At 38.5% G+C, this 144,179-nt stretch overlaps 2 protein-coding genes and 4 long non-coding RNA genes across 9 annotated transcripts; 3 read left to right on the top strand and 3 right to left on the bottom strand.

Annotated features, from left to right (window-relative positions):
* Positions 1-788: 788 nt before the first annotated feature.
* On the top strand, positions 789-2,357 carry LOC141279949 (uncharacterized). The gene is made up of 3 exons (XR_012334758.1): positions 789-1,281; positions 1,709-1,845; positions 2,169-2,357. It is a non-coding gene; the product is annotated as an uncharacterized lncRNA (long non-coding RNA).
* Positions 2,358-2,486: 129 nt separating this feature from the next.
* Positions 2,487-3,718, bottom strand: LOC135760355 (uncharacterized). The gene is made up of 4 exons (XR_010537407.2): positions 3,522-3,718; positions 2,889-2,982; positions 2,657-2,790; positions 2,487-2,574 (listed from the first exon to the last, which is right to left on the bottom strand). It is a non-coding gene; the product is annotated as an uncharacterized lncRNA (long non-coding RNA).
* Positions 3,719-38,909: 35,191 nt separating this feature from the next.
* On the top strand, positions 38,910-41,835 carry LOC135720978 (uncharacterized). The gene is made up of 5 exons (XR_010521388.2): positions 38,910-39,092; positions 40,620-40,676; positions 40,821-40,882; positions 41,164-41,225; positions 41,386-41,835. It is a non-coding gene; the product is annotated as an uncharacterized lncRNA (long non-coding RNA).
* A 2,076-nt stretch (positions 41,836-43,911) lies between these two features.
* On the bottom strand, positions 43,912-47,489 carry LOC135760349 (uncharacterized). Its single transcript, XR_010537406.2, has 3 exons — positions 47,430-47,489; positions 44,382-44,453; positions 43,912-44,296 (listed from the first exon to the last, which is right to left on the bottom strand). It is a non-coding gene; the product is annotated as an uncharacterized lncRNA (long non-coding RNA).
* Positions 47,490-55,301: 7,812 nt separating this feature from the next.
* On the top strand, positions 55,302-112,092 carry bmper (BMP binding endothelial regulator). The gene is made up of 14 exons (XM_065243072.2): positions 55,302-56,171; positions 56,999-57,084; positions 58,252-58,351; positions 88,991-89,073; positions 91,478-91,568; positions 94,523-94,605; positions 96,487-96,586; positions 105,241-105,485; positions 106,316-106,420; positions 107,432-107,477; positions 107,594-107,920; positions 109,629-109,965; positions 110,526-110,656; positions 110,753-112,092. The coding sequence occupies exons 1-14, from the start codon at positions 55,991-55,993 to the stop codon at positions 110,941-110,943; spliced, it is 2,106 nt and encodes a 701-aa protein (XP_065099144.1). The 5' UTR covers positions 55,302-55,990; the 3' UTR covers positions 110,944-112,092.
* Positions 112,093-123,737: 11,645 nt separating this feature from the next.
* Positions 123,738-132,310, bottom strand: nt5c3a (5'-nucleotidase, cytosolic IIIA). 4 transcript variants are annotated; one of them, XR_010521374.2, is made up of 10 exons: positions 132,131-132,310; positions 128,419-128,517; positions 126,907-126,976; positions 125,616-125,662; positions 125,431-125,516; positions 125,268-125,357; positions 124,773-124,935; positions 124,458-124,658; positions 124,212-124,372; positions 123,738-124,173 (listed from the first exon to the last, which is right to left on the bottom strand). XR_010521374.2 is itself a non-coding variant. In XM_065243070.2 (10 exons), exons 1-9 carry the CDS (start codon positions 132,308-132,310, stop codon positions 124,271-124,273), a joined length of 1,038 nt encoding a protein of 345 aa, XP_065099142.2. In that variant the 3' UTR covers positions 123,738-124,193; positions 124,236-124,270. The 4 variants fall into 4 exon arrangements, 3 of the variants coding, with proteins under 3 accessions (XP_065099142.2, XP_065099143.2, XP_073667797.1); XM_065243070.2 differs by having other exon boundaries at positions 123,738-124,193; positions 124,236-124,372; XM_065243071.2 differs by having other exon boundaries at positions 123,738-124,189; positions 124,236-124,372.
* Positions 132,311-144,179: the final 11,869 nt, after the last annotated feature.

Genomic DNA, 144,179 nt, shown 5'->3' with positions numbered 1-144,179 from the left:
GCCCTGTTTTCAGATTGTTTATGGTGAAATAGAATGGTTTTGACTGAAATTTAATCTGAAATGCGGCTGCCCCGAGAATTTTCGGTTGTTTGTGTTTCACCTCCCACCTCTACAATGGGTTTATAGGTGCACTGGAACAATCCTTTCTAAAATGCATTAAACTTTCGTTTACAAAGACGTGAAACTCACCGAGTGGTCAGGGGTGTTCACTGGTATCCTCACAAAAAAATCGCTGCAAAAGATGATTTCCAACAGCTGTTTTAGCATTCGTTGTTAACTTGTGGACCTATTTTTCCAAACGCCTCACACCCGTACATTCTTCCGCTGAGAGCTTGAATAATAGACACTCCAGCCCAGGTGTTGGCGCTAATCCGCCATTGCCAATAGGAAGAATAGAAACAAAATTCCCGGCGCAGAGTAATACCGTACCTCACAGCACATCTAATACAAGTCCAATGGAGTTGGCAAAAACTACGATAAAACCCGTTGGAATGCGTATTTTGCAGCGATTTTTGTGTGAGCATATCAGTGAACACCCCTGACCACTCTGTGAGTTTCATGTCTTTGTAAACAAAAGTTTAATGCATTTTTGGAAGGATTGTTCCAGTGCACCTATCAACCCATTATAGAGGTGGGAGGTGAAACACAAACACCCGAAAATTCTCGGGGCAGCCTCATATGTTGAAATTTCAGTCAAAACCGTTCTATTTCATCATAAACAATCTGAAAACAGGGCTTTAAGTGTAAAATACCGAACTTGTCCTTAAAGAGCACCAATTATGCTAATAAATTAGCACGTTAGCACGTTATTGTAATATCCCATAGTACATACATGTTATTAAAACTTGAACTAATGCACTGTGAGTCTTATAAATTGCTTACATACCTCACCGATTTCTGCATGTCTGGAAAACGCTCGGATTTAGTTCCTGTCTCCGCCTCCCAAAATGTCTAGTGTATTCGGATTGGTCAGATGACTACTCAACTGTTATTGGTCAATTGGGTTCGGCGTGTGTTTGAAAGGTTACGCCCCTGACTACGCGTGGGTTTTCCGGTTCTGACTGAGAGTCACAGGCAACGTAAACAAGCGTTATATTTCTCTATAAACGATGGTGTCTGTACTGCCTTACCACTTCAAGCTCGATCCAGAGAGTTCAGACGGCCGTTACGATATAAACGATCTCCGTCAATGAACGCGATTGGATTTAACTTTTTTAGTTGTCCTTAGCTCTGCCAGAATGCTAAACGAAGACGAAAATGTCTTGCAAAGACATCCAAAAGGTAATATAATGTACTACATTACTTTGCAAACTATGTGGAAACACCAAATGTAGCACAAAGAAAGTATTTGTTGAAATGATTATAAAACTATTTCACTTATTAACATTATTTTACTATAGTAAACTTTATTATAAAAGCCTGCTTACATACTATATTGCTGTGCAAACTATATGGAAACACCAAATGTAGCACATAGAAAGTATTTGTTGAAATGATTATAAAACTATTTCACTTATTAACATTATTTTACTATAGTAAACTTTATTATAAAAGACTGTTACATACTATATTACTGTGCAAACTATATGGAAACACCAAATGTAGCACAAAGAAAGTATTAATTGAAATGAATGTTCTACATTATTTCACTATGGTAAACTTTTTTATGAAAGACTGCTTACTTGAAAGTGCTATGTTTACTTATTAGGTTTTAAGGAGAATGTAACAGGTTCCAGGGCCTCTTACCTGCGTGATTCATCATCCAGGTTTTGCACAAATTGTCTAAATCCCTACACACAGAACATTTATTGTACCGACTATAAGCCTTTGAGGTGCAGGACTAGAGTAAGTTTTATTACATTTTTAAACCAATAACACTAAAGTATCATTATAGTAACAAAGTACCCAAAAGAACAAAAGATGTAACTTTAAAGAAAATATAAAAGTCAGTCAAAAGTTTTTTTTATTTATTACAAATATATATTTAAATGTTAAACAATATATAAATAAACATACTTTAGTAACCATATTGTGCTCTTGTTTCAAAAATTGTTCAATTCATTTCTTACAGCTATCTATTCAGATAAATGGCATATCAAAGCTTTGTCAGCTGGTGCTATTTAAGACGACACTATAAGGTTATCATCCTGTCGTGTGTTGTTCTCCAGATACGCTTGGAGCTTCCTGATCAGATCGGTCACAATTTTGGCTTTCGACGACCCCTGCACTGAAGATGGCATGCAATCACGTCCTCCTTTGAAGGTCTCTCAAACTGTGATGCCAGGTCCATTGGAATCGGGGTTTCCTTCAGCTTATCTTCAAATACCTCATTAAACACAAGCCTGATCACATCATCCACATAACTGTAGAAATATTGCAGTCAATAAATCTTTTGTTTTGATCATTTATTTCCCTGCTTCATACATTACGTTTTTAATTATGAATGTATTTGAAATAAAACATTACTGCTTACGGTATGTCACTTGTGTGTTTTGGGAACATAGCCTTGTTCTTTCCCTCTCCTGCTTTTGTTACGGCTTGGTGACATTGTAATGGATGGCTGCAAGGTACAACCTGTAAAAATATAAGCAAGCATAAATTTATTGTAAAAGTAAATACTACTTTATTTAACACAGTTACTAAAATACTTAAATACCTGCACAGCATTCCAATAAATGAGAAAATCAAATTTTTTTTGCTGCAAATCTGAAATATCAGGCTACGGACGGCAAAGGCATCCACTGATGATGGTGATGGAAACATTGTGAAATGATGCTACTGCCTGGGTTCCTATTATTATGCAGAGAAAAAAAACTTTGTCATCATCAGTTATACATCTAAGACTGGTAGTGGTTTCACTAGCTAAATACATCATATGTGTTACACACCTTTGCTCCTCATATGCCAGTCTGACTCCTTGTACTGTGTGTTATGATGTTGCATGTTTGCATACAGTGTAGAAGGATGTGTACAGCTGCGAATCTAGGATATAGACAAATAAAACAAACATGTATTCAGTCAAAAATACATATTATAACAATAGAGTACAACGACTATAACTCGTTAGACTATTCATTAAAACGTTAATGTATTACATATTACATGGCCCAACATTAGCAACACACATTACATGTTAACTTCGTTTCAAAATCTAAGAAAGCTTCAAGTAAATACAACAGTAAAATACATATAACTTTAAACAAATCATCTGTACTTAGAGTTTCTTGAGTTTGATCATGAGAACAAATTTTACTGGTAACAGTTTAGCTGGCATTTGTATTTGTATTTAGCTTAGCAACTTAGCAAGTTTGTAAACATGTCTAAACCAACATCGATAAAAAAAACGATAGTCTGCATAATTCAACATACACGTGTGTAAATATGGTACGTTGTTTATGAAATACAGTATTACAACACAAAACAATTAGCTTGCAAGCTTAGCTCTACGCACATTATGTTAATCTCCGGTTACCGGTTACGTAACGTACAGTAAAAGGCAAATAATAAACGTGAATACTTACAGCCTGTGATCCAGAAGTGCACAGTAATCCAACTTTCAAGAGGAGACGTCGTGCAAATCCAGCTTCGGTTCATGAGAAGCAGTTATTGTGAAAACTCCGTGAACAAATTCTGACTGGATTTTTCCGGAACCGTATTAAACATGATGTCCTCTGTGGAAGTCCATAAAGTGTTTTTTTGCCCTCGCATCTAAAGAGACAGCGTCTACTCGAGAGATTTTTATCGCTTAAACAATGAAACAAGAGTTTGCAAACAGAGTCAAAGCAGGGACTCACAACCTCCGCCATTTTAGCTCTCTCCTGACTCAGCGCTCCCCACCCCCGTCTTTGAGGGCATACCCAAGCAAAGCAGAGAGGGCTGAACTATGATAATGTTGGTCTTATCTACGTCACTAATCCCAGGAAGTAAACTGTTGCCTACAATCCGAGTGTTTTTTGTAGTCCTCGAACGTTAGAGACGATAACTCGCGTCATCGTTTTCTTTGAGGTATGTACTTTTTGAATATCGTTAGCATGTACTAATGCACACTTACACACAAAAGGATGTTTAAAAACGTGTATCCCATAATAGGTGCTCTTTAAGGAGGTAGACATTTCTCCTAGCCTCTGAACTTTGAAAAAACCTACCCATCCATGTTCGGGATGCAGACATATTTAATCAGTTTAAGACTAAACTAAGGAATCCACTCTTTAACCAAGCATTAACCTAATTCAGTTCCTAAATGTATTTATGCCAAAAAAGTTAGCATGACCGGAACCAAACAACACACATCCATTGTACTGTATGGTAAAATCTGAGCGGCCTCTACACTTATACAAAAACAGCTTGTTTTGTCTCACTGTCTTATCCTTGGGTCCCCAAGGACACCTTTTTCAGTAAAACTTCACATACGTACTCTGGGGACACCAAAGATTTATTTGACATCTTAAAAATGTCTTGTGAATTGTCCCCTTTAATATATCTTTTTTTGTAATGGTCCGGTACAATTGTAAAGACATCAATATTTCAATTGTGTAGGTTTTAATGATGTCGCTATAATTCTGCTGTTTATGGTATTATTGCATACTTTATGTAATCTAAAACTTCTGTTCTATATAATTTTTCTTCTTTCAAAGAATCTTACATTAATCTTTTTCATGTAAGATTCTAGTCTAGTCTAGTTTGACATGATGCCTCTTATTTATCATAATAAATGTCTTATGGGCTACTCCTATAAAAAAAGTATAACAGTTTATGAGATTGCTATTTATGATGACAATACAATTTGTGGTTTCTTTTCTCTGTATTTTATGTCAAGCTTTGAAACAATGCAACATTGTGTGAAAAGCTATAAAACATTTCACATGAAATCTACAGCAGATGATGGTAGAATCCTTAAAGAGCACTTATTAACGGATTCACGATTTTACCTTTCCTTTGATGTGTAAGTGTGTATTAGTACATGTTAAAGAAAGGTAAAAATCCCAAAGTAAACGATAGCATGATTTATCGTTTCCATTTTAAATCTCTTTTCTTGGACTAGAACGAACACAAGAAATGTAGGTTTACTTCCTCTGCCTGTTGATGTGGACATGATGGTCATTATCATAATTCGTACAGGTTAGCTGGCAAATTGGAGGACACTGTGTTTTTTAGAACAATGAACTTTGTAGAAAATCAACGCGTTGTAGGGAGGCAGGGCAGAGAGGAGCAACAATATTGTACAGTATGTGGAGAATAATGTGTTTTTTGAACCATAAATCACACGAACACATTGTCTTACACCAAATACACAAATAACGTTGTTTTTAGCAACGTAATAGGTGCTCTTTAAAGCAAATGAAAATGACATAATATGACCCATACTTGGAATGTGACCTCTGCATTTAACCTATTCAGTGAGTAGTGAACCCACGCACTGCAAGTCGTGAACAAACACACACACAGCCGGAGCAGTGGGCAGCTATCACTGCAGCGCCCAAGGAGCAAATGGTGACAGATGCCTTGCTCAAGGGCACCCCAGTCGCAACCTGCCAGCCGTAAGACTTGAACTGGAAACTCTCATCTTCACAGTTATGATCGGCTTCACATCTAGGTTGTTGGACTGCACCAGTGGGCTCAAACTTTCATCTGGATGAGGCTGATAACTGTGGCGTTGTCTACAAACTTCCCAGCCTCAGTAGCTGCTGCCTCTCTGTCAGACAGCTGGTGATCCACGGACAGATGGAGGTGGGTACAGAGCTGCATAATTTTATTTAGGATGGTTTCCAGAATTATAGTCTTAAAAACAGAGCTAAAGTCCACAAACAGGATCCTTGCATAAGTATCTGGTTTGTCTAGGTGTGGCAGGATGTAGTGCAGTCCCCTGTTGACTGCATCCTCAATGGACCTGTTTGCTAGATAAGCAAATTCGATTATGCTTACATTATTAAAAGATCTGATTGTTTTAAAGAAAACTGGAAGATACAGTGTGCATAATGGAGTTCATTGTGATTTTAGGTTTTTGGCTTATTAGGAGTGTTTGAAATCTTACGCAATGCGCTAATTGATTGGCGTATGACATTAAATTAACACGCACACATGAACACACCTCTGTAATTTGGGGTCGTTTTGCATGCAGTGACACATGGCTGCATGTAATTGGACTGAGCATATCAGAATGTTTTTACAGTAAAGATTTGCACTTCAGCACCACTTGAGCTTGCACCGGCTCTGAATCAAAATAAACCATCTAAAGGCTTATTTATGCTATCACGTAGAACCTACGGCACAGCTATGCCATAGGCTAGGCGTAGGCTTGCATAGCTCTGCTTAGCCAGTAACGCAGACCAAACATTCACAGAAAGCATTCTGTGTGAACAAAAACAGAAACAATGCCATAAGGAGCTTGGCCTAGTAAGGGTGTGCGTGTCATCACAACAATAATATATTTATTGTTCAATTCTTTGACATAGGGGATTTAAATTCAGATCAACATTAACAACAAGAAGTCTCTGCAAACTGCACTAAAGGAGAGATCAGGGAGCTTCTCACTATCCGTGCTGAAGCTGAGAGAGAAATCACAGATAATAAGAAAACTGCAAACGCTGCGGGAAAAAAAACTACCAAGCGCAGGACTTAAAATACATCAGGTGTCTCTACGACAGTGGTTCTCAATTCCAGTCCTCGGGCCCCCCCTCCCAGAACATTTTAGATGTCTCCATATATACTGTAAAACACCTGATTCAGTTCATCAGCTTGTTAGTATGTTAATTAAGGAAATGTTTCAAACATTCTGGCAGAAGCCTGATGAGTGGATTCAGGTGTTTCATATAAGGAGACATCAAAAATTTTCTGGGAGGGGGAGCCCGAGGACTGGAGTTGAGAACCACTGTTCTACGGCATGCCGCATGTGTATGAATACACGCAAAGATTCCGGTAAATCAATGTTAGTGTGAATGAACAAAAATCTAATGATTTCTAGACGCATTTTCTGTGTATTTTCTGTAATCTCTGTGTGAAAAGGCCGTAAGAGACCACCTTTGCAAATGTTCCAGGGTACGCTTTTGCCTTGTTTCCACTGGCTAGTTACAGTAAAGTACAGTATGCATATTTTTCCCTTTCCATTGTCAATGGTATCAAAATAGCGAACCGTTCTGTAACACTTTTTCGTGACCCTTTCGTAAGGGTACCTAGCACAATATTACGGTTGCAAAAGGAGTGGATTCACTGCAGTTTTAATTGGTTGACAGAGAATTGTCACTTGTGTATGCTGTACTGGGCAGTGCGCACGCTGATTTAAAGTGAGTGTATGTTTCGTATGGTCCTGCTGTGGATCCCAGTCGGCATTGAGACATCCGGCATTGAGACATCCGGTTTGTGACGTCACGCTGAACAGATAGTGCATCGTAGCTCCGTCGAGTTCATCATCTAAAAGCTTTTTTTACCATCTTATTCCTATTTATATAATATAACTTATTAGTTTTACATAGGAATACTTTACCGTGACGATTATTGAGCAGTACTACCACGTGAAACTATTTATCACTAATAAACAGTTAGCATATAGCCCGCTAGCATCCTCACGGTGGAGGCTGAAGCTAGCATTTTCCGATCTAATGGCGGATTCATCTGATATATGCTTTTCTGACCTATCCTCACCTGAGCGGGAAGCTGTGGAGGAGTTGTTTCCCGGTTTTAGCAGATCCAAGGCGAGGTACAGCGCCCACTTCACCCTGCCTTCCGACGTCCACAAGCGAGCAACAAACATGCATTCCACGCGATGCAGCTTCACGGACCGTGAACGACATGAAAGCGATTGGGAAGCTGTGGAGGAACCGCTGCCCGGCCTTCGCAGATTCAGCAAGCCAAACATCACCCTGACCCCAGACGTTCGCAGGCGACCGAGGCGTGTCACAACCGAACACCCCACGCGATGCAGCTCCGGGGACCGCGTTCGGGTAAACGAAGACACCATCGCCCAGCATGAAAGCGGTAAGACTCCGCTTGTTATTGTAACATGTACTACTTGCCACATGTATAGTTTAGCTTCTGCTGTTAGCATAGAGGGGTTTACATGCACTAAGTGTATTGAAGTATTAAGGTTAACTGAGAAGGTTGCTGAACTAGAATCGCGCATCCGAACGCTAGTTGAGGATAGCAAAACCGCTAATGTTACTGTCGCAAATAATCTATCGAGCGAAAAGACTAATGGCTCGGTTCCGACATCAGATGCTTATATAAATATTACAAATACTGTATCGAGCGCGCATAGTGTTTATCAAAATACACATGGCTCGGTTCCGTCATCAGAGTCAAGTCGGCGGTCAAACTGGGTGACTGTTAGGCGGCATAGTCATATAAGGCGTCCTTCTAAGACCCATAACGTAACGACAATTTCTAACAGATTCGATCCCCTAAGGAGTATACCAGCTGAAACACCTTTTAAAAGTGCCCTGGTCATTGGAGATTCTATACTCAGGAACACTAACATTGAGGCACCAAACACCATAGTCGACTGTATACCGGGAGCCAGAACGTCTGACATTAGATCCAAACTTAAAGTGCTGGCTAATGCTAAGCGGAAGTTTTCTAAGATTGTTATTCACGCCGGCACGAATTACACTAGGCTCCGCCAGTCGGAAATCACCAAAGATAATATTAAGGAGATGTGTGAAATTGCAAAAACAATGTCAGACAATGTAATATGCTCTGGTCCCCTCCCCGCCTACCGGGGAGATGAAACACATAGTAGATTAGTGTCTCTCAATGGATGGATGTCAAAGTGGTGCCCTCAGCATAACGTAGGGTTTATAGACAATTGGAAGCATTTCTGGGGAAGACCATTTCTCCTAACCCGAGATGGCCTTCATCCGTCATCGGAAGGAAGTGCTATACTCACTAAAAATCTGATCAATAGTCTTAATTCTGATATAGTCTGACTATCCAGGGCCCAGGTCAGGAAACAGACGGATCGGCTTAACCGTCCATCTGTTAGCTGCCGTGATATGTCAAGACCACTTATATCCCAGCACTTCGAGTCAATCTTACCGAAATATCAGCACATTTCAACTGTATCTGTTCCCCGAACAAATAAATACAGGGCACCGCTTGTTACATCTGGTACAAATCTGATTCAAATAAAATTAGAAAACAATACATTAACAGATGAATCTCGAATCTTAAAATTCGGCCTTCTTAACATTAGATCGCTTACCAATAAAGAACCTATTGTCAATGAAATAATTACAGACCAAAACTTAGATGTACTCTGTTTAACAGAAACCTGGCTTAAAGCAGGACGACTACATTAGTTTAAATGTATCCACCCCACAAGACTATTATTATAAACACGAACCTCGATTAAAGGGGAGAGGGGGTGGTGTAGCTACAATATACAACACAATGTTTAAAGTAAACCAAAAATCTGAGCTAAAATTTAAATCATTTGAAGTAATGTTGTTAAATATGGAAATAACTGATCGTAACCACAAACAGCTTTCTTTTGCTTTAGCGACAATCTATAGACCACCGGGCCACCATGCAGATTTCCTTAATGAAATAGCAGATTTCCTATCTGAGCTTGTAGTCACTGTAGATAAAGCTCTTATTGTTGGTGATTTTAATGTCCATGTGGACAACCCAAAAGACGCATTAGGACGTGCGTTTATAGATGTTCTAAATTCTCTCAATATTAGACAAAACGTGACAGGGCCAACGCATACTCGTAATCACACATTAGACTTAATTCTGTCACTCGGACTCAATATTAATGACGTCGAAATATCACCTCAGAGTGATGCAGTTTCTGACCATTACCTTGTGTCATACACTGTACTTCTAGATAGGATCACTCAATCTACAACATGCTACCGACTAGCCAGAACAATAATTTCCACCACTAAAGATAGCTTTAGTAGCACTCTTCCAGACCTGTCCCAAATGAAACATGTAGCAGATAACTGTGACGATCTAGATATTGAAATAGAAAACCTAAACAATGTCTTTTCTAACACATTGGATGCCGTTGCTCCCATTCGAAAAAAGAGATTCAAAGAAAAACCGCCAGCTCCATGGTATGACCATCACACAGCAGCCCTTAAAAAGGCAGCTAGAAAAATGGAAAGAAATTATAGAAACACAAAGTTAGAAGTATGGCGCGCAGCATGGAAACAGAGTGTTAAACACTACAGACAGGCTATTAAAACCGCCAGATCTACATATCTTAGCAAGCTTATAAATGAGAATCATAATAACCCTTGTTTCCTCTTTAGCACAGTTGCGAAACTGACTAGAAACAAAGAACAAACAGAAACCAATAGTAAAATTCAACACAATAGTAACGACTTCATGAACTTCTTTTCTAACAAAATTTCGGCTATTAGGGAAAACATCGTAGCTACCCAGGCAGCCACCACTCTACCCATTAGTTCACTTAACACTAGAATACCATACGAACATCTTGATTCATTTAAACCTACTACGATAGATGAGCTCTCTAAACTAGTCACATCATCCAAATCATCGTCCTGTATATTAGACCCCGTTCCCACAAAACTACTTAAAGAAGTATTCCCTGTAGTTAATTAGGTTGAGACATCCGGTTTGTGACGTCACGCTGAACAGATCGTGCATCGTAGCTCCGTCGAGTTCATCATCTAAAAGCTTTTTTTACCATCTTATTCCTATTTATATAATATAACTTATTAGTTTTACATAGGAATACTTTACCGTGACGATTATTGAGCAGTACTACCACGTGAAACTATTTATCACTAATAAACAGTTAGCATATAGCCCGCTAGCATCCTCACGGTGGAGGCTGAAGCTAGCATTTTCCGATCTAATGGCGGATTCATCTGATATATGCTTTTCTGACCTATCCTCACCTGAGCGGGAAGCTGTGGAGGAGTTGTTTCCCGGTTTTAGCAGATCCAAGGCGAGGTACAGCGCCCACTTCACCCTGCCTTCCGACGTCCACAAGCGAGCAACAAACATGCATTCCACGCGATGCAGCTTCACGGACCGTGAACGACATGAAAGCGATCGGGAAGCTGTGGAGGAACCGCTGCCCGGCCTTCGCAGATTCAGCAAGCCAAACATCACCCTGACCCCAGACATTCGCAGGCGACCGAGGCGTGTCACAACCGAACACCCCACGCGATGCAGCTCCGGGGACCGCGTTCGGGTAAACGAAGACGCCATCGCCCAGCATGAAAGCGGTAAGACTCCGCTTGTTATTGTAACATGTACTACTTGCCACATGTATAGTTTAGCTTCTGCTGTTAGCATAGAGGGGTTTACATGCACTAAGTGTATTGAAGTATTAAGGTTAACTGAGAAGGTTGCTGAACTAGAATCGCGCATCCGAACGCTAGTTGAGGATAGCAAAACCGCTAATGTTACTGTCGCAAATAATCTATCGAGCGAAAAGACTAATGGCTCGGTTCCGACATCAGATGCTAATATAAATATTACAAATACTGTATCGAGCGCGCATAGTGTTTATCAAAATACACATGGCTCGGTTCCGTCATCAGAGTCAAGTCGGCGGTCAAACTGGGTGACTGTTAGGCGGCATAGTCATATAAGGCGTCCTTCTAAGACCCATAACGTAACGACAATTTCTAACAGATTCGATCCCCTAAGGAGTATACCAGCTGAAACACCTTTTAAAAGTGCCCTGGTCATTGGAGATTCTATACTAAGGAACACTAACATTGAGGCACCAAACACCATAGTCGACTGTATACCGGGAGCCAGAACGTCTGACATTAGATCCAAACTTAAAGTGCTGGCTAATGCTAAGCGGAAGTTTTCTAAGATTGTTATTCACGCCGGCACGAATGACACTAGGCTCCGCCAGTCGGAAATCACCAAAGATAATATTAAGGAGATGTGTGAAATTGCAAAAACAATGTCAGACAATGTAATATGCTCTGGTCCCCTCCCCGCCTACCGGGGAGATGAAACACATAGTAGATTAGTGTCTCTCAATGGATGGATGGTGCCCTCAGCATAACGTAGGGTTTATAGACAATTGGAAGCATTTCTGGGGAAGACCATTTCTCCTAACCCGAGATGGCCTTCATCCGTCATCGGAAGGAAGTGCTATACTCACTAAAAATCTGATCAATAGTCTTAATTCTGATATAGTCTGACTATCCAGGGCCCAGGTCAGGAAACAGACGGATCGGCTTAACCGTCCATCTGTTAGCTGCCGTGATATGTCAAGACCACTTATATCCCAGCACTTCGAGTCAATCTTACCGAAATATCAGCACATTTCAACTGTATCTGTTCCCCGAACAAATAAATACAGGGCACCGCTTGTTACATCTGGTACAAATCTGATTCAAATAAAATTAGAAAACAATACATTAACAGATGAATCTCGAATCTTAAAATTCGGCCTTCTTAACATTAGATCGCTTACCAATAAAGAACCTATTGTCAATGAAATAATTACAGACCAAAACTTAGATGTACTCTGTTTAACAGAAACCTGGCTTAAAGCAGACGACTACATTAGTTTAAATGAATCCACCCCACAAGACTATTATTATAAACACGAACCTCGATTAAAGGGGAGAGGGGGTGGTGTAGCTACAATATACAACACAATGTTTAAAGTAAACCAAAAATCTGAGCTAAAATTTAAATCATTTGAAGAAATGTTGTTAAATATGGAAATAACTGATCGTAACCACAAACAGCTTTCTTTTGCTTTAGCGACAATCTATAGACCACCGGGCCACCATGCAGATTTCCTTAATGAAATAGCAGATTTCCTATCTGAGCTTGTAGTCACTGTAGATAAAGCTCTTATTGTTGGTGATTTTAATGTCCATGTGGACAACCCAAAAGACGCATTAGGACGTGCGTTTATAGATGTTCTAAATTCTCTCAATATTAGACAAAACGTGACAGGGCCAACGCATACTCGTAATCACACATTAGACTTAATTCTGTCACTCGGACTCAATATTAATGACGTCGAAATATCACCTCAGAGTGATGCAGTTTCTGACCATTACCTTGTGTCATACACTGTACTTCTAGATAGGATCACTCAATCTACAACATGCTACCGACTAGCCAGAACAATAATTTCCACCACTAAAGATAGCTTTATTAGCACTCTTCCAGACCTGTCCCAAATGAAACATGTAGCAGATAACTGTGACGATCTAGATATTGAAATAGAAAACCTAAACAATGTCTGTTCTAACACATTGGATGCCGTTGCTCCCATTCGAAAAAAGAGATTCAAAGAAAAACCGCCAGCTCCATGGTATGACCATCACACAGCAGCCCTTAAAAAGGCAGCTAGAAAAATGGAAAGAAATTATAGAAGCACAAAGTTAGAAGTATGGCGCGCAGCATGGAAACAGAGTGTTAAACACTACAGACAGGCTATTAAAACCGCCAGATCTACATATCTTAGCAAGCTTATAAATGAGAATCATAATAACCCTCGTTTCCTCTTTAGCACAGTTGCGAAACTGACTAGAAACAAAGAACAAACAGAAACCAATAGTAAACTTCAACACAATAGTAACGACTTCATGAACTTCTTTTCTAACAAAATTTCGGCTATTAGGGAAAACATCGTAGCTACCCAGGCAGCCACCACTCTACCCATTAGTTCACTTAACACTAGACTACCATACGAACATCTTGATTCATTTAAACCTACTACAATAGATGAGCTCTCTAAACTAGTCACATCATCCAAATCATCGTCCTGTATATTAGACCCCGTTCCCACAAAACTACTTAAAGAAGTATTCCCTGTAGTGTCAACCCCGGTTCTAAATATCTTTAACTCATCGCTAGAAATAGGATACGTTCCAACAGCTTTCAAACTAGCAGTTATTAAACCGCTGATTAAAAAACCACAGCTTGACCAAGGAGAACTTAATAACTTTAGACCAATCTCAAATCTCCCTTTTCTTTCGAAAATATTAGAAAAGGTAGTGGCAAGCCAGTTACGCATATTCTTGACAAATAATAGTACATATGAAAAGTTCCAATCAGGATTCAGGCCCCACCATAGCACAGAGACAGCGTTGCTTAGAGTTACAAATGACCTCCTATTAACATCCGATCGTGGTGAAATCTCAATTCTTATATTACTAGACCTTAGTGCAGCATTTGACACAATAGACCACAGAATCCTACTCAATAGACTAGAAAACTATGTTGGTATCAGTGGTCAGGCGCTAGCCTGGTTTAGGTCATATCTAACCAATCGCTATCACTTTGTTTATGTAAATGAGGAAGAGTCATATCACTCCCTGGTTAAATACGGTGTACCGCAGGGATCAGTTTTAGGTCCTATCCTGTTCTCGTTATACATGTTACCCCTAGGAGACATTATCAGGAAACATAACCTAAGTTTTCACTGCTATGCGGATGATACCCAGCTTTACATCTCCTCGCATCCCAGCGAAACACACACGTTTTCTAGGCTAAAAGACTGCATTAGCGATGTTAGTGACTGGATGGCACATAACTTTCTTAAGCTCAACTCCAATAAGACAGAGGTACTTATTATTGAACCAAATCGCTACAAACATAATATGTCAGATTACAAATTGCACATAGATGGCTGTACTGTGGTGCCATCTTCCACGGTTAGGAACTTAGGTGTGATGTTCGACAGCAACTTATCCTTTGATAGTCATATCGCCAACGTCTGCCGCACAGCATTCTTCCATCTTAGAAATATCTCAAAAATACGCCATATACTGTCTACATCTGACGCAGAGAAGCTTATTCATGCTTTTATGACCTCTAGAATAGACTATTGTAACTCGCTACTCGGGGGATGCCATTCAAATCAGGTCAACAAGCTTCAGCTAGTTCAAAACGCTTCTGCAAGGGTACTTACTCGATCTAAGAAGTATGACCACATAAGCCCAATTCTGGCATCTTTACACTGGCTACCAGTTAAATATCGCATCCAATTTAAAATATCACTAATCACCTACAAAGCTTTAAATGGCTTAGCACCCTCATATCTTAGAGAATTACTATCAGAATACAATCCATCACGCACACTACGGTCGCAAAATTCTGGCCTATTGATTATCCCTAGACTATCAAAAGTGTCTAAAAGTGGAAGATCCTTTTCCTACTTAGCCCCTAAGCTCTGGAATGATTTACCAACCGATGTCCGAGAATCAGACACAGTCGATCATTTTAAATCTAGACTTAAAACTCTTCTCTTCAACAAAGCATTCGCATAATTTGTCTAGTAAAGGTTCTTAACTCGCAATAGTTATTTGCACGGAACAAAGCACTCACGGTCATAACACAGACCAACCAAATAAATAAATAAAAACCTTTTCTGCATGAACACTTAAAATGAATTGCATTAAATAGTTTGCCACCGTTTGCCACTGAACCTGCATTAACGACGACAGTGGGGCTTCCGGCCTTAGTCAAACGGTTTGGCACGTATGGTCGGGTTGCGATTTTGGTGCTTTCGTGTGTCTTGTGAATAGTATGCCATACAGACCCGTTTGCCACTGAACCTGCATTAACGACGACAGTGGGGCCTCCAGCCTTAGTCAAACGGGTTGGTATGTATGGTCGGGTTGCGTTTTTCGCGCTTTCGTGTGTCTTGTGAATAGTATGCCATACATACCCGTTTGCCACTGAACCTGCATTAACGATGACAGTGGGGCCTCCAGCCTTAGTCAAACGGGTTGGCACGTATGGTCGGGTTGCGATTTTGTCGCTATCGTAAGTCTTATGAATAGTATGCCATACTGACCCGTTTGCCACTGAACCTGCATTAACGACGACAGTGGGGCCTCCAGCCTTAGTCAAACGGGTTGGTATGTATGGTCGGGTTGCGTTTTTCGCGCTTTCGTGTGTCTTATGAATAGTATGCCATACAGACCCGTTTGCCACTGAACCTGCATTAACGACGACAGTGGGGCCTCCAGCCTTAGTCAAACGGGTTGGCACGTATGGTCGGGTTGCGATTTTGGCGCTATCGTAAGTCTTATGAATAGTATGCCATACAGACCCGTTTGCCACTGAACCTGCATTAACGACGACAGTGGGGCTTCCGGCCTTAGTCAAACGGGTTAACACGTATGGTCGGGTTGCGATGTTTTTGGCGTTTTCTCCTGGTCCTGTAAATGGTATACAATATAGACCCGTTTGCCACTGAACCTGCATTAACGACGACAGTGGGGCTTTAGGCCTTAGTCAAACGGGTCGTCAGGTTTCATTTTCTCTTAAAGATCGGAAGGTGACCCTTATTTACCATATATACCCTCGCATTGGGCCCCCAATTTGCTAAATCCTCAACTGTGGATAACATAATTATGCCGCAATATTTAGTCTGTCTGGAACTAAGCTGAGTTAAACCACATCACTGTGTGACACTTCAATACATATGAACGGCCGCTACGCTAATACGATTTTGTTTTTCTCTCCCTGTCTCGTCCTCGACCCGAGGACGAGACAAACAGACCCAGTCCCGGTAGATGTGAAAGTTGGCACACCTCTGATCTACTGGCTGTCCTTCAACGTTATGCCCAGCTGATACCTGACCAACGATCACCGGCAGAACCGCTTAATCTCCGCTAAATCTCCATTTCCGTTCTCCCAAGGGTTTTTCCCTCCTAGGACTTATTTTTCCTCGGATAAAAGCCCGGGGGTTTTTTTTCTCCTAGGGGGTTTTTCACCCAGGGGAGGCAGCCTTTTTGGGCTTTACCTAGCTTCCTCTTCTATACGTTGCTTTAGTAATACGTGCAATTATAATATTGAGTCATAGCCGCAGCAAATTTAACTGCTCATGCTATCATGTATTTTGTTGTGCTATCTGTCGTTTTCTGTGCTTTTCACTGCTTCTATTTATGTAAAGCTGCTTTGAAACAATTGACTTTTGTGAAAAGCGCTATATAAATAAAATTGAATTGAAAAAAAAATTGAATTGTAGTGTCAACCCCGGTTCTAAATATCTTTAACTCATCGCTAGAAATAGGATACGTTCCAACAGCTTTCAAACTAGCAGTTATTAAACTGCTGATTAAAAAACCACAGCTTGACCAAGGAGAACTTTAGACCAATCTTAAATCTCCCTTTTCTTTCGAAAATATTAGAAAAGGTAGTGGCAAGCCAGTTACGCACATTCTTGACAAATAATAGTACATATGAAAAGTTCCAATCAGGATTCAGGCCCCACCATAGCACAGAGACAGCGTTGCTTAGAGTTACAAATGACCTCCTATTAACATCCGATCGTGGTGAAATCTCAATTCTTATATTACTAGACCTTAGTGCAGCATTTGACACAATAGACCACAGAATCCTACTCAATAGACTAGAAAACTATGTTGGTATCAGTGGTCAGGCGCTAGCCTGGTTTAGGTCATATCTAACCAATCGCTATCACTTTGTTTATGTAAATGAGGAAGAGTCATATCACTCCCTGGTTAAATACGGTGTACCGCAGGGATCAGTTTTAGGTCCTATCCTGTTCTCGTTATACATGTTACCCCTAGGAGACATTATCAGGAAACATAACATAAGTTTTCACTGCTATGCGGATGATACCCAGCTTTACATCTCCTCGCATCCCAGCGAAACACACACGTTTTCTAGGCTAAAAGACTGCATTAGCGATGTTAGTGACTGGATGGCACATAACTTTCTTAAGCTCAACTCCAATAAGACAGAGGTACTTATTATTGGACCAAATCGCTACAAACATAATATGTCAGATTACAAATTGCACATAGATGGCTGTACTGTGGTGCCATCTTCCACGGTTAGGAACTTAGGTGTGATGTTCGACAGCAACTTATCCTTTGATAGTCATATCGCCAACGTCTGCCGCACAGCATTCTTCCATCTTAGAAATATCTCAAAAATACGCCATATACTGTCTACATCTGACGCAGAGAAGCTTATTCATGCTTTTATGACCTCTAGAATAGACTATTGTAACTCGCTACTCGGGGGATGCCATTCAAATCAGGTCAACAAGCTTTAGCTAGTTCAAAACGCTTCTGCAAGGGTACTTACTCGATCTAAGAAGTATGACCACATAAGCCCAATTCTGGCATCTTTACACTGGCTACCAGTTAAATATCGCATCCAATTTAAAATATCACTAATCACCTACAAAGCTTTAAATGGCTTAGCACCCTCATATCTTAGAGAATTACTATCAGAATACAATCCATCACGCACACTACGGTCGCAAAATTCTGGCCTATTGATTATCCCTAGACTATCAAAAGTGTCTAAAAGTGGAAGATCCTTTTCCTACTTAGCCCCTAAGCTCTGGAATGATTTACCAACCGATGTCCGAGAATCAGACACAGTCGATCATTTTAAATCTAGACTTAAAACTTTTCTCTTCAACAAAGCATTCGCATAATTTGTCTAGTAAAGGTTCTTAACTCGCAATAGTTATTTGCACGGAACAAAGCACTCACGGTCATAACACAGACCAACCAAATAAATAAATAAAAACCTTTTCTGCATGAACACTTAAAATGAATTGCATTAAATAGTTTGCCACCGTTTGCCACTGAACCTGCATTAACGACGACAGTGGGGCTTCCGGCCTTAGTCAAACGATTTGGCACGTATGGTCGGGTTGCGATTTTGGTGCTTTCGTGTGTCTTGTGAATAGTATGCCATACAGACCCGTTTGCCACTGAACCTGCATTAACGACGACAGTGGGGCCTCCAGCCTTAGTCAAACGGGTTGGTATGTATGGTCGGGTTGCGTTTTTCGCGCTTTCGTGTGTCTTGTGAATAGTATGCCATACATAACCGTTTGCCACTGAACCTGCATTAACGACGACAGTGGGGCCTCCAGCCTTAGTCAAACGGGTTGGCACGTATGGTCGGGTTGCGATTTTGGCGCTATCGTAAGTCTTATGAATAGTATGCCATACAGACCCGTTTGCCACTGAACCTGCATTAACGACGACAGTGGGGCCTCCAGCCTTAGTCAAACGGGTTGGTATGTATGGTCGGGTTGCGTTTTTCGCGCTTTCGTGTGTCTTGTGAATAGTATGCCATACAGACCCGTTTGCCACTGAACCTGCATTAACGACGACAGTGGGGCCTCCAGCCTTAGTCAAACGGGTTGGCACGTATGGTCGGGTTGCGATTTTGGCGCTATCGTAAGTCTTATGAATAGTATGCCATACAGACCCGTTTGCCACTGAACCTGCATTAACGACGACAGTGGGGCTTCCGGCCTTAGTCAAACGGGTTAACACGTATGGTCAGGTTGCGATGTTTTTGGCGTTTTCTCCTGGTCCTGTAAATGGTATACAATATAGACCCGTTTGCCACTGAACCTGCATTAACGACGACAGTGGGGCCTCCAGCCTTAGTCAAACGGGTTGGTATGTATGGTCGGGTTGCGTTTTTCGCGCTTTCGTGTGTCTTGTGAATAGTATGCCATACATAACCGTTTGCCACTGAACCTGCATTAACGACGACAGTGGGGCCTCCAGCCTTAGTCAAACGGGTTGGCACGTATGGTCGGGTTGCGATTTTGGCGCTATCGTAAGTCTTATGAATAGTATGCCATACAGACCCGTTTGCCACTGAACCTGCATTAACGACGACAGTGGGGCCTCCAGCCTTAGTCAAACGGGTTGGTATGTATGGTCGGGTTGCGTTTTTCGCGCTTTCGTGTGTCTTGTGAATAGTATGCCATACAGACCCGTTTGCCACTGAACCTGCATTAACGACGACAGTGGGGCCTCCAGCCTTAGTCAAACGGGTTGGCACGTATGGTCGGGTTGCGATTTTGGCGCTATCGTAAGTCTTATGAATAGTATGCCATACAGACCTGTTTGCCACTGAACCTGCATTAACGACGACAGTGGGGCTTCCGGCCTTAGTCAAACGGGTTAACACGTATGGTCAGGTTGCGATGTTTTTGGCGTTTTCTCCTGGTCCTGTAAATGGTATACAATATAGACCCGTTTGCCACTGAACCTGCATTAACGACGACAGTGGGGCCATTTAAACCTTTGTAATTTTGGACAGGATTAGTTTTACAGGGGGAACTCTGAGAAAATCAAGCTTCTCAGAGGTCCATTGTGATTTTAACACTGTAATATCAGTAACGTTATAAGGTATGAACTCAACCTTATTTTGTTTCACTCTGGAATGGTAATGTTAATTAATAAAGATAATAAATAGTTATTAATCATTATTTCTTAATTTCTTTGGGGTTTTTTAAGCAGCCAGTTACATAAAACACGTAGGCTACTTTATATGATTTGTATAAGTTATTTTGACTTGTTAAAATTAAATGAATAAATTACATGTTCTGTAGGGTAATAATTTTACATTTAAAGCAAAATATCAAACATTAGGCTGCAAACACGCATATCCAGAGCACGTGATCTTCTGCAACACCAAAACGCATGAAACAGACGCTACTCTCTCAGGAATAGCATAAGAATTTTTATCCCGTCCGAATCTGCCAAAATCACAGACGTCTTTTTTGTGGTCCAAGTTGCGGGCGGGTGCCGGTTGTTTATACATTGACCCGCGCATCACTGGTACGCAGCCCCGCGTCTCACTCAGATCCTCAATAATGCGCATTCTCACAGGATGACATTAGACATTGTAGAGATGAGAGATAGAGAGGTAAGAGTGGTGCACACGTCGAGAAAACTTAATAGAAGTCTAGAAACAAATGATTAAAGTATGTATAGCCATATCACTCATCTCATTACAATATGTTAAAAGATAACACTGAACTTATTGTATAGTTTAATAAAACAATGTATTTTGATTATACCAATCAATTACAACCTAACTATAGTGATTGTTTTACTAACTGCTGACCAACTTATCTCTATGGCTAATTTATAAGACATATTGATGCTGATTCAGTATGTTGTTTTTCTTGTTAATTTAAACTTTTGGGTTATCTTATGCTTAGAATTAGTCAAGGAGGTTGAGTCTTATACCTTCTTTCATAGTTTGATTCATTGTGCATAATAACATGTGCAACAAATGCATATAGGGTGTCAGACTCATAGATTAGTCTGACACCCTATACGTTTTTGTTGGGGCGGAACCAAAAGTAGGGAAGATCGGTTCCGCCCGGAAGACTAACTACAGACACCGGAATTTCCAGTATTTCCCCCGAAGAGCAAATCAGGCCGTATTGAGTACAGGTGTGGACAATAAACACAGCGATTGCTGATAGGTCATTGAAGAGGAGGAGCAGAGTACAAAAGGAGCTCTGAAAACACAAACGGGGTGCTTTGTCTCTGCTGTGCAGACCCGTGTGTGTTGGTCCATATCGATCCCTTGGGGAAGGAAACGGAAGCCGGTTTGCGGTCTAAATAGAAGGAAAAGAGGTTGAAGGTGACTGGGTGAAAGGAACACTGGCGATCTACGTTGACTGGGCTGGGTACAAGAATATTATAAGTATTGACTTATGGATGTGTTGACATGTGAAAATGTTCTGAGGATTACTCACCAGAGCTGGCGCCTCTGAAAGTCGATGACGTCGGAGGGGCTGTGATAGGAAGAGAAGACCGGTAGCGTGTTAGCAACGAAGTGTGAGTAGCGGTTGATGTATGATACGAAATATTCAGAAGAAAGAGTTACCTGGTGTGTGTTGAACAGACACGGCCCCACTGTGGGAGGAAACGTGGGCGAGCCGTGGACTAGCATCGGAGTACCAGCGGGAAAACCAGCCCTGTAGAACATTCCCGTCACATGTGAGTAACTGAATGCATCGTACTGAGTAATATTAAGCGGGTACATCTACCTAACCTTATCTATGAGTCTAACCCTCAGAGTTTTGGCCCCACTGGTGAGAGAAGCGTGGGTGAGCCGAGAGTGTAACTAGAGTACATAGGGGGTCCGTCGTCTATATCTAAGTGCCATTTCCCTCTTTGCCAAGCACAACGCCCAACCAGCCACATGAGAGACCTGGGTCGAGTTGGCTAAGTCCTTAATTCACGTGAAGTGTGTGCAGAATGCTGTGGGGGAGTTGTGGTCTTCATTTTGTTTGTGTACACTAAAGCTTGCTGTGTGATGCTGTGCTTGTAGTGACCGAAGCCGCCCTTAACCCAGTGCAATCGTGAGGAGGAACCAGCAGGTTGAGGCCAGGACAACCTGAGCGAAGGCAACTAAAAGTAGGATCTCCTGTGTGCTAGTGAGAGCCCGCGCCGATCCCGAGAGAAGGCAGTGGTGAAGCATAACTGTATATCAGAGTGAGTAGCGACTGTTGTGCACGTCCCCACGACACCAAAGGGGCCCAGGTAGATGGTGAAGTATCCTTGTCGTCCAGATGCCGGTTGGGTGAAGGTACACTGTGCACAGCGGTCGCCGCGAAAGTCCACTGCCCGGAGGAGCGTTGGGTGAGCTGAGCCTTGTGAATAACTTACCTTTTGTTTCCAGCAAGATCCTGAAGAGAACGAAAAGCCCTAGTCTTGTGAATAACTTACCTCTGTGGTGTATATATTACCTCTGCTTTCAGCACTACCCTGAAGAGAACGAAAAGCCCTAGTCTTGTGAATAACTTACCTCTGTGGTGTATATATTACCTCTGCTTTCAGCACTACCCTGAAGAGAACGAAAAGCCCAGTCTTGTGAATAACTTACCTCTGTGGTGTATACATTATTTCTGCTTTCAGCACTATCCTGAAGAGAACAAAAAGCCCAGTCTTGTAAATAACTTACCTCTGTGGTGTATATATTACCTCTGCTTTCAGCACTACCCTGAAGAGGAACGAAAGGTCCTAGTCTTGTGAATAACTTACCTCTGTGGTGTATACGTTACCTCTGCTTTCAGCATTACTCGGAAGAGAACGAAAAGCCCAGTCTTGTGAATAACTTACCTCTGTGGTGTATATATTACCTCTGCTTTCAGCACTACCCTGAAGAGGAACGAAAAGTCCCAGTCTTGTGAATAACTTACCTCTGTGGTTTATACGTTACCTTTGCTTTCAGCATTACTCTGAAGAGAACGAAAAGTCCCAGTCTTGTGTAGTGCTGTGTTCAAAATATCGATACGACGATACAACGTCATGGACGCCTGACAATGCGCGCATCGATACAGCACCTTCCGTATCGTTTCGGATTCACTTTTGAAAGTAACGTGACGAATCGCTGTTGATCCGTGATCCATTTGGAAAGGACACACGTGTCCTGTGGAGTACGTAGAGTTAAAGGTAGCGGGGTATACTTTCACTTTGCGTGTCTGTCTCGCTGGCGCACGTGTCTCTCTCCCGCTCTCTCTCGCGCACGCTTGTGTGTATTTAAAATCAATGAGTTCTGTATGAAAGCACAGATCTTAGCCTATACTACTGCAAAGGGATTTATTAGCCACTCTCTTATAAATCAGAACTAACGCATTTGAGAAGAAACACGACAAAGATTTGCATGTGAAAAGTGTACGTCTAGAGAAGAGATACAGAGCTACTTCAAACTATAGCTGTCACATTAATAATCTGATTTCTACTAAATAGTATTAACTCTGACTGCATGTTTATAGATATATTCACTGATATAGACTAATTAAGTGAGAGACAAATATAATGCCTAGAGTAAGGCACTATATCTTTTGTAAAACTGCTTTAAAAAAAACATAAGTACTAACTCTGGGATTTCAAGCATTTCTATGTTACCCCAAAAGCTAATAAATGAATGGCAAAAAGACAACTGTTACAACACTGCTTATTCAATGTACAATAAACAGATAATAATAATAATAATAATAATAATAATAATAATAATGTTACTAAATTCTGAACAAAAAATGTAATTCAAAATAGTCTTGTATCGTGATGCGCATTGTATCGGGACCCTTGTATCGGGATACGTATCGTATCGGGAAATTGTTGGCGATACACAGCCCTAGTCTTGTGAATAACTTACCTCTGTGGTGTATATATTACCTCTGCTTTCAGCACTACCCTGAAGAGGAACTAAAGGTCCCAGTCTTGTGAATAACTTACCTTTTGTTTCCAGCACGATCCTGAAGAGAACGAAAAGTCCCAGTTGTGCAAATAACTTTCCTCTGTGGTATATACGTTACCTCTGCTTTCAGCACTACTCAGAAGAGGAACGTAAAGTCCCAGTCTTGTGAATAACTTACCTTTGTGGTGTAGAACGTACTTCTGTTTCCAGTACGATCCTGAAGCGAACGAAAAGCCCCAGTCTTGTGAATAACTTACCTCTGTGGTGTATACATTACCTCTGCTTTCAGCACTACCCTGAAGAGGAACGAGAAGTCCCAGTCCTGGGTAATACTTATCTTTGTGTCGTATAACTTACCTCTGCTTTCAGCACGATTCCGAGGAGAAGCAAACAGTCCCAGTCTCGTGGAATAACTCGCCTCCGTGGATTGCAGAAGATCCCCATCACTGCCTCGTCCTCGCTGGCCGGGAAGTGTCCAGGGAAGTCCACCATAGAGAACCTAGGGGCGAGAAAGAGACGAGAGTATCAGGCACCGATCGGACCTAGAAGGATTGGGTGAACCCTCATCGACTTTTACAGTCGTCAGTGGCAGGTAGTGGAAATTACTGGACCAAACCACTAATTGTGGTGTTCTTGTCCTGCCTCCAGGAGAAGCGGAGGGTTAAAGGAAGCCCCTGGAACGGAGTCCTACTCCCCGCTCCACAATAAGTCCAGTCCTGGGGGCAAGAAGGAGTTGTTTTAATTTACCCTCTCCCTTTCCCCTCACCTTTTAAATATTTAATAAAGTTGTATTTTAAACTACAGTATACTCTGTTTGTCTGGTCATTGGGGTGGCTTTGGGACCTCCTCGAGGTGGAAACTAGGAAGGGGCGTGACCCTTTAGCTATCTCGGGTCCGCTCCGAACTGTGACATTAGCATAATTTAAAGTTCTGGTTTTAAAGTTTGGATCAACCTCTGGCACAGCTTTAAAGCTGAAACTTGTAAGTGAATTGTAAAGTATTTATCTTTGTTTGAATACCTACTCAACCTTACCTTTCACATTAATACTGGAAAAAGAGCCCCTTTAGTGTAAAAGACATGAAGTATTTTACGGCGTGATTTTGAATGATGACTATTTACCGTAAATAAGGGCTCCCCCTCCCTACAAAAGCCAATTTAACCACTGGGCTGGTATACACCATGTCTATAAAGTAAGAAAGGGTACTGTTTGTTGGTGGAAACGTAAGGGTTTACAATCCTAAACTGGTTGGTGAGACACCATCTGGGCCTTTGGCTTTCCTTATCTTCTGTTTCCTGGAGACTGCATACATTCTTTTCACAAATCTTAAGTGCAGGCTGAGCACCAGATGCCTCTTTTTTTAACAATTGAACAATTTCTTTTCAACAATTGAAGCTATTTCAATCACAAAATTATTTAAGACATGTTTTTTGGGCATTAAATAATGCTGCATTAAATAATGCTGTAAATAAGGCTGTGCTGTATCCACACTATAAAAAAATTCTGTAAAAATTACAATATTACTCGATATTCTTGGCAACTAGCTGAAAGTAACTTTACTGTAGATTTTACATTTATGTTATAGACCTTTTTACAGCCCACATGATCAAATAACTTGTGCGTGCATTTCGGCAACAGAAGTGGTGTTGTTCCCCAGTGGTTCTAACGTGTTAGCAACTCAAAAAGTTTATTAAAACGGTTTCCCAGCATCAAAATGTCTGGTTGTTGCGTTTGGTTGCACTAATATTTTATTTATTTGTTTATTTGTCAGGGACAATGCAGAGAGACACATTGTAACAGGTTACAGTAACCTGAACAGATGTGTTGCACATAGGGTTTCTAGCCGAAGCTAATTTGCAACCCCTGTCACTGGTTAGGCTACATGTATCACCACCACCAATAGAGCCAAGACAAACAGCAGAAACAACAATAAAACATTAAAAATAACAATTAATAAAATCACAATGACATAATCAGTGATCGCAGATTTGGTTTTGTTTCAGCCAGTATTTCACCTTTTCATTAAATGGTTTCAGATTGGTTTCTGTTTTTATTTCTGTTGGTAGGGCATTCCAAAAATGTACCCCTTTTACAGAGAACGATGACTGACCAAAACTGGTTTTACGCTGTGCAACCCTGCAGTTGCCATGTGCTGATCCCCTGGTGGTGATCCTATTAGTACTTTTACTTTTTGTACATATGGACAAAGTCCTGGTGGCGCAAGATTATTCACACATTTAAACATCAATTTGATGAAAGAAAACTTAATAAAACTATCATAGCTAAGCAAATTATACTTTTTCAGTACTATACAGTGGTGCCATTTCATTGGTTTTTGATCCATTATTTTCAAAGCTTGTTTATATAGTGAAATAATGGGTTTACAGTAGATTGTGAAGCCTGGCTCCATGCAGTAACACAATAAGAAAGATGGGAAAATATCATGGCATACATAAACAACTGAGCTGCCTTAAGGGGTATGTAATGTCTAATCATTCTAAAACAGTTCAGATAAGTCTTTACAGTTTTACATAGTTTTTTAACGTGTTTATCAAATTTAAGTTCCCTCCTTTTCGCTTGTTAATATTTCAGCTGCTGCCCGAGGAGTTTTGGCTGATAAATATATAATTGTATCATCAGCATACATCTGATATTCAGCTTTTTTACAACAAGATGGCAAGTCGTTTATGTATAAGCTGAAGAGCAGAGGCCCCAAAATTGAGCCTTGAGGAATTCCCACTGTAGACTGTCTAGGGGTTTAATATTCTGTATTGATTTTTACACATTGCTCTCTTGATTCGAAATAGGATGTAATCCAACCAGTTGCTTGCTCAGAAAAGTTAAAAGTACTTAATTTGTTCAAAAGCACTTCATGATTCACAGTATCAAAGGCCTGTTTAAGATCTATGAACACTGCTCCAACTACATTACCCTTGTCTAATGAAGATTTGATGTTTTCAGTAAGGTAGCAGTTGGCCATTTCCATTGAGTACCCAGATCTAAATGCAAATTGTTTAGAATAGATAAGTGAATTATTTTCAAGGTAGTCAACCAGTTGTTCTGCAACAACTTTTTCTAGAATCTTTGAGAGAACTGGTAAGATTGAGATTGGTCTATAATTGCTTAAAATTGGCGTTATGACTGCTGTTTTCCAAGTTTGTGGAAATTTACCAGCTCTGATGGAGAGGTTTATTAAATGTGTTATTAGTTTAATCAGAGTGGAGCAGTGTGTTTTAATAACAGCAATATCCAACCCAAACCAATCCTTTGCCTTTGAATTATTTAATTTATTAATGATTTAACCAACTTTCTCTTGGTCAACCTCCGTAATATAAAAGGACTGAAAAGAGTGTGTTATAATAGCCTGTGATAGTGTTACTGTCTCAAAATTTTGAGCGAGCTCCTCCACTGATTTTATGAAATAATTATTAAATTCATTTGCAATTTCCGTACTGTCAGTGCTAATTACTCCTTTTATTTCCAACTCCATTATTAATTTTTTTTTGACTGGACTTAAGTTTAGTAACACTGTTTAGGTGTTTCCAAAGAGATGTACCATTTCCTTTAGATTCTGCTATTACTTGTAGTTGTGCAAAATATGTGGTTTTTGCCAGGCGCAATTCCTTAACAACCCGTTTTCTTAATCCCTTAAAAATAAGCAGGTCCGTGATTGATTTAGAAAACAGTGAATTTTTCAAAGCAAGATCCCTTTTTTTCATTATCTGGCAAATATCATTATTCGGCCAGGGTAAAGATCTTCTTCTTTGTAACCGTTTTTGTATATTTCTTAATAAGTCCTGTGAGTGTTTTCATCATAATATTACAACTCTTATCTACATCCTTAGTTTGTAAAATGTCATTCCAATCAATATTATTTAGTTCGTTATCAAGGTGTTGCTTTAGATTTTTGGGAACCACTACTTTCCTAATTTTGGCCTCTGTTCATTCACAAACACTGGTAGACGCTGTTTTGTTAGTTTCCTAATAATCAAGGTCATATTATGGTCAGAAAGGCCCGTTATTAAGTTGTATGTCCTTGTAATTCTTTCAGGTCTATTTGTCATTATCAAATCAATCATGGTTTTGCTTGTTCGAGTGATTCTAGCTGGACCCTTGACTATTTGTTGAAAATTATGTTTTGACATTGTCATTTTCAGCTTTTGTTTACCATGTTTATCTAACCAGTTTATATTAAAATCTCCAAAAAAGGAGACACTCAGAATAACAATTTAAACAAGTCCTCTAAATCACGATAAAAATGAAACATCATGTGATGGTGGATTGTACAAAACTACAATATTAAAATTTATAGGGGACAGTACTACATTTAAAGGAATATTCAATTTTCTTAAAAGAAAAATCCAGATAATTTACTCACCACAATGTCATACAAAATGTTGATGTCTTTCTTTGTTCAGTCGAGATGAAATTATGTTTTTTGAGGAAAACATTGCAGGATTTTTCTCATTTTAATGGACTTTAATAGACACCAACAATTAATACTTAATTCAACACTTAACAGTTTTTTTCAATGGAGTTTCAAAGGACAATAAACAATCCCAAACGAGGCATAAGGGTCTTATCTAGCAAAACGATTGTCATTTTTGACAAGAAAAATAACAAATATACACTTTTAAAGCACAACTTTTCGTTTAGGTCCGGTCCAGCGCGACCTAACGTAAATGCGTAGTGACGTAGGGAGGTCACGTGTTACATATATAAAACGCACATTTGCGGACCATTTTAAACAATAAACTGACACAAAGACATTAATTAGTATCAGTTGACATACAACAACGTAGGAACGGTCCTCTTTCACCACATTTGTAAACACTGGGGCGGAGTTTCGCGTTCGTCCTCTGTGACCTTTTGACGTGATGACGTATTGCGCATGACAACCGGATCTAAACGAGAAGTTGTGCTTTAAAAGTGGATATTTGTTATTTTTATTGTCAAAAATGACAATCGTTTTGCTAGATAAGACCCTTATGCCTCGTTTGGGATCGTTTAGAGTCCTTTGAAACTCCGTTGAAAAAACTGTTAAGTGTTGAGTTAAGTGTTAAGTGGTGGTGTCCATTAAAGTCCATTAAAATGAGAAAAATCCTGCAATGTTTTCCTCAAAAAACATAATTTCTTCTCGACTGATCAAAGAAAGACATCAACATTTTGGATGACATGGTGGTGAGTAAATTATCTGGATTTTTCTTTTAAGAAAATGGAATATTCCTTTAAGGCTAAACATTCCAAAGATGTGTCCAATTTGATTTCCTTACACTTAAGAATATCTCTGACATAAATCAATAGCCCCCTCCCATGCCATTTGATCTGTCCTTTCTGTAACAAACATAGCCAGGAACATCAATCATGCTGGTTGCGATGTTACAGTTTAGCCAAGTTTCGCTCAATGCTAGAAAGTCTAGGTTTGAGTCCGTCAGTAGATGTATACTAACATTTATCCAATGTTCTTTCCGATGAGTTTTACTGTGGGTTTGAAAGGCCTGGTCTCACATCTCATCCTCGCTCTGACCGTCTCACATCGATAACCCCACCCCTCCCTCCCCCCTACTGGTTCTCAACCACCCCTCCCTCCCCCCTACTGGTTCTCAACATGCACTTGAAATGTGTAAAAAGAATGTATTCAAAGTCTTTAGGACAAGATAAGGAACACAATATTTTTGGAAGGAGATTATTTAAATGACTCACGCAAAGTGATTTATTAATGTTTATAAAACGGTTAGTTCCAATCCTTCATTCTGATTGGTTAATAGCTGTGCTTTGTCAGCACGATGTCAGCACCGTATCAGGACACTGGCGGCTTCACTTTTCACCAATGGAAGAGAGCGAACGGGCATCATCCTTCTTTTTTACAGTCTATGATTCGGCTGCAATTTTTTACGCATTAAGGTTTTTAAAACAACTCCCCACATGTAATGACAGGGAATTAAGCTATCCAATCATAGCAGTGGGCGTTAAACGGAGCATTTCTCCAGACAGCCTCAAAACCAGGTAACAAAATAGCCTATTACTTTACATTAGTAGTGTGTTAATTAATACAGTTACTAAATAATGAGTTAATAATGATGTGCCTCAACAAGTAAAGTCACAACATAATGATATATTTGCAAACCATTAGCTAATGATTATTTAATAATTAATGACCATCACTAGAGTTTATAAAAGTTATTTATTAAACACTGGTTTCCAAAAACATTGCCAAAACACATTTCTATAACACAATACATTTAAACACAACATTAAAACATTTTTTTTTTAATAATATGAAATAATAGAATATATTCCCCTCTCTATGACAACTTAAAAGTTAATGTCACATATATAGTGACATATGTCATGCTATAAATAGTTTTTGGCATATATACATGTATTGGAAAAAGAGCACTGATCAAAATTAGACAACACTTTCAGATACCTTGCCGCTTCAGTGTCAGTTATCAGTGTTAATCTGGCACCCGTGCTAATACATAACACAAATGTAAATTTTTAAGTCCAACCGTTTCAGTTGGTCAGTCGTAAAAGTGGATGGTAACAAACTGATAGAGAAAAAAAACATGCACAGACAAATCCAAATTAAACCCTGCGGCTCATGACCAGGGGTGTAAAAAGTACTCAAAAATATTACTCAAGTGAAAGTACAAGTACTGAGTGTAAATTTTACTCAATTAAAAGTAAAAGTATCTGGCCAGAATTATACTTGAGTAAAAGTGAAAAGTACCAAACTGTACTTGAGTATTAAAAAAGTAAAAGTAACAGGAAGAATGAAAAAGAGATATTCATTTTTAAGCTTTCTCTAAAAACATGAAGTGAATGAACCACATACAAGGTTTTATCCTTTACAACTGTTTGTATTTAATTGTATTTCATTATCAAACTATAAGACTACTACCTAATTTCCAACATGATCTCACAAAGTTCCTTGGTATAGTCACATAATTTTTTGCTCAATTTATCCGTGTCATTATCACGGATCTCCACATTTTTCCGTGTCTGTACCATGGACTTTCTTTTTCGTGTCTTGTTCACGTATTGATTACTAAATTGTTTTTCCTATTTTTAAACCATTTTCGCGTGGGTTTGGGGTTAGATTTGGGGTTTGGGTTAGGATGTCACTTTAACTATTGGTTTATTTTTTGAAACTGACACGGAAAAGAAAGTCTGTGGTACAGACACAGAAAAATGCAGAGATCCGTGACAATGAATTTCAATATGCAAAATGCTACTCAAAATTGTAAAACCTTGAATTTAAATTAAATTTCAAGCTCTATCAAGCCTCTCACAGGCAGCCGATGCAGGAAGAGGTGTATTAGACCTCGTTCACACTGTCAGTCCAAATCCGATTTTGGTGCATATTCGATAGGAATCCAATCACATTTAGAACGTGTGAATGGCTAAAAACCACATGAAATCAGTTTTTTTCTAATCCGTTTCAGGCTACATCCAGAGGTGGTTTGAAATCCTTTTCAAATCGCATTTCCAGAAATCCATTTCAGTCTGACCGCCCTGATCGCATTTGTGTAGCTTTTCGGTTACGTCATGCTGTCACGTCACATAAAACACGTCAGACGTCGAGGCAGATTGTCGTGCCAGCGCGACATCATTGCCATAGTGCAGATAATCCGGAAAACGTCAACAGGATGCACAGATCGGATCTGAACAGTTGTGATACACAATGTGGACAGTGAGTCTGTCAAGTTACAATTCATGAATTGGCTCCAGAATAAATAACATTTAAATTAAACTGGCCATCCGCGCAATTCAATTGGTTTGATAGAGCAAGGGAAAATAGATCTATAAAATAGAAGTACTTTTTGACTGTAAATAAAATTGTAAGGAGTAAAAAGTAAATTTTTTCCTAAAAAATTTAATTAAAAAGTAACTAAACCCTAAACCAACTTTTTTTAGTTAATGATCTGTAAGAATGATGCTTTATTAGTGCTGTTCATTGATTTAAGTAACTTTTTTGACATTTGAATATAAAGTGTTTCAATACTACAATATATGGTGTAAAAACGTCTGAGTGCTGCCCTCTTCAGGTTGAACGGTGGCTACTGCAGTTGAATTTTCCTATTGGATGTTGGGTGCAAAAAATGACTCGTGACGTAAGCAGGTTCAAGCTCACCACGCCCTTGTTACGATCTCACCACACACTTGGGACGAGCTTAGTTCGTCCCCTAAATCTCCATTGGGATCTTCCCACTTTTCTTGCAAAATTCTTTGTGTTATACACCATTTTAATACATTTCTTTTAATTCAACATAAAATGTATAGCTCAAGATTAAAACACTGCTCTGCATAAAGAGAAGACTAATATGAATAATTATACTTTTTACCTTGTTTTTGCCTGATTGACAAAAATAAAAATTAATTAAATTGTGTCATTCCCATCAACAATGCCTCATTGAAGACACTAGCCATGTTTATATCACCATGATTTTATGCGCCTTTTAAAGTATTGCATCGAAAACAAGTGATGTAAATACCAAATTTCAATTAAAAATACCAAGATCAAGATTCGACTGGATGTAAATGTCCACTGCTATGATTGGATAGCTTAATTCCATGTCATTACATGTGGGGAATTGTTTCGAAAACCTTCAGGTGTAAAAATTGCAGCCGAACCATAGACTGTAAAAGAGATGAATGACCCAGTTCGCTCTCTTCCATTGCTGAAAAGTGAAGCCGCCAGTGTCCCGATACAACGCTGACATCTTGGGTCTTGAGTACCTTCATAAAAAGTCTGCATTCCTTCTTCTATGCACAGCGTTCAGTTTGGCAATTACAAGCTGCACGGCAAATACATTAATAACTTGCCCCATTGTGATTATATGCAGCCCTGTCTCCATTTTCCACGTGACCTTGTTTTGTTTACTGTTGGTTACTAGGTTACCAAATACCACTGCCATTCGCTCAAACAACATGATGGAAACGCGCTTAATTCGCATATCTTTGTTTTTCTTTATTTGCGAGTTTTGAAAACGCTTCACATTTGGATGGAAACCCAGCTGTCCTTTACAACACACTAGTGGTCACGTTGTGTTGCGTACTACAAAGTTATTCATGACTTTTAAAATGCACCAGAATACAAGAAAAATCCCAACTGAATTTGAAAAACTTTCCTGAGGGAGGAGTTGGGACCTCACTTAACTCTTTGGCCTAGGGCCCCAAATATCTTGAAACTGCCCTGTATCAAAGAGTATAGATGCCCAAGAGGCGAAACTCAATAGAACGCTCCATAGCAACAGTTGCCCCCATGACGTGACAGCGCGGCCGCCATTATGGCCTGAAAACTGAAGGAAAACGCCGAAAAATAATGAGAGTCAATGGCACTGAACCAACTTAACATAACAAAAACTTGGCATAACTTTTTTTTTTTTTGGGGACAAAAATATTACTTTAAAAGTACGATAAGACTTCTATAGAAATACTATAGCGGCTCTGGATATTATAGAGGTATTACAGAACATTACATACTTCTGTGATGTTCTAATACCTCTATAATATTTTAAAGCTGCTATAGTATTTCTATAGTAGTCTTATCGTACTTCTATAGTATGTCCCAAATTACTATAGTATTCCTATAAGATTACTATACTATTTTGTCCCAAAATACTATAAGATTATAATACTTTTTCGTAAGGGTATGTCCCCCACCGAATCGGCTTCATTACCCAACCACTTACGGTTTGCAAAGATACAATTATAAAATTACTGCAAACCTTTAATGTATCAATATTTATGTTCTATTATGCATTTTCCTTGTTATATGAATAACAGAAATTCATGAAATAATATATAGGCAGACACACAGTAATAAGATATTTATTCAAATGTTGATTTTGAAATGAGTGAACATCACCATATATATGATTTGGAAAAATAAATAAATAAAATTATAAATGAACATTTCTTAAGAGTTAATACATAGAATATCACAAAAATATTAACAAGTTTTTTCAACATCTTCAGTGAAAGTGCACACAGTGAACGTTTCAATGGCAAGAACAAAAACAATCTGTGAATGTCCTATTACAGGCGGAAAGGTACAAAAAAGATGTGCAATCTAGCAAGTGCACACATGAACTATAAACAGTACTAAAATGGAGCCATAAGATCTCAGTTATTAATCAGACACCACCATCTATTGTGTGAGCATTTGTGTATGAGAAGTTTTGTTGTATTTTTTTGTGAGAGAAGAGGCACTGCCATAGAATGGAAGAGTGTGGAACAGTTGTGAGGCGCGCTAACGATTTCAGCAGCTTTCAGTCCATAATGGCGGCCGTGGCTCTGCAGCGCCATCTATAGACTGTTACCCATAACACAACAGAGTTTCGCCTCTTGGGCTTCTATACTCTTTGCCTGTATTACAGTTTTTCTCCATTGGTTTGGCTCATTTCTTGAAACAGAAATTACATTCTCAAAACTCTAAGATAATTTGGCAAAACAGTCTTACAGTTCAGCTCAACACTATAGCTTACTTGCAAAAGCTCATATATTTCCCAAAACTGTTCACTCATGCTTCAAAACTCAATTCCTTTCCCATATAAAGCGTCAGTGCCACAAAAATGGCAAATATCCTTCTCAACTGCTTTGGCTCATTTCTTGAAACAGACGGACATTCTCAACACTCTTGGTGCTTTTGTCAAAATAAAGTGGATGGTTCGGCACAACACCATGGTTCACCTGCAAAAGCTCATACCTCTACCAAAATAGTTCACTCATGTGTCAAAACTAAATATCCTTCTCATTTTAACAGTCAGTGCCCCCAAAATGCATCGTCCCTTTGGCATTGTGTAAGCACTGCAAGTCGAAATGTTTAGATGTTTTGTCACTATGGCAGGGGACCATTGAAATATCTCTTATGTCCACCTTTCAGTCTTATCCCTTTATTGACAATGGTTACTGTACTGTTTTTGTCTAGCTAACACAATACAATTGTGTATAAAACTGAAAAAAAAAATATGATTTTAGGGTAAGAGTAGCCTCCAAGGTTTGACACCACACATTGCACTCACACTGCCAAGGAAATTGTAACGACTTTTATTCACACACAAAGTAACTTCCATACACCAGACCAAAATAAAATATATAAAGCATAATATACTCTAATATAAACACAAAAAACAATGAAAATTATATGCAGCCTGCTGTAAATAATGCGGGAGTTTCAGAACTAACATTTCTTCACTGGTCGCTGTCCTCACCTTCCCTATCCTGGCCACCATCCTCACCCTCCTGACCATCCACACGCTGCTGTCTGTCTGGCCACAGATTCTCATCCACATTACAGTGTATTATTCTCCCTTGCGATGCAACGAGGGAACAAAACGGCGTGCCTGTCGCAACCATCCCCTACACTGATCTCCTGTAATATCCTAACACTGTTCATCATGGAGCAGGGACCTTTGATTTTGAGCCCTATGCTCATATATCTCCACCTCCTAGAGGAGAAAAACTCAATAGGATTGAGGAAAGGAGAGTAAGGTGGTAGGAACACCATGACCATCCTTGGATGAGTAGTGAACCAGTCCCTGATTAGCAGGCCACTGTAGAAATTCACATTGTCCCATACAATGACATATTGTGGTAGGTGAGGCCCGACGAGACCTTTCTCATTTTGAGGGATCAAATCAAAATGAAGGCGGTCCAAGAAGATGAGGAGCATCTGTGTATAGTATGGGCCAAGACTGGGGATGTGAGTGGCCACACCATTCTCAGATATGGCATCAAACATAGTAATATTGCCCCCTCACTGGCCTCGGACATCCACCGTGGCCAGGTGGGCAATCATTTTATGGCCACGTCTTCGGCCCTTGGCCAGGTTGAAGGCAGCTTCATCCACAAACACAAGGATGTGAGAGGCCTCGTTTGCTTCCAATGCCATTATTCTCTACAAAAGCGTAAACTCCTACTTTGTTAGTCAAGTTTTAGTTTTACCTGACTGTCAATTGCTGTAATAAATTTATCAAATGTTCAAAGCATTCATATATGTTATTCATGGTATTATGTTCTTGACTAATTTTGCCAATTGAACAGACTATTGTGCATGTGATGACTTATACAATGAAATGACGCTGACACATTTTGGAGTGAACAACCATTAGACTGAGAATCAACCAATCAGTTTAGATGAACAAGATCTATTCACGTGGAAATTGTGCTAAATGAAGGCTACCTGTACTTAATCAGTTGCAAAGATGTACTGAGCTATTGAGACATGTACTTAGATATTTGCAATTTGATGAAATGAATGAGAAATTCAATTCTGTTGTGAACACTTGCCAAGTGGTTTGGAGGTTTGTCCATGTTGTTTTGAGAATGTAATTTCTGTTTCAAGAAATGAGCCAAACCATTGGAGAAAAACTGTAAACACTTGACCACAAATGTGGCAGAGGTATTCGAGGGCACTTTGTGATCAGATCTCAGTGTAATGGAAATGCAGTCTAGGCATCACATCTGCATTTACAGGTCAACCCACTATCATTATTCCCCTCTTCTCATTGACAGTTGTCAAAAAAAAGAATGTTAGGTCATGAAACACAGACAGTTTGCACAAATTCATATTTGTGAAGCAATGCTAATTTTCAGGCTAAGCTTGAATGTATCTACTGAAATAAATCAATATACAAAGGCATTTTAACACTGCAGACTTTATATTCAGGCATATATTTAATATGTTCCAACTATTCATCGATGATTTAATGGCAGAATTGAATTGATTGTTATAATGTTTGAGTTTCCATGGCGACATGCCAAGGTCATTACATGAATTTTGCGCTTCTTGGACAGTCGGCAGGTTCTTTCTCGTTTACCACATTTTAAGTTACTTGCAACCAAGTAGGCTACAAATCATAATAACATACTAACCAATTACATTTATTTTCAAGGAGTTTTTTCACCCTCTGGGTTTTTCTCCTGAGAGTTTTTATAAACCTGACTGCAGTCTGTCTGTTGGCTTCCTTACTGGGAGACCTCTGGGAATTGTTTAAAGGTCACGTTCTACCTGATCCCATTTTTTAAACCCTAGTTAGTGTGTAATGTTGCTATAATAGCATTAATAATACCTGTAAAATGATAAAACTCAAAGTTCACTGCCAGGCGTTATATTTTCTTAAATAGAATTCCTCTTTTAAACCCTACAACGAACGGCCGGTTTGGACTACAGCCCTCTATTTCCTGCTTTAATGACGTCAGTAATACGTTTTTTTTTTTTTTTAACTAAACTTGAATACGTCAGTCACCAGCTTTGGCTCAAACGGCTCTGCTAAGCTAAGCTGCTATCGAATCACAACACACTAAACAAACTCTGCTAAGCTAAGCTGCTATCGAATCACAACACACTAAACAAACTACACAATCAGAACTCGTTATGTATTTCTGAAGGAGGGACTCCATAGAACAAGGAAGACATCAGCCTGTTTTGAGGACAGTGAAAACAGCACTATACAGATAAGTAAATTGTGTGAAAAATACTGCATTTTTTTACACGTAAAACATGAACACATGTTATATTGCCCACTGTTAACACAATCAAAGCTTCAAAAACACAGAAAGAAAGGGAGCTTTAATTTAGAACTTTGGTTTATACTTTACGCTAATACTGCTCTCATTAATATGGTTTAATTCTTAACCCTAGGGATTTTGTTACTTCTATAGTTCATAGTTTTTTTTTTTTTTGTGAAAGTACCTTATAAGAACTTTTGAGTAAAGACGCTTATGCTATTATGTGTATAACAACAATTATTACCTCCATAGCCTGGAATGAAGTACTACCTATTTTACATTATTTAATACGAATTGACTGTAATTTATAAAACTCCATCCAAAACTTTATTTAAACTGACATGATTTGATGTTTTTTGCTTTTCTTTGTTTCTATTTGAAGCTGCTTTGGTATGATGAAAAATTGGTAAAAGCGCTATGTAAATAAAATTACTGTCACCTTTGTTGGTATTAAAAAATAATTCACCACCTCTAATTTTTTCCAAGTACTCAGTGACACATTCCGCTCTGAGCAGCTGGATCCAGGTGAAAAAAAAGTGCACTAAGGTTGTTTTCACATATGTTGGTGCGCACCGTGGTGCGGCCTCGGAGTGCACCAAAATACATTGTATAATTTTTCAGTTAGTGCGGTCCGTGTTCACATATATATATTTTTTACTTTACTCGAAATGCCGCACCGTACACCATGTGACAACGGTCAGCGCTGTCATTGGTCTCTGACAGCTCTTACCGTCTCATGACCACCCCCACGTTTTCACGACAATCAGCTTGACAGGGAGAGCGCAGCTATCAAGATGTGGAGATAAACGATGCACGTCTTTGCGAAGTTTCTTTGCTTTAACGCGAAATTGCGTAGGTGTTCTATTAAAGCCTTTCTCACGGAGCCGTTTGCTAAAAGCCCGTAATGTCACTATTTGTGTGTGGAGGACAGCTATGCATTTATAAAATCATCAGCTCAAACGTAAAGGAGACAGCGAATCTCTATGCAACGGACCAGGATTGGCTTGTTTGTTGTTAACCCACAATATAACACCCGGCTCACGTCACAACGAAAGCCCAGTGGCTCAAACATGTGGAGAACTTCCTGTATTTGGTTCGGCCCGAGGTCCAGCAGTGTTCACACCACAGGTGGGTCGCCCCAGAGTTCGGCAACAGCCGCTCCGAGACCACCTGTTTAGAGCGGTCTCGGAGCGGTCGTTTAGTGCGCACCCGAGTGCGGCTGTTGTGTTCACACTGACCCAAACGCACCGTACTCGGAGCGAACCATCATTTGGGTCGACCTAAACAGTGTATATGTGAAAACACCCTAAAATACACTTTATTTAAGTACACTTAGTACACTTTTCCACACTGTTAGATGTCGCTGTAGATTTAGCAGCACTGTACTGTAAAAATCCACAGTACTATACTGTATGTGTACATTACAGTACAGTACTGCAGTTCATAATGCATTCTGCGTAAATTTGTTTGAGCGGGAAAATTTTACAGTATATTTTGGTCTTGATGTAACCTTGCTGTAGCCATTGCTGTAATGTGCCAGGTGTACTTGCAATAATCAGTGAAAGTGCGCCAACGTCAAATCACACAGACAGAGGGAGAGCACAACTCTTGGCTGCAGCTGAAGGAGGACGATTGATTTCTGGCAGTTCGGTAAGTTTGAAATATTTCTGTTTCATGAAAACTTAATTTTTAGTTTAAGAATGTTGTCAATAGTTTGTCACAATATTGTTTTAAACGTGCAATGAGAGAGAAAAACGGTCGCCAACAAAGTTTCAATCTCCCTCAGAAAGTAAGCTAACGTAAACGTTACACACAGATGTCTACCGCTGCTTTAACTCGCTTTACACCTTTTTAAATGAATATAGGGTTGTTTTAACTAAATTATGACGGTTTGGTGAGTTTATATTGTGTTGAAAGTGTGGTGACAATGAAACTATTTTTTAACGAAATGGACAAAGACAACCCGCCAGCGCGGTCTTGCGGTCCCAGCATAACGGTCGTTTATCTCGGCGTTTCATCCGTTCAGTTAGCGTCAGAGAAAAGTATGAAGTTCGACTGTTTGGTAAGGCTGACTCGTGGTTGTAAACAGATAGGACTTGACACGCCGTACACAGCATACCGAACTCCTCCACAGAAGTGAAAACAAGAAACCTCATATTTAACTGGATACATGCATCGAACTCATCGCAGCTTTAACTTCGACCTAATATAATTCAGACCTGGGCTCATCTTAATATCAGATGAACGAAAGGGATTGCCGCGCTTATTGTTGTTGTTGTTATTATATTACGGTATATCCGCAAAAGCAGAGAATATCTTCTCTTAAGCGTTTTACACGCCCAGTAAGTTGTCCAATACATTTTTATGGCATATTGTTTCCACCACTTCAGATGCATTACACGCTGTATATATAAGTTTCCAAAACACATCAAATCAATGCTCGAAAAGAGAATGGGCTCCGCATTTACGTACCTTTGTCTTCTCGTCTCTGTCATCTGATCCTTCATCTCTGGATGTAAAATAATCCATAATAACATCGTGTAGAAAACTGGCATCACCAGGATTGCTCAGATTTAGGCGATCATGTTTATCTTTAAAGTGAGCAGCTAGCTACTAACTTGTTAAAAAACTTTGCGTGAAAAAGTGTTACACCGCAGCCGTCCGGGTAAAACATTAAAGGGACAGTCTTTTTACCTTGTCACTATAAATCGCTATTTTCTGCAGTAAACGAGACATTTTCAGAGATTTTCTGTAGACAAGATGTTATAGAATAATAATAATTTAAAAAAGACTTATTTAGATATTTATATATAATATATAATATAACAACTAATATATATATATATATATATATATATATATATATATATATTTGTTTTACAACTGACTTAACACTTACAGTAATGTTTTATTTGTTAGCATAGCATGATATTAGATTTAAACACTTAATACATTTTTAAATCAATCACTTTGTCTCTGCACAATGAACATTATCAAATATTATTAATGTTGTAAAATATATTGTTCATTATTAGTTCATATTAGCTAAGGCATTACCAAATGTTAAGGAATAAACTCTTATAGTAAAGTGTTACTAAATTTTCTTTTACCATTTCCTTCACAATGTCTACTTATTTCTATGGCTAACAGATTTTGTAACATTTGTCTTTTTTACAGTCTTACCATTGCTTGTAAGCTGGATTGGGTAAGATGGATCATCTTTAAAGGCACCAGGCAAGTACATGATGTACAGTTACAAGTCATGTATTTTTTCGACTGCAATATTAAATGCTTTCACCACGTCACATGTAAAAGTACACAGGAATGTGCTGATCACTTTTTATTTGTAGTTTACATGAGTGTCATTGCACTTTTCAGGAGTTAAGGCAGATGTGGAGGCACAAGGGGTGACACCAGACACACACCAAGCACATTGTTCGGTAAGTTTGCACTTTACCACTACAGTTTCTTTAAATACCCATGTATACACTCATTCACTATTCCCACACACAACACTGTAACACGACCATACATAACATGTACACAATTGTCTTAGTTTGCCATGTAGAAATATACAAACAGAAATATTCAGACTTTGGTTATAAGAAATTTAATTTAATAATTGTATTTATTTAGCAGAGGTGTCCCTGGACTTTATTGACAAAAGATTTTGTTTTCAGAATAAGTGTCCAAATCAGTAACAATTGTACTTTCTGTTCAGGACATTCAATCATGACAGGATCCAGGTGGATGCTGTCCATTGAGGAAAGAGTTTGTTCAGAGGTAAGTGAATCTTCTGTATTTTAATGTAATTAGGCGTGGAACAGTAGAATAAGAGCAAAAGGTTTCAGAATAGGAGTAAATTCAAGGCTGAGTTTAGTTTTTTTAAGAATCTTTTTCTATCTTATATTTGTTGACTTAATGTTTATGATATTTCTAACAGGTTTCTGGATAGAATTAATTCCAAAGATGGGAAAAAGTGCACATCCAGACAAGGAGCAAGCAAATAGACAAGGAACTTGGTGCAGAGAAAAGCTGTGGCCATTAACCCCCATGTGAACAGCTTCATGCAGTCCCTGATTGAGTTCGAATGGACGACTTCAAAGTAAAGGCCACTGTGGTCTGTCTGCCACAGTTTAATTTTTAATTTATTTTTAGTGTTCAATGAAATTCAAGTAGAATATTTAAAACTATGGGCCAGTGTTCTTTTTACCACAGTGAAATGTTACCTTTTAGTCGATGATGGACTTTAAACTGAAAACTTCAAACTATGGAACAGTGTTCTATTTGCCAGAGTTAAATATGTTACAGCAGGGGTCTCCAAACTTGTTTATACTTGTTGATTTTATTTTATGTTACTTGATTATATGTTTATTATTGTTTAAAATCCTGTTTTAAATGTTTTGTTTCAATTAAATGTTTTTTTAAATAAAATTTTGATACAAACATTGCTTGGATTGCCTTTTAATTCATTATGTCATGTCAAGGATAGCATTTTTACCATATTAATAACTATAGATTTAAACCTAAATCTCTATCTATTTTATATAATATTATTGTATTAACTGTAATAAGTAATAAATAGTATTTATGGGTCAATATAGACATTACAGTAAATTACTGTAAAAATAGACTACTGTAATAAAATATTGTAAAATTACAGTACAGTACTGCTTTGTAACTATACAGTACTAGTTTGTGTACTGTAAAATGGTATTACAGTACAGTACTGTAAACCCAAAATACAGTAACTTACTGGCAACCGTGCTGCCAGTACCGTACTGTAAAAATACAGGGAAATCGTTAACAGTGCACAATATACTAAAAGTGCTCTATTTTCGCACACTAATTTTGAACTTAGTATACTAAAAAGTAGTATTTAGTACTTCTTAAGATGAACTTAATACCATCTTAGTGTACTCAACTGTGCTATTTTGAGACACCATGAAGTTGAACTAAAATGTATTTTTAACATACTAGGTCTGTATTTAAAAAAAATATATTTAATTATAACTTGAAGTACACTTGAACCCACCTTTAAGCATTTTTAAATATACTTTAAAGTATACTAATGGTAAGTTAAAATAATATTCCAAATGTATTCCCAGGTGAAAAAAGGTCACTAATACACTATTTAAGTACACTTTCCACATTATACTAAAAGTGCTCTATTTTCGCATACTAATTTTGAACTTAGTATACTAAAAAGTAGTATTTAATACTTCTTAAGATGAACTTAATACCATCTTAGTGTACTCAACTTTGCTATTTTGAGATACCATGAAGTTGAACTAAAATGTATTTTTAACATACTATGTCTGTATTTAAAAAAATATATTTCATTATAACTTGAAGTACACTTGAATCCACCTTTAAGCATTTTTAAATATACTTTAAAGTATACTAATGGTATGTTAAAATAATATTCCAAATGTATTCCCAGGTGAAACAAGTTCACTAAAATACACTATTTAAGTACACTTTCCACATTATACTAAAAGTGCTCTATTTTCACACACTAATTTTGAACTTAGTATACTAAAAAGTAGTATTAAGTACTTTTTAAGATGAACTTAAAACCATCTTAGTGTACTCAACTGTGCTTTTTTGAGACACCATGAAGTTGAACTAAAATGTAATTTTAACATACTAGGTCTGTATTTAAAAAAATATCTTTAATTACAACTTGAACCCACCTTTAAACATTTACGAATCTACTTTAAAATATACTAGTAGTATGTTAAAATAATATACCAAATGTATTCCCAGGTGAAAAAGTTCACTAAAATACACTTTAAGTTCACAACCTTAAGGTACCAAAAGCTCTTTATTTTCATGCAGTAAATTGTGCTTAATATACTAAAAAGTTGTATTTAGTACTTGTTAAGACAAACTTAAGACAATCTAAGTGTACTCAACTGTGCTATTTTCTAAAATTGTATTCAGTTACAACTTGAAGCACATTTGAACCCACCTTTTAAACATTTATAAATGTAATTTAATAATTTCAGATATAATAATATTACATAAATAATATAGCATACAAAATGAAATAATAATATATTGCCCACACATTTGTATACATAAAATAAATCATTTCTAATGTACTGTATGTGACATTTGAATTACAGTCAAGTTTACTATTAGAATGTTATACATGTACTATTTTACCTGCATGTTTGCCACCAAAACATGTTTTAACTCATTCTAAAATGATACCTATTCTGTATTCATACATACGAACCGGTTTCTTCCATCATTAACAACTAATTAAATGTTAAAGAAACAACTAAGTATGTATTTACTGCTATTGAAATGATTTTACAATATAAAACAAAGATCAGTGAAATGCAATGAGCTACTTTTATCAAATTGTGGAACATTAATACATCAATATGAAAAGTACACTATGAATATGCAGCCATTGAATAATTATATAATCATAATGATGTAATTCTCTAAACAAAAAGTTACTGGACAAATGCAGAAGTGCATTTGAACTAATGCTGCGTTCCAGGCAACCTGTAACCCGTAACTCACGACTCTGAACTGGGAGTACATCGATCTAGTACGAGTTCACAGGTGGGAAGTCACGGGTTTGACTGCCGTTCCAGTGCACTTTCACCGGTAGAAGGTTGTAAAAACACGAGTTACAGGCTGCCTGGAACGCATAGGGTCGTGAGTCGTGGTTTTGAAGTCGTAACTCACGGGTTTAAAAACCTGCCTGGAAAGCAGCATAACTCGAGATAAACCTACAAATTGGCGAACTAAAACACAGAGCTGTTTAAATGTCACGTTTTAGTGGAGGGTCACTTCTTCTTGCCATTCAGACACTGAAGACTTAATCACAAGGTCTGTGAAAAGGAAACAGAATATATACAAAATTAACCAATAATTAATGAACATATGCATTAGAATTTTGTTAACTTCTCAGTTTACCTTTTAAAGCTTTGACTGTGTCCTCATCAAGCTTGACATGAGTGTCCGTTTGATCCGTCGCTACATGGCACTCTACAAGTTACATTGAACATAGGAGGCTTAACTCACTGACACTGATATAATGCAACCTGTGTGTATTACAGGATATTCTTTACTTTGATAATTGTGTTTTATTTTAACCAAGGGCATTTTCCATTGACATGTCTATTGTGGTCTTGCTTACAAGAAAAGTTCACCTCTGTTTAAGGAGATTTAAGGAAATCAGAAGTCATGCCAATGGACTCTATGCACGCTTAACTTCCACAATTGACTCAAGGCTGCTCTTAAGTTTCTGATGCGGGAGATTTAAAGCAGAGTGACAGCAGAATCACTAAAATTACTTGTTTGCTGGATTTACCCAAATTTACAACCTATGATGTGTGAAGAATTGTCCAGATGTGCAAACTGAGAAAGGTTGCAAGTTTTATGTGTTGTCTTATCTCTGTAATCATTAAGATATATTCAGCTAGCCTGTACTAGCAGTGCTTACATTGTGCTGTTTTTTACAATTCGTCCAGCAGGCTAATCACGTTAGTAATATAATATTGTCTTTGTAATGTTGTCTAAAAGTGTCCGGTCCAACATCCAATAGGAAAATTCAACTGCAGTACAGGGCTCAAAATTAACTTTTGTTTGGTAGCACTGGTGCTCACAACTTTAAAGAGTTAGGAGCACCAGCAAAAATTTAGGGGCATCCATCCAAAAATTAAAAAGCACCACAACTACAATGTATATGTTAATAGATTTATTTTATTAAAATAAAATGCAACCACCAGGCTTTACATATCCTATGGCCAGCATTTAAAATTTGGTCTTCTATTTTATTTTTTTTACTGCATAGATTCCTAAATTAATACCCAACTGCTTTTGAAATAGTATAGCAATAATAATTTACCAATTACAGATTACAGGTAAAATGATTAAGATTACAATAGAAAATCTAGCAAACACGTAAAACACTGATTAATTGGGACATTACAAAAGTGACCTTTAATATAGAAGGCTTAATATAGAAGGCTAATATTGGTATTGATAACTGCATTACCAGGATGCTATTACTACTAAATATGTTTTAAAAAATATATTTTTTTATAAAAACATACCATCAACATTGTCGTGTTCCACATCAACATGGACCACAAGGATGTTTGTCGGATGTCCATTCACCAGCGCATGCGCACATACACTATCAATAGCGGTGGGCAGAGCGAGGCTTCGTGAAACACTGAAACAGTTGAATCAATTGTGCCGTATGTTTCGAAGCTTCGAAACATCAATCCGAAACCGCCTCCACAGTGACACCTAGCGATCGTTTGCATGTCTTTACATGAAGCAGCCTTGACAAGATTTTAGACGAGCGCTGACAAATTGTATCCCACATGTTGTTTGATTGACACACAAGTGATAGAATGGGAGAGTGGATAGTGCTCACGACTCTCATGCGTAGATCTTAGGATCGAACCTGGGAAATGCATGCGCTATGTCATCATAATAAAATGTTTTTTTGTTGTTGTTTTAACATCTGTTTGACAACTACATGAGCTTTTAGGCTCACAATTGTCGATAACTATAGGCTATTCGGGTCTATTTAATGAAAAAAAAAAAAATAGAATAGAGATATACCAAATAAATAATAAGAGATTCATAAAATATATCAAGCCATAATATGCCACATTGTTTACATATAAAGATCTTTATTCAAATATATAAATTGTTCTGTGTTGATAAACTCAACCAGCTACTTTTTTACATATAAATTCTCCAGCCTTTGAAAACATTCTCACACAAGGGACACTTGTTGCTGGCATGCATTTTTTGTAAGTAGCCTAAGTGTTACATACCTATGAGGAAAAATTACTTCTTTTCAGTAATTTATAGTATTTGATCTTGCCAAAAACGCAGGTATTGTTTTGTTTCCTACCCTGTCAGTTTAAGATTCGAAGCAGATTCGACAGGTACGCCACCTTTCGAAATACTTGTGAAATGCACCTCTTGGTGTTTCGAATCACTTCATCACGTGACATGGGTGTTTCGAATCACATTTCGGAGCAGTGTTTCGAAACATTTACGCTTCGGGATCTCGACACAGTGTCGAAACGTTAGTTTCGCGGGAGCCATCCCTAACTATCAAACACTCTTTGACAGACAGGTCGGTGTCTCCATCAATAATGAACACATTTGTCATGACACTACTAGTGTTTTTGGCACTTTCGCCATGTTTAAGCAATGTCTGGCGCTTAAAATGTTTTGATCCCACCACCAACGCAGTTTTACAGGATTTACAGTAAGCAAAGTAAGTTACATCGAGCCATTTTCATAGCGGAGACACTCGAAATCTTTAAGCCACTCTCTCTGAAAGGTTTAACGTCAAGTCTTATTTTCCGGTGGTGGAGTCGCATTTGAATCCGGATCGTCGTCATTAATTACAGTAACGTTAGTAACATTGGCTGTAGTCGGCTTGTTCTCGCCATGCTCGCGGTGCGTCTTATTTTCGCGCTTCACGTACCAACGTAGCACGGCAACAAGGAATGACTGACGCTCATATTAGCCAATCTGCGGTCTTCATTAAACGTAAGAACTTAATGGTGAAATTTGATTGGTTATGTAACGTTGGAGAGAACACTGGGACAGCAGCACGCAGCATCACAATCAAAATCAAGTCGCACCACAACAAATGGGCAGTCGCAGAAATGCTCCCAAATATATTTTAAGGTCGCACAGATTAAATTTCGGTCGCATATGCGACCAAAATATTCGCAATTTCGAGCCCTGCCAGTAGCCACCGTTCAACCTGAAGAGGGCAGCACTCAGACGTTTTTACACCATATATTGTAGTATTGAAACACTTTACATCCAAATGTCAAAATAATTACACTAATAAAGCATCATTCTTACAGATCATTAACTAAAAAAGTTGGTTTAGGGTTTAGTTACTCTTTAAACATTAGCATTAGAAAAACGTAAAAGTTATCTAAATGTTATACAAATACTGTAGAACTAAAAACTTACCACCAAGAATAAGTATTTTTACGGGCTGTATCTTCATCTGTTCATCTCTACCTCGACTTATTAGATATTCTCGGCTCTGAATGGTCAATTTGAATGCCGCTGTGCTAAAAAAAGACAGGCTGTTATGATTTCTGAAATACAACAAGAGAAATGAAATGCCTAACTTTACTCTCAAAAAAATGTAACGTTATGTTCCAAAAGCCACACAACAAACACGCTTTAAGGAGCTGGGTTAAAATTAAGACATACTGTAATACTAAAAGTTCTACTTATTTAATAGTTCACTAAAAATAAAAAGCAAAAATCTGTCATCACTTAACTTACCCTCATGTTCTCTCATTCATCTTCAAACAAAAACCGATGTACTTTAATGAAATCCAAGAAACGTATATTTCCCCTCGATGTCAGATCCACTTGATACTTAAAAACTGCTCACATTTCAAAAAGTTAATCGCAACAGCAATAAAAAACATCGCCGAAGTAATCCATGTGAATCGCGTTGTTTCAGCCAAGTCCTCTGATGATCACTATATATAATTTAACAGTTTTAGTTTCAACTTTTAATCCACATTTACCAACGATCACGCACGTTGTGTATCGAACAACAGAATCAGGAAGCCAATGTGACGTTCTGAATCCCAAGAACCAATGAGGTTTAGTCAGGTCCGTCACGTGTGTTATATAAACACTAACAAATTTATGTGGACTAACTTTGTAAAATCAATATATAATGCAAGTTCAATGATATGATGTTGAAATTGCAATGTTAACCTATTAAAATTAATGTACATGTTTAAAAAAATATATGTTTTTTTCTAAATACACTAAAACTTCTGTAAAAGTATGCTTGTGTTTAACATACTTTTTTTTTAAATGTGTAATTAAACATATTTTTTCCCAGCGTACCTCTAGTGCACTTTTTAGAAATACATTAAAAGTATGCTTGAGTTAAGCATACTTGTAAAAAGTGTAATTAAAAAAATATTTATTACCAGTGTACCTCTAGTGCACTTTTTAGAAATACATTAAAAGTATGCTTGAGTTTAGCATACTTTTTTAAAGTGTAATTAAAGATATAATTATTACCAGCGTACCTCTAGTGTACTTTTTAGAAATACATTAAAAGTATGCTTAAGTTAAGCATACTTGTAAAAAGTGTAATTAAAAATATATTTATTACCAGTGTACCTCTAGTGCACTTTTTAGAAATACATTAAAAGTATGCTTGAGTTTAGCATACTTTTTTAAAGTGTAATTAAAGATATAATTATTACCAGCGTACCTCTAGTGTACTTTTTAGAAATACATTAAAAGTATGCTTGAGTTTAGCATACTTGTAAAAAGTGTAATTAAAAATATATTTATTACCAGTGTACCTCTAGTGCACTTTTTAGAAATACATTAAAAGTATGCTTGAGTTTAGCATACTTTTTTAAAGTGTAATTAAAGATATAATTATTACCAGCGTACCTCTAGTATACTTTTTAGAAATACATTAAAAGTATGCTTGAGTTTAGCATACTTATAAAAAGTGTAATTAAAGATATATTTATTACCAGTGTACCTCTAGTGCACTTTTTAGAAATACATTAAAAGTATGCATGAGTTTAGCATACTTCTTAAAAGTGTAATTAAAGATATAATTATTACCAGCGTACCTCTAGTGCACTTTTTAGAAATACATTAAAAGTATGCTTGAGTTTAGCATACTTATAAAAAGTGTAATTAAAGAGATAATTATTACCAGCTTACATCTAGTGCACTTTTTAGAAATACATTAAAAGTATGCTTGAGTTTAGCATACTTTTAAAAAGTGTAATGAAACATATATTTATTAACAGCTTAACTCTAGTGCACTTTTTAGAAATAAATTAAAAGTATTCTTGAGTTTAGCATACTTTTAAAAAGCGTAACTAAGCATATATTTATTACCAACGTACTTGTAGTACACTTTTTTGAAATACATTTAAAAGCTATTTAACATATTTTTAATACACTTTAAATAAGCACGTTGGGAATACAAATGTACTAAAAACATATTACTTAAATTTTAAGTATATTTTTAATACATTAAATACTACTTTTTTTTCACCTGGGGATGCCCAATAGATGAAGTATGCTGTTGGAAATTGCAACGTTCAACCAAGTTCTAGTGAAGCAAATAGCAGCAGAGTTTGAAATATCCTTGTTTGTTTTGGCAGCGGAGTCCTAAACCTTGCGCTTTTGGAATTTTACAAACACACCAGTGTGCTTCCCTTGTTTATCTCACTTGGAGTGCTTGTAAAAGATTGCAGCTCCTGAATGTCCAGTTAAACGTCAAAGGGTCAGAGTGCTCAAAGGTCTGCAAAAAGTTATTTGCTGTGTTATTTCTGGTGAATTCGTTCATTTTCCTTAAACAGGAAAAACTAAAAAAGTAGAAGTACCAACAAGCTACAAACCAAGGTCACTGTGCCATCTTGATCTTGGAGATGGTTATGTAGCAGAATAATCAAAAGTATTTTTCAGAATGTTTTCTTTAACCCTTACTTAAAAAATAAAGTCATAGAGACATCAGTTCTACCTGTTGATTATAAACACAATCTGAATCAGGATCTCTGTAGGATAAATAGTTGGCTAGGGTCATTACCCATGCCCAAGCCTATGTAGGCTACACAACCAACCTATCGAAATACTTTAACTACAGGCAGTTTGCACTGAGGACCACAGCAGCTTCTTTTTTGTTTTTCCAGTTCACAATGAGTGTGCTGTTTTACTAGCATTATTTACTTCCATCTAGTCAAAAGTGGATATATTAGCTGTGTGATTATTGTTTTTATATTAAAATAACATAAAATAACAAAGTAATTTTAAGTATTTAAAATATTAAAAAGTTTTAAAGTGTTTATCAATAATATACATAAGATTTTTGTCCAGTGAAATACAAATCACAAAATACACAAAAGTCATTTAATAAATGTTGTTGTATATTCAAATAAATGTAATAAAAATATTGCCCATTTCTACTTGTCAGCATGTCCACGCCACAGTACAAATGGCTGGGAACATGCCCTGATAGACAGCAGATGTTGTCCCAGTGTATCAGTATGTTTTGACCTGACCGTCCGTATGACCACCTTTCTTGTCGTGACCAGTGCCAGCTGAATACCTCGATGGTGTTGTGGTTCAGTGCATGTGACAGTGATGTGCAAGCGACCCAAATGCCAATCCTTACGAGGCACATGAGTCTTCAGCCAAAACTAAAGGGGTTCCATACACAGCAGACAAAGGTGGAAAACCAGGGGTCTGCTCAAGTGAGGAAAGCAGACAAGCAGACTTAACTTACAGAAACCTTATGAAAAGTGTCTGTTCATTGTGTGAGCAAGTAGGTCTGTGAGAAAAGAACACCTGGGCCATGGCTGTAGGACCACTGTAGATCCATTATCGAGCATGCTGCACTGAATGTGGCATACCTAGCCTCATTGGAGGTGCGGAAACTGTCTTCCAGCAAGTGCTTCCTTGGGAGATACAGCTAGGTGTGAGGAATACAAGCCTTGACCCGCTAATCTGACATCCCACTTATCCAGTAGATGCTCCTCTCCACTTACCTCCTACCCTATGTGCAGGAAAGTTCTACATACTTGATAACTGTCCGCTGAAACATTTGTAAGAGACGCAAAGACCACCTGTATGAGCCATATTCATTTTGTATTATTTATTTTGTATTATGTAATTTTGCCATGTGCCACTAGAGGGTATGAGCTTTGTGGCTCAGCTGATCTCGGGTCAGCCCGGGTGATTTAACCTCAAGGAAATCCAGACACAGGTGTTGCGAATTTGGGAAGCAAACAGTTTTCGACTGTGCTTTGTGTTTAGCTTGCTACAGGAAACAATAGGGTTTTTATTGTTTTTGGTATGTAATATGAGTCAAGATATTGCCGCTGTATGATATACAAAAGGAAAATAAACTTGCTAGATAATATAATACACAATGTCTCAGTGTTGATTGGTGTAAGCTGCACGGGCACACGTCAAAACTTTATCCACCGTATCTGCAACCAGTACTAGACTTTGTTAGGACATAGTCAGTACACCACCAGTCCGTTACAAAGCATCTTTTCTACAGGGAAGCTTCAGCATAAACAATGTGATTCTTAAAAGGTAACCCGCTGGGATGGCATATGTAACCTTGAACCACAAAACTAGTCATAAGTATCACCGGTATATTTGTAGCAGTAGCCAACATCAAATCATGGGTCAAAATGACGTTTTATGCCAAAAATCATTAGGATATTAAAGGAGCTCTAAGCGAATTGACACGTTTTAGACCATAAAACATTTTTTGTTACATACCGGAAACATCTCCTCAGTATCTGCTTGCTGCCTGTCCGCTGATCAAACTGTAAAAAAACGCGATCTCTGTAAACAAGCCAGGCTTCACAAACGGCAATATCAAGATAGTGGCCAAACCTAGCATCACAAAACAAAACAAAACAAAACAAAGTATTCCAGCCAATAAACGACAAAAATGATTTGGGGGTGGGGGTTGGGTGCATTCATGAAAGCACAGATGGGAGGGGGAGGAGTTAGCTACGCTCCGTCTGTTTGAAAACAATTCAAACGTCAACAAAAACTAACGTCTCGCAGATTCGCTTAGAACGCCTTTAAAGGTGCGATTTGTAAAATATTTTCCAAAAACCATTAGGTCAGTGTTATATATTTTGTTCAGCTGATTACTTACAATATCTCTAATGTTTTCAACTACTTGTAAATTGTAAGAAAATTGCCATTCTAAACAGTGACCCAAGGCAGTGCAGTCACCTGTCAACGACATTAATATCCACGTTACCCTTTGGTACCGCCTTTACTGACGTAAAAACCACATGAAAACAGTGTCGTTAACACACCATCGAATTGGACTAATACTGTAACATCTATGACTAACACTTTAGTTTTGAACATTACTTTACATCATCCGTCAACATGATTTCTCATTCCCGTCCGATTGATGGTCATCAGTAGTTGAGTAAAAGACAACAAATCCCGTCATTCCACGCTGCTTCAGAGCGTCATTAATCTACGTCATTGTTATTGTTTTGATCGTACGCCCTCCAGTGGCAGATTCTACAAATTGCACCTTTAAGTAAAGATCATGTTTCATGAAGATATTTTGTAAACATCCTACCGTAAATATATCAAAACTTAATTTTTTTGAGAGGATGCAATTGCTATGGACTTAATTTGTTATAAAACAAATTAAGTGTTATAAAACCCCTAATCTTCCAGTCACAGTCTACCTCACTGTCGTTTTAAACAATGCAGTTAAAATGGGCATGGACACCATGAGATGTGGGGTTGGAAAAATGGTTGCTACAAACAACGAGCTTTGACGTGTCGTTAGATGATGGCCAACCAACCACGCACAGCTACAGTATAGTCCTGGCAGCATTGCGGGGAAAGCCACGCAACGGCCTTCAACTCTTACACCATGAAAACAAACACTTGCGACCCATGACCTATGAATGCCTCTCTAATACTATGCGGTCTTACTGTGGGTTCACACCAGCCGCGTTTGCGCCGTCAAATTTGTGTCTTCAGGGGTACCGCGTCTTGTTTGCCGCTTGAATATTTTGAGTTTACTCGCTTTATTCGCGCGTGAAATTCTAGTCATCGAAACATTCACGCGGAAATTCACGTCTTTGGACATAACATTGAATTTAGGGATGGGCACGAGTAGTACTGGAACGTACGTGGCATCGATGATGAAAAAGATGATCATGTGGGTTTATTTATTTATTTATTGTGGATATATGCGGCATTTGGATGTCTGGTTAGCATTACAAGCACATGTGGTAGTAAAGACTGGGTCTGGAGATGCGTGTTTGACGTCGTGTTGAGCTACGCAGACCGACGTATGACATCAGTAACATTACCATGAGTGATTCAAAAAACAAACAGATAATTCCGCGCGACCGCGTCGCAGCAACCCGCCAATCCGCGCAATGCACGGCAGCCCACCACTCACATCACTGAGGCACTATGGTTTAAAAGGATGCCGTGATTTTCGGAAATACAGTCAGTCAGGTGCAAAATGTACAGAGGCGTCAAAAGTTCAATGGGTATAAGCATTAACATTACATCTTGACTGAGGTAAGAGGACGACACGACACAGCTTAACGCTAAAATGATAGCAAAACACTTAAAGCTGCTTAATGTTATAAACACTTTGTAAGTGATGATGCACATCTACAAAGGGAGTTAAACTTTCTTTTTTTTTAGATAACTTAGTTGAAAACTTAGTTGAAGTCTTGCATTTTATGCAGATGCACGTTGTTCATTTATGTTGTATAAAGGCTTAATATTATGCAGAGTGCGTCATATAGAAAGCGCTTCGGTTTGTGTTTATTAACCCTTTAGTTTCACTTCATCATGCAGCTTTTCCTGTTAGAGGTTTCTGTTAAAAACATTTAATTCATTAAAAATCTAGTATATGTGTTCATTGTTCTGTCATAGTTTCTTCAAAATTAAGTTTTATTTGAGTGTTTTTAATAAAAATATTTTAATTTTCACCATGACGTCGGTCTGCGTAGCTCAACACGACGTCAAACACGCATCTCCAGACCCAGTCTTTAATTTTCACCCTTTGATTGTCCCGCCCCCAGGTTAATCGAGTACTCGTTCTTCAGACCTATGGATTACCGTAATCGAAATGAAAAAATGACATAAATGCACATCTCTAATTGAAATCACTCGTGCTTGACGCCTGTACCGCGGCTGGTCTGAACATTACAGCATTAAAGTTTGAAGCATCAGTCATTTAAATACGCGACGTGACGTTATGAATAATTAAGAGACATGTTTTGTCATTGGATAAGAACACGCATTCTCATGAATAATAATGAGACACTGATGTGTCATCGTTGTACTGTAGGGCTTTGCCACGTTACAGCGTTTGACGCTGACAGGATATGGAGTTAAAACCAATGTTAAAAATATCACAAAATAACTACAAATTAAATTGTTTTCTCCTACTGTTAAAATTAACAGATGCTAACATCGTCTTCTATGATGTGCATTGTGCAACAAAACAAATCCTGTTAACATCTAAAGAAATGTTATTTAGTGTTTTATGAAGGTGATTTTCTCAATATTTATATTTTTTTGCACCCTTAGATTCCAGATTTTCAAATAGTTGTAACTTGGCTAAATATTGTCCCATCCTAACAAACCGTACATCAATGGAAAGGTCATTAATTCAGATGAACCACCCTCATGGCTGGTTTTGTGGTCCAGGGTACCATGTTATATCTATTTTCTGTTTTGAGTGACATTGGCCAGTGTGATTTGCACCTGCACAGGCATTATTTAATTAGGCTTCCGGAAGATTCACGAGAAAGCGATTTCTCATAGCGTCAGCTATAAATAAACCATACTTGATTGGAAACAGTATATCACAAATCTATACATACAGCCATCCTACAGAATGTGGGTGAGCTATAGTAATTTCTAAAGATTAACTAGAGTTTGAAGTGCTTATATTCCCACACCTGAAAATATTGTCCATGGTTTTTATAAGTGTGTATGAATATTTTTGTGTAATGACACTATTCAAAATAACATGACAGTTAAGATATTTAAATGTTAGCCTGGAGTGAATTTAGGATGATGTGTCCATCTCCTAAAGTAACCCACAACCTGTTATTCTGGTTATTATTTCTGGAGTATTTTTCAAGGCTGTTGTAATTGCTTGGTTCTGGTTGCTGGAACAGACTCAGAGGTCTCCATTAAAAGTGCTCTTTGGCGCACTCTAGTGACTAATATTACAGTAATAAATTGATTCTCTTGAATCTTCAGTAGCAGGGCAGCAAATTATCCATGCTGTTGTACGCATTTTTTTGAGGGACTAGAGTCGGTTTTAGCCCAAATCTCATTTTCATTTTGAGAAGCAGAAAGGCACAATCCTTTGTGCATATGAAATCTTTAAAACACTTGGCACCTACTTTAGATAATGGGTCATGAAGGCAGCCATTGTTACACAAATAATTACATGCGAAGTGAATGCTAGGGTTTAAGTGCCTTAACAATTGTTTAATGGTAAATTTGCGTGAATGTGTTTAGCTGAGGTGAAACGGATTATGGCGTCTCTCACTTTACGCCACTATTTATAACAATACAACAGATATGCGGCGTTTAAATGGAGGGATGCAGTGACCTGTGCGGACGGGAGACGGACCCATGAAGCGGGAACGTTTAACTGCAGGAGCTGCTGAAGTTTCGCCATCGGAAGAAATGCGCAGGAGTTTCCACACGCAGCAGAAGATCAGCGCAGAGATCTCTGACCGGAGCCGACGCATGGACGTTTCTATTTCCACCTGAAACATCTCATGTTGTGTCCTTTCTTAACAAACATGTCTCCATTGGATCACTGGATCTTATGTCTGTTTTAGGGAATCTTGGAAGTTGCGGGTCTGGATATTCAGGGCGTTTTTTTTCATATTTTTTTGGTTTTGTCATTATTGTTTTCAGTCGATGGTGCACGGAAAGCATTTTGCTGTCGAATGTGGATTTAATTAGCCATTAAGTCAATGTCTCTTTCTTTCTTGACTGAAACGCAAACTCTTTCTACGCGCTTTGGATATTTTCTTCTCCCCTCCTGCTTTTGGAGTGAATTTAGGATGCTGTGTTTGTCTCCTACAGTAACCCACAACCTGTTATTCTGGTTATTATTTTTCCAAACACCACGATTAACTGTACCTCTAATCATAGGTAAGAACCTTTCAAACTTTAAACGTGAAATCGCGTTCGTTTGCCTGGATCTGACACTGCAAACCAATCAATTTAAACCTTTTGCCTGCAACAGAGCCTATTGTTTAGCACAATCTCATCAGATTGTTTGTGGGAATAATGTTAGTCTCATTATGGTCGAATAAATTTGCTTTAATTTTAGGTGCAATGCAAAACCGACTGTGAATGCATACTTAAAAAGATCTGGCAATTTTGCGCTTTTTTCGCATTTTTGCGCTGTCTTTGCGTTTTTGTGTAGGGGCCATGGTTTTTGGCGTATTGATTAAAATTGGCAAAACCTAGGGCATAATACAGTAACAATGGTTTTCATAGCCAAATCATGTTTTTTTATTTGGCTACTATGCACAACAGTGGGCTATTGGTTAAACTTCTTAAGGGATGACTTGAAGAGAATGTTGGTTGATGTACTTGAATATAATAGAGAATTCAAGTTCCAAGTCAAATATGATGATTTGGTGATTTATTGAATTTCACAATTGTTCAAAAGGGGGTTTTAAACTGTGGGTTAGTACCCAATTATGTCTCTTGCAGTGAATGACACAAAAAACTTTAGTGCAATTAACAACTAGCATCATGTATTTTACGACATCATGTATTTGTTGTCGTAGAATATTTTGATTTAGCAAATAAACCTATATTTTGTTCATACAATGACAAGAAAAAGAAAAAACTACTTTACTAAACAAGAACAAATATGTATTTAACCCATTTTTTTATACGCCCCTGGTTTAGAGGAATGCATTTAACGTGTAAAAATAGGAATGAAATTGTATGTGTTTTTCATACAGGCACAGAAGCTAGCTGTGAAAACGAGGGTGAAGTGTTACACATTCCCAATATCACAGACAACCCCTGTATCTCCTGTGTGTGTCTGGTAAGATATTAAATATGATCCTTATTATAGTTAGTATTGCATTTTACAGCTGAGGACTTAAAGCCGCTAGTTGGTTGATGAGTTGTTAGGAAGTGAGAAATATTAATTAAGCATGCATTCACTTAAGTTTAATTTAGGCAGCTAATAATGACAATCCCGGTAAAAAGATATCAAGGGAAATCAGTGTTTTTTCAAGGCGAGTGGTAAATGTTGCTGTTTTTCAATGAACTGTGAAAAAGATCACATAGCTTGTAACCCCCAGTAATCTTATAATTCACTGTAAATTGCTTCAAAAAAGCGCCCAAATGCAAAAATGTTCAAGTAAACTGACAAATAAATTATGGAAAAAAATGTGGGTAAAAATTGTCTAATTAATGTTTTGATCAAGTTTATTTTAAAATATCTTTATGGACTGTATGCTCTCTATGCATGTGGCAGTTTATTTTGACAAAATTTGTTTTCAACCTATTACATATATTTGTGGTATATTTGTGCTACTGCTACTACACTTTATTAAAACAACCATTTCAAAACAGTATGGGTTGAAAAACAGCCGTTTAGTCTTTTTGTTGTCACCTCTGATCCCCTGACCCCAGCCAAAATTTACTGTGACATACATCCTTATATGCAGCCCATAAACACAGTCTAACTGAAATTTTCATGTTTTTACATATATGAAATACATTAGAAACCTTTGATGAGAATTTGGACAGGGTGGGCCATCTATATGGGCCTCATGTAAAATCAATCTAACTGTGTTGTGTGAACTTTTTCAAAAATGCATCTCTCAAAGAGTTACTGTGTGTAAGTTGATATAATGGGTTAATGAATGTCTCATATTGATTTTTTAGTACATATGAGTTAATTAACTGATCAATACCGGAAAGGCCATCACTCAGTGTGAAAGCCAATTCCTGTCTTCATGTACACACATTTGTATGCTGTTAAAAGAGATGCCTATGAAGCACACATGATTTAATTAAGCTTATTTATCAAGTGAACAAATTAAATCAGGACTCTAAACAGACACACTCTAACTACCTCTACTGGCTTATCTTTGTCACTGCACTCTGTCATGAAGGATTATCTTTGTCATGCACTCTAAACTAAAATATCACATCCCAGTACTGGATTAGGGTCAGATAAGTATTCTTTTTTTTTGTACAGGATAAAAAAGCGGACTGTAAACAGGAGAGGTGTCTGCCTGTGGCAGAGGACTGTGCGCTGGTGGTCAAACAGACGGGGGCCTGCTGTGAAAGATGCAAAGGTCAATTCAAACACACTAAATAGGTGCAATTCATGCAAACACAATAGAGTCCTAAACTATTACAATGAGCTTTACTACCACCTTATGGACGAGAGACACCTTACCTCAAATTAAATATAATTTATACTTGGCATCAGGGGCGTCATGCAGCAAATATTTTTAAGGGGGCAGTGTGCACAGCAACCCTTCATACTGTAATCATAATTATTAACTTAAAAAAAACATCAAACCTAAAACACCATACCTTTGCCATATTTTATAAACTACAAATACAAAAAGAGAAACGATTATGAATGCTTTTATTGCTATTTTACACATAAAAGGGGCCATGGCATGAAAATCTGACTTTTTCCATGTTTAAGTGCTATGATTGGGTCCCCAGTGCTTCTATTAACCTAAAAAATGTGAAAAAGATCAACCCAGTAACTTAGTTTTGGTAAACCATTCTCTTCAAGCATGTGAAAAAATAGGTCGTTGAAATTTGGCTCTCCTTATGATGTCATAAGGAGCACTTCTTATAATAATACCACCCCTTAATCTGCACTATCCAACCACAGCACTGCCATTTAGTGCAGAGAAAGAGAGAGAGAGAAAAAAAAATTACAGCACAATTGAGTTATAATGGCAACAAACAACCATCATTGTGATCATTGTTTGCACTTCATCCTCTCATTTGCATTTTAATGGACACACCCAAAACGGCACATTTTTGCACACACCTACAAAGTGGCAAATTTAACATGTTATAATAAATTATTTATATGGTATTTTGAGCTAAAACTTCACATATGTGCTCTGGGGACACCAAAGATTTATTTGACATCTTAAAAAAGTCTTGTGCCATGGCCCCTTTAGTAAAAATCCTCAACGGTCACATCTGTGATTGCTGTGATGATCTACACTGAATAAAGTAATCTTTAGTAGTGAAAATTATTGTTCTGCCTAAACTGTAGCGTGTTGACCAAGCGATCCTATCTATAAGTATGGTGTACGAGACAAGGCAATGGTATGTAACAGGTGATAGTTCTATGTCATTAATATTAAGCCCAAGCGACAGAACTAAGTCTAATGTATGTTTACGTGTATGCGTGGGTCCGGTCATGTTTTGTCTAATACCGAGAGAATTTGAACATCCATAAACGCTAGTCCTAGTGCATATTTTGGGTTATTGATGTGGATATTAAAGTCACCAACGATAAGAGCTTTATCTACAGTGACTACTAGCTCAGACAGGAAATCTGCAATTTCTTTAAGAAAGTCTGTGTAGTGACCTGAAGGTCTGTAGATAGTTGCTAGGACAAAAGAAAGCTGTTTTTGTTACGATCAGTTATTTCCATATTTAACAGCATTATTTCAAAGGAATTACATTTTTGTTCAGATTTATGGTTTACTTTAAATATTTTATTGTATATTTTAGCTACACCACCAACTCTCCCCTTTAAGCAAGGTTCATGCTTATAATAATAGTCTTGTGGGGTGGATTGATTTAAACTAATGTAATCGTCTGCTTTAAGTCAGGTTTCTGTTAAGCAGAGCACATCTAAGTTTTGGTCAGTATTGATTTCATTGTTAATATGTTCTTTATTGGTAAGGGATCTTATGTTAAGAATGCCAAATTTTAACGTTTGAGTTTCATCTGCTGATGTATTGTTTTCTATTTTTATATCAACAAGATTTGTGCGAGACGAAGTAAATGGTGATCTCTATTTCTTTGTTCGAGGAACAGACACAGTCGAAATGTGTTGATACTCTCTGGTAATACAAACGCTATGTGCTGAGATATGCATGTTCTTGTCATGTCAAGGCAGCTAACAGACGGACGGTTAAGCCAATCTGTCTGTTTCCTGACCTGGGCCCTGGATAGTCAGACATTATCATAAGTAAGACTATTGATCAGATTTCTAGAGAGTATAGCACTTCCTTACCGGGATGGATGGAGGCCATCTCTCTTTAGCAGGTGGGGTCTCCTCCAGAAATGCTTCCAATTGTCTATAAACCCTATGTTATGCTGTGGGCATCACTTTGACATCCAGCTGTGAAACAACACTAATCTACCAAACGTCTCATCACCCAGGGTGGGGATCAGAGCATATTAAATTATCTGACATTGTTTTTGCCATTTCACACACCTCTTTAATAGTATCTTTGGTGATCTCCGACTTGCGGAATCTGGTGTCATTAGTGCCGACGTAAATAACAATCTTAAAAAACTTACGCTTAACATTAGCCAGCACTTTAACTTTGAATCTAATTTCAGACAAATGTCATCAAATTTACCTTCCACCATTGTAAACTGGTAACAGGTTGTATAAAAGTGGCCATATTTTTTCAAAAGCCTCTGCTTTACTTCTAGTTGCATGTCAGTTTTTCAAAAGCAAGTTTCTCAGACATTTGTTTGGTCTTTTTCATGCCAAACCAATAACATATTTAGTTTGTGAAAGTTTTTGTTTGTTTATATTAGGTACACTCTAAAAATGGCTTGGTTGGTTTTGACCCACAGTGGGTAAATATCGGACAGAACACATGCTGGGTTTAAAATAACCCAATGTTGGGTTGTTGTTTTGCAACTATGGATTATAATAACGCTTACGTTACTCACGTAACCCCGGTTCCCTGAAATAATGGGAACGAAGCATTGCATCAGTTGCTGACGCTATAGGAGGAAACTCCTGTTTACTCCGCGATTGAAGCCTATTGGTAAACGTCTGTAAAAAATACAGACCAATGACGTTTGAGCCCGCGCGCGGGATGCACACGTCCTTATATAAGCGCGGGGTCAAGTGTCAAGAGCTCATTATTATTCGACTGAAGCGTGCAGCCGAATAACACTCTCTGCGTAGACCAGGGGTTCTCAAAGTCCGGACTCCGGTCCGGATCCGGACCCGACGGGAACTTGATCCAGACCCGCGTCAACTTCATTTTACAAGTGCATTAATTTCTATGTGATGGATTAAATGTGTGCATTTGCTACGTTACAAATGCATATTAAACTTGTAAACCATTCGTTTAGTTTTCTTTACTTTTTGGATTTTAGATTATTCCTGGTCCGAAAATAAAACGAGTTATTTAAAAATTTCCTGTGTAACGCTGTAGCCATCACACCCAGATATTATGCACAGCTACGTCATGTACTACGGCTTTGATCAGTAAGTCCTTATCAATCTGAAATCACTGTTGGTTTGAGTCGTTTAAAACATGCATTTGAAAAAGCAACACTCATCAAACATAATCTTTATACATATTCTTTATTATCATGAAAATACCTGAAAAGGTTTTAAGAACATGAAATATAAATATATCCTTCCTGGAGCTGCCGTGTGTCTGGTTCTTTGTCTGCAGCGCATATTGAGTTTCTGCACGAGAGCGCCCCCTGGCTTTTGGATGTAGCGGCATTTCACCGTAATTCATTGAGATGCATAGCAAGCATCATCAGCTAATTTATAGGTGCACCCCTAATTTTGGTTAGTGTCTCTGCCTACCAACCACACTTTCTTTTGCCATGGTTTATGCATCTGATGGAAAACAAACTGTGCCATTTCTCTTATTAGGTTGCTCTGTATTTTGCACCTGGTTACTTTTGGCATATTTCTTGTGTTTATGTGTAAAAAAATGTTTTTACATTTTTTACACTTGTTATGTTTTTCACCAACTATTTGTGTTGATTGTTATATAAACAAATGATTTACATAAAGTTATTACCATGCTTGACCATTTTTTGTAATAACCAGTTTTTCCGGACCTATGAAAATGATGAGAATTCAGATTTGGACCTTTGAATGTAAACTTTGAGAACCCCTGGCGTAGACGTTTGTAGCACGGCAAGATACGCAATGCTTCGTTCCCATTATTTCAGGGAACCGGGGTTACGTGAGTAACCTAAGCGTTCCCTTTCAATACGGTTCATTTCGCATTGCGCCAGTTGCTGACGCTATGGGGGAACGTAATCCCATCACGCCGTGCATACACAACGAACTGAAGTGCCTTACCGGAGAGACTCTGTATGTGGCCCTATATCCAGCATATTCACAGCTTTATAGCAAAAGTTTGAGCACAATATAAAATGTTAACGCACATACGGTGGGGTATTAAACGCACTGGGATCCACATTACATAGCAAAAGACGGCGAGATCACAGAGCGCCCTGCTGGTGTGCGAGAATAAGTAAGTCCAGAGTCACGTTGGTGAGCTCGCTGAGCGCACCCCAATGTACACATAAAACGCATGAATGCGCGTCTATGGTTAAGCCGAGAGAACCTGCTCTCGTAGGGCAGGGACGTCTAAGCTGTAAAATCTGACAAACGTAGACGGCGAAGACCAGCCGGCCGCGTTGCAGATATCAAGAATATACTCCTGTAAACCAAGCCCATGATGAAGCCAACTTAGCAGAGAGTGGGTTCTAACATCATAGCTTATTGAGGAAGGCGTGAGCTAGCGCGATGGTTTCAACAATCCATCCGAATAGCCACTGTAGTAACCGGCATACTTAGTGAGTGATCTGCAAGGCTCACGAACGGCCGATCTGACTATAATATGCGGCAGAACGGTTTGTAGCGTGGGATTATACAGATACCACAATAGTGTGAACCCAGGTGAGCCCTCGAGAGCATCGGGGATGCATATACAGGAGGTAATATTATAGTGCACAGGTTGGTGAGCTTCCAAGCACGCCGTAAATGTGTGCTGACCATAAATTGCACGGGCACAGGTGAACACTTGAATACATTGTGAATGCATATAGATGAATCAGAGTGTTATAATATATTTCGCTGTTACCGGGCAGAAATAGAACATACTTTGCATAAGGACGCCTCGCGAGAGGGGTCCTAGTAGCTCGTGTCAACGTGTCATATGGCACGTAGGTCGTGTCTCACGGATGCAATCTCCATACGCCCGTCGTAAAGGGTTAATATGTCTGCACCTTGGTGGTTTAAGCACGAGATGCGTATCACTCTGATTGAACATAGCTTATAAAAGCGATGCAATGGGTTTATAAGGAGATGACTCGTCAGCTTGTACAGGGGGCGAGATCTCAATCTGGCTCGGTGAATAATGAAAACCACCTTAGTTTGCTCGACCGCGTTATCACAATAACACGGTCGAGAGTGCTGCAGTGCTAAAGTCATCCCCTTAAATGGACCGTATGTACAGTACAAGGTGATTGATATGAGACAAACGTGCGTTTCACGCGTCGAAGGCTGATTGCCGTCGCAAGGCGTGTCTAATTCCACAGCAGATGCTGGGCGAGCTCGTAATGATAGCACTTCATGCAGCCGTGTGTAACTTAAAGCATAAGCTTCCCGGCCGTCAGCTTGGGCCGGACCTTTGCTTAGTCAAACTTAAAGGTCACATATGGTCAAAAGTGAAATTTTGTGGCTTTTTTCATGATAACTGAGGTCTAGGGGCATATAAGTACCATATAAGTTTCAAAACAGTCATTTAAGAGTCAAATTCACACAGCCTGCTTGAAGTAGCTGTGAGTTAAAACGGTTCGTTTGTACTTCCGTGAATTTGCTACGTCACCGAGAAACAGTCGCCGCCTTCAGTCTCCACCCCGAGCACTGTCCACCATCCACTGCCCCACCCCCTTGTTGCTAAACAAACTCCATCACACCACGTGAGAAAATGCTGTTCAATTGATGGATGTCAGGAAACTAAATCATTGCAAAGGCTTCTGAAAACATTAATATACGAGAACAATGGCTAATATTCATTTAATTAGAAATTCCTCAATAATAAATTCAACTTTAGCCGTCTGATCTAAACATTTCACAAGTGACTGCTTCGGTGTGGCAGTTCAGTGCTGGTTTGTCCAGGAATCTACTCATCAAAGATGTTGCAGTCCTTTGTTGGATCCGACCTTAAATCCACAACCCGTAAGTAAACACATATTAAGCAGGGCTACACGATAACTTGCACGTGATTGTCACGCGAATCTCTTCGTTAGTAGTAAAGCGGCATCACCTGAACCGGCTGCCGGTTGCCGCTTCTGAAAGCAGCTGATGGTGATTTACTACTAATCAATGAACCGGCTTTACTGAAGGGATGCATGAGACAATCGCATGAGAATTATCAGCAGTCCTAACTTTTAAATTACATTATGGAGCCAGAGAAAACTGAAATGATATATTGTAAACAATTATGCAACGCTAACGTGTTTGCTAACTAGATGCTAAAGTGTTGTTTTGTAACGTTAAAGTCTTTGGTAGCCACCGGTTTTGATAGAATATCTGTTGGAAATCAGACGTTGTTTGTATTCTTAAGTTACAGACACAAGCCCTTTTGGTGTCTGTTTGTTTATTGAGTTAAACATGGTAAGGTTAAAATCTCTTAGTCTCTGTGTCTATTGGTTTACTAACCTAACATTTAGTATCCAGAAACTAACACTTAGCGTAATTCCATGGGTAACTTTATTTCAACTGCGTATTTCACTCATAAAATAACAGGCCTATCAGAAGAGAGGCTCATGAATATTACTATTACATGCCAAAACGACCTGTTTTTAGCAGAGCTCCTGAAAGAGGAGCTGTAAAAAATATATAGAGATTGTTTTTGGTACTTAAACAGCAAATATATATTCTTAAGGACATCATAACCTAAAATAAAACTCTAGAAAGCCTAAAAATATGTGACCTTTAAAATTTAAGCAGCAGCCCATTGGTTATTGTTTTTTTATGACATTAAGCTGGCCCAATCACCGCTTTGGTCTCTGTGCAAGCGAGCGTGCATCATCAGTCAGTTCACGTGTCAAAATAGAGAGATAGAGAAAAAACGCGCGACAAAAAGAAACAGGCTTTTCAGGCAGACGCTGCAAAATGTGTTAAAATTACACAACTGTTTTCTTCAAGTCGCGTCGCTGGTGATGATGATGATGATGGTGGCGGCGGCGGCACTGGCAGCACCAGCACGCAAAGTGTCAGTGAGGAGAGGGAGAGAGACGAGAGAGAAGTGAGAGTGTAGTGCCTGCGGTAAGCAGAACTGCTTTCAAAACACAAGTGTAGATAGATACCCCTTGATAAAACTGAGTCAAAAACACAAAATTGTGGTGAAAAGCTGCAATAAAATAATTGCACTCTTTGCTCTGTGACTACGAAGTGTATCTGATTCGTAGATTTTTCGTTGATTGTCTGTTTTAAAACGTATCATTTCTCAAGCAAAATCAAACAATCCAGGAGATCTGCTTACAGAAAAATACATGTTTATTGTATAAAACAACACACTTGACAGATAATGTTAAAAATCTATATTACTGTAATCACACAAGTTTAGTTCAGTGAATATAGTAAATACTTTCCCGTAAGTACCTCGAGTAATAATCAGTTTTCAATATTACTGTAAGCAGCACTTGTATTTTGTAAAAGTTAGCAATCCAATTGCAAATTTTGCCAATTGCATCGTCTCTGGCAGGGGCGTCAGTTTGTGTTGAAAAGTGGTGGGGACAAAAGATCAGATGAAAAAACATTACAGCAGTATGGGAAAAATACTAAATAATGGCGCATCAAAGATGGGCATAGCGTAGGCCAGTCAACAACACAAAAATACTCAGCATAAAACCCTTAACAATGTCGACTGCACATATAACAGTCCCTGCAACACCAGCTCAAATGAATAGTGCCAAAGCACCATACTGTAGAAAACAGCAGCGCATTACAGTTTTTTTGAATTGCTAAAACACTAACCCCCAATCTCTGAACCAAATTCATAGTGGCCTAAACCCATTTGTCAAATCATGCACTCTTTTTGCAAAATTCTAAACACAAACTTCTCACTAAAACACACATTTCACACTGCAATGAACTTATTTTATAAATACTAAACACAGGCAGGCAAAAGTTGAACACAACTAAAACACCGTTATCATCGAGTAAACACAACAACTCAAAATTCTACACACTTTTATCTAATGGTATTTTTTACCAATTGTGTGAATTGGAAACAGTCTGAGAGGCAGATGAAGAGTATGAGGAAGAAAAGGACACCAGAGACAATGCAATTGGCAAAATTTGCAGTTGGATTGCTGACTTTTTACAAAATACAAGTGCTGCTTACAGTAATATTGAAAACTTACTATTACTTGCAGTACTTACAGTAAAGTATTCACTATATTCACTGAACTAAACTTGTGATTACAGTAATAGAGATTTTAACAGTATTTGTCAAGTGTGTTGTTATGTACAGTAAACATGTATTTTTCTGTAAGCAGAACTCCTGGATGTTGTGTTTTCCATTTTTTAAGGTAGTGTCTAATGGATGCTTGTAGTGTTTTATATTATAGACTTATGTGTGTATGATTTGAAAGCATAGTTTGATTTTGAGTACAAGTGAAATGGTTTTGAAGCAATTGTTTGATTTTGCTAAAAGAGTCAGGGGTTCTGTGAATTTTGTTTAAAATTGGGATTTGTGTTTAAGGTTTTGAGAAAATGAGTGATGGTTCCAAAAAATGTGTTTTAGCAATTCAGAAAAACTGTAAGTCAATAATTACAATGAAATTCATTACATATGTAAAAGAAAACTATAAGCATACAACGCAACATATGTGACCCTGGACCACAAAACTAGTCGTAAGTCCCCAGGTGAAAAAGTAGTACACTTCCATAGTGTACTTAAGGTGCTTTATGTTTGCACACTAGTTTTGTACTTAATATAAAATTCATCTTTAGTACTTCTTAAGATGTTCTGTGCTATTTAGAGACACCATGAATATGAACTAAAATGCACTTTTAACATACTATATCTGTATTAAAAATGTATTTAGTTAACACTTGTATTAAACTTGAACTCAGCTTTCATACAAAGATGGGTTCAAGTTTACTAGTACAAGTGGTACCTAAATGCATTTTTTAAATACATTTTTAGCACATTTTAGTTCATATTTATGGTGTCTCAAAATAGCACAACTTAGATGATCTTAAGAACAATTTAAGAAGTACTAAAGATGAATTTTTATTATATTAAGTACAAAATTAGTGTGCGAAAATAAAGCATGTTAAGTACACTATGGAAGTCATGTATTAAAGTGAAAAAAATTCTTCTGACTGATCAAATACAACTTTTTCATATCATATTATTCAGTACACATAAACTAATAATCCAGGGTCTGTTCTGTTCACACAACAGCTTACAGTCACAGCTCTAATACAGTAACGTTATGTATGAATATAAACCCTGAACGAGTTAACTCCAGTCAAACTCGTGTACAATTCGCACAGGATGTCTGTAACCATAGTGACAGTTTTAAATTTGATGACTGTACCTTTATCAACAAAATATTATGTTACAATAGAGGTGACGCTGATGTGCTATTTTATGCGCAATGTTTCTGCTGTTTACTTTCTCCTAAGACCTAAATGGTCGTGTTTATATGAAGATATTTGCAAAGACATGATTTTTGACGCATATTTGTATTTAAGGCCAATAAAGTGGCAAAAATACTCACAACACAAGCTCAATGAGAAGCGAATGCGCAACTTGCATACTCCTCTGACACAGAAACAGCACTGTTGTTTGTGTTTGAATGGCTTAAAATCACTTGTTTTTAAACTGCGGTGCTTAAATATATGTACAAATGTTAAGTTTTTGTGACCACACGCAAATGGAACTGCAAGAACCGACAGGTGGATGACATCAAAGTGCCGCGAGAGCATTTCGGAAGCAGTCTCCTCTTATTATTCTCGTCAATCGCTCTCACAGGATTTGGATGTCATCTGCCTCTTGGTTCTTGTGGCACCACATGAAGTTTACCTACGAGTTTAACAAACCGTTGTATCAGCCACTGGTCAGATCAGCATAGCAGTCAAAAACGGGAGGCGGGTGATCACATACGGGAGAAATCACTTACCCTCAAAATACAGGACCCTAATCATACTGTGCAAAGGCACGCAAGGTACCTGGCTGTTTCGTTTTTTTAGCCCGCGAACTGAAAGGCTTGCCAATCTTCATCATTTCGCTAAGCCAAGTCAATCTCCATTGGTCTTTTACCCCTTTATCGATCTCCAAAACATCAAAGCCTTCGAACGCTTACAGTGGAGAGAGGAACGTGATTGGGGTCCACTCCAGGCTTTGATCACATCCCACTTAATACACGTCGTCTTTATGAAAAGTGAATTTAATAATTTTGCAATTTTCTAGTGACGGACAACTTTAATCCATCTGTACTACTTTTTCACCAGGGTCACAAAGGCATGACTTGATTTTTCAGAACATTTTAACCAAATGCTTTCAAAAAGTGGTGGGGACAAAATCAGCCATTTCAAAAAGTGGTGGGGACATGTCCCCAGCGTCCCCAGTGTAAATGGCAGTGTATGGTCTCTGGTGTCCTGTTCTTCATCATACTCTTCATTTGCCTCTCTGACTGTTTACAATCCACACAATTGGTAAAGAATACCATTAGAAAAAAGTGTGTACAATTTTGAGTTGTTGTGTTTGCTTGATGACAGCTGTGTTGTAGTTGTGTTCATCCTTTGCCTGCCTGTGTTTAGCATTCATTGCAGTGTAAAATGTGTGTTTTAATCAGAAATTTGTGTTTAGAGTTTCGCAAAAAGAGTGCATGATTTGACAAATGTGTTTAGGCCGCTATGAATTTGGTTCAGAGATTGGGGTTTAGTGGTTTAGCAATTCAGAAAAACTGTAATCAACATATAATATGACAGTTAATCAGTTAGGAATATTTTTGTTTTGTTCATTATTTATTATAGGCTGCAGTGTGTACTGAATAGTGTATTTTAGGACCTAACAAAAATGTTTACAAATGTTTTAAGGATGAAGCTTGTTTTAGGATTCATAAGTGTGGATTATACAGTTTTATTGCATTTATATAATAACAATAGAAGTGTTTGTTGTGTCAACTCTCACTCTTTTCTAGCTGCTATTAATTGGGTTTAGTGCTTTTATAGAGTTGCTATTGCTATACATAAAGGCGTGCAAATATGGGTGGTGTTTGTAATTATATGTAGTGTGGGCTGGTTTGGGCCAAAATGCCAGGGCCGAATTTTTGTCCCAGTCCAGCCCTGAGTCAAACTGAAGTGGTCTTATGTTGGGGCGGCAGTGGCTCAGTGGTTCATGTAGGTTGTCTACAAACCGGAAGGTTGGTGGTTCGATCCCCGGCTCCACTGGACCAAGTGTCGAGGTGTCCTTGAGCAAGGCACCTAACCCCAGCTGCTCCCGACGAGCTGGATGGCGCCTTGCATGGCTGACACCGCCGTCGGTGTATGAATGTGTGAGTGAATGGGTGAATGTGAGGCAACATGTACAGCGCTTTGGATGGCCATAGGTCTGTTAAAAAAGCGCTATATAAATGCAGTCCATTTACCATTTACCATTTATGAACAGAATGCCACAATATTCAGCTTTCTGGGGCTCGTTAGGGGGGTATGTGAGCCCGCCTTAAACGAGATGCCGTGCGTCTGACTGTGAGCGCGCTCTGGTGTTAGGCTCGCTTCCGAGCGTCATAAACGAAACTCGTTGTGGCGGGTAGCAAGCTCGCTTGAGGTTGATATTACCCTTAATTTCTCAGAGTATTGGAGCGGAGTGGAGGTGTGAGCGTCTTCGGATCCACTGATATAAACATGACATATGGCCAAAAAACGTCATAAACCGCTTGGCTGTAAGCTTTTGAGTGGCCGTCCGGAGAGGGAGCGATTCAAACGCTTGGAGCCATGAAAAAGTCTGAGGCTGCCGTCTTTCTAGGGAGAGAAAATAACAGCCGTAAGACCGTGCTCGCCTGCACCGTCAGTATTGTAGCGGAAAAACTGGGGTGGGCTGCGAGCGAATTTCAGCGAGAAACGTCTGAATTATTGTTTAGAATCCAGCCCGGTGTCCCGGGAGTGGATCGCCAAACCGAGGTTTTTCGGCTAGCGTCAATATAATTATGGACAGCGGGCCGTGTGTGCGTATATTGACTGCTTGTCGGTTAGGCAAAAGTGTTTAGAGACATCGTACAGCCGTGGGGTGTCAATACACAGTATAGTAAGCACGGAAATTGCTCTTAGAGAGGAATTCAATACCGTTCGCCACTACAGTGAGGTCGCATAACCGACAGTATTACGTGTGAATGTTTCTGGATAAACAGAGCACACAATTGGTCTGTATTTTTTACAGACGTTTACCAAAAGGCTTTAATCGTGGATTAATCAGGAGTTTCCCCCCATAGCGTCAGCAACTGACGCAATGCGAAGTGAACCGTATTGAAAGGGTACCCAACAGTTGGGTTAAACAACCCAGCATTGGGTAAATTTTAACCCAGCGGTGTGTTCTGTCTAATATTTACCCGTTATGCACTACCAGAAAAAAGGTACATGAAGGTACATAATTTGTCACTGGGGCGGTACCTTTTTAAAAGTAAACTTTTGTACCTAAATAGGTACATATTTGGTACCTCTAAGGCAGGGGTCAAACTCAATTTCATCCCGGGCCACATCAGCATTACGATTGCTCTCAAAGGGCCGGTTGTATTTGAACGACTGTATTAATGTATCAACTCTTTTATTACTGTACAATGCATAATTTTCTCTGCATTTGATTTCTATTGGTTTTGTTAATAACTCAATTAATACCTAGCTTTGAAAGTAGAAGCCCAGGCAAATAATGACAAAGTGTATAGAGTACAACCATTCTACAGAGAATGAGCAGATACTCTCCGTTTCTAAATACAAAGGCTGCAGCCTGTGGGGGTCGCATATGCAGCGTCATCAAGCCTGGTTTATTTAAGTTAACTGACCATTACATTCACAAGTCATACGCATATTACAACTATTTACTATAAACTAAGAATAATCCTCAACTTTATAATTGTTAATATTCTGAAACAAGACAGTCTTGATGACGTATGCAGCCTGGTAATGCGACCTCCGGACGCTGCAGCCTTCGCATAAAGACACGGCCACTCTAGTAATGCGCGTGTGTGGGGCACTGCTTGTTCTCTCTCATGCAATCATCAACGTTATCTATAATTACATTACAAAAAGACTTTGGCGGGACAAAAAAAATAGTGTTTGTGGCTGCTAAAAAAATCAATGTAGGACATTTTTTTAACTCATAATAACAATAAAATAATTTGTAAGCTCTCGCGGGCCAGATGAAATGAGGGGGCGGGCCGGATTTGGTCCGCGGGCCTTGAGTTTGACACCTCTGACATAATGTAAGCAGAGTAATTGATTCATTTATGAAAAGAGTGTGCCTAAAAAAATGTATGTCCTCAGGGTTTCCCGCAGCATATTTCAGTTAGTTAAAGCGGCCCACCTAAGCTTGGAAACCCTACTGCCTACTAGGTCGTCCAAAAAAAAAAATTGCTGCACAAAATGCCGCGAGCGGGGCCGCGCGCCACACGGCCGAAATGAGAAAGAGACGTGGTCCGGACCGTCACTGTCTGGAGGATAACTAGCCTGTTGATAAAACATCTCGAAAAATAGCGCAGACGCACTTCATACCGTGAGCGTGCACGCGCACCACACGGCTGAAATGAGATAAAGACGTGGTCCGTCATGTCTGGAGGATAGCCAGTTGATAAAACACATGTCCGTGAGAACTGTAAGTGGACTTATGTTTTGGGTTTATTAAACACCTGTTATTGTATTCGTCTATAGTTCTTGCAATTTTAAATTAAGTTAGCTGGTGATTTTGTTGTTTGAGCAATCTGCTAGGGTTTCACGTGCCTGTTGATTAGATATAATTGTTGAGCACTCTTGCTCACTTTATTTATGTGCATTATTTACATGCTACAGTAGTTACACTCCTTTAAGATAATGTAATTAATAGTGGGAAATAATCAGTTTTTACAATTTTTGCGCTATCTATCATTGTTCGCCAGACGTTCTACAACATTCTACAACTGAACCGTTTTAAGAACTCGTTTGTGCCAGTATCTATTAGACTGCTGAATATGGAGAAGTGACACTTTTTAATCTTTTATGATGTTATATAGACATGAATGCCTTCTGTATGCATAGTGTTGTCAGATTCTTTTTATTATGTCCTCTTTAATGTATTGTGTGTATCAGGTGATGTAAGAATGTTGATTTGAGTCTACTCCAAATTTCCCTACTAGGGACAATAAAGTATATTTCATTCAACATCTGTTTCAGTTTGTGTTTATTAACCCTTTAGTTTCACTTCATCACGCAGCTACTGTATTCCTGTTAGAGGTAAAAACATTTTATTCATTAATAATCTAGTATGTGTTCATTTTCTGTCATAGTTTCTTCAAAATTAAGTTTTATTTGAGTGTTTTAAAAATAAATATTTTATTTATTTATTTTATTAAAATATTTAAATTTTCATCATGACGCATACCCTTTGATTGCCACACCCTCTGCCCCGCCCACTCGCCCAACCCTACCACCTTAACTAACAAATTTTCTTCGGGAAACCCTGGTCCTCCTAAATGTCAATCTAATAATGGAAGCGAACAGAGACCCACCTTTTCAGTGGTCTCTGTTCGCTTGTTTAGTGCGCACCAGAGTTTGGGTGGCAGCATTCACATTTATTAAAATCAACCACAACCGATCAATCGCACCAGAGTTCATTTTATTCTAACATGTAGAAACATGTAGTATGAACACACAATTAGTGTTAAAAATATATGAAATAAAAACTTGGGCACACCTCAGGGCCCTTGATATTTTGAATAAATGCATGCAGCATGGTTGTTGTGGATGTTCAGAGTTTCGTCTCATAAAATGCGTCATCAAAACTGACCAATCAAGTGATGACCTTATTCTTACGCATTTAGGTCTGTTATCTTTAGGTTCACTGATAAAATGCCAGTATGAACACTAAGCGAACCAAGACTTAATAAATTGTTTTCTTTTTTGTTCCGGACCAAAAGAACCAATAGAACGGAACTACAAGTATGAACACACCCCAATACTTCATTTTGGTACAACCAGGGACCAATGTACTGAGTACACAGAGTAACACAGAGCTAGACACTGCAGCTACTGCATTTTTAATGAGTTGCAGTCTTTTGCCATAAGTGTTCGACCTGTATGTGGTGCCGCAGAGATCGATTGACATATGATTCGATACTACTGCATTCGTATGGCTCTTGCAAGATTTTGATGTCATACTCTGATCGATCTGTATTACATGAAATCGAACACTCTAATATGGAACGTTTTTGCGGACAATATTAAAAAAGGAATTGCAAATTGTATTTGCAATTGCGTTTCCTACTTGTGGGTGTACAAACAGTGACTTAATTCAAACGCAAATGCACAATGTTTGCATTTCCATTTACGCGAACATACAATATATGCCAAATTTCAAATGTAAAATCAAAGTCCATTTTCAATTGAATTTCCTATGTCTTTCGAGTTATGACCCTGTCATATTTCAATCTCAATTGCAATTCATCATTTGCTATTTCACTTCCTCTTAAGTACGCAAGTACGGATCTTGCCAAATCTCGAATGAAATTGCAATCCCCTTTGCATTTCCAATGCTTGCACTTAAACTTGTCAATCACAGTGTTGGGGGTGGGGTTATAGTATAGGGCGTGTTTGTATTTGGAAGCGACGTCACTCACAGTCGAACAATCTTCACTACTGGCGCTTAAACAGCCACAAGGGGGAGCACAAGAAAAGCTAAAATGATAACGCAGAAAAAAAATGTATACATTAAATTATATATTACCTCAGTTATATGTTTAAAAAGTATGAGTTTTATATATTAAAGGAACGGGTCTTCATTAATTGATTATTGACCTTCAATTGATTTTGTCAGTAATAATATGGCAGAATGTTTTGATATGATCTTTCTCCAGGGCCGGCGCCAAGGGGGGGCATTCGCGGGCAGTGCCCCCCCCAAACAGGTTGTTGTGCCCCCCTAAAAAGTTTTTTATTAATTTAATATATATCAAGAATAATTAAAATAAATTAAAAAATTGAATGTTTCGTGACTTGTAATGTAATCAAATGAGGAAAATATAGTTGATATATGTTTTCTTTAATTAAAATAGACCAGTTTCTCTGATTGGATGTATTGCCGCGTCTCACCGTCTTACGTCTTTAGCATATTTGTGACTTGATACTAGCAATGTGTTTTTTCGCGGCATTTTATGGATCGTGTAAAATATGGATATTAGAACATTTAGAACGAACCAGCACCGCCTGCTTCATCTGACTTCATGCAAACACAGACTGGCTCAAACTAGAGGTCGAGGTGGAATTTACAAATCTACAGGACACTGTTTTAAGGAAGTTTATGTTCGTACACGCCGTCTTCAGCTATTTTAAAGGTAAGTTAGCGTTGTTTTAAATTACGTAAGCTTAAATGTGAAGTGTGGCTATAGACCGTTAACAGCATTACGACGTGATTATGGTAAAGCGGCTTTTTTCAAGCCAGGACGCGGTGTGCGCTGCGCTATGCAACCCATTCATTTCAATGGCTTGCGCCGCGCGAGGGCGTTTTTTTGTTGCGGAGAGCAAAGCGCGAGCGCAGAAGAGCACAGCTTGCGCTCACGCCGCGGTCGAAGTTCAATAGTTTTGCGCATAGTTTGTGGTCTGTGCACTTTATACAGGAAATGAACTGACAGTCTGTACCAGTTTTATGAGTGTGTGCTTGCACTGTATTTGTTGTTTAATGTCTTGTTTTTGCAAGTTATTGTTGCTATTGCGTGCCCCCCGTTGGAAGCCAAATGCCCCCCTGTTAGTTATGGTCTGGCGCCGGCTCTGTCTTTCTCATGTCAAACGCTATAAGTGTATTATTACAACTGTATCCTAAGTGTATTATTTTAAACAGTTGTGTATTATTAGAAAGATATTATTTTATAAATCAGTCAATGAAGTATGCTAAATGCCTACTCAGTTTGATATTTCGATCAGAAAAATTATATATGAATATTTAGCTGACTTATTGACTATGGTAATGTATTATAAAAGTAATGCAGTCTATTATTCATAAAAATATCATAAAACCTACATTTCTTCAAAAGGTTAACAAAGATTTTGTAAGCTTTGTATTTCTTGTAAAACAATATAAAAATGTTAATCTGTCTGACAAAAAAAATCATAGTGTGGTGGGTGGCTCAACGGAGTCAGCCACGAGTGTCAGCGAGTCAGGAGACGAGCGGTACCAAAGTTCCTTTTACGAAAATTACCCAAGCCAGTCATCCCCCGTCCTTCCATAACCAATCACTATCAAAATTCAATTTTATAAGCATGAATTAAAGTAATGTACCCGTGTTATATACTTGATATTTCACTAGCTGATATCACATCTGATTATAAAACAGAATGAGATCTGAATGTTTTGTCATTAAAATGCTTTACAGTTTTTCTCCATTGGTTTGGCTCATTTCTTGAAACAGAAATTACATTCTCAAAACAACATGGACAAACCTCCAAACCACTTGGCAAGTGTTCAACAGAATATCTAAGTACATGTCTCAATAGCTCAGTACATCTTTGCAACTGATTAAGTACAGGTAGCCTACATTTAGCACAATTTCCAAGTGAATAGATCTTGTTGATCTAAACTGATTGGTTGATTCTCAGTCTAATGGTTGTTCACTCCAAAATGTGTCAGCGTCATTTCATTGTAAAGTCATCACATGCACAATAGTCTGTTCAATTGGCAAAATTGGTCAAGAACATAATACCATGAATAACATATATGAATGCTTTGAACATTTGATAAATTTATTACAGCAATTGACAGTCAGGTAAAACTAAAACTTGACTAACAAAGTAGCAGTTTACGCTTTTGTAGAGAATAATGGCATTTGAAGGAAACGAGGCCCCTCACATCCTCGTGTTTGTGGATGAAGCTGGCTTCAACCTGGCCAAGGGCCGAAGATGTGGCCATAAAATTATTGCCCACCGGGCCACGGTGGATGTCCGAGGCCAGTGAGGGGGCAATATTACTATGTTTGATGCCATATCTGAGAATGGTGTGGCCACTCACATCCCCAGTCTTGGCCCATACTATACACAGATGCTCCTCATCTTCTTGGACCGCCTTCATTTTGATTTGATCCCTCAAAATGAGAAAGGTCTTGTCGGGCCTCACCTACCACAATATGTCATTGTATGGGACAATGTGAATTTCTACAGTGGCCTGCTAATCAGGGACTGGTTCACTACTCATCCAAGGATGGTCATGGTGTTCCTACCACCTTACTCTCCTTTCCTCAATCCTATTGAGTCTTTCTCCTCTAGGAGGTGGAGATATATGAGCATAGGGCTCAAAATCAAAGGTCCCTGCTCCATGATGAATGCTGCTGCGTGTTAGGATATTACATGAGATCAGTGTAGGGGATGGTTGCGACAGGCACGCCGTTTTGTTCCCTCGTTGCATCGCAAGGGAGAATAATACACTGTGATGTGGATGAGAATCTGTGGCCAGACAGACAGCAGCGTGTGGATGGTCAGGAGGGTGAGGATGGTGGCCAGGAGAGGAAGGGTGAGGACAGCGACCAGTGAAGAAATGTTAGTTCTGAAACTCCCGCATTATTTACAGCAGGCTGCATATAATTTTCATTGTTTTTTGTGTTTATATTAGAGTATATTATGCTTTATATATTTTATTTTGGTCTGGTGTATGGAAGTTATTTTGTGTGTGAATAAAAGTCGTTACAATTTCCTTGGCAGTGTGAGTGCAATGTGTGGTGTCAAACCTTGGAGGCTACTCTTCCCTAAAATCATTTTTTTTTTTTTTCAGTTTTATACACAATTGTATTCTGTTAGCTAGACAAAAAACAGTACAGTAACCATTGTCAATAAAGGGCTAAGACTGAAAGGTGGACATAAGAGATATTTCAATGGTCCCCTGCCATAGTGACAAAACATCTAAACATTTCGACTTGCAGTGCTTACACAATGCCAAAGGGACGATGCATTTTGGGGGCACTGACTGTTAAAATGAGAAGGATATTTAGTTTTGACACATGAGTGAACTATTTTGGGAGAGGTATGAGCTTTTGCAGGTGAACCATGGTGTTGTGCCGAACTATCCACTTTATTTTGACAAAAGCACAAAGAGTGTTGAGAACGTCCGGTCTGTTTCAAGAAATGAGGCAAGCAGTTGAGAAGGATATTTGCCATTTTTGTGGCACTGACTCTTTATATGGGAAAGGAATTTAGTTTTGGAGCATGAGTGAACAGTTTTGGGAAATATATGAGCTTTTGCAAGCAAGCTATAGTGTTGAGCTGAACTGTAAGACTGTTTTGCCAAATTATCTTAGAGTTTTGAGAATGTAATTTCTGTTTCAAGAAATGAGCCAAACCAATGGAGAAAAACTGTAAATCTTTATTTATTGAAGTATAACATATTAAAATATTTCAGGTTTTCATTTTAACACAGGACATGAAATGTTTTCATGGTTTTTTGCAATAAAATTACTAAAAGTAACAAAAATAAGGACTTTCTGCATTTAAAACCTAAAAAAAGAAGGCCAAAGTTAGTAATACAATTGCATTTTAGTCTTTTATGATTTAAGAAACACACTGCACTGTCAGAAAAAAAGGTACAAAGTTATTCCTTTTTCTGTCGCTGGGGTGGTACCCTAAAAGGTACCTTTTTGTACCTTTATGGGTATAAAACACATAGAAATGTTGTACCTTATGGGGTACAATATTATAATCTAAGGACCAATTGTGTACCTTAAAGGAATAGTCTATCATCTTAGTGCGTGCACGTAAGCGCTGGGGCGTGCTGAGACACTTCGATAGCTTTAGCTTCGCCCCATTCATTCAATGGTACCAAACAGAGATAAAGTTAGAAGTGACCAAACACATCAACATTTTTCCTATTTAAGACGAGTAGTTATACGAGCAAGTATGGTGGTACAAAATAAAACGTAGCGCTTTTCTAAGCTGATTTTAAAGGGTAACTATATTGTATGGCGGAATATGACTTTTGGGAGTACTTCGACTCTGCGCAGTAACACTCTCCCTCTCCCATGATTGAGAGGGAGAAGGGGAGCGGACATGTTGAGCTGGCAGTTTTTAATGTATTAATTTTTTTTTTTTTTGATTTTACATTTGACATTTGGCATATATTGTACATTAGCGTTAATGGTAATGCAAACAGTTTGCATTTGAGTTTTAATTAAGTCACAGTTTTTACACCCACAAGTAGGAAACACAATTGCAAAAACAAATATAGCTGCAAGCAGCGATACGGGGCCAAGCAACAATGGTCCTGCAGCACACCATGAAGCCAAAAGGACATGCAATTGAAGAATGCAATGTAGCAGATATGTATGAAAACTTGCAGGACTCAGAGATGAAAATGCACATATTGAATAAATGAAAATTTTGAAGTATAATATTTATTTGCATGCTGAAAGAAGGACCGATAAGTCCAATGCTGACCAAGAAAACAATTGAACCGCCAAAGCATCATACTTGTTACATATGAGACTTAAACCAAAAGAGCACAAACGAAATAATACCAGAAAAATTATAAAGTAAAATACAAATAATGATACTTCACATATGCTATGAAATAAGATATGAACAGAATGTTGGAAACCAGTGAATAAAAATTCACAAAGAAAATGAATATCAGACAAAGTTTTAAAAAGTTAGAGGCTGTTTTAAATAGTTTATAAACCCTAGGTGGCGCTGTTTTCAGATTTCCCAGGTACCTTCAGGGAAACTCCTGTTTACTTCGTGATTGTAGCCTATTGGTTAACGTCTGTAGAAAATACAGACCAATGACGTTTGAGCCCGCGCGGGGGCGTGGCACACGTCCTCATATAAGCCCAAGAGCTCAATAATTTTCTCCTTCAGCGCGAACGTTCTCGCTCCCCCGAAGAGAAGCCCTTACAGAAGCCGACCGTCGATCTGAGCACTGCAGCGGACTGCTACACACCAGCGTTGAGATAATGCCGCTTCGGCATTGTGGCTCATGCCAAGCCCTTTGCCTGTGGAAGACCTCCACACCGAGTGCGTCCTCTGTCTGGGTCCTGCCCACGCCGAGTCCGTGCTCACCGAGGCGGGCTGCGCCCACTGCGAGCTCCTTCCTATCGCGGTGCTGCGCTCCCGCCTCGATGTCTTCAAGAGGAAGGCTTCCCGTGCTCTCCCGCCTAAACAGCAGCGGAGCCGTGAAGTCGAGAGGCGCCCCGAGACTGAGTCCACGGCGGCTCACCCCCCGCGTGCTCCGTCTCCCCGCCGTAATCCTGTCACCTTTGTCCACCTTACGCTAGCGGAGAATGGAGGCTGCATCCTCAGACGGTCGAGGAAATATGGACCATCTTCGGCCGAGCGGAGATCGATCTGTTTGCATCAGACGAGAACGCGCATTGCCCGATCTTCTTCTCGAAACACCACGATGCCCTGTCGCAAACATGGCCGGCGTGTCTTCTATATGCTTTTCCTCCAGTGGCTTTGTTACCACAGGTCCTTCAGAGGATAAGAGAGACGAAATGCGCGATAATTCTGATCGCCCCGTTTTGGCACAATCAACCATGGCTTCCCAACCTGTGGCAGCTGAAAACATCAGCACCATGGCCAGTACCGCTGAGAAAGGACCTCCTTTCTCAGGCGGGAGGGGCAATATGGCATCCACAGCCGGAGCTATAAAATCTACACGTTTGGTCTCTGAACGGTAACCATCTCGCCTTTCAGAACGTGTGTTAAATACTCTAACTGAAGCTGGGGCCCCATCTACCAGGCGCCTTTACGCTCAGAAGTGGTCTATTTTTTCTGACTGGTGCACGACGAAAAACTTGAACCCAAACACCTGTAAAGTGGAGCATATTCTCTCCTTTCTACAGGAAATGTTGGACAGTGGTCGCGCGCCCTCGACGCTTAAAGTATATGTGGCGGCGATAACGGCGAATCACGCCCTTTTATCACCGGTCACACCGTGGGGAAACATGATCTTATCATTAAATTCCTCAGAGGCGCTCCCAGACTAAACCCTGCCCCGTCAGAGCGTTAAGAATATAAACGGACCGCTCTGCCTCATACCGCAAGTCAGATCAGCTGTTCGTAAGCTTCGCGCACCACTCTTTAGGTATGCCGCTCACTAAACAGAGGCTATCTAAATGGATCGTCGAAAGTCATTGCTTTGGCTTACGCCTCCCTGAATGAACATAGTCCAGTTGGTTTAAAAGCCCACTCCACACGAAGTATGGCTTCATCATGGGCTTGGTCTACGGGGATTTCTATCTTTGACATTTGTAATGCGGCCGGTTTGTCAGATTCTACAGCCTGGATGTCCCTGCCTTACAAGCACAGGTCTTATCGGCTTAATATTTTATGCGACTGCGTTTCTGTATGCCTTCATGGTGCGCTGCGAGCTCACTGTCATGGCTATTTATTAATAAACCAGGCACAGCACGCGGCGCGCTCAGGGAACCCGCTGTCTCGTGCTCTGTTTAATATGCATCATGGTGCGTTTTGAAACTTCACTGTATGCGTATTACTGTCTCATATATGGTGCTTACACTGACGCTCGCTAGAGCTATGTACACGCTGGTATAGGGCCACATGCAGTGTCTCTCCGGTAAGGGCACCTCAGTCCGTTGTGTATGACCGGCGGGATGGGATTACGTTCCCCCATAGCGTCAGCAAACTGACGCAATGCGAAGTGAACCGTATTGAAAGGGAACGCTTAGGTAACTCACGTAACCTCTGTTCCCTGAAATAACGGGAACGAGCATTGCGTCGCTGGCCGTGCTACAAACGTATACGTAGCGAGTGTTATTTGGCTGTGCGCTTCAGTCGAATAATAATGAGCTCTTGACGTATGACTCCGGGCTTATATGAGGACATGTGCCACGCCCCCGCGCCGGCTCAAATGTCATTGGTCTGTATTTTCTACAGACGTTAACCAATAGGCTTCAATCGTGGAGTAAACAGGAGTTTCCCCCATAGCGTCAGCAAACTGACGCAATGCTCGTTCTCGTTATTTCAGGGAACCGGGGTTACGTGAGTAACCTAAGCGTTTGGTCATTTCCGGCATAAAATATATCGACAGATTTGTCATGAGCCAAGGAATCCATAGACACCAAGATCATAATTTTCTATCAAACATTTCAATAGTTATGGGCAAAAATAGCAATTTTTCATATCTCATGACCCATAGGTGGCGCTGTCCTCAAATTTGGCATGGTACCCCAATTCATGGTCCTTATGAAGGGTACCAAGTTTCATTTAAATTGATCAAAGAATGACCGAGATAATGACTCAGAACAAATTTTAGGTCGACATCGATAAATGTACGCATTTATTACTTTTGAACAAAGATAAAAATCAAAATTCTGTTCGGTGATTATCTGTGCCAAATTGCGTAACAATGCAATGAACGCTGCAACAGTAGTAGCGAAAAAACAAAATACTGTACTTTTCAAAATGGCCGCTACTGTAATGGGTGAAGTCTTAATGTAAGGTGTTCATTGTAATGAGCGTGAAGAGCAATCAGATGTACTAGGTAGAGTTTTTGTTGATCAAATTATTCTACAGTTATAACCAATTGAATATTGAATTTTTAAACTGCTGGTGGCACTATAGAGTTAATGCTAGAGACCCCATAGTTGGTCACATGACTATTTAGGACCACTATAAGTGTGCCAAATTTCATCATTTTCCTATGTACGGTTTATAGGGCTGCCAAAGACTCCCATTGGGGAGGAAGAAATATAATAATAAGACAACCATCAAACGCAATAGTGGCCTGCCGCCCTGCGGGCTTGGCCCCTAATTTGCAATTCCTTTTTAATATTGTCCGCAAAAACGTTTCATACTCTACAGATGTGTACAGCAGTTAAAGCAGAAACAGATGATGCCATTGACAGGCAATACAATGAGGAGGGATGTTACACTGGTTAAAATTGCAAATTTCTCTGCATTATCATCAGGCAATACACCTTTATCACAGTTTCAATTTCTGGTACAAGAAGCAGTCTTTTCCTGTTTCCTATCACACATCAAAAGCCAATAAAAAAATAAAGAAAATGTTTGAAAAGTAAAAATAAAGTGCAGTTGTCACACAGCAATATCATGTTAAAAAAGGACATTAGCACTATTATGCCTGCTGTTGTCATATATGCATCATTGTTAAAGTAGATTTAGTTTAATTATTATTTTAAGGTATTTGCAGTGTAATACATTTTCAGTTTATAAAGATGACTGATCATTTGGCACAAAGACTGACTTAAGTTACTTAGATCTGTTGGGTGTGTATGGGAAACCAGTAGAAATCTGTGGAAGTGTCATAGTGATGTAAAATTTTCATACCATTTTATCTCTAGTTTGTACTTTGTGTACATTTGACTTGTGCCGTGTTAACGTGTTACTACTATTCCATTTAAATGCTGCTTCTGACTGTTACGGATGTCAGCGCTAATGCCCCCGGTGTTCAGTCAGAGCGAATGCCTGAATTCTTACCAGAACTCCATTTCCCATATTTCCCTGCGGCCCACTGATTACGCTCCACCTGTTCCTTATCAGTGTTCCTTATTGTTAAACACACTTTTCCTGCTGCAGCACTTTCTTTCTTCTCAAAGGTGTTCCTATCAACATTTCAGTATATCACTCCCATAAGTGCACAATTGATTTTCATGATAATAATTGCGAGTAGACTGCTTATAGTACAGACTTGAAGGCTCCCAGTTTTAGGGGAATAGCTGCTGCATTTTGAAAGTTTTTTTCAAAATTGGAAGGTAAATAAAAGTGAGAGAAGTACATTTCCACTGATATACTCTCTCTCCCTTTTTTTTGACAAAAGTCATATTCCACAGTTGTTACAAAAGCAGACTGCTCAGATTGTAGAATCTGAGAGATGGAGGTAAAGTTAGGTCACTTAAACACTTAAAACACTTTAACATCACAATTTTTATAGCTACTGGGTGTGTGCTCCGGCGACAACATGCAATCATGTGCATAAAAGTGGGGACACACCACTGGTATTAAAATAAACTTGACTGTTTAGGTGGCTCTCGTAAAGAAAGACCTACCTTCCAAATAAAAAAGCCAACTGGAAAGGCTTTCGCATGGACAGTTATTACAATTTAATGACAGTGTGTTTGCAGCTACCAAAGTCTGAATTACTATTTAAATCAGGCAGATGAGTTGGTGGCCCTGATCAGAGCTGTTTCTGAACTCTGGACGTATGGAAACCGGACTGAAATTTTGAATTTAGATGATCCTGTAGATGGGCAAGAACAAGTTTTTCTAGAACTTTGGACTGGAATGGAAGGTTGGAAATAGGCCTGTAGTTTTCAGGAACTTCACGGTCTAAAGTAGGTTTTTTTAGAAGTGGTTTGATGACAGCAGTTTTAAGATCAGATGCAACATGACCAGTGTGTAGAGAAAGGTTGATGATTTGTATATTAGGGGACTAAGAGAACTGATGTGTGTTTTCACCAGGGCTGTAGGAAAAGGGTCCAGCGTACAGGTGGAAGCTTTTCATCTGCAGTCAGCTGGGGGCGGGGATTGTGTACAAACCTTAGGGCAGGGGTAGGCAACGTCGGTCCTGGAGTGCCGATGTCCTGCAGATTTTAGCTCCAACCCTGATGAAACCTTGGCTACATGTAGGTTTCAGGTGACTTTTTAGACCTTGATTAGCTTGTTCAGGTGTGCTTGATTAGAGCTGGAGCTAAACTCTGCAGGACATCGGCACTCCAGGACCGACGTTGCCTACCCCTGCCTTAGGGTGTCGGAATGGTGAATGTTAAAACTTCTCATCCAACCACAATCGCATTCATCCGGATGATGCAATTTATCAAATTATTTTTAACGATGACAAGCCGGAATGTAAAAAAAGAAAACAAGCCGAAATTAATAGAAGTAACGAGGCGATTTTTAAAATGTAAGGAGTAGAAAGTACAGATAATTGCGTGAAACTGTAAGGAGTAGAAGTAAAAAGTCGTCTGAAAAATAATTACTCCAGTAAAGTATAGATACCCAAAATATCTACTTAAGTAAGGTAACAAAGTATTTGTACTTCGTTACTTGACACCTCTGCACCCAGTATGTTAAAGACAATTTATCATATCTCATTTTAAGTGGAGTTTCTTCAGCTTCTACTAATAGAGCACGCTAGATGCGCTGGCTTGGGCGGCTCCGAGCGCGCTGCTCATGCCGGCTTGGGGAACTCTGGCCACGCTGGACGCGCTGGCCTCGGCGGCTCCGGCCGCGCTGAACGAGCTGACTTCGGCGGATCTGGTCGCGCTAACGCGTCGGCATCGGCAGCTCCGGCGGCGCTGAACGCGCTGACGTCGACGGCTCCGGCGGCGCTGCACGCGCTGACACCGACAGCTCCGGCGGCGTTGAACACGCTGGCTTCGTAGCTTCGGTCGCGCTGGACGCGCTGGCTTCGGGGACTCCGACCGCGCTGAACGCGCTGGCTTCGGCAGCTCCATATGCGCTGAACGCGCAGACCTCCCCGACATCGCTGCTGGGTTCAGTGTTGGCTGGATCATTCTGTGAGGATTCAAGACGGGGAACAAGAGAACCCAAGCGCAGGCGATATCGGGGAGTGAACACAGAACATTTATTATAAATAAACATGAAAACAAAAGCCCACGAGGGGGCAACACAACATTAAACAAGAATTTGCAACACTGACTTAACAAGAAACACTCTGATGAAAACATTAACTGAATGAACACAATAGACAGCAAAACATGACACGATTCAACACAATGATCCAGCACAAGACAAGAGACAAGAGGAGATTAAATAGGGAACTTAACAAGGATGAGACAGGTGCAAGGAATGAACTAATAATGAATAATTAACAGGGAGAACAAGGGGGCGGGGACTAGAGACGAGACACCAGAGGCCATGCCACACTTAACAAGGCATGAACCTCCACATGAAACAAGAGACTGTCAGAACTCTGCCACCACAATAAAACATAAATATAAAACAGACTCTCGTGGCAGAATCCTGACACTTATAATATTGAGTCATAGCCGCAGCAAATTTATTTTGTATTTTGTTGTGCTATCTGTCGTTTTTCTGTGCTTTTCACTGCTTCTATTTATGTAAAGCTGCTTTGAAACAATTGACTTTTGTGAAAAGCGCTATATAAAATAAATTAAAATTGAATTGTGGACCTATTTTTCCAAACGCCTTACACCCGTACATTCTTCCGCTTAGAGCTTGAATAAAAGACACTCCAGCCCAGGTGGTGGCGCTAATCCGCCATTGCCAATTGCAAGAATAGAAACAAAGTTCCCAGCGCGGAGTAATACTGTACCTCACAGCACATCTAATACAAGTCAATGGAGTTGGCAAAAACTACGATAAAACCTGTTGGAATGCGTATTTTGCAGCGATTTTTGTGTGAGCATATCAGTGAACACCCCTGACCACCCGGTGAGTTTCACGTCTTTGTAAACGAAAGTTTAATGCATTTTAGGAAGGATTGTTCCAGTGCACCATTAAACCCATTTTTAAGGTGGGAGGTTAAACACAAACACGCGAAAATTCTCGGGGCAGCCGCATATGTCGAAATTTCAGTCAAAATCATTCTATTTCATCATAAACAATCTGAAAACAGGGCTTTATGTGTAAAATACCGAACTTGTCCTTTAAACCTTTAAACTGTATTCTATCAAGTTTCCTAATAGCTGTTGTACATGCAGAACTATATACTATGCATCCATAGTCTATGGCTGATCTGATTAATGCTCTATATATATACATAAGTGACTGTTTGTCTGCTCCCCATTGTTGCCTAGAAATCATCCTCATAAGGTTTAAAACTTTTTTACATTTAGATTCAATATGTCATGGTTCTGCCATCTTGTCTTTGTTTAATCTAGTCTTGTGGCAGAATCATGACAGATCCATGTTTTGTGTGGGTTCACGTGGTCTCAGTATTGGTTTACTAGACCACGTGTTCCCTGTGTCTTGTCTCTTTTACCCCGCTCCCTTGTTGTTCTCATCTTCATTGTTTAACTCCTGTCACCTGTTGCCCTCATTAGTTGTCCTCTATTTAAGATCCTTGTGTTTGTTGTCCTGTGTAGCGGTGGGCAGAGCGAGGCTTCGTGAAACACTGAAACAGTTGAATCAATTGTGCCGTATGTTTCGAAGCTTCGAAACATCAATCCGAAACCGCCTCCACAGTGACACCTAGCGATCGTTTGCATGTCTTTACATGAAGCAGCCTTGACAAGATTTTAGACGAGCGCTGACAAATTGTATCCCACATGTTGTTTGATTGACACACAAGTGATAGAATGGGAGAGTGGATAGTGCTCACGACTCTCATGCGTAGATCTTAGGATCGAACCTGGGAAATGCATGCGCTATGTCATCATAATAAAATGTTTTTTTGTTGTTGTTTTAACATCTGTTTGACAACTACATGAGCTTTTAGGCTCACAATTGTCGATAACTATAGGCTATTCGGGTCTATTTAATGAAAAAAAAAAAATAGAATAGAGATATACCAAATAAATAATAAGAGATTCATAAAATATATCAAGCCATAATATGCCACATTGTTTACATATAAAGATCTTTATTCAAATATATAAATTGTTCTGTGTTGATAAACTCAACCAGCTACTTTTTTACATATAAATTCTCCAGCCTTTGAAAACATTCTCACACAAGGGACACTTGTTGCTGGCATGCATTTTTTGTAAGTAGCCTAAGTGTTACATACCTATGAGGAAAAATTACTTCTTTTCAGTAATTTATAGTATTTGATCTTGCCAAAAACGCAGGTATTGTTTTGTTTCCTACCCTGTCAGTTTAAGATTCGAAGCAGATTCGACAGGTACGCCACCTTTCGAAATACTTGTGAAATGCACCTCTTGGTGTTTCGAATCACTTCATCACGTGACATGGGTGTTTCGAATCACATTTCGGAGCAGTGTTTCGAAACATTTACGCTTCGGGATCTCGACACAGTGTCGAAACGTTAGTTTCGCGGGAGCCATCCCTAGTCCTGTGCTTGTGCATTGTTACCATACCTGTCAGTACTGTGTTCTGCTGTCAAGTCAAGTCAAGTCAAGTCAAGTCAAGTCAAGTCAAGTCAAGTCAAGTCTAGTTTTATCCATATCAAGTGTTTAGTCTAGGTTATTGTTAAGTGTATCCAGTTTTGTGTTTCAGTGTAGTTGGTTATCCAGTCCTGTTTAGTGTTCTATCCATCTGTTCTAAGTTATCCTGTTTAAATTGTTTTGCCCCCTCGTGGGTTTTGTTTTCAGTTTTGTCATTTAATAAAAGTCTTCAGATAGTACCTCCTGTCTGCTTTTGGGTTCATCCTACACACCATCATAACACAATATGCATTATATGATGTTTCCATGTAAGTCTTTCATCCATAAAGATTCCAAGATATTTAAACTTATTTACTCTTTCAAGTGGTTGATTGTATAACATTATTTTGAGGTTCTCTGGTACCTTCTTTCTGGTAAAAAACATTACCTTAGATTTTGACAAAGAAAATTTAAATCCCCAATCTATTCCCCATTGTTCTAGCATTTTAATTCCTTTTTGTAACCTTCCTACAATAAATGGGAAATCACGCCAGACCTAAGCTGTGTCCCAATTCAAGGGCTGCGACCTTCTAAGGACGTATTTTAAGACCGATTGCGTCACAGCAGCGCGACTTAAGGCCAGTAAGGCCGTCCCAATTCAAAGGATACTTAGAATGAAGCCTCAAAATGCGTCCTCATTTCTCCGCGCTGTTGAGGATAGAACGAATGGATCCTTAACAGCCGAGGATATCCCAAGAGTCATTGCGCGTCTGCAACGGCTGCATATTATGGGTGGATATTCTAAAATAAACAATTAAAACCTTTTTTAAATAAAAGTGTATTTATCAGAAAAAATTTTTCTTGTCACTGTTTTAGTATTATAAGTTATGTTTTGTGTTAATAATATTCTTTTTATGTTGCGTATATTTATAAGGTTGATTAATTTGGTATTACTGTTGAATAGTTTAATATACATCAACGTGTCATATTTCTAAAATAAATGTTATTTATGTAAATTATGTAGACAGCAGTATACATACACATCAGGGTTTCCCACATTTCAGTTCAGGCGGCCCGCCTTAGTTTCTAAACCCTACCGCCTTAACTATGTTGTCAAAAAAAAAAAAATAATTCGCTGCACAAAAGGCCGTCAAGTGCATCTCGGAGAATAGCGCATGTGATTCACACCGCGAGCGTGCACGTTCGCCACACAGCAGAAATTTTGGGCTGACAACAAAGGTATTCAGGCCAATTACAACATACAGATTAGCTGGCCAATTAGGGACACAGCGCTTTTCAGATTGATGAGTTTTGTACAAAAGCTACAAAAATAATGTTTTTTTAACCATAAACCACGCAAACACATTGTATTATACCAAAAACACAAAATAAGGTTATATTTTAACAATGAAATAGGTGCACTTTAATAATGGGTGTATGTGCATTTTGGAGCTTTCAATGTAGAGCAAAAAAGATAATGTGGCAGTGTTTTAACATAAAATTATTTTGTATTCAATGTGCTCAACTGATGAAAGCAAGTTGTATACAGCTAGAATGGCATTGGGATTATGTGAGTTAATATAATGTATCTTTAAAAATGAGAACCTATAAATTATGTGTTGCCAAAAAATAACTGTTTTTGAGTATTTAAAATTTTTTTAGCTCATAACTTTGCAATACCTTGTATAACTGTAATCAGATTTCCCAGTGAAATGAAATTTGGATTGTTTGTTTTGATCATTTTCAATGTATTGCTGCAGGTTGTCAGCTGAATGGAAACACCTTTAACACCTCCCATTATTGGATCAGCCCTGTGAAGCCCTGTGTCACATACAGCTGTCAGGTCGGTCGATATTACTGAAAATTTAATGCTGCCAGGTTCTTGTTATCAGTTGGATGAGCTCTTAGCACAGGGGACACACGTCCTGTAGCCGCATACTGTATCATAACAGGCACCACAGTTGCCAACGAGGTGCTGTATTTCAATTTACAGTTATTGTAGTGTTATGCAATTTACAGTATACAGAACAATATTGTATATAATTCAAGTATATTTATTTAGCGATTTTCACAATTGTTCATTGATAGAAAGCAGCAACCCAAACCCCTGAGTTAACTCAACCAAAAACATCATGTCCTTAAAGGAATAGTCTATCCTTTTTCCATATTAAACTATGTTATTAACCTTAACTAAGAAGAGTTGATACATACCTCTATCATCTTAGTGCGTGCACGTAAGCGCTGTGGCACGCTGCAACACTATGATAGCATTTAGCTTAGCCCCATTCATTCAATGGTACCAAACAGAGATAAAGTTAGAAGTGACCAAACACATCAACGTTTTTCCTATTTAAGACAAGTAGTTATACGAGCAAGTATGGTGGCACAAAATAAAACGTAGTGCTTTTCTAAGCGGATTTAAAAAAGGAACTATCTCTGTTTGGTACCATTGAATGAATGGGGCTAAGCTAAATGCTATCGAAGTGTCGCAGCACGCCACAGCGCTTACGTGCACGCACTAAGATGATAGAGGTATGTATCAACTCTTCTTAGTTAAGGTAATAACATAAAATGGAAAAATTATATGGAAAAAGGATAGACTATTCCTTTAATCTTTTGCGCCACTCCCAACAAACCATGAAAATGACATCCTTCAATGACAGCTCCTAAACTATTTGACCTATTGACACATTTGTGATATATTCTATAAAAAGACACTTGGGACTTTATTTTCTGAAGGCCAGTTAGGTAAGAGTTTAAAAGAGTTATAAATGTTTAAGTAAAGTTAAACATTTAATTTTTGTTTCATAAAAGATATAATAGATGTCAAGTGTCAGGAACTGAGGACAAGGAACAGAGAACCCAAGCGCAGACGATATCGGGGAGTGAACATATAACATTTATTAACATGAAAACTGAAACCAAAAACCCACGAGGGGGCAACACAACATTAAACAAGAAATACGACCACTGACTAAACATGATAAACTAGACAAAGATGAAACATTTGCAAAACATAAATGACTGCTTGACATGACATGAATTAACACAATGATCCAGCACAAGACAAGAGACAAGAGGAGATTAAATAGGGAAACTTAACAAGGGTAACACAGGTGCACGGGATGAACCAATAATGAATAATTAACAGGGAGAACAAGGGGGCGGGGACTGAAGACAAGACACCAGAGGCACATGCCACAATAAACAAGGCATGGCCTCCACATTAAACAAGAGACTGTCAGAACTCTGCCATCACAATAAAACATAAATATAAAACCAAACTCTCGTGGCAGAGCCCTGACATCAAGAAAAGCAATGATATCAAAGTCACAGGTTATTTTTTACATTTGAGCTTCATATCACATAAAAATATTTTTCAGGACAAATTTTCAAATATGGCCACTCAGCAGCTCTAAACGCCCCCTGCTGTCCTGATGATATAGATGGTTTCAGCAGTAACAACATAAGCGGCTGTCGCGGTCCGCACGTAACTTCCGGTTAACTCCGCTAATAATAAATAACAACAAAGTACTTTAAACGTAGCTTATTTATATGACAAGGAAAAAACAACAACACATAGGTTACCTAGGAAACCAAAACATTTGTTATTTTCGACCAGGCATTTGTTCAAGAGATCAGTTTAGCAACTAGTCAGACCATTAAAAAAACTAAACCGGATGTAAAGTTCGGATCCAGACGTGTATCGCGTGTGTCCAATGAAACCGTCTATAGAATGGGGTAGAAAAAGCTATGGAAATAATCTGTGGCTATTACCTAGTGCATATGTATCTTCAAAACATTTTTTGGTAAATTAAAAAATGTAATTTACAATTAAATTAGAAAAAGGCGTTTGATTGAAATAAAAGCACACATATTACAATGTCTTTATGAAACCTTTACAAATGGGCCCTATGCAGCCATGCAACAATAATAATCTACTACTGTATGCCATCCCCCCAGTAGGAGACCAGAGCATATTATAGTGTCTGACAGTGTTTTTTTTTTTTTTACTTTTACACCTCTTTAATATTAACTTTAGTTACCTGAGACTGGTGAAGTCAGACATCAATAACGTCAACATCTATGCATAGTCAGTTTTACGTTTGTGGTTGTCACCCCCCCCCCCAAGTCTGTCTGTAAGTCTATGTAGACACATTATGTTTTCATTTTTACCATATTAAGTAACCACATCAAATAGCAAGTAAACATTGAAAGCTTTGTTGAGATAATTTTTTTGTGGACAGGATGGTGTCATCACTGAAGCAGAAATCAGGTGTGTTATTCACTGTAAGAACCCTAAAATCCACCCAAAGAAATGCTGCCCATCTTGTCCAGGTTTGTGTTATCATAATTGTATGTTGAAATAAAGATGTAATCAAAATGCTTTAAACAGCATTCTGCATATTATTGTGCACAACATTTGCTCAAGTCTTAGGTTTGTCTGCAAGTATGATAAAAACTGTACAGCATGGATCTTCAACCGGGGTCCACGGCCCCCAGGGGGTCCGCGACGGGACTGCAAGGGGTCCGCCAAATGATGATTAACCACAAGCTATTTTTTGCTTAAAACGTAAAATATATGTACAAAACGTTACATTTCCCTTTTAAGTTGTGCTTGTGCGTGGCCGCATAGGCGCGCGTTTAGTTTAGCCAGCGGACCAAAATAAAATATCTGAAGATTATTAATGTCCACTCAGGAAGCAGCAGTAGCGACAGAAAAGGCATCATACAACAGGTAAATCTTATAGGCATGTGTGCTTTAACCCTTGTGCATCCTTGAGGACATTTTTGTCCTTTTCAGTTTTTTGTTTTTTTGATAACTTTGCCTGCGTTAATGCTAACTGCATAAAATTTGCCACAGGTGTGCATTTTTATTGGAATTTTAATATTTCACCTTCATTTCCTTTAAAAAAATCTATTTTCTACTAGGTACACAAAATACCTCTCAGGACCTTTTGGACAAAAATGTCCCCATTGAAACCCATTAAAACTGCCATTTTTAATCCTGGTGCCATTCAACTATAAAATGATGCAATCTATGTTAACAGGCTTTCATTCTGTTGGCAAGGCTTCAAAATTTTAATTTTTACTATTTTTTAGGTTTGGCATATAAAGCAAATTATCGCTTTATTGTTGTTTTCTGCTTATGCATATTATAGAGCCAATTAGATATATTATGAAGCTATAATTGTGTGGGTGTGTTGGTATGGATGTCAGAGTGTGGTTTGTATGTGTGTACTGAAAATTTGATGTGTATGTGTGTGTGTACCTGGTAATTATCACGTTGTGGTAACCAATTGTCCCCACAAAGATAGGAGTACCAGTATTTTTGTGACCTTGTGGGGACATTTTGAGGTCCCCATGAGAAAACAAGCTTATAAATCAAACAGAATGATGTTTCTTGAAAATGTGAAGTAGTAGAAGGGTGGGGTTAGAGAATGGGGTAGGTAAGGGGAATAGAATATACAGTTTGTATGGTATAAAATGCATAACGCCTATGAAATGTCCCCACAAAACATGGAAACCAGAATGTGCGTGTGTGTGTGTGTGTGTGTGTGTGTGTGTGTGTGTGTGTGTGTGTGTGTGTGTGTGTGTGTGTGTGTGTGTGCGTGTGTGTGTGCATGTGTGTGAGCGTGTGTGTGTGCGCGTGTGAACAGTTTGAATGAAAAAAAATATATTGTACTGGATATCACAAGACTACAACCGCTGCAAAGGAGGTGTCGTTTTTGTTCATAAAAAACAACAGTGACATTGTGTAAACAAACCAGCATTTGAAGGGTTAAAATTCTGAAAATGAATGAATGTTTTGTCATTGTGATTAGAGCTGATGCTGGTTAAAAAAATTGCATCAGTGAAAGTGGAAAAAAATATTAATCTATAATATTTTTATGACACTTTTTTGACATGGACATTTTTGTCCTTTATGGACCTGAGAGGTAACTTTTTTTTTAATCTGATACTGCATAAAAAATATGAATGCATAAAAATTAATGTTGTTGTTAATCATTGACATATCCAAGGCTGTAATACTCAAAGAAAAAAAAATCTGCTTAGCATTTAGTAAATTGAAAATAATTAAAAATTTTCTTTTTTTTCATAAAAAACAGCAGTGGCATTGTGTAAACAAACCAGCATTTGAAGGGTTAAAATTCTGAAAATTAATGAATGTTTGGTCATTGTGATTAGAGCTGATGCTGGTTAAAAAAATGGCATCAGTGAAAGTGGAAAAAAATATAAATCTATAATATTTTTATGACACTTTTTGGACATGGACATTTTTGTCCCCTGTGAACCTATGTGTAACTTTTTTAAATTGATGCACAAGGGTTAATATAATATAGAGGTTTGTTGCCTTTCTCGTGTATCATCTTTCATCTTTCTTTCAGAATGTTATTTTAGAATCAGCGCGACATGTTGTCTCATCTATATTTTTGAACTTGAACGCCGTTTCACACGGTTCAGATTTAAAAAGCGCTAATTCAACAGGCAAATTACACCACACCGCATCTGCATTATAAGCTGTGACAAAACTATAGCTCGCATTTAAAAATAAATTAACGTGCGCCGTGATGCTTTGTACAAGATTTATAGTCAGGTTGAAATCCGCCTCTCAAAAAGTTGCCCCAAAGAGATGCGCGCAGACTCGTTGCATGTTGTTCTCCTGAGTCTGATATGAAGCTATGCAGAAAATAAACCTGCATTACTCAAACTCATGACAATGATGATACACGAGAAAGGCAACAAACCTCTTAATTATAAAGTAGCACAACCTCTATCCCCACCAGAATAGTCAGTCTTTGTGCCATTCACCATGATCAGTCTTATTTATAAACTGAAAGCCCTTGTCTAATTCACAGTAAAATGAAAATCTATTACACTGCAAATACCTATATTAATATAAAACCTAAATATACTTTAACAAAAAAATATGCATGTACAAAAACAGCATAATAGTGTAATTGTAATAGTGTAAAAGTCTTAATATAGAATGGCTGTGTGACAATATGGTTTGTTTCATTTTATAAAACAAGTCCTTAATTCTGATTGGTCAATAGTTGTTTACCCCACTTTGCCTTGTGCCTAATACGAAAAAGCAGCCTCTCATACCTCACTGCTTACTTAAATATCTGTTTACACATTTAGTATCAGGGGGTCCCTGCTCCATGCCTCTTTCATTTAAGGGGTCCCGACCCAAAAAACGTTGAAGACCCCTGCTATACAGTATATCTGTGTTAGCTAAAGTAGTGTTCATCCAGATTCTTATCTCGGCATACTCTGAATGTTTACAGGCTGTATTTTTGAGGGGCGTTTATATAAGGAGCAAGAGGAGTTTTACCCTGAAGGGAATCCATGTATCAAATGCAAATGTACTGTAAGTATGTCTACAATAATGCTGTTCTTACTAAGCTAATTTTAATAGTCACCTCAATAGCATGTGTAAAAGATTTCTTTATGACAGTAATTTCTTCATGCTTCAAAACAGCTTAAATGTAACTCTTCTCTTGTTTACATTTACATTACGTTAAGACATTTAGCAAGCGCTTTTATCCAAAACGACTTATAAAGATTAGGAAACTGTAAAGCAATTTGTCATTGGGGGGTAATAATACAAAGATGTGCTTATACCAAGTTACAAGTCATTATTCCGAAATAGTACCTGTTGAGAGAGAGAGTTATTTTTTATTATTTAAGAAAGAAGAGGTGGAAATGCAGTCAATATCAATTTGTCAAGTATTTTTTCAAAAAGATGAGTTTTCTTCCAACAGGAAGATCAATCCACCAGCAGGGAGTAGGGATGAAAATAAGCTGAACCGTGATTTAGTGCCCTTTTGTGAAGTTATAAGGTGCTGCTCATTTATTGAACGTAAAGTTCAGGATGGGGTGTAGGAAGGTGTGAAAGTATGCCTGTGCGGTCCCAGTGAAAGTTTTGTAAGTGAGTAGTAGGTCCCGATTGTGTTGCCAAATTGAATGGATGGGTTGTGCTGTATCTTGAATCTTCACTAGGTTCAGCTGGAGGTGGTGTTTCTTCATCCAAGCTGAGATGTCTGCTAGCTGGCTTTAATGCGTGATGTTATGGTGGGATCATCTGGGTGAAATGAGAATAAGATCTGGGTGTCATCAGCATATCAGTGGTAGGAGAAATGTGCCTGTATGATAGATCATAAGGATGTTGTGTGGATGGAGAATTGGAGTGGACCAAGCACTGATCCCTGAGGGACACCAGTGACCATCTGGTGAGCTGCGCAACCCTCCACGACACCCTGAAGGATCTATCGGAGAGATAAGACTTAAACCATTGCAGAGGAGTACCTTAGGTCCTTGGCAATGATAAGGTGGCTAGAAGGATCTGATTGTTGTCTTACCAACAGGTCTAACTGTCTAACATGCTGAGACTTGTTGTAGAATACAAATGCAGAAGTTTATTAACAAACCAGGCAAACAAGATAAATAACATGAACAAGGCAACTTGAAACAATGGCAAATACAATGAATACCCTTAGTAAGGCAGGTTACAGCAGACAATCCTCAGCAACATGAATGACTGAATGGCATGGTTAAATACACAAAGAACAGGAAGTGTAAGTAGAAGCAGTGAGTGAGTATTCATAGTCCAGTTGATGGAGTGGGTGCCACCTGGTGGTAGGATGAATGGTAAATGGAGTCCAGAGATTAGAACTGAGGATTTACAGTGGAGTGACCAGGGCTTGTTTAAAGGGGGATGGAAATGTGCCGGTGAGCAGGGATGTGTTAATTTCAGGCAAATGCGTCTGAAATGTATAAGATGGGAGGTAATTGGTTCGAGAGGGCAGGTGGTTTAGTATGTGCGAACCTATAAACCTGCAAATTTTATTATCAAAAAAGAATATAATATAATTATAATAATATATTTGTATTACCTTATATTGCATGTTGTGCTGTTGAATCATTACTGGTTAGGACTTAGTGTATTGTGAACTTGATTACTAAACTGGTGGTACGGCTGCAAATGCCGCTGGTGTGAAAGGACAATGGGCACACCCTGCTTTCCCTACGCAATGCTTAGGTGACACAAACGTTACGCTTACACATGTAGTGTGAAACTTTAGAGAGAGTCCCTCCTTTTTTAAACGTAACTTCAGCACTAAACTCTTAAAAACCCATTTTATGATTAACAAAAACACAAAAAATCTGTTGTGGTCAATAAAGTTTTATTAATGTTTTACAGAAGCATGAGTATTTGTGTAAAATCACCCATGTTGTGTCTGTTTCCTAGGGAGGTCAAAGCATGTGTTATAAAGTGGTGTGTCCAGTTCTGTCATGCCCATCACACCTCAGTCACACTGTGTCTGGTCAGTGCTGCCCTAGATGTCGTGGTGAGTTTTTTTTTTTTTAGTGGCTCAACGTTTTTGTTGTAAAGACATCAACAATAAACCAGAACCTTAATACACACCAACTTATTAAAGACCTCAAAATCCTAACGTCACCAACTGTATTATTTGATGTTTCTTCACATGCAAAATCATTATAAAATCAACATCATATAGATACATTTGATATGAAATCAAGATTTTATTGTTTCAATACATAAAGATTTGAAATAATGTATTAAAATAGGTAAGTTATCCCACTAAAGATCTATAGGGTTGTGTTAGCTCCACAGTGTTGTCATCTGGGCCCGGTTTTTCAAAAGGTTTAATCCGTATAAAATTGATCCGGATTTAGTAATCCTTTTTTTTTGCGATCCATGATCACGTAATCCAGCTTACACGTAATCAATCTGATCCGGATAGGAACTTTTCAGGATCACCAAATCTGGGTAACCAGTGCTCAAACAGGATAGGAAATCACAATGTAGAACTATAGATATGTAAAGAGCAACAAGTAGAATAGCCAGTGGGGGTCAATATAAGTTGTTTTTTATTATTATTAAAACACACACATTTAAAAAAACTAAAAACAAGAAAAACCCCACCCCATCCTCTTCCAGCAGTCCGCTCATCTGAGACCTACAACACAAACACTGAATATATATATATATATCATTTAGTGTCAGAATAAAATGTATTGTTTTTGGTCAATTTTGACAGCTGTTTGGGGGATTATTTTATTCGGCCAAACTCTTTCTACTTTGCTGTAGGCCTATTCTAAAAGGCTGAATACGTTAAAGCCTACCTAATTACTGTAGCTTGACAGATAAACAAATACAATTAAAACCTTATGAATAAATAGGATATCTTGTAAGATACTGCATGATCCAAATATAGTATTATTTAATACATTTTTAAAGTTTTCATTACATTTTGGGCATGAAATCCATGCTGAATCCACCCTTCTGATGGGATCAGTTTAATCCAGATTTTTTGAATCAAAGTGATCCAAATCCTACAAAAAAGTTCTGAAAAACACAAACTAAAGGTTTGATCCGGATCAAAACCAAGATTGGATTACATGATCTAATCCGATTATGTAATCCGTTTTTTCTTTTGAAAAACCCATTTTCAAGATTTGATCCAATCCGTTATCCAAAATCCTAGTGGATTACTTTTCAAAAACCGGGCCCTGAATTCTTTGTGAGAGGTTGTATCCAAACTGAAACTGGCGTAATGTCTAGTTCTCTTTCAGTCAGTCACTATGACGTTACGTCGTGACCGGAGAATTGGGAATGCTCTTCGCGAAATCAATGTCCTTTAGAAACTTCTAAAACGCCAATGAACTTGGCATGCAGGTATTTGTATATTTATAAGCCAGCAGATCATCTGCTATTGAGAAGCTCTCTCTCTGCTTGTTGGATACGCTGTGTGCTGGGGTTGTTGGAGAAAGAGCACTTCAGCGGAGGCTCGCGGATTCCACCGCTTTACTTTCAGTTTTAAACTTAAGTTTGAGTGTGTGTGTCGCACTCCCCTGTGTGCTTCAACTACTCAGCACAGCATTAAAAAGTGATTTCCTTAAAAGAGGAGCACAAGTTGCATTTGTGTCTTTTAAAAGACATCCATTCACTTGTGGCACGGCGAGTGTGTCTTTTTTTAAGATGTCATTATGTCCATGCAGTTCCGGATGTTGCAGATATAAGGTTCCGTGGTATGGCATTGTCTCTCATGTCTGAAAGTGCCTGAGAGTTCGTGGAAGGTTTGTGTTCCGCGTGCGTGAACATGACCCTCTTGGATTTGCGGAGACAGTTTTCGTACTTCCGGGAACGTCACCCCCCCTTTCTGTTGCGGTGCCTCGTTAAAGGTGCGGTGGCAAAACTCCGGCAAGATGATCTACGTATAGCAGTGCTTAATCGGTCTGCTGGTTTGTCCAGTGGCTCTAAGCATCCTGCTACCATAACCAGAGGTGCCGTTGGAGACTGGTGGTGCGTGTTCTACAACGCTCTAGTCCTCTGTCTCTCCTCACAAGGATTCTGTGTCTGTCGCGGCATCGGAGAGGGGGGCGACTATTTTGGATGCCGCCTCGGATCCGCTCCCTCCTGCGGGTAGGGTTTCGGAGGCCGTGTTCAGCTCCGAGATGATGGCCATGTTCGCTCAGGCTGTGCAGATGGTTGACTGGAGTACCACCATGGTCCAGGAACGTCATCTCTGGCTGTGTCTAGCGGGCATGAAGGAGGTCGACAAGAATCATCTTCTGAATGCTCTGGTTTCCTAAACCAGCCATTTCAGCGACGTGGCCTAGAGCCTCATCCAACAGTTCTCTGCCGCCCAAGAGCAGACTGCGGCCATCATGCCATGTCGGAGCCCAGCTGCCCTCTGTGTGTTACAGCGGCCGGACCCATACCCTCACTTTCACCCCATGGTCAGACCCATCATTTCTCAGGGCTGGTGTTCCACTGATACAGGTCTCCAGGCATGCTAGTGTATGCACAGATGCCTCCACCACAGGGTGAGGGGGCCACGTACGGCGGACTTGCAGCCTCGGAGGTCTGGACATCACCCCAGCTGCACTGGCATATTAATTGGCTCAAGTTGTGGGCTATATATCTTGCTCTCATCCATTTTAGCAACAAGCTCCTAGGCAAAGATGTATTAATTCGCATCGATAACATTGCAACTGTTGCGTATATTCAATTACATTCAATTTTATTTATATAGCGCTTTTCACAGTTGTTAATTGTTGCAAAGCAGCTTTACATAAACATTATTAATACGCTCGCTTGTACGCTTTATCCTTAGCAGCTATATTCTACTTCTTATACTATCTATTGATTTTCAGTGTTCTCTTCTAAATCTACTCAGGTAGATGGTCGGGCTGCGTTTTTCGCGCTTTCGTGTGTCTTGTGGATAGTATGCCATACATACCCGTTTGCCACTGAACCTGCATTAACGACGACAGTGGGGCCTCCAGCCTTAGTCAAACGGGTTGGCACGTATGGTCGGGTTGCGATTTTGGCGCTATCGTAAGTCTTATGAATAGTATGCCATACAGACCCGTTTGCCACTGAACCTGCATTAACGACGACAGTGGGGCCTCCAGCCTTAGTCAAACGGGTTGGTATGTATGGTCGGGTTGCGTTTTTCGCGCTTTCGTGTGTCTTGTGAATAGTATGCCATACAGACCCGTTTGCCACTGAACCTGCATTAACGACGACAGTGGGGCCTCCAGCCTTAGTCAAACGGGTTGGTATGTATGGTCGGGTTGCGTTTTTCGCGCTTTCGTGTGTCTTGTGTATAGTATGCCATACAGACCCGTTTGCCACTGAACCTGCATTAACGACGACAGTGGGGCTTCTGGCCTTAGTCAAACGGGTTAGCACGTATGGTCGGGTTGCGATGTTTTTGGCGTTTTCTCCTGGTCCTGTAAATGGTATACAATATAGACCCGTTTGCCACTGAACCTGCATTAACGACGACAGTGGGGCTTTAGGCCTTAGTCAAACGGGTCGTCAGGTTTAATTTTCTCTTAAAGATCGGAAGGTGACCCTTATTTACCATATATACCCTCGCATTGGGCCCCCAATTTGCTAAATCCTCAACTGTGGATAATATAATTATGCCGCAATAGTTAGTCTGTCTGGAACTAAGCTGAGTTAAACCACATCACTGTGTGACACTTCAATACATATGAACGGCCGCTACGCTAATACGATTTAGTTTTTCTCTCCCTGTCTTGTCCTCGACCCGAGGACAACGAGACAAACAGACCCAGTCCTGGTAGATGTGAAAGTCGGCACACCTCTGATCTACTGGCCGTCCTTCAACGTCATTTGGTTTTTAAGAGGCGCACAAAGGCTAAATCCTTTGCGTCTTCCATCTATTCCTGTTATGTCCTGTACGTGCACTACGTGTGTATGTGAATTAATCTCAAAGCTTTAAGCCCTAAGAACAGCTCTTTGTCTGTTACGGTGGTCAGCAGAAAGGGAAAGCTGTCACTAAGCAGAGGATGTCTCATTGGATTATAGACACAATCGCTCTTGCTTACGAAAAGCAGGGCATTATATGCCCCTTTGGTTAAGAGCCCACTCTACTAGAAGGGGATTCAAGGGGAGCCAATCTTGGGGATTCTGAAGGCACCACTGCTTTGACACGTGTAGCCTTCTGCAACAACATTAAACAATGTATTGAACTGAGTAAAATGTGTGTGTGTGTGTGTGTGTGTGTGTGTGCGTGCGTGCGTGCGTGTGTGTGTGTGTGTGTGTGTGTGTGTGAGTGTAAATGCCCGTTTAACAGTCATTAAGTAATCATGTTAAATAATCGGGATTATGATTTTTACCAAAATAAAATTTATTATGATTTTTCCCATAATCGAGCAGCCCTACTGCAAACATGGAATTTGAAAAATGTTACCTTAATAAATGTAAGGTCATTCCTATTGTATTTGTGTACATTTTAATCATTAATATTAAAGGCACACTCTTTTTATGACTAAAATAACAGTAAAGGTAAAAAAAATAGCCACAAATTAAAACAGAAAAAAATGAATTTGCAAAAATTAAAACGGACAAAACGGAATTTGGGAAAAAATAAAACTGATTTTATAGGGCCCTATGATAGGGCCTGCTGTCTGTTAACATTACCGGTAATAGAATTTATATGCACATGAGCAAATCAGTTCTTTATTATGAGTCAAAAATACATTTGTATTACATTTAATAGGAATAAATGTATTCATGTCACCTATAATTACGTGAACATATTTACTCAAATAAATCAATAAAATTGAGAAAATGTTTATTATAAACAAGTATATATTTCAGCTGTTGCATATAGCTATACACTGTGTTTTGATGGAATTTTGCATGTTTGTTTGCAGCAAAAATCAGCATCTATACAGTGTGTTTATATACTACTTGTATATAAAGATGTTACTTAAACAAATGTCATTCACGCAAATGGCGAAACCCACCTACCTAAGCCATGATTTGCTTTCATTTCTTAAGAAAACTTACAGAGAAATACAGAGACCTTTTATGATCAAAATTTTTCTTTCATAAACAACAAAACATTGCAATTAACATCCCCAAAAAACAAGCAGACTGCTTACGTTGGGTTCCTCAGAGCTGCCGGAATGGAGGAGCAAGCTGAAGCGCCGACGTAGCGGAGGAGGCAGCTGGGCTGTGATATGGCATGATGGCCTCAGTCTGCTCTTGGATGTCCGAACTCTGATGATGCTCTCAGCGAAAACCCGAGCAGTCAGGAGACTATTCTTGTCGACCTCCTTCATGTACACGAGACACAGCCAGAGATGGTGTTCCTGGACCACCAGGCGCCAAGTCAGTGACTGCAGGGTGGTCTGAAACACCGCCGAAATGTGACCATCCTCGGGCAGATCTCTCAGTGCCTTAACCCTGGTAAACCTGCAGAAATGCCTGTTGAGCTTGTGAGGGAAGGGTGGCTGGTTCCTTGGGATGCAAAGTCCACCGTCAAGATTTGTGAGAGGTGACGGCTGAACGGTCGGTTCCAGAAGTAAAACTGGGTTTTTCATGACCAAGTCAACCATCATGAACCTTGGGAAAGAAAGGTACAGGTGGTGGGGGCTGTGCTGTCCTTGCAGCCCCGAAGTATCAGTCATCGAGGCGAGACAGTTTGGGTGGGGGAGGAGTTCTCCACTCCAACCGACCTTCTCTGCAGCTCAAGCAAACATGTCCGCCATCTCAGGGTCGAACACGGCCGCTATCTCACGATCAAACACGGGCTCCACAACCCTGCCCGAAGGAGGGAGTGTGTCCAAGTCTCCTTCCGAAATAGACTCCCCCTCTCCGATGCTGCGACACACATATAATCCAAGTAAAGACCAATAGAGGTCGAGGGCCTTCTGGAGCTTTGCCACCGCACCTTTAACCACTGCTCCCCAACAGAAGGGGAGATGATGTACAGTATGAAACCGTCTCTGTGAATCCAAGATGGTCATGCTCCCCAACGGAGTATAAACCCTCCACAAACGTAGCCTCAGTGTGCTCTCTAAGCATGAAAGACTATATTGTGATCATCCTGGGGACTTATATTTTTGCTTCATCCGGAACTGCACGGATGACATGACACTTTTAAAAAGACGCACTCGTGACACGAGCGAATGGCTGTCTTTTGAAAAAGACACAAATTCAACTCGTGCTGCTCTTTTAGGGAAATCACTCTTTAATGCTGTACTGAATTGATGAACCACACAGGGGAGTGCATGGTCACACTCAAACTCGCGTTCAAAACAAAGTAAAGAGGTGGAATTCTGTTAGTAAGGTCAAGAGAAACATTTCATTCAAATGACCCTACAATACTGAACGTAATATGAACATGATAATAAGTTCCAGAAAGTTTAAATATCTCTGACGGGAAATCAGTAGTTTGACTGAAAGACTTCTACAAGGTCTAATTGTCAGAATTCAGTTTTCTTAGTGTCATGTCTTTAATTCTGAAGTTATGATTTGTACTTCTTGTCTATGGTCTTTGTAGTTCCCTCATGAGTAAGTTCTCATTGGTTTCTCTGTCCTGATGTTATGTTCTAACTTCCTTTTAATCATTATTACTGTTAGATTTGCTAAAATGTACATTTATTTGTACAAACGTAGATTAATATACAACCCCAAATCAGAAAAAGTTGGGACACTGTAGAAATTGTGAGTAAAAAATGAATGGAATAATTTCCAAATCTCATAAACCTATATTTTATTCACAATAGAATATATATGACATATCAAATGTAGAAAGTGAGACATTTTGAGATGTCATGCCAAATATTGTCTCATTTTGGATTTCATGAGAGCTACACATTCCAAAAAAAGTTGGGACAGGTAACAGAAAATTTAAATACACATATAAGGAACAGCTGGAGGAGGACCAATGTTTAGGAATAGGAATGTTGTCCCATTTTTGTCTAAAACAGGCTTCTAGTTGCTCAACTGTCTTAGGTCTTCTTTGTCGCATCTTCCTCTTTATGATGCGCCGAATGTTTTCTATGGATGAAAGATCTGGACTGCAGGCTGGCCATTTCAGTACTCAGATCCATATTCTATGAAGTCTTGACGTTGTAATTGATGCAGTATGTGGTCTGGCATTGTCATGTTGGAAAATGCAAGGTCTTCCCTGAAAGAGACGATGTCTGAATGGGAGCATATGTTGCTCTAAAACTTGGATAAACCTTTCGGCATTGATGGTGCCTTTCCAGATGTGTAACCTGCCCATGCCACACGCACTCATGCAACCCCAAACCATCAGAGATGCAGGTTTCTGAAATGAGCGCTAATAACAACTTGGGTTGTCCTTGTCCACTTTAGTCCGGATGAAATGGCGTCCCAGTTTTCCAAAAAGAACTTCAAATTTTGATTTGTCTGACCACAGAACAGTTTTCCACTTTGCCAAAGTCCATTTTAAATGAGCCTTGGCCCAGAGAAAACGCCTGCGCTTCTGGGTCATGTTTAGATATGGCTTCTTGTTTGACCTATAGGGGTGGTTTCCCGGACAGGGATTAGACTAGTCCTAGACTAAAATAAATGTAAGAGCTGTCCAAACTGAAAAAACTTGCACTGACATATCTTAAAATACGTCAGTGCCCTTTGTTTTGCCTCAAAATGCACACCAGTAATGTTTTTAGTATGGCATGTTTGTTAAAACTAGTTATATTTCCAAATTAAACTAAGGCCTAGTCCTGGCTTAAGCTAATTCCTGTCCGGGAAACCATCCTATAGAGTTTTAGCTGGCAACAGCGAATGGCACGGTGGATTGTGTTCACCGACAATGTTTTTAGGAAGTATTCCAGAGCCCATGTTGTGATTTCCATTACAGTAGCATTCCTGTATGTGATGCAGTGCCGTCTAAGAGCCCGAAGATCACGGGCATCAAGTATGGTTTTCCAGCCTTGACCCTTACGCACAGAGATTGTTCCAGATTCTCTGAATCTTTGGATGAAATTATGCACTGTAGATAAAGATAACTTCAGAAAACTATTTTTCGCCACAGCATTGGGGGAATTGGTGATTCTCTGCCCATCTTGACTTCTGACAGACACTGCCACTCTGACAGGCTTTTTTATACCCAATCATGTTGCCAATTGACCTTATAAATTGCAAATTAGTCCTTAAGCTGTTCCTTATATGTACATTTAAATTTTCTGGCCTCTTATTGCTACCTGTCCCAACTTTTTTTGGAATGTGTAGCTCTCATGAAATCCAAAATAAGCCAATATTTAAAAATGACATATCAAAATGTCTCACTTTCAACATTTGATATGTTATTTATATACTATTGTAAATTAAATATAAGGTAATGAGATTAGTAAATTATTCCATTCCTTTTTTTACTCACAATTTCTACAGTGTCCCAACTTTTTCTGATTTGGGGTTGAACTAGATGTATAATAGAAAATATAAACGGGTTCATACTGTCAGAAACTTAAATTGAAGTTCGCTAGTTAGATATAGACATTTATCCTAAAATGTGTTGATTTAACATTGACTGCTCTTTACAGCCTGGCAATGCAACCATCTTTAACTGTAATTCAAGGAAGATCTTGTAAACAAAATGTATTCCTGCCCTGGACAACATGGCCTGACATACCTTTCATGTGAAATTTAAAATATGCAGATATTCATGTTTGTGTTCACTAGGTCAGAGGAAGGTGTTTGACTTGTCGCCTGGCAGCTGTCTGTTCCACAGTGATGTCTATGAGAATGGTACATCCATCAGCTATGAGAACTGTACAGCTTGCATGTGTGTGGACTCTACAGTGGTGTGCAAAAAGAAGTGCTCGCCTGCCGGCAGCTGTCAAGGCCATGCATGCTGTGAAGAGTGCCAGTCTCATATGATGATGGAAGATGTGAAGTACTGTAGGGTAAAGAACAAGATCTATAGGGTGAGTCATTTAAGTACATCAAAAAATTAATAAATGCATGGAAAAATGATGGGATGACAAAGGACGGCTTATAAAACTGGTGTCTTGTGCAGGTCGAGTCAAGTGAGCTTTATTTATATTAACGTCAACGTTTCAAAATTGATAGTTGATTCAACTTTGTAGCAAATTTACAGCTCTGCTGAGAACAGTGGTACAAAACCCAGCTCAATTTAGTTAAAGGGACACTTCATCCATTTGCATTAAGCTTTGTATATAGTTAGAACCCCAGTCATGTTTTTGAATGGTCGTGCATCATTTCCTCAGTTGCTGCTGTGTCAGGAGAAATACAGATTTCAGTGTTGCACTTCCTTCTTCAATCACCATCCTTCTAAAAATCATCATTTTGCATCATTGAAAGAAGGAAGTCCAATATCTTTGTTGAGGGGGTGAGACTACAAACACTCATTTTCTCTGTCAAATAGGCACCAAATGTATGTTACATTTCAACTACAAATATGACACACTTTCAATAAAGATATACTATTTCTATGGGTGAAATTCTCCTTTAATGCTTTTTTCTCATCAAACAGTTTCTAGAGTCAAATAGATATACTATAAAAGCAACTTTGTCATGTTAAAGAAGAGGAGATTAAAATCTTCGGAGAAATTCATGCTCACGGACCAGTTTTATTTCTGGTCAAATGAATGAACATGTTGGGGGTAATATTTTTCCAATATTTTGGCCAGTTCCACTGCCAGTTAAGCCAACTATGGAACTGTGGACGAATGGCTTTATATGAATTCAAAAAATAACTGCTCTGTTCTGTGTCTTTTGTTTCTTCTCTGTTTAGGATGGTGATAGGTGGTCCTCTGTTAACTGTTCTTTGTGCACCTGTGTTAAGGGAAATATAGAATGTCAGCCTAAGAATTGTGTTCCCATCATTAGCTGTCCTTTGGTATGTCACATTTTCCAAAGTTTGTAAAGTTAATAGACCAGATTTGTAAAGTTAATAGTATGCAATGCTATATTTTTATCTGTGTCTGTATGCATGAATGTATGACGAGCTCACAAATGTGGCAAAACCCACTTAACGCCACCTCTGTCAAAAATAAGATAATGAAATTACCTGAATGCTTTCAGCACGTATTATTTGCACATCAAATATTTTTACTACAAATCTGCTTAACCCTGGCCTCAGGCCATTCAGAAATACAGCTTTGTTGGCAGAATCCATTGCAGTTTTTCTCAATTGCTTTGACACATTTTTTAAAACAGTCTTAACCTTCTCTATACTGTGAGTGCAAATGTCATAATTGTTTCCTGGAGCTTTAGAACTTTATTGCATGTCTGCGAAATGTAGTTACGTACCCAAAAACATTTAATTCATGCTTAAAAACCTAGTTTTTGTGTCAGTTACTTGGCCAAGGCCACCAAATGATAAAGTATTTTGTCATTGGTGCGAGCCACACAGGTCAAAATGTGCATCTGTTTTTTTACCTGAAAGTCAAAATTGATAAAAATCTGAAATTTGTTGAAAAAAAATTCAGATTTTTTTTCTCATCAAAATTTTTTTTCTGTAGTGCATAGAAAAAAATATGTTATTTACGGCTAAATATACTGCTATTTTTAATTTTGTACAAATGTATTAAATGTAAACTGAACACTGAGTTGCTTTTCCAATTACAGTACTTTAAATTTCATATTTCTTACAAGTTACCACAATATCTAAACAAAAAAAATGCTACAAAATAACATCCATGAAAACATATTCTTGGTGTGTCCGATTTCATTATGTGATGCCTTCCATTTTATTTGACTCAATGATCAGAGAGAATAGACAGCCCCTAAACTGTTTTGACAACCTATGAAACAGTAGCTCTTATTTAATTTTGAAAAGACTGGCTTATAGATTTAAACAAATATATTTATCTCTGTGTAAGGCTCATCATGATCTTTTGTTTTTTAGAATAAGATTCTAAACCGCACTGGCTGCTGTCCTGTTTGTACTGACAGTAAGTTGAAAGAAAATTATAGATTATGACTTCATTTCCATTCTAAAAAATCACTTCTGCAGTCACTGTGAAAATAATTAAAGATGTCCTTTTCTTTTTACTCTCCATAACTACAGAGCCAGGCGTTTGTACAGTATTTGGAGACCCTCACTATAACACTTTTGACGGGCGCACCTTTAACTTTCAGGGCACATGTAAATATGTGCTCACTAAAGATTGCTCCCCAGCGGCCAGCTTCACAGTGCTGGTAAAGAATGAAGCACGTCGCACACGCTCTTTTTCCTGGACAAAGTCAGTGGAGCTGCTCACATCTGGCATGAGCATCAGCCTTCACCAACATCTTACTGTTCGTCAGAATGGCACTCGAATCTCTCTGCCGTTCCACAGCACTGATGTCCACATTGACTTGGATGGATATCTACTCAAGCTCACCACCATCACAGGTAGGGCTGACATCCCAGTTCAGCAGCCAATTTTCTGATGTATGCTTCATTTACATATGAGGCTGCTCCTGTCAGTGGTTAGGCATTCAAGGCAAAATATGTCACTTTTGCCCCTAGAGATCTGCACCGATCGATTAGCTTATGACATCAAAGTATGACAAGAGCAACGTAACAGTACTGCTTTTGAATCACTCTTACACTACTTTGATGTCACATGCAGATTGGTCTGTGCAGTGCCGCATGAGGTTAAACCCACCTTTTGTTGATAACATTTGGGATAATGCAACCTTAATATGTGAGCAAAATGTATAAAACTAAGTTAGTGTAAATAACATGCAGATGTCTAAATGATGACAAATGTTTCATTTGGGGATTTTAAATTTGTTTTTATTAATTATTGTGGGGGAATTTTGCAGTAGATTTGATTACAAGCATAGACTATGACATAGACAACCAGTGATTATCTTATTTTAACAGAGATAATTCACCCTAATATCCTGTCAAAATTAACTTAACTACATGCTGTTCTAAACCTACACTGAAAAATATCTCCGGTTGCACATGATTTAATAAAGTTGTTGGATCTACGTATTTCAATTGTGTATGCCAGTTCAACATGATTGAATCAAGTTTTCTAAAACTAAAATTAATTTTAATTTATTTATTTAAAGAAAATCCAATTCAATCAATGTTTTTTTTGTGTATATCAGTTTGTTTCTCCTGAAGAACACAAAATAAATTATTTTAATAAAAGATGGTAAGCACACAGTTACACATGGTACCCATTGACTTAGTATTACAGTTTTTCTCAGTTGCTTTGGAGCCTTTCTCGAATGTTTCTTAAAATGTGAAAAATAATGTGCATATTGTTGCATATCTCAGAACAATTTGAAATAACTTTTAAAAAATATTTAGTTCATCTCTCAAAAGTAAATGTTTACATCTCTGAACATGTCAGTTCCATCAAAATGTCAAGTCCTTGTGTCATTGTTCATGAACAAGACAGTCAAAATGTGCAGCCATGTTGTCAATATACCACATGTACACAATTATATGTGTTAGTATTTTCTGATGTAAACTGTGGACAAATTCACATTTTCACCTTTTTTCTGTAAACAAATTACAGACATTGTGATTTAAAAAAATAATACTTTACAGTACAAATAAAACAACGACTATGGAAAAACTATGACTATGGAAAACATGCTTACAGTAACAGATTACGACACAAAGGTCAACAATTTAGCATGACATGACTTTGTACGATTAACTAATTTCTAAAAGTTTTGAGGTATAATGTATGGTAATTACAAATGGAGCAAACGGCGAACAATTGTACATAATCATCTGCTTGATTGTATCAAAGCATTTGCAATTTGTCCAAATCACTTAGAATTAGCTTTTTATGTTATCCACAACTTGATGATGTGGAGGTTGAACAAAGAGTTTAAAAAAAATTATTTCTAATTTAAGAAATGCTCCCAAGCGAAACGCTCCCAAACTGTATTTTTCCTACTTTTGAAGTCAATAGATACCACCAACTGTGTGGTTACCATCATATCTAAATAACTTCTTTTGTCTTTAAGTAATATGAAACCATGAAGACAACAGTAAAAAAATAATAATAAAGAGCAAAATGCTTCTCAAATGCAGCACTTGTTTTGCACTTCTTTTTGTGTTCTTATTTATCTCCACTGTGTCCCATTAGGATTGGAGATCACATGGGACGGAGACAGTCTGGTGGAGGTGGTCGCAGCACCACATCTAAAGGAGCGACTCTGTGGGTTGTGTGGAAACTACAATGGCCACAGACAAGACGACACTCTAGGTGGAGATGGCAATTTCAAATTTGATGTGGCTGAGTTTGCAGAGTCATGGCGTGTAGAGGACAATGAGATGTGTGAAGCACCAAACCGCAGGCCTCTGTCCATTCTGTGTCCAGCCACAGTAAAAGTGAAGCTTCGTGCACATAGAGCATGCCAGACACTAAAGTCATGGGAGTTTCAGATGTGTCATTCTGCTGTGGACTTCCACTCCTTTTACAGGTGACTTACCTAAAATTCATTACCTGAAGTTACCTTATCTAATTTCATTATCCCACAAATACTGTTAAGTTTTACCAAAAAATGTCCAAAGTCTTTACTCAGATAAATATTTGAACCTAACACAGCCGTAAAAAGCTTGAATAAAGAAAAATTGTTAACTTTTTTACATGTGAAATGTACTTAAAAAAAACAAAACAGTAAACTGTGAATAAATAAAAGCAACCAATACTAAATCCAAGCCTAATAATAAATAGCTTAACCTCATTATAATAAGTGCATGTTGTTAATTAGTATTACTCAGTATATACTATTGTAGAAATTACACTGTAAAAAGGATACCTTAATTTGGATTTTAATTAAATCTTAAAGACAAAGTCTCCTTTGAAGTGGAATTAAAGCTTTGAAATATTGCAGTTCTTTTTAATGCTCAAACAGCAACATTACACTCTAACTAAAGCTGTAAGAGTAAAATGCACTATAGGACATATTTAAACATGTAAATCTGTAATAACACATATCTTTACTATTATTTGTCTCTACAAATGTCCCGGTGTCCTTAGGTCATGTGTGACCGACATGTGCGAATGCCCAGTGCATAAGAACTGCAATTGTGAGTCATTCATAGCGTATAGCCGAGCGTGCGAGAGAGAGGGTGTACGTGTGCACTGGAGGCCGGAGCTCAGCTGTATCAGTAAGTGGCACCTGATATAAACAAACATTGCTTGCGTGATGAAAGCTAATAAAGCAGGGTTTGTCTTAAACATACGTTTCTCTTTTTCTGTTGTAGCTACACAGTGCAAACACGGTGCCGTCTATGACACATGTGGACCTGGTTGCACTAAAACCTGCAGTAACTGGAACGAGATTGGCCCTTGTTACAAGCCTTGTGTCGCTGGTTGCCACTGTCCAGCCAGCCTAGTACTTTTTCAGGGCCACTGCATAAAAGCTACTTCTTGCCCTGGGTCTTTACCTACATGATGCCAGAGAAACTCAGGAGGGCACCGAAGGTGAAGAAAACCAGACATTCAACTCTGGCAAACAGGACTATACCTAGAAAATCACAAACTGTCTTTTGCCAATCAAACATTTCTTAAACCACTTTTTTTGATGTGAGTCAGGATTCTCATGTCATGAGACTTGGTAGCAGTGACCTCAGTGAGGATATGTCATAGCTGGTAAATTCTTAGTGCCTTTTCAACTTAATTCAAGAGTAAATTAGCTTTACTCTGCACCATCAGGAAGTTGGAGTAAAAGGGACCTGAACTGGACATTGTTAAATAGGGTTAAACACATAGTGTTATCCATTTATTGAATAAACGTGGTGTTTAATTATAACGTTTTGACAAAAATTATACTATTTAAGTATTTGTTTACTTTTTAGTTTGGGACTCAAATGTGACTGTTATAAAAGTACTGTATTCATCGGTGTAATCATTGTGTACATGGGTGTTGTGTACAATGGCATCTATTCCAGTAAATGTTTGGACCCACCCACATTTTTTTGTTTCCTACGCCTGTGATTGTGTAAGTGTTATAAATGTACATTACATTAGACCTAATAAAATGCTACTGTCACAAGTTTTTATCAGAAACTCCATACCAGAGAATTAAGTTTTTGTACTGTAGGCAGTTAAGCAGAGATATCTTGTTGCAGACAAATTTAGGATATACTGACCTGAATTGACCTAAATACTGCAGTTAATTTGTGATCATATTGTCATTTAAGGAATTTTACAGCGGTTTCATTTAGCACATTTTAAGTTGTGCTGTCCCGTGGCAAATTATTTTTTCAGGCTTCTCTACTAAGGGTGCTGTAATTACAAGTAACTGTATTTTTCAGCAACACTCTTATTCTTTTTATAGAACCATTCAAGGATATAAGATGCCGTAAAATAAGTTATAACATTGGAGGGGTAATTTTTGTGAACTGTTCTAAGTCGAGCATATTTTTTATGTATTTTGATGTATTAAATACATTTAAACTTCTATATAAAGTGTGACTTACTGAACATTAAAGGGGACAGGAACAGTTTTTTTTTTATTATTATTATTATGTATTATCTTAGGGGTACATATTTTACTAAATTCTTTTGCCAAGTAAACATTTGTAATTAAGTATTTTGAAAAAAGTAATAATTAAATTACTAATAACAATGTTGTGACATTTTCCACCCTGTTTTTTATTATCTGACAGACAGTCTAATTTGTGTGTTTTCCTTTAAAAGGGTTTTGGCTAGAAGGGATACAACAAACATCAAAATCTTGCGAGATGTTGAGTTTAGGGTTAGATTTGGGAGTAGGATTAGGATAAAAACAGCACTCATCCGGCAAGCTTTCACAAGTTTTTGGTGTTCATTGCATCCTTTTTAGCCACAACCTGTTTAACCAGATTCTGTGTCCCGCCCACTTTTATGATTGATAGCCTTCATGCTGTCAGGCTCAAGAAAACAGAAGAGATCCCAATGCAGTAAACAGAAGGTTTTATTAACAATAACGTGGGTAAACAGACAATAGCGCGTCTGGGCATAAAGCCACACCAGGGCAGACGGCTGAGGCGGGGAGCACACACAAACACCGGGGAGGAGAGCCACACACGTTCGGGCTCCGGCCAGACAGCGAACGGTGGGAGAGAGTATATGTGGGGGCCAGCCACAAAAGGCCAGGAACAGGGAGACAAAACCGGCTACAGGCACTCGAGGCAGATGGGAAGATGAGATCCTGCGGCGGGCAGTGAGAGAGAGAGCGTTAGTGGTGCTGAAGGGAGAAGCCGTGCAGCTTCAGTGCTGAAGGACCCTCCTGCTGGACAGCGGCTATGCCGCGGCGAGTGTGCGCTGCTGCAAGCCGGGCAGCACATGTGCTGTAGGACCCTCCTGCTGGACAGCGGCTATGCCGCGGCGAGGGTGCGCTGCTGTAAGCACAAAAGCAGTCAATAGAACAGGCAGGCAGTTAAGCAGGCAGATGGAGGGCCATTTCAGAGAGCCGTCGAATAATCAAAATCCACAGCAAAAACTCCCGGATAACAGACAGCACAGACTGGGGTAGGGAAGATTAAATCAATAAACTGGAAACAGGGACAGGAACAAAATCCACAGCAAAAACTCCCGGGTAGCAGAGAGCACAAACTGGGATGGGGAGATGTTAAATCAAAAACTGGAAACAAGGACAGGACAGAACTGGTAGCTAGCAGAGCTAGTAATTTGGCGAGTACACACAAAGTGACAGACAAGTATATAGACAAGGTGACAGGCGAGTATTTCGACAAACGGACTTGCAAAGACACACTAGACACACAGGGATTAAATACACAGACATGATGACGGGATAACTAGCAACAGGTGAGGAAGACGAGAGGAGGCAATCACACTGAACAGGAACACCTGTGAGGGAAGCACACGTGAACCTGTAAAACACATACAAACACAAGACAACCACAGTACCCACAAGACAAAACCATAAATATATTTATATATATATAAATATATACAAATATATAAAAACATATACACACACATACATACAATATACACATATATGCATATAACATCCATACATATATATATACATATATACACACATATACACATGCACATACATACACATACATCCACATGCACATATACATACATGAAAACAGAACACTAGACTAAACAAGACATAAAAAACAAAGACTGGAAAATGCAAGGGAGCGGGGAAAAATAACACACAATGACAAGAGAATACAAGGGAGCGGGGAAAAGTCACAAGACATGGGAAAAACGTGGTCTGATATGACAATATCAAAACCACGTTCTCCCACACAAAACATTGTACTGTCAGGACCCTGCCATACACAACTATATATAATTACCAAACCAGATTATGGCAGAGTCCTCACACATGCTGCTAAATAAGTTTCACTTGCGCACACAGCTTCCCTATCTGTCTTTTAAAACACAATGGATCAGTTTTCCAGACAGGGCTTATCCAAGTCTCAGACTAAAACCCATGTTTGAGGTGCCCTAATTTAGTAACACCTTGTACTGACATATAACATATATCAGTGCCACTGTTTTGTCTCCGAATGCACATGCTTGTGTGTTATGCCTAGCTATTGCCTAACACCTCTCCTTGGCCCTAAAATTAGGTCATATGTTCCTTCTTATTTTAACAATCAATGATTTCTTAGGTTCTTTGTCCTGTGGAAATTTGTCAAATGATGTATTTTCTGTGTTCTGATGGTTGAATGACCAGCATCCCGGTACAAAACAATATGTTTAAAGCACACGCTCTGGACGTCTATCCTTCACAGCTTCATTTTGGAATCAACATGGCGGCAGGCTGAAGAAGGTGTATGCTCCAAAGGCAGCAATCACGCAGCCATTGTCTCAGACGACGACGTGTCTGTCCAGTGGCGGCTACCATATGCAACGCAAACATTTTCCAGTAATAGGGGCTCTTTAACAAGCAGAAACTTGACACACCTCCACAGAAAACAACATTATTTTAAAACACAATATGTTACATAGAAAAGTACACTATTAAAAAACTATGCTGTTAAATAACAGTAATCAACTGGCAGCTTGGTTGCCAGCAAGATAATGTTAATTTACGGTTCTGCCTCTGTGAATTTACAGTCCCATTTACGTTAATTTACAGCTCCCTTATTTTAACAGCATGTTAATGTTATTAACATACCAATTACCTGATCCATTCAAGTTTAAAAATATATATATTTATATGGTTTTTGGGTTACCATTGTGCTGAAGAGTAGGGTGGTTGTTCAGGTCAAGGATGGGCAGTGTTAGTACTGAAACACTTAATTCATTTGAGACCACTGAAAACAAATATAACTTTAAACTTGAACTGCAAACATTTAATGTACAATAGTGTTATAATCATCTTTACACAAACCTCATCACAAGCAAACTACACAGTTACCCCTAACCCTTTGATGTTATAGTGCCTGTTGTATTATTTCAATGATTTACTGCCCATCCTTGACCTGAACAACCACCCTACTCTTCAGCACAATGGTAACCCAAAAACTGAGCCAAATCCTAACAAAACAAAACATTAAAGTTAAGTTCACATAATAATAAAAAACTAAATACAAGGACTTTTCTCTAATGTCTGTGTGAAATTAACATATTTTTGTATGCAAATTTGACTGTTAGGTTTTCTGTTTTTTAACAGTAAATAACAGTAATCAACTGGCAGCTTGGTTGCCAGCAAGATAATGTTTTTTGTACGGTCTCCTTCGGACTGTTTAAAAACATTAGCATTTTGTGTTTTTATATCTTACACATTTAACCCTATCAAAATCTTTGGTGTCAAAAGAACACTACTTAATGTGTCAAAAGAGTAAAAGAAACAGACCCAATGTTGAAGTTAATGATAATGAAGTGATGATTGAGTGATTAATGATGAACAGCTGCTGTTAACAAACACAATCACTGAATGAAAGATGAACAAGAACCGAATTTAAGAGAAAAGAAAACAAGCAATTTACAGACTTAGAAGAGACTCAGACTTACTCAGATTTCCTAGATCTTTCAAGATCATCATCAAACAACTCCACAAACAGCATTGCCATCTTCACTTATTACAAACCAGTTAGATTTTATTTTATATGTACATTAGCTCTTACTGAGAAGTAATAATGGGTGTTTTCCTGGACAGGGATTATCTTAAACCAGGAATGGCCTTAGTTTAATTAGGAAATATAGTTGTAACAAACATGCCTTACTAAAACATAAAAAAACAAAACAAAGGGCACGGATGTATTTTAAGATAGGCTATGTCAGTTCAAGTTGTTTGAGTTTGGACAGCTCTAGTCTAAGACTCTCCCTGTCTGGGAAATCGTCCCAGACAGTTGATTTTTTATGAAGATAATATTTACCATTCTCGTGATCAACGGTTGCTTAAGTAGGACTCTTGATCCTTGGCTAGGCCCTTTTGTGTTACGTTTATCCTGCTGTTTCAATGTGATTTTAAAGACATTGGATATGGCAAAAAAAGTATAAAGAAGTTGTAATCACTGACAGTGCCTGGTTAAGCCTTTGTGAGGCCCTGGGCTAGCTGGTTTGAGGCCCCCCCCAATATACACTGAAAAAAATAGGCTGGATTTACTAAGTGCCCCATTGCGAATTTTTTTTAGTAAAACTTACTAAAAAAGAAGGGATGCAAAAACGATGCACTGTCTATATTTTTTAGTAAATCCAGTGTTTTTTACAGTGTATGTGCAACATTAAATGGTTAAAATTATTTAAATAAATTAAACAATATTATCAAATAATTTTACAATCAGAAATAGACCAGAAAATAACATTTATTTAATAAAACTTACAACAAAAAGTGCTTCTTTCTGCTCTTCTTTAAAGAGAATTCTTCAATTAAATCATTAAAATCAAGTTGACGCAAAAGTAGGCTGAAATTATTTAAATAAATTAAACAATATTATCAAGTAATAATTTTACAATCAGAAACAGCCCAGAAAATAACATTTATGCAACTCACAACTAAAAGTGCTTCTGTCTGTTCTTCTTTAAATATAATTCCTCAATTAAATTATTAAAATCAAGTTGACGCAAAAGTAGGCTGAAATTATTTAAATAAATTAAACAATATTATCAAGTAATAATTTTACAATCAGAAACAGCCCAGAAAATAACATTTATTAAATGCAACTCACAACTAAAAGTGCTACTGTCTGTTGTGATTTAAATATAATTCCTCATTTAAATGATTAAAATCAAGTTGACGCAAAAGTAGAAGAGCCCAGAATTCTCAGCCCGAGTCCGAACTTTTGAATTCTCCTCATTAGGAATCTGTTTCCGCAGATATAGTTACTGCATGATGCATCGCGTATGTTTGTGAGTAGAAGTCTGTCTGCAGTGAGGTTTTTATGAGAGCAGCACAAACTTTTTAATAGTCTATTTAATATGTAAAACTTGAATTTGAAATAAAACTTACTGCGGAGAAGTTAATGAGATCTCTATCGTCTCTCTTGCTACGTGACGCGACAATTATTTATTATTTCAAATCCGTTTACAAGATAAATATATATACATTGTGTTGTTAAACTGATGAAATTATCTTGCTATATACGCTATATTTATTATGAGAAGCCTTTTCTTTTTACTGTTACACTGTAGACAGTAATGTATGTATATAATAAAAAACTCTATGGTCGTGAAAGCACATTATCCATTAACTGTTGGTTCATGTTGGTCTAGTTTAATTCAGGGTAATCCTTTAATAAAATGTATAATATGTTATAAAATATTTTTTTGTTTTGTAATATTCACAGCACACATTCTCTCGGATCGTTTTAAAACATTTTAAATCATTCTGCAAAATTCCGCATAGATTTTGCAAAAGAAATCCGCAGAAATAGCAAAAAATAACTGCTTACACAGCTTGTACAGCAATTAAAGCAGTTCAGTTTTGTTTTAAATTGCAAAAATAGTTATATTTCTTTTTTATTTACATTTTAGAGCAGTTTTTGTTTGGTAAAGTTTTTATGATAACTAGTGGTTAGCGGCCGACAGCAAGTTGACGACATGTATGATGAATTGAGCCTCTCAAATCAACACTTGCCTATAATAACAACTATTTAAATAAATATTTTCAGCATATCACAATGTTAGTTTAAACGTTTATTATCAACACATATTATTTTTAAAAAGCGAAGGCAGGTTGCTCTGCTGCTTGCAGTTGCAACGGGTGCAGAAATAAAAAAATAAAAAGGGCTATACAAAACGAAACGAAATAAACATGAAACAGAATAAACATGCATGTTGCCTTATCTTACAACTTCGCTTTTGCATATACATTTTTTTTTTATGTAAGGACTTACCACAGAAGATGGCTATTCATGCATCCATCCAACAGTTAAACTAAGAAAAAAGTCGATCCATACACAAACAAGAAATAAAGACACAGCCTTCTTACACGAAATTAATACAGGGAAAAGTCTTTAATAGATTATGTCTTGGATGCTGTCCGCATAGATTATGTACAGTATCCAAGGTTTTAATCTAGTACTCCATTTATAATTTTTCCTGGTGGGCTGAAGGTCCCAGAGAGACCGCGGCCTTGTACAAGAGTGGAAATGATCGATGTTATTTGTCGGCTCTTAAAGGACAAAATATCCCATAAGCTATTACGTAGCTATTATACAATTTTTTTTTCAGAACATTCTTGCGACCCAGTGGTTGGGGGCCTCTGCTCTAGGTAGCACTTACGCATAATTACGTCAATCAAAATGTTTTTAAAAACTCAAAATAGAATTGTCTCGGAGGCCCCCTAGTGTTCGGGGCCCTGGGCTGCAGGCCATGTTGCCCATTAGGATATCGCGGCCTTGATCACTGACTAATAACCATTATGGTGTTTGTGTCATAAGTTAAATGGAATTTACTGACTTTATACAGACGATCATAAGTGTTTAAATGGGTGGCAAACCTTATAGTAGTCTAATAATGTGACAGAAACTCAGTATTAAAGTATACAATCTTAAACACATGTGGGTTTTTTTATCAATTATTCGCAGTAAGCAAATTACACACACAGACATCAAGAATCAGTGTACGAATCTCAACAATGGTGACCATCAAATGAAAAGCTTCATGCTGCAATGCATGCGGTTATCAGCATAGTAAAAAACTCATTCATGACTCCCAGCATGCATTGCAGCATGAATAAATTATGCAGATTAACTGTTTTCCCATATTCTCTCGTCACCATAGTTGAGAATCAGTCTGATTCCCTGATTCTTGATGTCTGTGTGTGTCAGCTGAGGGCTAGTTTCAAGTTTGCAAAAGTCCATATGTATACAACTCTATCAAGTAATCAGATTACTGTAATTGTCACAAAGTAAAAGGGGCTGAACTAAAAATGACAAAGAATAGTTTCGCCCGGACGATGGTCGGTGGAACACCCTGTCACTTCCTGTAACTCTGGGCAACCAAATTTGGGGCTTTATTGCGTGCAGGTGCGCAAATGAACGTGGCGATTGGGTGATTCCATCGAGAGGTGGAGTATAAAGAGAGCAGTGAAGGAACCGGAAAGGGGCGGTTGTTATTCCGTTCGAGACTGGAGGTGAGACAGAGCGACTAGTGGGCTGAGAGAGAGAGACGCAGTTGGAGAATATTGTGGATTTGACAGCACACACACAGAAGATTGGGTAAATGGAAGACTGAGATGAGTATGTAAAACGCTCTTGTTGTGGCTTTGTGTTTACATTTACTGCTTGCTCTGCAATAACTGTGCACATCAAAGAAGTCGTTGTGGGATGTACTAAAGGGAACGAAGGAGACTGCCTTCTGTGTGTTGGGCGTCTGAAGGAAGAAGGAAAGCATTGTGTGTCAACAAATCAGTGAGTACGCATAGTTCGCTGTCTTGCGAGTACCTCTGCTATTAACCTTTTGTGCCAGTACGTTCTTGGCTAGAGTGCACAGTTTGTTGCGGCCCCACTGGTGGAAAGGAGCCGAAAGTCACAAAAGGAGATAAGCAGTGTGGATTACTGTCGCAGGGGAGACGTCCATCTAGCCATCATTCGCGTCAGCCCTTCTGTCAATTCGTTCAGGATCAACCCCTAGCCCAACATGCTGGTGCTGCCCTAATTTCACAGTGAGTGAGTGGAGTGCCGTGGGTGAGTCTCTTTGTTTGATGTGTATACACTTGAGAGGATTGTAGTGTGGTGCCGTGAAAATGTTGTCAGCACTCACCCCCTAGGCTGAAGAGGAGAGCCCTGGATGAAAGAGAGTGAGCTGGTGTCGGTGGACAACTGATACTTTCATACATACCCGGACAGTGACTTGTAATTCCTTCCTCTGCCTGATGGTGACAGGAAATCTGTAAGGAGAGAAGATTGATTGTGATTATCGTGTGAAGTACTGAAGGAGTAGGACTTTAGATCGGCTGCTGTGTGGAAAGGTGGATGTGCTGTATTGAGTATGATCATATGCTGTTGAGTGTTCACAGATGACCGCCCCGTCTAGATCTCTGGTCCCGTTGTGGAAGAGAGGAGAGGGAAGCGATAGGCCGACTCGTACAGTACACCCCTGGCGTGGTGCATTAATTCTGCCTACCCACCGCTGAGATCTTATCTGTGGCCGTGCTAGGCCCCACGTGTAACAGCCCTGTCCTGTACTTCCACCTGCTCCCCTGCACCGAGTCTAGTGGTGATGTATTTTTTCCTTACCTGCTCACTGAAGTATCCTATTATTAACGAAGCTCTGTGTGTGTGTTTTGCTGCCAGCCTGTAGTTTCGAGCCAAGGGCTCTGCGTCGACGTGGGACTGTGTCACGACGTGTTGGAAGTCCCCGTCCAAGTGTGTTCGTCAGGAATCCGTCCTAGTGAGGAGGATCAGAAGTTTGTGTGTGTACTTACGTTCTCTCTCGTCTTCGAAGGCCCACGGAGCTAAACCCCCACTGCCTCCGGGCTGGTGAGTCGCGTCTGTCTAAAGTTACAGTTACTTCTCCTGTGTACTCGCCTGCACGTCCAAAGCCACGAGCCCAGAGTAATTGACCTATACCCCTACCTGTGCGTCCAAAGCCACGAGCCGAGTGTAATCACCCAATACACTTACCTGTACGTCCAAAGCCACGAGCCCAGTGTAATCGCTCAATACACTTACCTGTACGTCCAAAGCCACGAGCCCAGAGTAATTGCCCTATACCCCTACCTGTACGTCCAAAGCCACGAACCCAGTGTTATCGCCCAATACACTTACCTGTACGTCCAAAGCCACGAGCTCAGAGCAATTGCCCTATACACTTACCTGTACGCCCAAAGCCAAGAGCCCAGTGTACTCACCATGTCTAACTGCTGTATGCCCAAAGCCAAGAGCCCAGTGTACTTACCCTGTCCATTCACTGCATTGCCCAAAGTCAAGAGCCCAGTGTACTTACCTTGCCTACCTACTGTACACCCAAAGCCGAGAGCCCATTCACTGCATTGTCCATTCACTTACCTCGCCCATTCACTGCATTGTCCAAAGCTAAGAGCCCAGTGTACTTACCTTGCCTACCTACTGTACGCCCAAAGCCAAGAGCCCAGTGTACTTACCTTGTCGATTCACTGTATTGCCCAAAGTCAATAGTCCAGTGTACTTACCTCCTATATTTACCTGCTCGTCTAAGTCAAGAGCCCAGTGTGTCGACCCTATATACTGGCTTGCACGGTCGGAGCCAAGAGCCAACGTACCTACCCTGTATAACTCACCTGGACGTCGGGAGGCTGAACGCCTAACCCGGGTGTAGGCAAGTTCGGTCCTATGGAGCCGCAGTCCTGCAGAGTTTAGTTCCAACTCTAATCAAACACACCTGAACAAGCTAATCAATGTCTTTAGGATTTAGACATCAGGTTAGATTATCAGTGCTTAGGGTAAAATATGCAGGACTGCGGCTCTCTAGGACCGAACTTGCCTACCCCTGGCCTAACCTATAGACCAATTTCGTGTTTGCAAACAGAGATGACTGGTTGCAGAAACTGACTGCTCCGCAGTAGGGTTGTGAAGTGTTTTAGCATTAAACCGTGATTTTTATGGATCCTTATTATTTCTTCCTTATATTTATCTTCCGTGTTTGTTCTAAAACTATTATAAAAGTATTATGTTTAAACATACATTAAAAAGGCCTATTTATATATTAATAACACTTTACAGTACATCGTGTGTGTGTGTGTGTGTGTGTGTGTGTGTGTGTGTGTGTGTGTGTGTGTGTGTGTGTGTGTGTGTGTGTGTGTGTGTGTGTGTGTGTGTGTGTGTGTGTGTGTGTGTGTGTGTGTGTGTGTGTCCTATATTTATTAAGTATGTCAACATAATAATTTTAGAACAAACAGGAAGAAGACATAAGCTAAGATATAAGGAAATAAAAAGAAATAATAGGAAACGATTGTGATATAATTTATTCAGAATAAATGTTTTTTATACTGAAAAAGCAATAATTGTAAGGTGATAAAACGCTATAAGAAACACATGGAGGGAACAGACTTCGACAGAACACCGGACATCTTCTCTACTTATTTTCTATTCTAATTATTAAAAGATTTCCAGATGATTTCCTCGCTCCATTCTGTCCGTTTAAGGGCTTATTGTAACCATAAACACCTACGTTTATATTCAAATGATGTCTTCGACGATGGTATTCTATAAAAATGAAAGCCATCTTTTTTGGCATTCTTATTCTGGATTATACAAGTCACGGACGGACGCATTGAAGAAGAGGACAGAGTGACTTACCTCCCCGTCCCCGTGAGAGTCCAAGGCGACTCTGTGCCACGCTCTCCCTGGCTCGGAGAGCAATAGTTTTAGTGCCCCTTTCCCCACCCTTATCATTTTTAAATAATTTAATAAAGTTTGTTTTAAATTGCACTTACTCTCTCGTGTTAAATATGTTAATAAAACTGTATAAGGTCTTAGTCATGAACACCCCTAAATACATGAATTGTTATGATGCAGAATAACAAGGCTGGATAGACAAACTACTGATCAATAGTCAGACATTCAACCTCACAATAGTCTATTATCTCTTGGTTTTCTTTGCCATAATAAACATGCATCATAAAGACACAGTTATAGCAACCATACTGAAAACCAAGTCAAGAGCCCAACTTATGAAAACAGTGATCACCATTATGGTGACTTTAAAGAAAATGCTTGTAAAGTCTAGTAAACACCTGTTTGTTCTCAGTAAGAACTTTTGCAGATGTATAACAGAAATAAAGTCAAAGTGGTTTATAAGTGAAGATGGTAATGGTGTTTGTGGAAATGTTTAATTCTCCTCTGGTGATATATGGAGAGATTTATTGTGTTCTGTTATTTTCAGTTGATTTTCATCTAAGTTTTTGTCTGTAAGTGTTTCTGCTCATCTCTTCTCTTTTTTTTTTTTGTTTTCTTCAGTGATTCTGTTTATTAGCAGCAGGTGTCCATCATTAATGCTTCAGTATTTGAACTCAATGACTTGATTTCAGGTGGATCATTAGAAAACTATTGTAGGGAATAGTGAATGAGGGTGTAGGGTGTGATTTGGGACACAGTCTTTAACAGTGTACTCTCTCAGGGCTGTAAATTCACATTATTCTGAAAACTATTTTTTTTACGCTTCTTTAAAGAGTAACTAAACTCTAAACCAACTTTTTTTAGTTAATGATCTCTAAGAATGATGCTTTATTAGTGCTGTTCATTGATTTTAGTAACTTTTTTGACATTTGGATATAAAGTGTTTCAATACTGCAATATATGGTGTAAAAACGTCTGAGTGCTGCCCTCTTCAGGTTGAACGGTGGCTACTGCAGTTGAATTTTCCTATTGGATGTTGGGTCCAAAAAATGACTCGTGATGTAAGCAGGTTCAAGCTCACCACGCCCTTGTTACGATCTCACCACACACTTGGTACGAGCTTAGTTCGTCCCCTAAATCTCCGTTGGAATCTTCCCACTTTTCTTGCATTTTTCAAATATTGCAAGTGGGCGGAGTAAGGCTCTGACCAGGGGTTTAGTTACTCTTTAAAAATATAGTGTCACAGAGTATTTTTTATGTCATTCAATGTATGTATGTATGTATGTATGTATGTTTTTGAAACATGACTGGCCTTCTTTAAATTCACCAATCTCAGCAGTCAACATTTCACAACATGAAGGGTAAATGTTTGATTTGCAGACAATTAATATTGCACATGTAACATGAAATCGTGCACATGATAACAGCAAAATCAGTTTGCTCATAAGAAATTCTCAGTGACCAAAGGAAATAAAAATTTAACACCAAGGTTTTTGTAACAATATACAAAACATTACTTTAATTGTTCTATGCATGCAGCACACATACTTAAATAGAAATGCAATGAGAACTGTAACAGCTCTTCAAAGTGCACATGATTGTAAGAATGGTCGTTACTGGTATACTGTACGGTAGTTGAGTTTTTTTTTAAAGTGTACAATCTCTATTTCTACTGCAAACACTAAATACAAATGTTCCCATATATCAAAAATACCTCAAACAATAATTTTAACATTATAAAAATTGTGTTCTTTAAGTATTTGCTTACTTGCATCCCAGAGACCACAACAGCAGGGTGTTAATTGAAGTAGCTCATTGTGAGCAAGAGTCATGACTTTAAAAATAGGGCTGGAGAATGTATAGCTTAGAGCATGTGAAAAATAGTAAAAACAGATGGAGCTTGATCTCAGTACTGGTAAAAACATATATTTTTATATATTTATATTTTATATATATATATATATATATATATATATATATATATATATATATATATATATATATATATTAGTCTTTTCCTAGTCTTGTGTCGTATGATGTCATTTATAAGATCTTCTGTAAAATGGAGTTAGGCACTTCGAGTGTTTCATCTCTCGCCAATACAATATCATAAGAGTCCATGTATTTTTCCAATAGTTCATCTACCTGTGAAACACAATTTAACGTATACATTAGTAAGATCAAAATAACAGCTGCCTGTTTAGGAATATAACAAATAAATCACTAGTACCTTATCATTGAGAAAGCCGATCTTAAGGATATTCTCCACATTGGGCACACCATCTGCCATATTGAGATCACCGAGTGAGTCTCCAAGCAAAATAATGTTCCCATTGTCCTTCAGTTGTTTGAAATATTCTGTGTTTCTCAGGGCACCATCATGCTTGTTATAAACATGGATCAGCTCTCCTTTAAAGCCTTTTAGAACTCCCTGCAAAAACAAAGAAAGACAAAGCTCTGCAACATAGCACAAATTTTAAGAATGACAAAACATATATGTGCTTGAGAATAATGTGAGCTGACAATGGTTTAAATCTATACATACATTGTCATCAAAGTCCATGAAATTAGACACAACTTTGACATTAGGGTGGTAGATGCCAGCCTGTCTTATAATTTCCTCCAGCACGTCTCCTAAACCCGCTGAAAAGATGAAGACAGGAACGCTGCGCTTTTGCAGCAGGTCGAAAAACTGCTCATATCCTTCCCTGTAACAAATGGCACATGTGAAAGATCAGATCAGAGTCATTTCAAAATATGTGTTCTGCGCCTCCTCGGAAGTGCAGTCACGAGCCACCACTGATGTAAACGTGTCAAACAGCTCTTTTATCGGGGAAAGGTCATAAATGGCTTAAGAAAAATTAGATTGGCACTGGTAGATTTCGAGGAATTATCCTGTTTTCATTTTGCATGTCCCAACATGTAAAAGATAAAACGTCATAAACAAAAGTATGATTAAAGTAACGAATAAAAGATGCTCTTAACTCATGCAGTTGATGGAGCCCATTTGTTTATTTGGCACTGATAAAAACGCTTTTACCTGAGACAGACATCAGATTCTCTCACCACCTCTGGGAGTTTGGCCCTCTGCAATCTCTGTTCTACCAGTAACGTGTGTGATTTTAAATACCTGAGCAAAAACGTCAAAATTTTGAGAGATCTTGTCATATGAGCTGTTTTGGTGAGTGTGTGTGGTTACTTACCATTCCACCATAAATGGATATTTCTCCTCCATAGTCAGATGAGGGTCTATCTCTATAGGGTAATATGTCTCCTTTAGCTGGAGCAGCTAGAAAAAAAATTCTTACAATGTGAATAGTTTTATGGAAAATGCTAATGTCTCGAAACAGTATTATTGCAGCTATTAAAAATAATCATACATGCATACCTTTTTCCTACAATCTTCTGTGACAAGCTTGCAGTTGTCAATAATATCTGTAAAATATGTAAAAAATAATTGAAATAAAACATCTGAACAATGTCTCATGGTATGGTAACCATGATATAAGTGGAATAATTGACTAAATTTGTCCGTTGAATTATGAGAAAATAATGCACACCCAAGGTGCTATGTCATTTTTCTGCTTATACTGTGGTTACCACACCATGAGACATTGTTTGGATGTTTTATTTCAAGCCATTTGACAGACTTTGTCCTTAAAATGCTATTGTGAGTAGGACTATTTTCTTACGCACCTCATCTAAAGCCTCTGATGCTAATTTCAAAATGTCACTTTACAGAGAGCAGGAGGGAGGAATAGAGAGAGATTGTAGCCTATTGCTTTAAGTCGTGCCTTCTATATTGCTGCACCCGGGAATGCCTGTTTGTCTAGTGATGTTTATATGATGATTTGCTGTAAAGCACATTGGTCAACAGATGTTGTAATTGTGCTATATAAATAACTTGTCATTGTAGCACTTCTCACCCCCGCACAATCCTTTTGATGTAAAGTGTTTGCTCTTGTGTTTGCAGTAATGGTAATAATGTGAACAGGATGGCCTATCAATATTCATATATAATCTTTTCTTCAATATTTAGGCTATGAATACATTTAATCATTCTTTTTGATGTGTTTCTTAAGCTTCCACACATTTATGCTTTATTTGATGATTAGATATTAATTCCTTAATTCAGTTAAACTTGGTGTAGTGCTATAGAACTGTAATGGGGTTAAGATACCTGGAACTACTTAGGTGTGCAGTGACTGAAAAATAATGCACACCAGTAGAACCTTTCAACCAATGAGAAAAACGCATTCAACATCACTGTGGTATAAATATATATATAATACCCCAGGGCTCATGAATGCTTTTTTCTGATTGGTTGAGAAATGTTTCTATGGGTGTTTATTATTTTTCTGTAAAGCACACAAGTCAAATGTCTTAAAATAACCACCAGAGCAATGTCTGTGGTAACAGCAGTATGAGCTGAATAATTGACTCCGGTCCTTTGAATTATTCGAAAATAATGCACAACCGCGGTGTAACCACCTTGCATTACCACATGTGGTGTGCATTATTTTTGCATAATTCAATGGCCCATTGTCAATTATTCCTTACATTTCTATAGTATATAAGACATGTATACTTTATGATTATGAATTGAACAGTTCATCTGAAATAATGCAGTTAATTCAGAGTTATCAAAATTCAAATTCAGAAAGTTACTTTTTACTCACTATGACATGTTGGGCAGCGTTTTCCATTCACAGCAAATCTGCTTAATGTCATATCAAAATCTGTGATGATCTGAAGAATATAAGTACATTGAGAAGATATTACTTACAGGTGATGGTTCAGTATATCAGACATATCAGATGATATTTAACTATTCTGAGAACTAACAACAATTAGGTTTAATTATTAAAGTTCACATACTTAGGCGAATTATCGAGGGTGCCGACGACAACATTGTGCTGCTCGAGGGCGGCGACAACAACAAGCAGCAAAATCTAGAAAAATGACTTGAGGTCAACATCGAAAAGACGGAAACATTTAGCAACCAAGAGCTTGCCGGGCCAGAGATGCCGATCAACTTACATCAATTCATTGAACTCAATGGACAAAAAAATCGAGTGGACAAAAGACTTCAAGTATCTTGGCTCTTACATCGCGTCGAGCGAAGCAGATATCAGAGCACGAAAAGGACAAGCATTCTGGAAAATGAAGGATGTATTTCTATCAAAAACTCTTCCAATCAAACTTAAATTAAACATCTTTGAAGCAGCGTGCATCTCCATCCTCCTGTACGGCTGCGAAAACTGGATCATCAACCAAAAAATGCAAAACTCACTCAAGAGCTTCGCCACCAGTTGCTACAGAATCATGCTCGACATCAAGAAAATGGATCGAATAAGTGTCCAAGCTGTATACGAAGAGGTCAAAAAGAACCAGCTTATTCTTCAAATCCAGCAAAGAGAGCTACGTTTCGTTGGCCACTCACTCAGAAGAGACCCAAACGACCAAATTAACAAATATGTGCACGAAGAACGACATGGCAAACGAATTATATCACACATACATCGGCAAACTAATTAACAACAACATACACTGCTGATGAGATGAGAAGAGCTGCTAGCAATCAAACAGAATGGAGAAAACTTGTGACCGACTGCAAACCCGTTTTGTTCGCAGTCGATTAATGATGAATGATGAAAATGATGATTAAAGGAACAGTATGTAGGATTGTGGCCAAAACTGGTACTGCAATCACAAAACTTGTGGCTAAAACTGGTATTGCAATCACACAGCTGGTGGCCAATACACAAAATGACAATACAAACATCAGTTGAGGGCTGCAACTCCATTTCTTAAATGACAATATCCTGGCCAGACCACTGTCGTGAGGTTTATAAGTATTTAAAATGAAAATGATTTCTTAATGTCTAGTAACATATCAGGGACATTTTATCATTAATTGATATAAATTTCTTACATACTGTTCTTTAAGTTCTAAATATACTGACAGCCTTTTCATTGGATAATGCACAATGTTTTTATCACATATTGAATACTGATATTTTTCTTCACCAACTTAGCTGCTTAAGTACAGTATGTTGAAGTATATTATACAGTACAGTTGCTATTCAGAGTGGATTTTGTTCAAATTTATAATCCTTAATGCCTTATAGCAATCACCACTAATATTATGTAAAAGCATATTAAAGCACTTTAGTGAGCTAATAGTGTACCTGTAGTTTTGATGCTCCGTCCTTAATGAGACAGCAGATAATCTGCTCTACCCGCTCAGGGTCTCTGATGTGAACTGTATTTTTCTCAAACTCAGGCATCTGTAGTAATGCAACACAAACAACACGTGGGAAGAAACAGTTAAAATAAGCGAATTCAATAATCATGGTTGTTTATTTCCTCCCCTTTTCTTTAATGGTGCTTTTATATCGCTGCTCTGATGTCACTGAAGTTGGGAGGAGCCAGAAGATGGTGTACAATGGAGTCTATCACTACTAAAGGAAAAGAAATGCTGCTGGATTTAGAATGAAAAACTCTATCAGTGTTTGTCATATCTGTGTGAAATACCCTTAAGAAAGCACTGTTGCAAAAAATGAAAAATTCAACGCAGAGAACAATGTCATTATTGTCAATGTCACTCATCTGTTTGTGTTGTTGTTGCAAATAAATATCTGTTGGTTTCTGTATATGGGTAAACAAACATTTGTAAAATAAGAGTTAAACAAGCAAATTGCTAATTCTTTAGCCAAGCATTAAACTGACAACACACTCTGAGTACACTTGGGGGCTGTCCACACGGAGACGCGAATCACTGTATACGCATAAATTTGTTATCGTATTGGCGTTTCATCCACACGGATCCGGCGATTTCAGAGAGTGAAACCGCTATTTTTTGAAACCTGGTCCTAAAGTGGATAAATCTGAAACCGACACCCTTGCGGTTTCGTCTGTACAGCCAATCCGTATATTTTGTGAAGCGAAAACGTCATCACATCACGTGTCGGAAGCGTCCCACGTAACAGCAACAACAATAACGGCGGATTACGTGATTGTGTTCGTGCTACAGAAGCTACTAAAGCCTACTAGCTTTATTACAGCAAAATCTATTGCGTCTATGCAATTGTGGTGACCAACAAGCGATAATGGACAACACCATACGTTGGCTATGCGCATGCTCAAAGTCTTCTTCTCCGTGTATAGTGTATATCTGTGGCAGAATTACAGCGCCCCATACTGGTCCGGCATATATACTACACCGCTTTCAGTCGGTTTCAGTGGTTTCGTGTTTACGGATTATTTTTTTAGAACAAGGAAAAAAAATGATCGGATAGGGAATGCACCGGCTTCGTGTGGATATAGCCTCGGTTTACTTGTGATCTTAAAAATACCCCAACCCCCACGTTATGCCTCACGAATGGTAATCAGACACCTATTTACAGAGAGACATACACAGAGAGAGAGAGAGAGAGAGAGAGAGAGAGAGAGAGAGAGAGAGAGATTAAAAACTTTTTAAAAACTCTATTCCCATACAAGTCTACTGCTCCCAGAGATCTTACAAATCCTCAATCAAATTGCATTCAAGAGATACACTCAAGACATTTCTTCATGCAAAACAGATTAGTTATGCAGCTGAACATGCATATGTCACATGCATTTTGATGTCAAAAGAGCTTTATTTAATCGTTACCAATGCAACCCCAAAAATCTTCACACAATTAAACCATTCGGTCATGATAAAAATATATTTTCTCAGATTGACTTTAAAGTCATGTGTGCTGAAGTCAAAAACATTTAGAACATGTGGGTAAACAAATATTGGCAGATCCAGAAATAACTCTGTACATAAATAGCATGTACTCATACCTTTTCTAGCTTCGAGCTGTCTTGTCAAAGAGAGAGAAAATGTTTTTTTGTCTGACAAACAGTTATATAGGCCTGCCACACAAGGGGCGTTCCCTCATAACGATAACACCCCATAATCTTAACCCTTGCAGGCAATCACATGACCTAATCACACATGAAAGCATCTATCTAACACACTGACTGAATGTACACAGAGAACTAATCAAGGAAAACCTGTGGTAAAATGACATGACGAAATAGTGACACTCACATTATGTCATCTAATAAAACACCAGGCTATACTACCTAGTCATTTTAACTATTACTTTTTTACATTACATCTATTTAACTAATCAAAATAAGTTAAGCAATTTGAACTTAATTTAATAAGATACAGCAATTAAAATAACTGAAAAATTTTATATTTAATAAAACAATATTTGATTCTGTTATTTTGATTTTTATGTAAAGGTGCTTTGAAAGAGTGTAAAACATTTTTAAAAAAGTGCTATATAAATTACATTTGTTAGAAAATTTTGATTGCAGTCAGATTGTGGTCATGTATCCAAAAACTAAATAACGTTGACCAAATGATTAAGGTTATCTTGAGGTAGTGTCTGAGCATGTGGTGTGTATGGATTGTGTAGTTCAATAGGTCAGGGTTCAACTGCTCTACCTTAAGTTATTTTAGAAGCAGAAATTCTTTGCAGAATCTGACGAGCCTTTACATTACAGCTATGGCACTGTCAAGACTGGAAACTTTATGCTTAATGTAATTAAGCAGTAAAGTTGTCCACTCCCAGAAAAATCATAATCCATACTTGTTGTCTTGGTACATGTCAGTGTGTTTCTGATAAGGTGCACATCAGCGATAAAGCATGGCTTTACTCATCATGGATCAATTAAATCCATTAAAGCCTGTGTACAGTGTAATTTTATCCCCTGCCCTGCTCTAGAAGTCGAAGGTCAAATATGGTTGCATTGCAAACTGAAGAACAAACCTGAACACCACATATATTCTACAAATATTGCTACAACAAGGTAACTTTAAAAAATCTTAACAAAAAATAACTGTGCTTTACATAGTTTAAAAGATATTAGAGCAGTGGTTCTCAACCCTTTTTACTTCAAGGCTATTGCCCAAAACAATATTTGAAGGCTCTACTGAATGTACCAACAGAATGTTCTAAAGCTTCCCTCCTCTAAAGCTTGGCGTGACTAGACAGATGTATATTGATTACAAAAATAACCAAACAATAATACATATATTTATTTTTGATTGTTTTAACACATTAGAATGGCTTTTTTGTCTTATTTTAAATAATTTTAAGTCATCTTAAGACCTTCATTGCATGCCTTTTGGGGCCCCATAAGGGGGCCTGTCCCATGGCTGAGAAACACTTAAGAGGCTAATTTTACTCAGTAACAAGTTACTGTACTGACTGCGGTATTTGCCGTTGTGATTGATAATTGTAACTGTTTAATAAAGTCATTTAATGATTTAAACACAGCAAACAGTAAGGATGCAGTGACTATAACATTAAAATGAGGTATGCGAGAAGATGCCAAGTTGTAAGTGAGTGAGTGAGTGAGTGAGTATGTATGTATGTATGTATATATATAAATATATAAAATATTTTAAGTTAAATCAACACAGCACAGATCGGTACGTTTGTAAGATAAAGATCTGGAGATCTGGTGTGTAAAAACATCTTAGAAAGGTCAAAGAAAGAGCTGTTTTACCTAGGCTACATTCTAAATCAAAGACATCTTACAGACATCTTTAGTATATCTATGTGACATCTTTTAGGAGACGTATTGCAGATAAGCAAACAATAAAAAAATACAACTTGCAGATGTAAATGCTGACATCGTTTTCGAGATGTATGTGTGCTATCAGGGACTTGTCTGAGCTGTTCAAGTTCAGATACACACGTCTAAATGGACATAACCAACTATTTATAGTCGGTGTTAAGTGATTAGGACTGTTGGGTGAACTCTGCAAATGCAAAATGAGACACAACAGCGGATCGTGTGACCCGTTCTGTATTCAGCTTGCGTGTTACACAATGCAAATTTATGTGCGCTCACCATTTCGATTATTTTGGTTTTCTTGCCGGCTCTTTGCTTTTTGGTGAAAACGTACTGAGCGAACACGACTCCACTGAAAAGCGCGCACACAGTAACGCTGGCCATCGCACCAACTTTAACCAGTGCGTTTCTGTCCATATCCTTCCTCGCAATAACAACATACATTCGTCGCGCTCTCATTACGTTAGCGTAGGATGTTTTGAGACACTATAGACATAATAAATACATAGAGCACCCACTGGCCTTTTGATCAACAGCCGCCGACATATTAGTCCTGGCAGAATTGTCCTATAAGCATCTACAGTAAAAGTGAACTGGGGAGCTCCGCTAGCGATTCTAGACCCTTTTTGGGAGGCTTTAGCACCCTGTCTGTCATCTTTTCCCCCTAAACTAACAAACTATCCACATATATTTCATAAGTATAATTTTATTTCAAAATAATATTTTATTCAAAAAGGGAAGTTCAATAAAGGCAGAACATTTTCATAAAAGAATAATCAGTTGAGCCTTTAACTTGTTTTTCTGTTCTGCATGCAACAGCCGTTTGTCGCCATTGCAATAGGCAAGCTGCTGTATACGCGTCACCCGGCAAACTTATACCTGCGTTCAATTCAGAAGGTTCATCCCTATCCCTTCAAAGATCAAAACCCAGCGGATGTCTAAACACTAAATGGAATTGCATTTTGTTTCATATTTTTGAAGATTTAAATACTGACAGAGTTGTATAGTACTGAAGTATTTTTACTTTCTACATAAAAGTACATTTTAAATTATTCGTATTTTATTAGTGTTTATCTTTGGAAAACATACATTCCAAAACATATTATCATAATTTTTACACCACTACATTTCATTATTTCAAGTTATTGGTTTATATTGAATATTTTAAGTACATTAAACATTTAGTATTTTTTTATACTTAAGTAAAAAAAAAATCTTACTTTTACTCAAGAAAGTAAAAGTACACAATTTTTATGTAATTAGGCATTAGATTAATTTTAATATGCAACATATAATGAATTCACAGTATGATTCTATGCTTTATAATGTAGTGAACATTTTTTAGTAAAGAAAAGTAAATTTTTTCCCAAGACAAACACTTTGATAAAGCACAGATGCTTGGAAAATGTAACTAAAATACTTAAGCATTATACACCTCTGAATACAGACCAATGAAAAACAATGTATTTTAAGTTTATCCTGTATATCTACTACAATCAATCACATAGGAAAAAGTAAACTACATTTATATACTGTGAATAGTTTTTTAACAATCGAGAATCGTTTTTGAATCGAAAATCGATTTTGAATCGAATCTTGAGCCTAAAAATCGTGCACCCCTAGTTTCCATATTTGAAAGATTCGGTTGCTAACAGGAGTTAACTTACAGGCTGTGAGTCCGAAGCGGGAGGAATAAAGATAATGTTGTAGTCCAAGAAAAGAGATTTACGTTGGAGACGATAACTCGCGTCATCGTTTACTTTGGGGTATTTAGCCTACTTTGGCATATCGTTAGCATGTACTAATACACACTTTCACACCAAAGGAAATTTAAAAACATGAATAGGACAATAGCTGGGTCATTCTACAAAAAAGGTGGAAATGCTTGTCCCTTGCTTTTGCAGACCCCTTAATCATTTAATTTGAACCAATAATCCCATAGTGATATATATTTAATAAATATAGACTGTCCTTAACATGATGAGAGAGTTTATTTATGTACTTTTCTTTTTTCCTTTTTTAAAACTTTTTTTTAAATGTCTGGCCCTGAAAATTGCCCTGTTGATCATACATGGAAGTTGAACTGTGTACTTATTATTTAAAACCATGTTTTTTATAAAACAAATCTAATTTACATTTACCTTTAACCCTGTATAAATTTATTACAACTCTGAAATGGTAAAAAAATACACTATTAATATGAATAGTATCAAATAAACATTTGTCCCCATTTATGTCATTGGTGTTACCCTACCCAAAGCACCTTTATTTTGAAACAATGCATCAGCTCTTTGAAGTTTTTCTTGGGGAAAGAGGTCAGTGGAAGAAGTGCAGTGGAGGAAGGCAAAAGGTTTGCGAGATGTCTTACCTTATTTGTCTAAAATATCATGATATATCTAAGAATTTTGAGATAAGATTTTTTGGATGTCATTAGTGTTACTCTTTTTTTTATACCTGGGAGTGTTAAGATCTTTACATAAAAAATACATTATACTGAATAAGTATGTGATTGTTACATCTCTAATGAAATGGCACATGGCTAATGGCAAGCCATTTTGTTAAAATATTAGTTTTTTCTGTAAATTGTCCATTGGTGTTACCATCATTGGTGTTACTGTCATTAGTGTTACTTCTCTAATGAGTACTTTTTATATTCTAATTTTGCCATTGGTGTTACATTGTGTCATTGGTGTTAAACCAAGTTTTGGTGCTATGAATGTATTTTCTTGTACTTTCTAGTCATTTTTTTCTGTCTTTTCTTGCTGTTATCATTCCTCTACTCAACCTTTAACTAAATACACAAGCTGTAATGAGAAAAAATATTTAGTATCAACATTAATGTTGTTTAAATAACAGTTACACCAATGACAAATAAATGACTCATGGATTCTTTATTAAAATGTATTAAAAAGTTAAAAATAGATTAAGCTCCCCGCTTTGCGGATTCATAGATTTGACAAGTTAATTAATGCTATTAGAGAAGTTTTGGGTATATTGAAAGAAGTTAATTTAAGCATATTTCCATCACCCAAATTCCACCTCTTCTGTAGAATGACCCAGCTGCTCTTTACATTTTTTTTCGAGTGCTAAACGGCAGTGAGCACAACTGGAGCTACATGTGCAAAACTCTAACTACAGTCTGCAATACTAACAGTCACCTGAGCGGCAATCGGGGATTGGATGATGAGAGGAATGAAAGGAGTATAAAGAGAGTATGGAAACCCAAGGTTAGTGTTGTGTTTTTGTGGTACAGTCGATTCGTTGGGCTCGATCGGTAGGGTGCTTACCAAGCTGTTGTGGTGTGAGAGCGGATTTCTCTGGGTGAAACTACTTCTGGTAACAACAGAAGAGGATATTTACTGGGCGAAGAGAGAAAGAAGGATATATATCACTGGGCTGAGTATACTGAAACTTCCTTGTTGTTTTGGACGAAATGACATGCATGCTTCATAGATGTGTTTATATGACAGTTGGATGAATACTTACCAGATCACGTGCAGATTGAAGAGAAACCAGCCAGCCTGAAGGTGAAGGTAACGAAGGAGAGAGTGTTAGCATTTACTGTGAGTACAAGGAGTCTAAATTTGGATATTATTGTGGAAAGTGCACTACTCAACGTGTGTTGTTAGTCCCCAGCGAACTGAATAGCGGCCCTATCACGGAGCAGAGTGGTGGGTGAGCCGGGAAACGTATAAATACTGTGAGGAAAGGCAGTCGTGGCAGCTACGTCCATTTACTGGTTCTTCACCTTTAAAACGCCCAATAGGTTCCCAGCCAAGTTTCCAGAAGACCGTGGCCTGACCTTATCTTTTTCACTTAAAGTGTGTGGAGTGCTGTGGGTGAGTCTTTGACTTTACTGAGTTGTGTGCACTTGACGTATTGCAGTGGAATGCTGTGTTTATGTTGTCAGAAGCCATTATAGACGGAACTAGTCGTGGGAGAACCAACAGCCGTGAGGCTGGTGAAGCGCTTCTTTAACCATATGCTGTCCAGCGACGCTGTGTGAAGACAGGTGTAACGTCCCTCTCCAGCCCTGGAGATTGTCTCGGCTCTGTGGAGGCGTAAGAAGGAAGTTGTAGTGCTGCCCAAGCACGGTGTGGATTAACTTTGCCTGTTGCGGAGTCTCTTCAAAGGTGCGCCCCTGTCTAGATCTCTGGAACCATAAGTGGAAGAGAGGAGAGGGCAGCGTTCGGCTCGACTGTGACAGTGTTGAATTCCCCCGTTGCATAGAGGCCTCTGGAAAAGGCTGGTGTGAAGACGTCCTACTACGAAGGGTCTGTGAGTAAATCAATCTACTGTGTACATGTTAGTCCATCGTAAGCCCACCGCCCACGAGAAGCATTTGAGGTAGAAACTTCTGAGGATAGAGAACCTGAAGAGTCAGGGGCAAAAGTTTTCAGTCACCTGTGTCATACTTACCACTGTGTTACAGCCACGAATCCTCCAAAGGAGAAAACTACGAGCCCAGTTACCTGAGAAGTACCTACCGTATCCACTGCTACCAGCCACCTGTAAGAGAAAAGTTGCAGTTATCTGTAAAGTGTCATTTTGTGTTACAGCCACGAATCCTCCAAAGGAGAAAACTATGAGCCCAGTTACCTGAGAAGTACCTACCGTATCCACTGCTACCAGCCACCTGTAAGAGAGAAAAACCTAGTCACTAGTTAAGTGTATCCTGTGTCCACAGCTATGAGCCGGCAAAAAGAGCAGAGGAAGGCCTAGCTACCCACCTACTACTAACCTTGTGTGTGTTGTGTTGAGTTACAGGACAGAAGTGTGGATCGCCAGGAGAGTTCATAGCAAGACCTCAGTGGATTGAGTTCGCTACCAGAGGGCGCAGTGACCTACAGTGACAGGTAGCCACGTTGATTGAGTCTTACCTTAATCCGAAATCTCTTCTTCTTAAAACTCTGCCTCCAGGAGAAGCGGAGGGCGCCACGGGTTCAAGGAAACCAAACTGAAGGAGCCTCGGCCCCCTTGTCCCCCCCCCTCCTGGACGATCTAAGGAAGAGCAGGAGAGAGACTATTTTAACCCCTTTTTTTCCCCTTTTTTTCCTTTCTTCCCCTTCCCAACAAACTATTTTAAATAAAGTTTATTTTAAGTATACTTGTGCTCTGGTTGTGTGGTCATTGGGGTGGCTTTGGGACCTCCTCGAGGTGGAAACTATGAAGGGGCTTGTTACATCTTTGGTCCGCCCCGACCTGTGACATATACATTTTTAATTCTTTAGGGTAAATGAGGAGAAATTAAGGAAAATTTGCTGCAGTAGTCTCTAATAATTTATGGAATGACAGTAATGAGAAAAAAAGAAACTTAAAGTACATACAGTAACTGGAACAAATAATTGAGGGGCTAATCCTGCCTCTGTCTAGCATCAGGCCACAGGTTTTCATCAACATCACATCTAATGTTCTCTCTTGCCATGCACTTGGGGAAGAACCTTCTGGAGTGCCTTATCCATCCCTGGTAGTCCTCTGGGCTCGTGTATTTCGTGTATTTGGCCATAGGCAAATTGTATTTTGGAGGCCCCTCGCATCCCTCTAAGAATAATGTGAGGAAGTGTCATAGTGTTTCTCCTACACTGTAAGAAATCATTCAAGCACTACAGTTATCAAACATATTTTTTCTATTAATTTTCTTTTTTATCAAGTTAAAATATGGATTAAAAGACAGTTTGTGTTAAAAATGCATTAGAAATTATGCAAAATTTAAGGCAGGTAAAATTTGTTGTTGTTGTGGTTGCAGTAATTTATTTAAAAACCCACTCAGTTTTTGTGATAACACAGGATAACAGTTTTGCTTTCTCCATACAGTAAAATGAAAAAGACAACACTACATTGCAAACAAAACAACTACAGAAACAACTCAGATTCATTATTACAGTAAATAAGCATCAGTATTAATTATTGTTTTTTGCTGGGTATGAACAGGATTTCCCCTCTTACTATACCAATATAATCTTAAAGTATACAGTTATCTATTATAGACTATGAATATATATGTCTTGCAATGCCTTATACGTTAAATATCCATTTATACAAATCAGCTGCTACTGAAAGATAAACAGACAAACTAATAAGCAACATAATTTAATTGTTGAATAATTTTTCAATAAATATATATAAAAGTTTTTAAGGTATGAAAACTAAAATTAAGCGTAGAAGACCGTATAACAGAACTTACAAGATATACGGACAGTTTAGGTACTTTAATAACTTGTTTTGTTTGCTGTTTGACTTTGAATAAAAAATGTTTTAACTTCATTATTTTGATAGTAACTTCCCCAAGCAATGCTATCGTGCACACGCATTCAAAGGGTTGGAACAGATTCAGCAGTGCTCAAGTTTGAACTGTCCTGAAATGACGTTGATACACAAAACAAAGTTTATTTTGAAAATACATTACTATCGGGTTTTCCGGTTACGCCATCACGAGGATGACAGCCTAATTGTTGAGGCTCCCGACGGTTTTGTGAAATGAACCCCAAAAAACGTGTCTTTACAAACCCTGGGGTATACTTTGCGTTATAATGGAGTAAGGGGTTACCACTAGAAGTAGGACAACGATGAACGTGATTGAAAATGATTCAATTCTCAATTCAATTCTATTTATATAGCGCCTTTCACAAGTGTTAATTGTTGCAAAGCAGCTTTACATGAGAAGATGTAGAGGAGAACACAGAAAATCAATAGATAGTATAAGAAGTAGAATATAGCGGCTAAGGTTAAAACCGTACAAGCGTGCATATTAATAATGTAAAGTATACAGTAAAGTGCTAAGTTAAGCCAAAGTTGGCTGACTCTCCCTGGGACTAAAAAAACCTCTTAGGAGAAAACCCGGTGGGAAAAACTCCTAGTAGGACAAAAAACCCTAGGGAGAAATTAATATATATTTATATATATAGACACGGTAAGGATAGGAAGCGGGTAAGCGGATTAAACTGGTTCAGCCGGTGGTCGTCGGTCGCGCATCGGCTGGGCATCATGTTGAAGGACAGCCAGTAGATCAGTGGTGCAATGACCTTCACAGCAGCAGGAACTGGGTCTGTTTGTCTCATTGTCCTCGGGGTCGAGGACGAGACAGGGAGACAAAAACAGAATTCTATTAGCGTAGGGGACGTTCGCATGTAATGTAAGTGTCATACATTATAGTGGTTTAATTCAGCTCGGTTCCAGACAGACTAACTATTGCGGCAATAGCATATTACCCATATGAGGTATGTGAGTGCTTTGCTCTAGACAAAAATAACTACTGCGGGAAAAGTACATTTACTGGACATGTTATGTGAATGCTTTGTTAAAGAAGAATGTCTTAAGTTTAGATTTAAATTGATCGGCTGTGTCTGATACTCGAACATTATTTGGTAAATCATTCCAGAGCTTAGGGGCTAAGTAGGAAAAGGATCTACCACCTTTAGACACTTTTGATATTCTAGGGATAATTAAGTGACCAGAATTTTGTGAGTGCAGTTTACGTGATGGATTGTATTCTGATAGTAGTTCTTTAATATACGAGGGCGCTAGGCCATTTAAGGCTTTGCAGGTGATTAGTAATATTTTAAATTGTATGCCATATTTAACTGGTAGCCAGTGTAAAGATGCCAGAATTGGACTGATGTGGTCATACTTTTTAGATCGAGTAAGCACTCTTGCGGTGGCGTTTTGAACCAGCTGTAGCTTTTATACCTGATTTGCATGGCATCCCCCGAGTAACGAGTTATAATAGTCTATTCTAGAGGTCATAAAAACATGGATAAGCTTTTCTGCATCTGATGCAGACAGCATATGGCGTATTTTTGAGATATTTCTAACATGGAAGAATGCTGTTCGGCAGACGTTGGAGATATGACTATCAAAAGCTAGATTGCTGTCGAACATCACGCCTAAATTCTTAACCGTGGAAGATGGCACAACCGTGCAGCCATCTATGGGCAACTTGTAATCTGACATATTATGTTTGTAGCGATTCGGTTCAATAATAAGTATCTCTGTCTTATTGGAGTTTAGCATAAGAAAGTTATGTGCCATCCAGTCCCTAATATCACTAATGCAGTCTGTTAGCTTAGAAAACTGGTGGGTTTCGCTAGGATGCGACGAGATGTAAAGCTGGGTATCATCCGCATAGCAGTGAAAACTTATGTTATGTTTTCTGATAATGTCTCCTAGAGGTAACATATATAACGAGAATAGGATAGGGCCTAGAACTGATCCCTGAGGTACGCCGTATTTAACGGGGGAGTGATATGACTCTTCCTCATTTACATAAACAAAGTGATATCGATTGGTTAGATACGATCTAAACCAGGCTAACGCCTGACCACTGATGCCAACATAGTTTTCTAGTCTATTGAGTAAGATTTTGTGATCTATTGTGTCAAAGGCTGCACTAAGTTCTAGTAATATAAGGATTGAGATTTCACCACGATCAGATGTTAATAGGAGGTCATTTGTAACTCTAAGCAGCGCTGTCTCTGTGCTATGGTGGGGCCTGAAACCTGATTGGAACTTTTCATATGTATTATTATTCTCTACGAATGTGCGTAGCTGGCTGGCCACTACTTTTTCTAAAATTTTAGAAAGAAAAGGTAGATTTGAGATTGGTCTAAAGTTATTAAGATCTCCCTGGTCCAGGTTTGGTTTTTTAATAAGCGGTCTAATAACTGCTAGTTTGAAAGCTGTTGGAACGTATCCTAATTCTAGAGATGAGTTGAAGATATTTAGTACCGTGTCTGACACTACATGAAATACCTCTTTTAGTAATTTTGTGGGAACGGGGTCTAGTATACAGGACGAAGATTTTGATGACGTTACTAATTTAGAGAGCTCTTCTATTGTAGTAGGTTTAAATGACTCAAGATGTTCGTTTGGTAATCTAGTGGAAAATGTACTATTGGGTAGAGTGGTGGCTGCTTTCGTAGATTCTATGTTTTCCCTAATAAACATAATTTTGTTAGTAAAGAAGTTCATGAAGTCATCACTATTGTGTTGGAGTTTACTATTGGTTTCTGTTTGTTCTTTGTTTCTAGTCAGTTTCGCAACTGTGCTAAATAGGAAACGAGGGTTATTCTGATTTTCTTTAATAAGCGTACTGAGATAGGTAGATCTGGCAGTTTTAATAGCCTGTCTGTAGTGTTGAACACATTCTTTTTCCATGCTGAACGCCATACCTCTAACTTTGTGCTTCGGTAGTTTATTTCCATTTTTCTAGCTACTTTTTAAGGGCTGCAGTATGATGGTCATACCATGGGGCGGGCGGTTTTTCTTTGATTCTCTTTTTTCGAATGGGAGCAACGGCATCCAACGTGCTAGAGCAGACTTTGTTAAGTTTTCCTATTATAATATCCAGATCTTCACGATTATCTGCTACATGTTTCATTTGAGACAGGTCTGGAAGAGTGCTAGTAAAGCTATCTTTAGTGGTGGAAATACTCAAAAAATTTGAGGTAATCAGTTGCCTCAAATCTTTTGAGTTTTGATGATCCTGATTTTAATTATGCAGAACTTATAAGTTTTGAGTTTCTGGTTCTCATTTATGTTAATTGGACCTAACTGAAAGTACTAAGTAAGTTAACACAGACATTTTAATTACTACACAGTTATATTTTGAGTTCTTGCATATCAAACATTTTAATTACTACACAGTTATATTTTGAGTTCTTGCATATCAAACATTTTAATTACTACACAGTTATATTTTGAGTTCTTGCATATCAAACATTTTAATTACTACACAGTTATATTTTGAGTTCTTGCAACTCAAACATTTAATTTACTAAACTTGTGTATTTTGAGTTCTTGCACCTGAAATATTTCATTATCTAAACTTTTGTATTTTGAGTGCTTGCAAATCAAATGTGTCATTTACTATACTTTTCTATTTGAGTTCTTGCTAAGCAAATTGTTTATTTTCTATATCAAGTTAAATCAACTTCTAAAATCTTTATCAAAATGCTTCAGCAATTTCACAGAAACACATGACGTGTAATAAAATTTTGGCAATTTATTTCAGAAAAGGATTGCTCCACAGCAAATTTCATACATTTAAACTAGCATGAGACAGTTGCATTAAACATCTCTCTTAAATTTACAAATGTGATATAATCTGCAGTCAAAAATTAAAGTCTGTTTAGCAACCCACATAAGTAAAGTTACCCTTTTAATGGGTTCAATGTAACATTACTGTTTAACAGCATTTAATATTTCCCAGTCAAAAATTTAATTCTCTTAGCAACACAACATACCTTTTAACAGGCTCAAACTGTTTAACAGCATTTTATAAAATGAGAAATGAGCAAGGAATGCTTAACAGCCAACTTCATATATTAACACCACACAATTGCATTAAACATGACAATTTCTTAAACTGAACCGGTTTGTTAATACAATAACTTGTCAATAAGAACTAAGTAGATACAAGTAAAAAAATCTAAGTAACATCAGTTACAACCCCAAAACAGAAAAAGTTGGGACACAGTAGAAATTGTGAGTAAAAAAGGAATGGACTAATTTACAAATCTCATAAACTTATATTTTATTCACAGTAGAATATAGATAACATATCAAATGTTGAAAGTAAGATATTTTGAAATGTCATGCCAAATATTGGCTCATTTTGGATTTCATGAGAGCTACACATTTAAAAAAAAGTTGGGACAGGTAGCAAGAAGAGGCCAGAAAATTTAAATGTACATATAAGGAACAGTTGAAAGACCAATTTGCAACTTATTAGGTCAATTGGCAACATGATTGGGTAAAAAAAGAGCCTCTCAGAGTGGCAGTGTCTCTCAGAGGTCAAGATGGGCAGAGAATCACCAATTCCCCAAATGCTGCAGCGAAAAATAGTTTTCTGAGTTTCTCAGAGAAAAATTGCAATGAGATTGAAGTTATCATCATCTACAGTGCATAATACCATTCAAAGATTCAGAGAATCTGGAACAATCTCTGTGCGTAAGGGTCAAGACCGGAAAACCATACCGGATGCCTGTGATCTTCGGGCTCTTAGACGGCACTGCATCACAAACAAGAATGCTACTGTAATGGAAATCACAACATGGACTCAGGAATACTTCCAGAAAACATTGTCAGTGAACACAATCCACCGTGTCATTCGCTGTTGCCAGCTAAAACTCTATAGGTCAAAAAAGAAGCCATATCTAAACATGATCCAGAAGCACAGGCGTTTTCCCTGGGCGAGGCTCATTTAAAATGGACTTTGGCAAAGTGGAAAACTGTTCTGTGGTCCAACGAATCAAAATTTGAAGTTCTTTTTGAAAAACTGGGATGCCATTTCATCCGGACCAAAGAGGACAATGACAACCCAAGTTGTTATTAGCGCTCATTTCAGAAACCTGCATCTCTGATGGTTTGGGGTTGCATGAGTGCGTGTGGCATGGGCAGCTTACACATCTGGAAAGGCATCATCAATGCTGAAAGGTTTATCCAAGTTTTAGAGCAACATATGCTCCCATTCCGACGTCGTCTCTTTCAGGGAAGACCTTGCATTTTCCAACATGACAAATGCCAGACCACATACTGCATCAATTACAACATCAAGAAGAAGAAGGATCTGAGTACTGAAATGGCCAGCCTGCAGTCCAGATCTTTCACCCATAGAAAACATTTGGTGCATCATAAAGAGGAAGATGCGACAAAGAAGACCTAAGACCGTTGAGCAACTAGAAGCCTGTTTTAGACAAGAATGGGACAACATTCCTATTCCTAAACATTGGTCCTCCTCCAGCTGTTCCTTGTATGTACATTTAACTTTTATGGCTTCTTATTGCTACCTGTCCCAACTTTTTTTGGAATGTGTAGCTCTCATCAAATCATAAATGAGCCAATATTTGGCATGACATTTCAAAATATCTCACTTTCAACATCTGATATGTTATCTATATACTACTGTGAATAAAATATAAGTTTATGAGATTTGTAAATTATTCCATTCCTTTTTTACTCACAATTTCTACTGTGTCCCAACTTTTTCTGTTTTGGGGTTGTAGATAACATTTAAGTAACTCTTTTTGTCTTTTGTGTGTGCTGAGGTAGTACAAGTTATGCTTCACATCAACTCGTTCTTTAAGGTTTGCAGGCTAGGAGACAGTTTCCCATCTTCCATGCCAAGCAAAAGTTTTTTGCACAAATACAAATGTTTTAGCAAGTCCTTTAGGAATATGTATGTGAAAAGCATACAGGAATCCAAACAGGACAAGAAAGGCCTCTGGAAGTTGGTTGTGGGTGGTGACCAATTCGTCCTCAAGAACAACAGAGACATTCACTGGGTCACTATGCATTTGGGCATTAGAGCTGTAACGCACAACCATATATT

This window comes from Paramisgurnus dabryanus, chromosome 13 (genome assembly GCF_030506205.2).
Source record: "Paramisgurnus dabryanus chromosome 13, PD_genome_1.1, whole genome shotgun sequence".
NCBI lineage: Eukaryota > Metazoa > Chordata > Actinopteri > Cypriniformes > Cobitidae > Paramisgurnus > Paramisgurnus dabryanus.
The sequence above is the reverse complement of the archived record's forward strand: the minus strand, read 5'-3'. Positions and strand labels throughout refer to the sequence as shown.

Coding starts and splice junctions, on each gene's coding strand:
- bmper (XM_065243072.2), top strand. CDS start 55,991: ATGTCTCTTTCTTTCTTGACTGAAACGCAAACTCTTTCTACGCGCTTT. Junction 94,606..96,486: donor GTATCAAATGCAAATGTACT/GTAAGTATGTCT, acceptor TCTGTTTCCTAG/GGAGGTCAAAGCATGTGTTA. Junction 96,587..105,240: donor GTGCTGCCCTAGATGTCGTG/GTGAGTTTTTTT, acceptor TGTGTTCACTAG/GTCAGAGGAAGGTGTTTGAC.
- nt5c3a (XM_065243070.2), bottom strand. CDS start 132,310: ATGAGAGCGCGACGAATGTATGTTGTTATTGCGAGGAAGGATATGGAC. Junction 125,663..126,906: donor ACGCTGCCCAACATGTCATA/GTGAGTAAAAAG, acceptor CATATTTTACAG/ATATTATTGACAACTGCAAG. Junction 124,373..124,457: donor TCGGCTTTCTCAATGATAAG/GTACTAGTGATT, acceptor TGTGTTTCACAG/GTAGATGAACTATTGGAAAA.